Source organism: Leptodactylus fuscus, chromosome 2, assembly GCF_031893055.1.
Source record: "Leptodactylus fuscus isolate aLepFus1 chromosome 2, aLepFus1.hap2, whole genome shotgun sequence".
Lineage (NCBI taxonomy): Eukaryota > Metazoa > Chordata > Amphibia > Anura > Leptodactylidae > Leptodactylus > Leptodactylus fuscus.
Window position 1 is genome coordinate 121,680,240 of NC_134266.1, and position 144,179 is coordinate 121,824,418.

At 42.5% G+C, this 144,179-nt stretch overlaps 1 protein-coding gene across 2 annotated transcripts; it reads left to right on the forward strand.

Moving 5' to 3' along the window:
* Window positions 1–13,170: 13,170 nt before the first annotated feature.
* On the forward strand, window positions 13,171–98,629 carry SH3D21 (SH3 domain containing 21). 2 transcript variants are annotated; one of them, XM_075264540.1, is made up of 20 exons: window positions 13,171–13,289; window positions 58,201–58,361; window positions 60,092–60,158; window positions 61,841–61,953; window positions 62,528–62,618; window positions 63,135–63,217; window positions 64,301–64,337; window positions 70,693–70,811; window positions 74,015–74,113; window positions 75,490–75,535; window positions 75,641–75,733; window positions 77,088–77,186; window positions 79,716–79,802; window positions 86,001–86,118; window positions 87,565–87,626; window positions 88,695–88,810; window positions 89,648–89,713; window positions 92,835–93,025; window positions 94,280–94,343; window positions 97,432–98,629. In XM_075264540.1, exons 1-20 carry the CDS (start codon window positions 13,277–13,279, stop codon window positions 97,471–97,473), a joined length of 1,767 nt encoding a protein of 588 aa, XP_075120641.1. In that variant the 5' UTR covers window positions 13,171–13,276; the 3' UTR covers window positions 97,474–98,629. The 2 variants fall into 2 exon arrangements, with proteins under 2 accessions (XP_075120641.1, XP_075120642.1); XM_075264541.1 differs by having other exon boundaries at window positions 79,719–79,802.
* Window positions 98,630–144,179: the final 45,550 nt, after the last annotated feature.

A 144,179-nucleotide genomic window follows, 5' to 3' on the forward strand; every position in this document is an offset into this window, starting at 1 on the left:
TAAGACGCACCCTTCTTTTCCCCAAAAATTTTGGGGAAAAAAAGTGCGTCTTATAGTCCGAAAAATACGGTAACTGCTTGAAGTGACCCTCTCCACATTTTCTACACAGCCCTTTACTCCCGCACACAGGAACCATTCAGTGAAAGGCAGGAAAATACAGAAGCTACTGAAAGAGTTAAATGCAGGATTTCACAGAAATGATCCAAAATGTGTTAACAAGGTACATTACAAAATTTGACTTTGACAAATACTGCCAGAAAAGTAGTTAAAAGTTTAGTTACGATTTAATTCTGGGGAAAAAAAACTGTTGTGAAAAAGAATCTATCACAACCACTCAGCCAGACATGTCCTGTAGCATGTCTGTAATGTTAATCTGTAATTTTAAGTTTAGTTACACCTTAAAGAGGACCTTTCATCACTTGGGGCACATATGGTTTTATATACCGCTAGAAAGCTGACAGTGGGCTTTCACGATCTGTGCCCCGGGTGAAGGGCTATCGGTGCCAGTACCGTAGCTCTTCACTGTCAGAAGGGCGTTCCTGACAGTCAGGAATGCCCTTGCTCACAGCAGCACCTATGAATTCAGCACACTGTCAGCTTTCTAGCGGTATATAAAACCGCATGTGCCCCAGGTGATTAAAGGTCCTCTTTAAGATGGACATTTTGGTCCACCACCACATGCACTAGTGAAGACCATCTAAGCCGAAATACAGGCTTGACAAAACAGAATATCTCTATCAAACTGGGCCAGCTCCAGCCGCTGGTCTAATCTGCTAGCTCAGAAGTCCATGCGGTCAAGGTTGTCTGCCAGAGTAAATGAACAGTGTACAGTTAGTGGATGTCAGCTACCTGCTGAGTGTCCAGTTGGCGCTGTGAAGTACATTTCTAGTTCATCATATTCCAGATACTATCCTGGCTGCTGATTTTCCTTCTGTCAATTGTAGTTGTGACATTTACAGAGGTGGTGGAGTGCTGATTAAATTAGAAAGAGGACTAGGACAGGCAGAGGCCTCCTGGACAGACATACAGCTGGCACTCGTGGTCGTCACCCTAAAAGCTGTGGTGAGTTGTATATATATTCTATCCACATACACATGTGGACAAAATTATTGGTTCCCCTCATTTAATGAAAGAAAAACCCACAATGGTCACAGAAATAACTTGAATCTGACAAAAGTAATAACCAAACTACATGTTGACAAGCCACAAAGCTTCTGGGAGAATGTCATATGGACAGATGAGACAAAAATTTAACTTTTTGGCAAGGCACATCAGCTCTATGTTCTCAGGTGGAATAATAAAGCATATCTTGTAAAGAACACTGTCCCTACTATGAAACATAGAGGAGTCTCTGTTATGTTCTGGGGCTGCATCTGGCAAAGGGTGTCTTGAATCTGTGCAGGATACAATGAAATCTCAAGACTATCAAGGAATTCTAGAGAGAAATGTGCTGCCCAGTGTCAGAAAGCTTGGTCTCAGTCGCAGGTCATGGGTCTTGTAACAGGATAATGACCCAAAACACACAGCTAAAAACACCCAAGAATGGCTAAGAAGAAATCATTGGACTATTCTGAAGTGGCCTAATATGAGCCCTGACCTAAATCCTATTGAGCATATTTGGAAGAAGCTAAAACATGCTGTCTGGAAAAGGCACCCTTAAAAACCCGAGACAAGTGGAGCAGTTTGCTCATGAGGAGTGGGCTAAAATACCTGGTGAGAGGTGCAGAAGTCTCATTGACAGTTACAGGAATCGTGTGATTGCAGTGATGGCCTCAACAGGTTGTGCAACAAAATCTTGAGTCAAGGGAACCATCATTTGTGTCCAGGCCTGTTTCATGAGTTTTTTTTTTGTTTTTTTTTTTTGTTTTTTTTAATTCTGTTGAAAAGCAATGTCTGACCTTCATTTGTTAATTTTCATTGAATTTTATTATTATTACTTTTGTCAGATTCAAGTTATTTCTCTGACTAGTGATAAGTGAGTAGTATTCGGCCGAACACCAAGGGGTTAAACACTTTGAATATTTGATACATTTAACCCTTTGGTGTTCGGCCGATTACACGCATACCTATGCCGGCGAGGTATTCGATCGAATACTACTCGCTCATCACTGTCTGTGACCATTGTGGGTTTTTCTTTCATTAAAGGAGGGGTACCAACAATTTTGTCCATGTAGGTAATTTGCCAATATTGCCTCCCTTTGGGAGGCACAGAAAAATTCTCCCATTTTGGCTCTTTATAGCAATGGTCTTAAACCATGCCATGGCAATACAGTAGCTACCCCTTTTCTTTATGCTATGAATAGACTTGTCTTTATGTAAGCAACAAAAAATTTCTATGTTTGGAATCTAGCACTAATTTGCATGAATAAAATATAACTTTTTAATTGTTCATATCAAAAAACAGCCATAAAAGGAAAAACACAAAGAGGGATACGGGGAAGGGATAACACAGCCCAAAAAACGCAGCAATGTGAACAAGAACACTCACGATCCCTTTGGAAAGGAAAGAAGTCGTCCGGATCTCCAGAGGTATTCCTCCGACATAGGAATAGATCCTTACAGGAAAACTAACCAAAAAGATAATCCAGCAAGAATTCTTCCTTAAAATAATTTCTTCTTTATTTGAATACACATTTAAAAGTAATAAATGTCCAACGGGATGACTGGATATAATGCATAGCAGAAAGGCAAAAAGACTGACGCGTTTCGAACAAAAGTTCTTATTCGTAGTACGAATAAGGCGAGTAGCCGCTTAGTGATAGCAAAAAAACAATATTTAAATTAAACCAACACCACTCCATATGACAACATAGTAAAAACACAAAAGAGACAAAATCCTTTGAAACATCTGAGGCAGGAAGTAGTTCAGTTAGGATGTTGGGGTACATGTTTATGGGCAGATAGGCCCCACCTAGTATTTTAGTTGGGTCTGAACAAACAGCATGGTGTCAGTACTAGCTCAAGGCCTTGCTGTGTTTGTGGACTGTGACTGCTGCTGCTGAAAAAACATTAACCCAATGGCCATATTTGTCACTCTATATGTCGATGGTTGCATGCACCTTCCCCCACACAGACATACCGCAGTAGGTCACATTCTCCCACATATGGTACTATAAGGCAGGAACAGCCTTCCAAGAAAAATAATGGCTGTTCGGTATCCTACATTGTACGTAAGTCAACAGGTTGCCAAATCCAGTGAAGCCAATAAGTGGTACGGCAGCAACTGCACCAACAGCAACTTGGCCTGGTGTGACTTAATTTGATGAACTGATAAAATGGATGGCTGGACACACATTCACTTATGAACCTGACATTTCACTGGGGGAAAAGCAGACAGTGGTGATGATAATGATCGATGCCCATGTGCTAGGGGTGGATGTGGCTTAGCTACAAGGGATATCACGTTGAGAAGGAGTAGGACAGTCTTGCTCACTTTGTCTTCCATTGCCAAATGAGCTGGTACTGCCATTTTATATCAGTATGAAGAGACGTAGTTCTTCCATTTGTGTCTGCATGGCCTCAGCTCATTTTCTGCTTGCAAAGTTGTGGTTTTTCCATTTGGTAATGTACATATATGGGAGATGACCAGACACAGCTACTGCCACCACCAGTGCTGGAAACATCTGCCAGTGCCACCTCCATCACCCCAGCTTGCCTAAGGTCTTGTTTTACACCCATCCTCTGATTTCATTCTCACCCAGTTGCCAGGTCCTATCAAGAACAGAATCATTGTTAGCAATATCATTGCCCTAGAAGGCATATAAAAATATCCAGAATGCACTCCACTGATGCTGTGGATTTAAAAAAAAAAAAAAAAAAAAAGTGGCACCAGTGGTGTAACTAAGAATGGTTGTGCCCCAAGGCAAAGATTTGACATGGCCCCTCCACCGCACAAACCACCTTCCTGCACAAACTATTATGCCCCTCACTGGCCCCTGCACACACTATTATGCCCCATTGTGGACCACCCATGAGCAATTATTATTCTCTGGGGTCTTTTCAGACCCCAGAGTATAGTGATCGGAGATCCAAGGGAAGATACAAACTTAAGAAACAATGTTACTTACCTCTCCCTGTCTCTGTCGCATTCCCCTCTTCTTTCGGCCATCTTCAATGTTAGACTAGACGTCACATGAGCCAAATAGACCTGAGCGCAGAAGAGATAAGTAACACAGTTTTTTTTTATATTTCCTCACCTCCCCTGGCCCTATGATCCTTATACTTGGGGGGTCTGAAAAGACCCCAGAATATAATGATAGCAGTGTTTGTGGGATTCGCAGGCCCACAGCCTTACTTACCGATCCCCGCTCTTGATCACAGCCACTTCCGCAGAAGGTAAAGCTTTGGTGGCTGTAAGTCAGAGCGGGAAATCGGTAAGTAAATAGGGCCAGTTACCTGCTGGGGTTATTCCAGCAGGTAACGGCATATTAAAACAAAACAGCAGTGGCCTGCCAGGCCCCCTAATGTCCCGGGCCCTGTGGCAGGCGCTACCGCTGCTACCCCGGTATTTACACCGTTGAGTGACACGTATTGGGTGACCTAGCCAGTTAGACTACAATATCAGACTATATGTAGTGCAGCAGTGATAGAAGGTCTGATAGTGTGTATTTAAAAAAAAAAAAGCAACAACGATGTACTGTAAAGAAATACTATAGTTCAGCAGAGCTTGTCCTTCCATTCCTATGACCTCTCTGCCTCTGTCTATAGGTCTAGGTTAAATAAACCAATTTATGCTCCAGAGTCTTCTCCTATTCTGTATTTTTATAGCAAACAGAGTGTCCGAGTTCTCTCCCTGTTTTCATCTTATATAGTGTAAATGAGATCATCACTATGACCTCTCCATTTACCACTTGTGATGGGCTGAGAGGCAGGCTATCTGGGCCACAAGCTCACCTACGTCACAAAATGGAGGCTCTTTGTTCTTCTACCTCATGGAACTGGTGGCAGCAGCTATGTTTCAGGTTTGCCCAAGGCAAATCACAAAAGTTGTGGTTTTGCTTGAAACTGAAACTTTAGCAAAATTTGTGTTGAATTCAGTTTGTTATAAACCAGACATTCACAAGAGGAAATATATGAAGCATATATCAGAACAGTAGATAACAGATAATGCAGGGAAATGGGAACTCATCATGAGAACGTGAACCACATGGATGATGATAAGCAGATGATGGTGGCAGTAATGAGGCAAAAAAATAATAAACCGACAAACGGATAACAGAAGACCCTGAACATGAGTAACACATGACTCAGAAACACTGCAGAACTGAAGAAAGAAGTGTAAGCCAAGGAGATGCAGAAGGGACCAACAAAGTGGGACAAGTCATAGACTAGAGAGGAATTAAAGACAAAATAGATAAGGCACATAATACTATAATACAACTAGAAAGACTATAGACCAATAGCATTACTATAGGAAGAGTTGCTAGAAGTCTGTAAATTTTAACCCCTTCACGCTGGTGACATTTTTCAATCTTTGTTTTTGCTCACCGCCTTCCAAACCCCATAATTTTTATATTTTTCAATTCACAGAGCAATATGAGGGCTTAATATTTATGGAATAAGTTGTCCTTCATAACAGTACCATTGATAATACCTCCCAACCGTCCCAATTTCCGCAGGACATTCACGATTCTGGTGACGTGTCCCACAGTCCCGGTTGGAGGGAGGTATGTCCTGATTTCAACTCAGATCTGCGTCCAGAGGACGCAGATCTGAGTTGAACACATACGCGGCTCCTCGCAGCTCCTTGCTTCGCCGCTGCACGCCGCCTACTGGCTGTGTAGACGCGATGTGATGACGTCACATCGCGTCTACAACTGTGTGCAAGAGAGAGCGGAGGGGGAAGGGGGGAGAAGGTAAGTGTAAGTTGTAAACTGAGGTGGAACGTGAAACTGGGGTTAGATGAAGGAGAGGACGGCATGACACTGGGGGCAGAGATGTAGGGGACATGAATCTGGGGGCAGAGATGGAGGGGACATGAATCTGGGGGCAGAGATGGGGGACATGAATCTGGGGACAAAGATGGAGGGACATGAAACTGGGGGAAGAGATGGGGGACATGAATCTGGGGGCAGAGATGGGGGAGGGACATGAATCTGGGGGAAGAGATGGAGGGGACATGAATCTGGGGGCAGAGATGTGGAGACATGAATCTGAGGGCAGAGATGGGGGGGCATGAATCTGGGGGACATATAATTTACGGGTGACTGTAGGAGGATTATACTGTGTGCGGGCACATGAAAAATTAATGAGAATCGGTGGGGTCAACACAAAAGTGGGTGGGGCTAAATTTGCAGATATGCGCAGTCGGCTCTGCCCAGGCCCGATGCCTAAGCAGAGTGAATGCAGAGCTGGAAGAGGACACGGGGACGCTGCGCAGGGAGAAGACTTCTAAAGGTAAGAGAAGAACCAGCGTTGATTGGTAATGTATAGCATTCTGCCATTCAACGCTGGTTCTGCATCGAATCTTAACTTCGAACAGCTAGTAGTATTCGATCGAGTACTACTCGCTCATCTCTAGTCATTATCCTGAGCAGCCACCATATTAGAAATACCCAACAATCCACCAAACTATTATGTCAGATGTCGTTAAGGGGTTAAACAGGGGCTAGCCCAGGGATAGTCAACAGGTGTACTGCTGGATCCTAGGCCTTTCATTAAGATGGCACCCAAAGAAACATTTAGCTTCCAACTGAGGTCCCCTAACCCCTGAAAACTTAGAATAGCAGCACCACAGATTGGTAAGTATGTGCATGCAGGGATTTCTGACCCCTGGTGCCGCTATTATAAGGTATCAGGGCTTATGGCACAGTGATCAGGAGATAAGTGTTTCTCTCAGCCACTGATGGTGTCGGTTTATGGGGGCACTCAAGAGCATTATACCGTGTGGTGAGGTGGGCCAAGGAAAATTAAGGTGCATAATGTGATGGGGAAAGCTATAATTAAATTAACTTCAGATTAGTGCACATAGTATAATTCTCCTTAGTACCCTACATACAGTATAATGTCCCATTAGTGCTCCCCACACTGTATAATGCTCCTTAACACCACTACAGAATATAAAGCTCCTTAGTGACCCCTCTACTCCATTTGACCACCAGGGAAGGTTAAATTTAATATGAAATATTTGTTCCTAATTTTTCTTAATCTTGGGTGTGTTTTAGGAAGATATGTCTCATCTGAAAATTATGCTACCTACTCAACCTGTTCAGTTCAGACCTTCACCTGATGGCGGACCCAGTGGACCTATACTATAAGTAATTGAGTACCCCTGCACTAACCTAACAGAAACTCTTCCCTAAACAGGCTTCTCAAGAGCTCTTTACAAAAGCCCACCTCCCCGATAGTCGCGTAAAAACTCCCAAACTAGTATGCGAGGAATGAAGACACATGCTGTTTATGAGGAGTATGCTACTATCCTGAGTTACGCACACCAATCTAGGGTTATTTTTACCTTTCTGACGTGTCCCCTATGCATGTATAAAAGTACAGTGTATGATTCACATTTACTTTTTCGGTGTTGGGTTATACATCACCATTTTAACTTCCTGTCTATGAAGTGATATAATAAATTGTTATAAGATGACCTGAGAAGATGCTTGAGAAGTTAGTGTAAAGCCGGGTGCAAGTCTTTGCTAATGAAGTCATAAATGTATAAATCAGCATTAATTACATCTTCAAGCTTTAGATTATATTTTATAAGCAGCATCAACAGTCTTCACTCCACCCTCATTCCTAGCTAGCATGCCTTCAAGAGTTGCTTTGTTCTCGCAAAACTCATCCACACCTTGCGAATAGACATACGCTGCAGACACGCTGTGATTTCCAAAACATTTCCGTCGCGGTTTTTCCTGCAGCGCTCTTCTGCATACAGCCGACTACATGGCCTTAGCCTTAAAGCATTTCAGTGGACGACCAACAAAAAGATATCCCAACATTTTTGAACTTACTCTGTATTTTCCCCTAAAAGCACTGGTTTTATTGCTCCCTTTGGGATAATAGAGGAATAATAGAGATGATACAGCTTCTAATGTGGAATACTTTTGCATACAGTGCCTTAGCTGTGACTGTTCAGTGGTTTTATCCATTGGCTTCAGAGGGGAATGCCGAAACAATAAAAACTACACATATTTTTCTTTATAACATGTATAACATTTTACAGCACAAATCACATGGTTCAAAGTGTGATCTTATAAAAAGAAAAAAAAATCAGCATCAGACAACCCCATGCAGTGAATCGCTACCAAAAAACGCATTGGACTTTCTGTCTCTCTTATACGTATACGGGACACACCTGCATTGACATGCTGCAATTTACAAAAATGCAGTGGTTTTTGAACTCACAGAATTTCCAGCACAGATTTTTATTCTGCAATGTTTGGATGGGATTAGCCAGAATCCCATCCACTTTGCAGGAACCGTAATACGCTACGTATTTGCATGGTGGCCCAGCCGCACAGTGATCAATAAAGCAAGGACCTCAAAGGACACCTTACCAATGACTGGAGTAAAATGTAAATTGACGTTATTGTGCTTCAGTTGATCAATAAATACTGTCCGTTCAATTTTAGATCTATCCAATATAAAAATGTTGTCCTCTATGTACAATGAACCACCAGACCACTTGCCCCAAGTTTAAATTGGATGAAGTTTTATTCCTAAAATGCCATAAATAGATTAGTATAATTTGGGGTGGACCAGATGAGTATCTCTTTAGAAAACAAGTTAGGGCGGATTCACACCTGCATCCGGTCTCCGCTTTGCAGGCTTCCGTCTTCTGCCTGAGAAACTGGACAGGAGACGGAAACCGGCAGTCAGTTTTCAAACCCATTCATTTTCATTTGAATGGGTTTGAAAAGTGTCCTCCCGTGAGCGTCTTCTGGTCTCTGCGGTGAAACCGTTTTCTTTTTAACTGGACTCAAAGTCAGACATTCAGGACTTTGTGTCCGGTTAAAAAAAAAACAACTTTCGCCCCGGAGACCAGAAGATACTCACGGGCGCCCAGTGACTGCCGGGTTTCCATCTCCTGTCCAGTTTCTCGCGGAGACTGGGTGCAGATGTGAACGCCATAAATGCAACCAATACATTAACATAAAAACGGTTTTATTAATTATATTTATGTAGAAAAATAGTTAATAACCCAGGATGTTATAACAAATATCCATCTCCTTTTTTCTGATACAGAAAATCCAATTTTTCTGGTTAGGCATAGCTTTAGGCTAAGACCCTACATAGCGAGCTGCAGCACAAAAACGCTACAGAAATGACTGCGATGGAAGCGCATTGTGTTTTTGGTTTTTTTTACATAAAGAAGAAAAAAAACTCTGCGGACTTTCTGCCCCTGTTATACCTAAATGGAAAGCACTAGTGTTTCCATAGCAATAATTAACATGCTGTGTTTTTCAAAAATGCAAGCATTTTTGAAAATGCATTTTTTCTGCTGCAGTATTTTTCTGAAATGTGTGGATGGGATTAGCCAGAATCCCATCCACTTTGCAGGTATTCTAGAACACAGTTTTGTGGGGGCCCAGCCTATCAGCAAAATATTGCTATTCACATATGTGTGAATAGCCTTTAAAAAGGCTATTCAGGCACCGGTAATCTTATTTTAAACCCCGTCCCGTTTTAAAATAAAAATATAAAAACATATATGTAAATCATACCTGAACGTGCACGCTGGGCGGTCGTGCACGATACAACGTCATCTTCTGGCACGCCTTCCTCTTCTTTCTTCTTCTTTCAGCGACGCCCTCCAGTCCTGGCTCTTCCCGGCTTCATCTTTATTTTCTTCCGGCGGTTCAAATACAGTAGCGCTCCCTCCGGATTTCAACCAATCAGATTTGAACTGCTGGAAGAAGATGAAGATGAAGCCGGAAAGAGCCAGGACCGGAGGGCATTGCCAAAAGAAGAAAGAAGAGGAAGGCGTGCCAGAAGATGACGTTGTATCGTGCACCACCACCCAGCGTGCACGTTCAGGTATGATTTACATATATGTTTTTATAGTTTTATTTTAAAAGGGGACGGGGTTTAAAATAAGATTAGTGGTGCCTGAATAGCCTTTTTAAAGGCTATTCACGCATATGTGGGGCTCATACAGCAAAATTTTGCTGATAGAGCCCCTTTAAAGAGGTTTTTCTTGACATACATATTGGTGAGAGGGGTCCAACACCCAAGACCCCCACAGAGAAGCTAGTTCAAGAGGCAACAGTTTGGGTGAGCGCTGTGGCCTTTTCACTGAATACCAAGCACAGCGCCATACTTTACATAGTGTGGGGATGACGTCACTCCTTAGGGAGAGACCACCTTCTCAGGTGTGTGGAGACTTATAGCCATAGTTGCTCCACTGCAAAGGAACATGGGAAGAATATGCAAATCTGTCTCCCAAGATGTAAACAGGGAGACAGTGCCTCTGTTTGCTGCCCTCTATAGCAAGCAACCCTGAACAACATGCCCGACTTCCCAGAAGCCTTTGCTGCATAATGCGAGGTTATAACCAAATCAGTTTCTCAGCTACGGACGGCACCGGTTCTGTCTCTTTGGACGTCATCAGCGCAGCTGAGAAGGTGGTCTCTCCCTAAGGAGTGACGTTATCCCCACATTCTGGTCTTTCAGCCTCTCACTTAAACCAAATCAGTTCTCTATGTGCTGCGCTGATGACGTCCAAAGAGACAGAAACGGTGCTGTCCGTAGCTGAGAAACTGATTTGGTTATAATCTCGCAATCTGCAGCAAAGGCTTCTGGGAAGTCGGGCATGTTGTTCAGGGTTGCTTGCTATAGAGGGCAGCAAACAGAGGCACTGTCTCCCTGTTTACATCTTGGGAGACAGATTTGCATATACTTTACATAGGGTCTGTGCTGGGTATTGCACCTCAGCCCCATTCCTTTGAATGGGAATGAGCTGCTGTAACATGTGATGGATGAACCGGACATTATTGAAACAGGTTAATACCACTTGTGAATCTTTAAACAGTTGATCCTGGTTGAGTCTTGGTTTTCAGACCCCCACTAATCACATATTAATGTCTTATCCTAAGGATAGATCACCAATTTCTAAGTCCCGCAAAACACCTCTGAATTCCTGCAGCCATATCTACCATATACACTAATATGTATACATTTAGGTTACTGTTGGATTCAGTTAAAATTGCTTTTAAGACTTGGAGGGTATTTGCCGACATATACACTTGACATATGTCACTGTATAGGTGCACATGGGCACACATCACCCATTTGATTTTACTGTAAAATAAGACATAGGGTATGTTCACACAGCGGAATTTGCATTCCGCGTGTGAATATTCCGGGCAGCATTCCGCTTTGGATTAGGCCTGAATTAATGGACCTAACCAGGAGGGAGTCTCGCACTGCAGATGCCATGGCTGAGTCAGCCACGTAATCCGTGGGAAGAAGGGGCATGTCACTTCTTTTTTCCGCTACTAGCTAGCAGAAAAAAGAATCAAGCAGCTCCCATTGAAGTCATCGGGAGCCCTTTTTGACAGCGGATTTTGAGGCGGATTCTGCGTCAAAATTTGTTGCTAAAAAACTCTGTTTGAACGAACCCATATATTGAAAAGTATTCAACCTTTTACGCTTTTACTGTATAGGTAAGGGAGGACTATACATTATTACCCTCCCCTTCTGTCGGCCTTAAAATTTATGATGGGACAACTTCTTTAAATAGTGCCCCTCAAAAATTAATGCTCCCTGTGTCACCTCCAATTAACAGTACTCATGTGTGTACTCTTAACTCAATAATGCCCACCTTCAGTTAGTACAGCCCAAAGCCATAGAGGTTAATACATTTTGACATAAATACTGCCTCCTAATACCCCTCATATAATAATGCTCATATTTGCCCCCCGCATGTCATTATTGCCCACTAGGATTAATTAGGACCCCACCACTTACTCCCCCCCCCAAAAAAAAAAATAAAAAAAAATAAAAATAATAATACTAACCTGCCTTCAATCCCTGATGCATAGACCTGCCGCCTTTGCCTCTTCTTGCTGTGTATGTATCCTGACTCAGGAGGCGCTACATAGTGACATCTCACCCGCCTGCACCAGGACACTGGCACCTTACTTGTGCCCAGGGCACCTGTAAACTGCAAGCCACTACAGACCTGTGGCCTACAAATTATAGAAGACAACAGCTTCCTGCTCTACCATGTATTTCAACTGCGTTAGTGTCCTGTAGGCCCCAGGATTGCCGCCCCCTTACCCAATCCCTCTTCCCCCTCCAGCTATGTCTCTGAAACACACCCTTATTAATTTATTGCATAAATCATAGGCTTGTAGGCTTTCTCTAGTGACGTGTGCAGGCTGCCAGAATTTTATTATTTGATTCTGTCTCTTTTTACAAAGATGTATATTTAGAAATTAGTCAGCATGGAATTATTGAATTTAGATTAAAAAATGCATAGTGGGCATATAAATTAAACAGCTATAGCTTCAACTATAGCAGAACCAGTGTCTACTATATACAGGGAGAGCAGAGAGTGCATGCGCAGAAGCGCAGTGAAGCATCGCTCACAGAAGAGGGGCAAAGGAATGCAGAGCTAGGTCAACCCACACCAGTGAACCCTGAGAATAAGGAGCAGAGACAAAGGGAACCATTTTGGTAATAACAATATATTACAAATTAGTTTCATCTGGCATGAATATTTATTTGGTGCAGTAAATAGATAATAAACATCTCGGGTTCTGGACAACCCCTTTAAATTTAAACTGAAAATCTTCATTGTATCTGGTATTTGTGAACGTACCCTTAGCCTATAAATTCAGGAAAATAGCTGTTTATGACTTCTGAATGCCCGAAGCTCACATGGCCTATTATCTGATGTCTTGTATTATGAAGTTATGGGGAGTATGTCCCTACTATTATTGTTAATTCTATACGGTGCACATGTTCACCTCCAACACATTCCTAAACTGTTACTACCACATACCTCTACCTATGTTGCAGTCTGAAGTTAACACTTGTAAAACCTGTTTATTGCTCTCCTGCGGTACTGAACGTGTATCAGACTCAGTATCTGTCTGTCCTTGCAGTCATTCCTTTAACTTGCCTTTCCTGTTTGCTACCAACCAATCCTTGTGCTCAAGTTATGGCAAGCTTTTTTTTTCCCTCCTTGTGAGCTTCAGGATTAAGGAACTGTTTCTTTAGAAAGTTGTTCTTGATTGTGAAAAGCAGGAAGCTGGGGCCACCGCAAGGCCTTATCGCATATATCTGGATGTAATTGTCTGTATACTGCCTAGCCCTGAGAAAGATACACAACATGAGCACACTGGGTAAGTGTTACCGAGCTTGTAAGCTAAAAAGCATGTATGGCTTCTAGATGTATTGTATAGAATGATAAACTATTGAATAAGCAACAGGTAAATGGCAATGCAGGTTGGGAAACAGTCTGAAGTCACGTACAAATATACCGTCTTCCGTCTTGGACTGTTGAGACATTAGATTTCTTATTCATAGTTCACAAGCTTTTCTAACATCTATTCAGCTATCTGAGTTGAATGAATGAACTTTCCGACTTTCTGAACCAATATACTTGCCTTGTATCTTTAATTACCTACTGACATATTTCTTTTACATAGTTACTTCTAGGAATAACTGCATTTATATTATTCCTTATTATATTATTTAATGTCTAGCTCCTGCATTGAGGGATAAAGTGCACCACATATGTTCGCTGCGTCTCCGATTAGAAATTGCCTAGGGCAGGGTCCTGTTTATCTTTTCATATCACTGTGTCAATACAATATAACCTTTACTCCTGTGTTAGCAGGAGCAGACATGATCAATGCATCTGGTCACCTGTAATTCAAGCAGAAAATATTTCGGATTGTTTTGCTTAATTAGGATATCATACAAAATGTATATATGCATGTATATATACATGGATGTAACTACATAATGAGACTGTTTGTTCCACAAGCCCCCTATACACAAGCACGCTTCTCTTGGCTTCATCTGAGTGTGCATGTGTTCTCAAAGGGTACAGGTTTATTTAAAAAACAATGTGCAGATACGCCTCTAAAATTGAAACTGTTCAGAGACTACTAAAATAAATGAAAATATTTAAAAGGACACTGTCAGGACGATATGGGTCCTTATGGACCATTGGCTTAGTGTCCCAAATAGCCAACTTCTAACTCTGCCCATGGCCACATTCATGAAACCTTTATATCTCCACAGACTCATCTGGTGCTTGTGCAGCTCTTCACGTAAACCGGGGAAGCACACCTTCGCTTTACTGTTAATGTGTCTGAGGTATGGCACATGCAGAAAGAACTTGAAGGTTTTAGTGATGAGCTGCGCAGGCGCCAGAAGCATAGGACCTGGCCAAGTATAGATTTTTTTTTATCCCATGGGTAGCATTATTTAATTCCCCCTTTACCTATACTGCGTAGTGCTAGCCATGTGCTTATCTTACCGCTGTGTAAATACAGCCCTAAGCATACATTATTTATCCTAATTACTTTATGGGCTGTTCATTATGCAAATAACAAGTATAGAACTTACATTAAGAACATGTAAAGCTGGATTTTCGCCTTATGATTTTTAGTATTATTGTATGAAGAAGATGATTCATTGTTGTAGCTACATAGAAATATCACCTATCCTATCACTAGTACTCCTAAAGTTAAAAAAAGTGAATTTTTAAAGGAAGTCTGTCTCCAGAAGCTCGAAATCAATCCAGCCACAGAGTATTGGAGAGGACATTATGCTGAGAACCATAATACCTATTATTTCTATAAATGGTTTTCTTTAAGAAAATGATTCATCAATGGAACGATCGTAGCGTTCATAGCCAAGACTATTTGGCCCAAAACTATGTCCACATCTCTGGGAAAAGTTTTGGTGTCTAAGAAGCATAATGCCAACTTGGAGACATGGGAATGGTGTCATTGGCAATATTGGACATGTACAAGAAGGTGACTGACAAAATGGCAAAAACCATATATGAATAACGTCACCCGTACCTCCATAGTTTCTCCAGCATTGAGTCAAATATGTGGTCTTGATGTGAGCAATTTGGGCTGGAGTACGGTACCATCTAAGTGCAATTTTGCAGGCTGTTTCCAAGTGTATAGCACCTATAAGATTTTCTATACATAGTCTGTGGCCTAATACCATTGACACAGTGACAAGTCCCATTTTATCAGATAATTGGCTTTAACTTGGTCGGAAGGGTTATTGAAGATTTTGTAGTACATAGGAATTTGCCCAGTTCCCCCTTCTCCCCTTAACACCAGCCCTGCTCCCACTGAAAACAATGGGAGGCAGAATCCCTTCCCAATTCCATGGCAGATTCCTTGTGTGAACCTAGACTTAGGGTTTGAAGAATCCAAATCAGTGTCAAGTAGGCAATTAAGATCACCACCTATAATCAATAACCCTTTGACAAAGGTGAAGGAGTAGAGTTTTGGTGATTAAGAGTTTCAATAGGATCTTTGAGATTTATTGGGGATGAGGTAACACCTGTAATATTGCAATATACCTACAGTTACAATATGGGATCCAACTTGCCAGAACTGTTAAAGGAAGAAGTCAACCCAGAGCTGACCTAACAAAGAGGATGCCCATCACAGTTTACCTGGGAGAGCCAACTGTGTTAAAATCTTTTGGGATTCCAAGAGGGTGAGCAGGATTAACAGGAGGCATGGCGGTGTCAGTGTAGGAGAGAGACCATTTCCAGAAAGTACACAGTGGGGAGAACCATTCCTGAAGATCAGCAATGTAGTAGGGAAGCCTCAGCTGTAACAGATACCATGGTCTCTTAGGACTTTGGTACTGAATACAAAACCATTGCTCGCCTGCAAAGTAGCAACGTATAGATCAACGAATAGAGATATGGAGGAAATAGGAGCAGGCAGAGAACCACATCTCTGAGCCTCAGAAAGGAGAGAATGGAGAGAATCTTCCATCATATTTGTTTACTTTTGTAACAGAAGATAAAGTCGTGCAGCAAAATTTTTCTATTCCTTCCCAAAAGAGTTCATAAAAATTAATCAGTGAAATGTATCCACTCCAAAATAGTGCCATTAAACGTTACAATTTTGGATAATTCCATTGACAGAAAAATAATATTGCTCTTGACAATGGCAAAATGAAAATAATGATTTAGTCATCAAGGCCTAAAACAGTGTAGTTACTAAGGCACAGTTGTCAAATACAAGGCCGTATGTTCAATGGATCGAGTGAATAGCCTCAGGTAGCGCCTCATGCATAAACTGGAGGGCAGCAGTCCTTTTTACATATTGGATTATTGTAATAGGTAATGGCTGTAACTTACTTACCTATCCACACTCCTATCCAGGCCAGTCTCCGCTGATGCCCCTAGACGACACTGCACATTGGGTCATGACACTGAAGAACCCCAGGACATTATGGCCTGGCATTCTTTTGCATCTGGTACAGCAGGCGGAGACTGGTCAGGACAAGAGTGTGGATAAGTGAGTAAATTATCAATTGTTAGTCATATACAGTTGGAAAATGGCTCAAAATATTTAAGATAAATACATTTATTGATATGCTTTAAAACAATGAACAGAGCTCTAGACTAGAGATGAGCGAACACTAAAATGTTCGAGGTTCGAAATTCGATTCGAACAGCCGCTCAATGTTCGTGTGTTCGAACGGGTTTCGAACCCCATTATAGTCTATGGGGAACAGATACTCGTTAAGGGGGAAACCCAAATCCGTGTCTGGAGGGTCACCAAGTCCACTATGACACCCCAGGAAATGATGCCAACACCTCTGGAATGACACTGGGACAGCAGGGGAAGCATGTCTGGGGGCATCTAACACACCAAAGACCCTCTATTACCCCAACATCACAGCCTAACAACTACACACTTTACACACTCAATACCACCTCTCTGACAGTAGGAAAACACCTTGAAACATGTGTATTTGGCACTTGCAGTGAGGAGAGCTTGTCACCAGCAGTGAATTTGGCCCTTGTAGTAAGTTGAGGTTGGCACCAACATTTGTTTTGAAAATCAGGGTGGATTGAGCCTCTAACCAGCAGAGTTTGGGCAAATTCATGGTGGAGGGAGCCTCTAAACACCCCAGTTTGGACCAATTCATGGTGGAGGGAGCCTCTAACCAGCCCAGTTTGGGCAAATTCATGGTGGAGGGAGCCTCTAAAAAACCCAGTTTGGACCAATTCATGGTGGAGGGAGCCTCTAACCAGCCCAGTTTGGGCAAATTCATGGTGGAGGGAGCCTCTAACCAGCCCAGTTTGGACCAATTAATGGTGGAGGGAGCCTCTAACCAGCCCAGTTTGGACCAATTAATGGTGGAGGGAGCCTCTAACCACCCCAGTTTGGACCAATTCATGGTGGAGGGAGCCTCTAAACAGCCCAGTTTGGGCAAATTCATGGTGGAGGGAGCCTCTAAAAAACCCAGTTTGGACCAATTCATGGTGGAGGGAGCCTCTAACCAGCCCAGTTTGGACCAATTAATGGTGGAGGGAGCCTCTAAACAGCCAAGTTTGGACCAATTCATGGTGGAGGGAGCCTCTAAAAACCCCAGTTTGGACCAATTCATGGTGGAGGGAGCCTCTAACCAGCCCAGTTTGGGCAAATTCATGGTGGAGGGAGCCTCTAAACAGCCCAGTTTGGGCAAATTCATGGTGGAGGGAGCCTCTAACCAGCCCAGTTTGGACCAATTAATGGTGGAGGGAGCCTCTAACCAGCCCAGTTTGGACCAATTAATGGTGGAGGGAGCCTCTAACCAGCCCAGTTTGGACCAATTAATGGTGGAGGGAGCCTCTAACCACCCCAGTTTGGACCAATTCATGGTGGAGGGAGCCTCTAACCAGCCCAGTTTGGACCAATTCATGGTGGAGGGAGCCTCTAAAAAACCCAGTTTGGACCAATTCATGGTGGAGGGAGCCTCTAAACAGCCCAGTTTGGGCAAATTCATGGTGGAGGGAGCCTCTAAAAAACCCAGTTTGGACCAATTCATGGTGGAGGGAGCCTCTAACCAGCCCAGTTTGGACCAATTAATGGTGGAGGGAGCCTCTAAACAGCCAAGTTTGGACCAATTCATGGTGGAGGGAGCCTCTAAAAACCCCAGTTTGGACCAATTCATGGTGGAGGGAGCCTCTAACCAGCCCAGTTTGGACCAATTAATGGTGGAGGGAGCCTCTAACCAGCCCAGTTTGGACCAATTAATGGTGGAGGGAGCCTCTAACCACCCCAGTTTGGACCAATTCATGGTGGAGGGAGCCTCTAAACAGCCAAGTTTGGACCAATTCATGGTGAAGGGAGCCTCTAAAAACCCGTTTGGACCAATTCATGGTGGAGGGAGCCTCTAACCAGCCCAGTTTGGGCAAATTCATGGTGGAGGGAGCCTCTAAACAGCCCAGTTTGGGCAAATTCATGGTGGAGGGAGCCTCTAACCAGCCCAGTTTGGACCAATTAATGGTGGAGGGAGCCTCTAACCAGCCCAGTTTGGACCAATTAATGGTGGAGGGAGCCTCTAACCACCCCAGTTTGGACCAATTCATGGTGGAGGGAGCCTCTAAACAGCCAAGTTTGGACCAATTCATGGTGGAGGGAGCCTCTAAAAACCCCAGTTTGGACCAATTCATGGTGGAGGGAGCCTCTAACCAGCCCAGTTTGGACCAATTAATGGTGGAGGGAGCCTCTAAACAGCCAAGTTTTGGGAAATTCATGGTGGAGGGAGCCTCTAACCAGCCCAGTTTGGACCAATTCATGGTGGAGGGAGCCTCTAAACAGCCCAGTTTGGGCAAATTCATGGTGGAGGGAGCCTCTAAAAAACCCAGTTTGGACCAATTCATGGTGGAGGGAGCCTCTAACCAGCCCAGTTTGGACCAATTAATGGTGGAGGGAGCCTCTAACCAGCCCAGTTTGGACCAATTAATGGTGGAGGGAGCCTCTAACCACCCCAGTTTGGACCAATTCATGGTGGAGGGAGCCTCTAAACAGCCAAGTTTGGACCAATTCATGGTGGAGGGAGCCTCTAAAAACCCCAGTTTGGACCAATTCATGGTGGAGGGAGCCTCTAACCAGCCCAGTTTGGGCAAATTCATGGTGGAGGGAGCCTCTAAACAGCCCAGTTTGGGCAAATTCATGGTGGAGGGAGCCTCTAAAAAACCCAGTTTGGACCAATTCATAGTGGAGGGAGCCTCTAAACAGCCAAGTTTGGACCAATTCATGGTGAAGGGAGCCTCTAAAAACCCGTTTGGACCAATTCATGGTGGAGGGAGCCTCTAACCAGCCCAGTTTGGGCAAATTCATGGTGGAGGGAGCCTCTAAACAGCCCAGTTTGGGCAAATTCATGGTGGAGGGAGCCTCTAACCAGCCCAGTTTGGACCAATTAATGGTGGAGGGAGCCTCTAACCAGCCCAGTTTGGACCAATTAATGGTGGAGGGAGCCTCTAACCACCCCAGTTTGGACCAATTCATGGTGGAGGGAGCCTCTAAACAGCCAAGTTTGGACCAATTCATGGTGGAGGGAGCCTCTAAAAACCCCAGTTTGGACCAATTCATGGTGGAGGGAGCCTCTAACCAGCCCAGTTTGGACCAATTAATGGTGGAGGGAGCCTCTAAACAGCCAAGTTTTGGGAAATTCATGGTGGAGGGAGCCTCTAACCAGCCCAGTTTGGACCAATTCATGGTGGAGGGAGCCTCTAAACAGCCCAGTTTGGGCAAATTCATGGTGGAGGGAGCCTCTAAAAAACCCAGTTTGGACCAATTCATGGTGGAGGGAGCCTCTAACCAGCCCAGTTTGGACCAATTAATGGTGGAGGGAGCCTCTAACCAGCCCAGTTTGGACCAATTAATGGTGGAGGGAGCCTCTAACCACCCCAGTTTGGACCAATTCATGGTGGAGGGAGCCTCTAAACAGCCAAGTTTGGACCAATTCATGGTGGAGGGAGCCTCTAAAAACCCCAGTTTGGACCAATTCATGGTGGAGGGAGCCTCTAACCAGCCCAGTTTGGGCAAATTCATGGTGGAGGGAGCCTCTAAACAGCCCAGTTTGGGCAAATTCATGGTGGAGGGAGCCTCTAAAAAACCCAGTTTGGACCAATTCATGGTGGAGGGAGCCTCTAACCAGCCCAGTTTGGACCAATTCATGGTGGAGGGAGCCTCTAACCAGCCCAGTTTGGGCAAATTCATGGTGGAGGGAGCCTCTAAACAGCCCAGTTTGGGCAAATTCATGGTGGAGGGAGCCTCTAACCAGCCCAGTTTGGACCAATTAATGGTGGAGGGAGCCTCTAACCAGCCCAGTTTGGACCAATTAATGGTGGAGGGAGCCTCTAAACAGCCAAGTTTTGGGAAATTCATGGTGGAGGGAGCCTCTAACCAGCCCAGTTTGGACCAATTAATGGTGGAGGGAGCCTCTAACCAGCCCAGTTTGGACCAATTAATGGTGGAGGGAGCCTCTAACCACCCCAGTTTGGACCAATTCATGGTGGAGGGAGCCTCTAAAAACCCCAGTTTGGACCAATTCATGGTGGAGGGAGCCTCTAACCAGCCCAGTTTGGGCAAATTCATGGTGGAGGGAGCCTCTAAACAGCCCAGTTTGGGCAAATTCATGGTGGAGGGAGCCTCTAACCAGCCCAGTTTGGACCAATTAATGGTGGAGGGAGCCTCTAACCAGCCCAGTTTGGACCAATTAATGGTGGAGGGAGCCTCTAACCAGCCCAGTTTGGACCAATTAATGGTGGAGGGAGCCTCTAACCACCCCAGTTTGGACCAATTCATGGTGGAGGGAGCCTCTAAACAGCCAAGTTTGGACCAATTCATGGTGAAGGGAGCCTCTAAAAACCCGTTTGGACCAATTCATGGTGGAGGGAGCCTCTAACCAGCCCAGTTTGGGCAAATTCATGGTGGAGGGAGCCTCTAAACAGCCCAGTTTGGGCAAATTCATGGTGGAGGGAGCCTCTAACCAGCCCAGTTTGGACCAATTCATGGTGGAGGGAGCCTCTAAAAAACCCAGTTTGGACCAATTCATGGTGGAGGGAGCCTCTAAACAGCCCAGTTTGGGCAAATTCATGGTGGAGGGAGCCTCTAAACAGCCCAGTTTGGGCAAATTCATGGTGGAGGGAGCCTCTAACCAGCCCAGTTTGGACCAATTAATGGTGGAGGGAGCCTCTAACCAGCCCAGTTTGGACCAATTCATGGTGGAGGGAGCCTCTAAACAGCCCAGTTTGGGCAAATTCATGGTGGAAGGAGCCTCTAACCAGCAGAGTTGTGGGAAAGCAGGGTGGAGGGAGCCTCTAACCAGCAGAGTTGGTGGAAATCAGGGTGGAGGGAGCCTCTAACCAGCAGAGTTGGGGGAAATCATGTTGGAGGGAGCCTAGTATTAGCAGAATTGTGCAACGCTTATGGTGGATGAGTATGAGGATGCGGAGGAATTGGAGAGGTTGAGTACAGACATGGAGTTTCATGTTGGGGTGCTTTACACAGGTGGGCACAAAAATGAAGGCTCTATCCAGTGGTGGTTCATTTTTATCAAAGTGAGCCGGTCGGCACTCTCAGCTGACAGACGGGTGCGCTTGTCAGTGATGATGCCACCGGCTGCACTGAACACCCTCTCAGATAGGACGCTGGCGGCAGGACAGGACAGCACCTCCAAGGCATATAGGGCAAGTTCAAGCCACAGGTCCAACTTCGACACCCAATACGTGTAGGGCGCAGAGGGGTCGGAGAGGACAGGGCTGTGGTCGGAAAGGTATTCCCGCAACATGCGCCTATACTTCTCACGCCTGGTGACACTAGGACCCTCCGTGGCGGCACTTTGGCGAGGGGGTGCCATCAAGGTGTCCCAGACCTTAGACAGTGTGCCCCTCGTTTGTGTGGACCGGTGAGAACTTGGTTGCCTACTGGAGGAACTGCCCTCCCTGCCGCCAACGTCACATGCTGGAAACATCTCCATCATATTCTGCACCAATTGCCTGTGGCAAGCATTGATGCGATTGGCCCTCCCCTCTACCGGAATAAAAGACGAGATGTTGTTTTTATACCGGGGGTCAAGGATAGCAAAGATCCAGTACTGGTTGTCCTCCATGATTTTGACAATACGCTTGTCGGTTGTAAAGCACCCCAACATGAACTCAGCCATGTCTGCCACAGTGTTAGTTGGCATGACTCCTCTGGCCCCACCGGAAAGTTCAATCTCCATTTCCTCCTCATCCTCCATGTCTACCCATCCGCGCTGCAACAATGGGACGATTCGAAGTTGCCCGGAAGCCTCCTGTATCACCATCACATCATCGGACAACTCTTCTTCCTCCTCCTCCTCCTCCTCCTCCTCCATTAAACGCAGTGAAGCGGACAGATGTGTGGACCTACTCTCCAGCTGTGACGGATCGGATGCTATCCCTAACTCCTCTGTGTGATCTGAGTTATCCCTGATGTCAATCAGGGATTCTCTCAGAACACACAAGAGCGGGATTGTAAGGCTCACCATCGCATCCTCAGAGCTCACCCTCCTTGTGGACTCCTCAAAGACCCGTAGGATGTCACAAAGGTCTCTCATCCATGGCCACTCATGGATGTGAAACTGAGGCAGCTGACTTTGTGGCACCCTAGGGTTTTGTAGCTGGTATTCCATCAAAGGTCTCTGCTGCTCAACCACTCTATTCAACATCTGAAACGTTGAGTTCCAGCGTGTGGGGACGTCGCACAAAAGCCGGTGTTGTGGCACATGCAGGCGTTGCTGGAGAGATTTTAAGCTAGCAGCGGCTACTGTCGACTTGCGAAAGTGGGCGCACATGCGCCGCACTTTCACCAGTAGCTCTGGAACATTGGGGTAGCTCTTTAGGAAACGTTGCACCACTAGGTTGAAGACGTGGGCCAGGCATGGAACATGTTGGAGTCCGGCAAGCTCCAGAGCTGCTACCAGGTTCCGGCCGTTATCACAAACGACCATGCCTGGGCCCAGGTGCAGCGGCTCAAACCATATTGCCGTCTCATCGAGGAGGGCATCCCTCACCTCGGAGGCAGTGTGCTGTCTGTCCCCCAAGCTGATCAGCTTCAGCACAGCCTGCTGACGTCTACCAACGCCAGTGCTGCAACGTTTCCAACTCGTAGCTGGGGTCAATCTAACAGCGGAGGAGGAGGCGGTGGCGGAGGAGGAGGCGGTGGCGGAGGAGGAGGCGGTAGAGGAGGAGGAGGAGGGGGGTGTTCTTCTCGTGTCCCTGCCAGGAATGTTAGGCGGGGAGACGAGGTACACCGGGCCAGTTTGGGAAGCAGTCCCAGCCTCAACTACATTCACCCAGTGTGCCGTCAGTGAAATGTAGCGTCCCTGTCCGCATGCACTTGTCCACGCGTCGGTGGTCAAGTGGACCTTTGTGCAAAGCGCGGAACTAAGGGCCCGCCTGATGTTGAGTGACACGTGCTGGTGCAAGGCGGGGACGGCACACCGGGAGAAGTAGTGACGGCTAGGGACGGCATAGCGAGGTGCCGCAGTTGCCATCAGGTCCAGGAAGGCGGGAGTTTCAACAAGCCGGAACGCCAACATCTCCTGGGCCAGCAGTTTAGCGATGTTGGCGTTCAAGGCTTGCGCGTGTGGGTGGTTAGCAGTGTATTTCTGCCGCCGCTCCAATGTCTGAGAGATGGTGGGTTGTTGTAAAGAAACGCCTGATGGTGCCTTTGATGGTGCAGGAGAAGGAGATAAGACAGGACCAGGGGAGGATGAGGTAGAAGTCAACAAAGTGGCGGAGGCAGATGAAGTGGTGTCCTGGCTCGTCCTCTGGAGTGCATCGCCAGCACAGTCAGCAGTGGCAGTGGCAGAGGCAGAGGCAGTGGCAGAGGCAGTGGCAGTGGCGTGAACGGCAGGCGGCCTTTGTCCTGCCGTTGCTGCCTGCCACTGATTCCAGTGCTTGGATTCCAAATGACGGCGCATTGAAGTGGTGGACAGGTTGCTCTTCTCAGAGCCCCTAATCAATTTCGAGAGGCAAATTGTGCAGACAACACTATATCTGTCCTCGGCGCATTCCTTGAAAAAACTCCACACCTTCGAGAAACGTGCCCTCGAGGTGGGAGTTTTTCGGGGCTGGGTACGAACTGGAACATCTTGGGAGATTCCGGGTGTGGCCTGGCTTCGCCTAAGCTGCTGACCTCTGCCTCTGCCTCTAGCTACCCTTTTTGGTGCTGCACCTGCCTCAACATCCACACTACTTTCCCCGCTTGACATCCCCCCTGTCCAGGTCGGGTCAGTGTCCTCATCATCCACCACTTCCTCTTCCAACTCCTGTCTCATCTCCTCCTCCCGCACAATGCGCCGGTCAACTGGATGCCCTGACGGCAACTGCGTCACATCATCGTCGATGAGGGTGGGTTGCTGGTCATCCACCACCAAATCAAACGGAGATGGAGGAGACTCTAGTGTTTGAGCATCTGGACACAGATGCTCCTCTGTTAGGTTCGTGGAATCGTGACGTGGAGAGGCAGGTTGAGGGACAATGAAAGGAGCGGAGAACAGCTCTGGGGAGCAGGGACAGTTTGGGTTATTGTTCTGTAAAGCTTCGGAATTTTGGGAGGAAGGAAGACAAGACTGTTGGGTAATAGGAGGAGAGGAGGCAGAGTCTGACTGGCTGCTGGACAATGTGCTGTAAGCGTTCTCTGACAGCCATTGCAAGACCTGTTCCTGGTTCTCGGGCCTACTAAGGTTTGTACCCTGCAGTTTAGTTAATGTGGCAAGCAACCCTGGCACTGTGGAGTGGCGCAATGCTTGCTGCCCCACAGGAGTAGGCACGGGACGCCCTGTGGCTTCACTGCTACCTTGCTCCCCAGAACCATTCCCCCGACCTCGCCCACGGCCTCGTCCACGTCCCTTTCCGGGAGCCTTGCGCATTTTGAATTCCTAGTTAGAAATTGGCACTGTATACCAGTAGTAAAAATTGTGGGTGCACGTAACCCCAATATATTCTTTGAATTCCCAGTCAGAAACTGGCACTATATGGCAGTAGCAAGAAATGAGGGTATTTGTATTCCCAATATATTCTTTGAATTCCCAGTCAGACAATGGCACTGTATACCAGTAGTAAAAATTGTGGGTGCACGTAACCCCAATATATTCTTTGAATTCCCAGTCAGAAACTGGCACTATATGGCAGTAGCAAGAAATGAGGGTATTTGTATTCCCAATATACTCTTTGAATTCCCAGTCAGACAATGGCACTGTATACCAGTAGTAAAAATTGTGGGTGCACGTAACCCCAATATATTCTTTGAATTACCAGTCAGAAACTGGCACTATATGGCAGTAGCAAGAAATGAGGGTATTTATAACCCCAATATATTCTTTGAATTCCCAGTCAGACAATGGCACTGTATACCAGTAGTAAAAATTGTGGGTGCACGTAACCCCAATATATTCTTTGAATTACCAGTCAGAAACTGGCACTATATGGCAGTAGCAAGAAATGAGGGTATTTGTATTCCCAATATATTCTTTGAATTCCCAGTCAGACAATGGCACTGTATACCAGTAGTAAAAATTGTGGGTGCACGTAACCCCAATATATTCTTTGAATTACCAGTCAGAAACTGGCACTATATGGCAGTAGCAAGAAATGAGGGTATTTATAACCCCAATATATTCTTTGAATTCCCAGTCAGACAATGGCACTGTATACCAGTAGTAAAAATTGTGGGTGCACGTAACCCCAATATATTCTTTGAATTCCCAGTCAGAAACTGGCACTATATGGCAGTAGCAAGAAATGAGGGTATTTGTATTCCCAATATACTCTTTGAATTCCCAGTCAGACAATGGCACTGTATACCAGTAGTAAAAATTGTGGGTGCACGTAACCCCAATATATTCTTTGAATTACCAGTCAGAAACTGGCACTATATGGCAGTAGCAAGAAATGAGGGTATTTATAACCCCAATATATTCTTTGAATTCCCAGTCAGACAATGGCACTGTATACCAGTAGTAAAAATTGTGGGTGCACGTAACCCCAATATATTCTTTGAATTCCCAGTCAGAAACTGGCACTATATGGCAGTAGCAAGAAATGAGGGTATTTGTATTCCCAATATACTCTTTGAATTCCCAGTCAAACAATGGCACTGTATACCAGTAGTAAAAATTGTGGGTGCACGTAACCCCAATATATTCTTTGAATTACCAGTCAGAAACTGGCACTATATGGCAGTAGCAAGAAATGAGGGTATTTATAACCCCAATATATTCTTTGAATTCCCAGTCAGACAATGGCACTGTATACCAGTAGTAAAAATTGTGGGTGCACGTAACCCCAATATATTCTTTGAATTCCCAGTCAGAAACTGGCACTATATGGCAGTAGCAAGAAATGAGGGTATTTGTATTCCCAATATACTCTTTGAATTCCCAGTCAGACAATGGCACTGTATACCAGTAGTAAAAATTGTGGGTGCACGTAACCCCAATATATTCTTTGAATTACCAGTCAGAAACTGGCACTATATGGCAGTAGCAAGAAATGAGGGTATTTATAACCCCAATATATTCTTTGAATTCCCAGTCAGACAATGGCACTGTATACCAGTAGTAAAAATTGTGGGTGCACGTAACCCCAATATATTCTTTGAATTCCCAGTCAGACACTGGCACTATATGGCAGTAGCAAGAAATGAGGGTATTTGTATTCCCAATATATTCTTTGAATTCCCAGTCAGACAATGGCACTGTATACCAGTAGTAAAAATTGTGGGTGCACGTAACCCCAATATATTCTTTGAATTCCCAGTCAGACACTGGCACTATATGGCAGTAGCAAGAAATGAGGGTATTTGTATTCCCAATATATTCTTTGAATTCCCAGTCAGACAATGGCACTGTATACCAGTAGTAAAAATTGTGGGTGCACGTAACCCCAATATATTCTTTGAATTACCAGTCAGAAACTGGCACTATATGGCAGTAGCAAGAAATGAGGGTATTTGTATTCCCAATATATTCTTTGAATTCCCAGTCAGACAATGGCACTGTATACCAGTAGTAAAAATTGTGGGTGCACGTAACCCCAATATATTCTTTGAATTCCCAGTCAGACACTGGCACTATATGGCAGTAGCAAGAAATGAGGGTATTTGTATTCCCAATATATTCTTTGAATTCCCAGTCAGACAATGGCACTGTATACCAGTAGTAAAAATTGTGGGTGTATATAGCCCCAATTCTATTGCTAGGGGACTTGCAGGGTATTTCTGGGGTGAAGGTGGGGGGGCACACCGTTGGAACGGGTATCGGGGTATATATCGGGTATACGGGAATACACTGACAGTGTATTCCATTCAGGATCCTGGGAAAGCTGGGTTGCGGCGATTGAGCCCGTCAGTGCCACGTTACACTGACAAGCTTCTCCCTGGAATTTAGCTCTTACAAGAGCTGTTGGTTGTCTTCTCCTTCCTATCCTAGCCTGTCCCTGCCTACCCAGAATCTAACCCCTAGCTAGCTGGACAGAAACCTCCGTCCTCGGTGAATTGCAAGCTCAGAATGACGCGAAGCTGGGCGTCGCTGTTCTTTTAAATTAGAGGTCACATGTTTTCGGCAGCCAATGGGTTTTGCCTACTTTTTTCAACGTCACCGGTGTCGTAGTTCCTGTCCCACCTACCCTGCGCTGTTATTGGAGCAAAAAAGGCGCCAGGGAAGGTGGGAGGGGAATCGAGTAATGGCGCACTTTACCACGCGGTGTTCGATTCGATTCGAACATGCCGAACAGCCTAATATCCGATCGAACATGAGTTCGATAGAACACTGTTCGCTCATCTCTACTCTAGACATATAAAATACATTGGACCTCTACTTGATATCAGCAGCCATATAAAGGGGCAAAGTGTTTTAAGCTGTAGATTTGTTTCTCTCACAGGTGAGATAGATAAAATACTAAAGCCGCCTGCAAGTTCTACTCCATGCGTCTGTGTATACAGAGGGATGCATCCTATTATATATCACACATGACCCACTCCAAAACCAAGATATCATGCATACCCCTATAATTCACAGCTATATATCTCCCTATCTTATAAAAAATGAATTTCTGTCTGTCTGTCTCTGTCTGTCTGTCTGTGCTCTAATGCGAACCAAACGGCTGGACCGATCTTCACCAAATTTGGTACAGAGATACTTCAGGTATCCGGGAAGGTTTAAGACGAGACTCCAACTCGCTCGGATGTACCGTTGCTGAGATACAGCATTGCAAACACAGTGCCCCCCCCCTTAGCCAATACAAACCTGCAAGTCTTTCACTCATATTCCAACTGCAATACACATGGTCACTCCACATGCACAATACAACACGGATATCCAAACTGAGATACACACATCAGAGGATTAGATACACAGATCAGCAAACAGTATCACACTCCAGAAGATTAGATACACGCGTCTGCACACAGTCCCACAAACCAGAGGTTTAAATCCGTGCGTCTGCACACAGTTCCACATGCCGAAGGATTAGATACACGCGTCTGCACAAAGTACCACACCCCGGGGGATTGGATACATGCGTCTGCACACAGTACCACATGCCAAAGGATTGGATACACGCATCTGCACACAGTTCCACACACCAGGGCATACGATATGCACGTTTGCACACAGTACCACATGTCGTCGGATTAGATACGCGCGTCTACACACAGTTCCACACTCCAGAGGATTAGATACGCGCGTCTGCAGACAGTTGTACATGCCATAGGATTAGATACATGTGTCTACACACAGTTCCACACATCAGAGCATAAGATATGCACATCTGCACACAGTACCACATGCCGCAGGATTAGATATGTGTGTCTACACACAGTTCCCCACGCCGTAGGATTAGATATGCGCCTCTTCACACAATACCACACGGGAGGATTAGATACGTGTGTCTGCACACAGTACCACACTTTGGAGGATTAGATACATGCCTCTGCACACAGTACCACAAGTCAGAGAATTAGATGTGCGTCTCAGCACACAGTACCACACGGGGGAGGATTAGATACGCTCATCTGCACATAGTACCACATGCCAGAGGATTAGATATGCGCATCTGCACACAGTACCATACAGGAGAGGATTAGATACGCACATCTGCACACAGTACCACATGCCAGAGGATTAGATACGCACATCTGCACACAGTACCACACGCCAGAGGATTAGATACGCGCATCTGCACACAGTACCACATGCCGTAGGATTAGATACACGCGTCTACACACAGTTCCACACGCAATAGGATTAGATACACGCCTCTTCACACAATACCACACAGGGGAGGATTAGATACGTGTGCCTGAATACAGTACCACACTTTGGAGGATTAGATACATGCCTCTGCACACAGTACCACAAGCCAGAGAATTAGATACGCGTCTCAGCACACAGTACCACACAGGGAGGATTAGATACGTGCGTCTGCACACAGTACCCCACGCCAGAGGATTAGATATACGCATCTGCACACAGTAACACAAGCCGCAGGATTAGATACGTGCCTCTTAACACAATACCACACAGGTGAGGATTAGATACGTGTGTCTGCACACAGTACCACAAGCCAGAGAATTAGATACGTGTCTAAGCACACAGTACAACACGGGGAGGATTAGATACGCGCGTCTGCACAATGTACCACATGCCTCAGGATTAGATATGTGCCTCTTCACACAATACCACACAGGGGAGGATTAGATACGTATGTCTGCACACAGTACCACACTTTGGAGGATTAGATATATGCCTCTGCACACAGTACCACAAGCCAGAGAATTAGATACGTGTCTCAGCACTCAGTACCACACGCCAGAGTCATTAGATACGCGCGTCTGCACAAAGTTTCACTTACTGGAGGATTAGATACGCGCCTCTTCACACAATATCACATGGGGAGGATTAGATATGTGCATCTGCACAAAGTACCACACCAACAAGGATTAGACACTTGCATCTAAACACAGTACTACACGGGGAAGGATTAGATACAGCTTTACTCCAGGTATCCATAACAACTGATCACAGGTTTTTCACTGACATCCAAAATGAGATACACATAATCACATTACACTTATGGACATACACACAAACCACATACAAAATACATCAGTGCAAAATTGGACAATTCTTATGGGGCCACTACACAAACATAAATTGTAATATACCCGTGCGAAGCCGGGTCCTCCCTCTAGTATATATATATATATATATATATATATATATATATATATATATATATATATGTCAGGGCTAGAGTTGAGCCGATCTTGAGATTTCAGGATCTATTTTGAAATCCGATTTACGATCATTTTCCATTTGAACCCGATCTCAATCCCAATTCCGATCCTAATGCAAGTCAATGGTAATTTTTTTTCTAAGATCGTTTTTTAGAAGCTATAAAAAAAGTTACCAAAAAATACATACGTTCTTAGAATACATAGAAAGAGCAAGGGAACACTTAAATGGCCGTTAAACATTGTTTTTTAATCGCTACACAGCGTGGAGTCCAAAAATTGAAGCACATGAGCCTCAGTCATATGAGTGACCTCTCCCCAAGGAAGCATAGGCCTTAAAATAAAGTTTTTTCAGTAGCGTGGAGTCCAAAAATTGAAGCACATGAGCCTCAGTCATATGAGTGACCTCTCCCCAAGGAAGCATACGCTTTAAAATATAGTTTTTTCAGTAGCGTGGAGTCCAAAAATTGAAGCACATGAGCCTCTGAAAAATTGTAACCTAAAAAAAAAAAAAAAAAAATTATGTGCAGGAGGCGCTACAGAAAATCGATGAGACATTTTGTAACAACCTTGATTTCTTTATAATGCCAATGGTGTGTTATAGCCCTTATCAATCCAGGACTCGTTCATCATTATGAAACTCAGGCGATCAACATTGTCAGCAGAGAGTCTTGTCCGAAGCTCTGTGACAACACCACCAGCAGTGCTGAACAGTCATTCAGAAAAGACTCAAAATACAGCAACGGGTTAGGGAAAGGAATCACAGCCCACTTACTTGACCTTCTATTAGCAATATCCAAAATGATGGTGTGAAAATAAATCCTTAGGCTGGAGGATGCTCAGAAATCATGCCCATCGGCCTGGGACATGTTCACAAGATGCAACAAGGAAAAATCCAGCTCCACTCCAGTCGCTCCTTAAAACTTAGCGTTTATTTGCACTGATTAAAATCCAAGATGCATCACAAACATAGCTGTTGTCAAAATAGTTTCATTCTTACTGGGAAAAGCACCAGCTGACGCGTTTCAAGGATAATGAGTCCTCTTAGTCGTAGACTAAGTATATTCAGTATTCAAGATCTGCAAGCTTCTGCAAGATCTGTTTTTCACACATTTATCTTCCAGAACACAATTTAGCATGAAATGACACATGTGCCAATGTATCTGGTGGCGATTCATCACTGTCCAACTCATCTAAGCTGACTATAGTCTCTTCTGCATCCCCCCCATCCACGCACAATGCCTGTTGACTGGGACTGCTGGAATGACTCCTACTCAGTGACATCAATCTCCTGATCCAAATCGTCCTCATCCTCCTCCTCTGAATAAGTACCTACAGAGGCTATTCGAGTCTGTGACCCAGTCTCCAACCATTGCCTGATCCATCCAGCCCTGGATTCATGGTGGTCTTCCAAGTCCTGGCTGTCTTCCAAGAAAATCTCCTCTTCCTCCTCTGTTGGACATACCTGATCCCTCAAAGTTATGAGACTGTCCTTCAATGTGCACAAAAGTAGCACAGTCATGCTGATGCTGGTGTTGTTTGCGCTGACCACTTTTGTGCAGTATTCCAGACACTGAAGAACCAAACAGATGTCATGCAGCTGTGCCCACTCCACAGCCATAAGATAGAGGGTTACTGGGGCAACATTTTTACCTCGGCCCCTCTCATCATCAAAAGATCAATTACTGCTAGCTTCTGTTTGAAAAACCTCTGCAACATATACAATGTCGAATTCCACCTGGTGGGGACATCACATATGAGCCTGTGAATAGGCAAACCGTGTTTGCGCTGAAACTGAGCCATGAGAGATGAAGCTACTTTGGACCGCCGTATATGGGCACACAATGTTCGTACTTTGTCAATCAGGGGTGCAAGATTGGGATAGTGTTTCAAGAACGCTTGCACCACCAAATTGTATACATGAGCAAGGCAAGGTATATGCGTCAATGGGAACAAATTCAGGGCCGCCACCAAATTTTTACCATTGTCGCAGACCACGTTGCCTATTATGAGGTCTAGCAGACCAAACCATAACTCAGTTTCAGCAAGTATAGCATCTTTGATGTTTTCGGCAGTGTGACTCAGTTCCCCCAAACTAATTAATTTGAGTACTGCTTGCTGCCTTCACCCGCTAGCACGCCGATACAAATGAGGTGCATTTCCAGCCCCATGATTTGGTGGAGGTTCTGGTTTGGAACTCATTCCGTCCCCAGAACTCTCAGGAAATGAAGTTTCCGAATTTGTTAAAGGGGAAGTTGGAACCCCCAATGACTTCTGAATGACCCTCCTTCGTGTTTGAAGAACAGACGACAAACTGCCGTCAACATTTTGATAAGGGTCAAACATGTTGACCCAATGTGCGGTCAGAGATAGGTAATGGCCCTGCCCATGCTGGCTAGTCCACGTGTCTGTTGTCAAATGCACACATGCACTAACAGATTGCTTTAGGGTACCACGCTTTATCAGTTGCTTGACATGTTCCTGCAAGTCAGGGACCACCTTTCATGAAAAGTAATGGCGGCTGGGTACAACATATTGGGGCACAGCATGGGCCATCAGGGAGAGAAAAGCCTTTGATTCCACAAAGTGGAAAGGGACCATTTCCAAGGCCAGTAGTTTTGAAATGCTGGAGGTAAGCAGCTTAGCACGCTCATGTGTGGCTGGATAGGTTTTTTTTTCCTTTCCAATACTTGTTGGAGGGTGGGCTGAATATTAGAGCCAGAAAGAGAGGAACATGGAGCAATTGGCATGCGGAATTCAGATGTGGCTCTTTGGCCAGTGGTTCCTGTAATTCTTTTATGCCAATTGCTTCACTGTTGTACAGCACTGCTGCCTGGCGCACATGAAGCTGATGTGTACGTGGCATTGGCATTGGACAAGTAGGTTGAAGAACTAGCCAAAGCTCGTGGTGGATCAACATTCACAGGCACATCCCTGTTTTGACTTTCTTGTTGAATATATTTTTTAAAAAGTGCCGGGTGTACAGATTTCAAATGCCTAGGCATAGCATTTGTATTGAGGTGCCTAGTGTCCTTTCCTCGGCTAAGTGACTGCTTGCAAGTCTTGCATATCACCCTCGTTGGGTCATTTTCATCTTTGGTGAAATATAACCACACAGTTTGCTTGGAGCCTTTCTTTTTTGGATTAGCACATTTAAGTGCTTTGGATTGCGCAATGCCGGCGGGAGAAGCGTTTACTGGTGTGCGTGTTATAACTGGGATTTGTGCATTAATTGGATGACGTTTTGGTGGCACTGGTAAACGAAATTGAACCTCATCATCAGAAGTAGTTCCCTGATCCTCTTCACGTGGAGACCAAGTTTTGTCAACATAGTCATCATCCACTGGCTCTTCTGAACAATCTTCCACACTAACGCATGGACTGGCCTGGATGATGGTAAAGGCAGCTGCATCTGGAATTTGTTTTTCATCATCGTCAGATGACAGCAGTATGTCTGTGAACTTGGACATTGAATGATCAAATAATGCAGCAGATCCCTCAGCTTCTTCCAAATTTGTAGGACAGGTTAATTTAGAAGGGGGTGAACTGGATCCCCATTGAACATTTTGCACAGCAGATGACCCAAAGCTTTGTTCATTGGAATATGAGGAAGAATTCCTTCCAGAAGAAGATGCTTCAATATATGAAGTAATTAGTTGTCTGTAGACTGGCTTATCAGGATTCAGAATACCGGATTCGCCACACACCAGCAATGCTGACGCCTGTTTTTTCACTTTCACGGCATGTGGTTGAGCACTGGCCAGAGCACCTCTGTTGGGTCCTTTTACTTTTCTAGTTTTGGGGGGCATGTTTTTTTTTAAATAAAATAGTAACTTCCAAGTGAAAAAGCAGTTTTTATTTAGTTGAGTGACTGGAGAGTTCCCCTTTTTGATCGGAACAGCCTCTCTGTTTTTTAGAAAAAAACCGTAGATATACGTTTTTGTTCAAAGGTGAAGATAGTTTGACGACAGAGCTGTTTATTGGGTGGGAACAGTCGATGATTTTGCAGAAATGAATGAATGCCTTTTTGTGAAAGGTATATATAATCTGAAGACAGAGTTAATAACACCCTCACTAGCACAGCTAAACACCTGCCTACACTGACCCTAGCTACAACTGAGCTCCTCTCCCTAGCTAGTATGTGCAGCAAAATGGTGGCATCACCATCATCACCGTCCTTATATAGAGGGGTGTGATGATGCTGCCAAAAACCAATGACATTACTGCCCATAGCTAACATGGTGCCTGAGTTTCAGGCATCATGTTAGCTGTTCCCACAAGCATCGTGGGAAATAACCTCTGACCTCGATCCCGATGGAAAAGATCAGGTTCGGAATTTCGATCGCGATCGTGAAATTTACTCGATCGCCGATCGGAATCCGATCTTTTCCTAACCCGAACGCTCAAACCTAGTCAGGGCTATATATATGTGCTTGCAATCCCACTCTGCCGCTCTGGATAAAGGGTCATGTATCTAGATAACAAGAGTCAGCTGAGGAATAGACTAATAATTTTCCCCCATGTTAAGAGGAGTGCTGTATCATCTCCCAGTTTATGTTAGACCACTGAATTTTTTAAGTCACCGTGTAAAATATTGTGAGCTGGTTGGGCCCCTTTCTATTAACAAAACATATAGCAGTCGGGGAACAAGGCTTTCCTAACCACCATCATGGTGGTCCGTGACCTGGCTATTTCTAGCTGGCCGCAGGCCCCGTACTCCTCAGGGCCCTGCCATAGTCGCACCCCCTATGACCACGATCGTTGCTCCACTGGTATTACGTTCCAATGAATAATACAAACAGCGCACTTGCTGTAGTATTGTGTATCTCCACAAATCATTGGGGTAGTTACTACATACTTAGCTAGAGTAACTATCTATACATACTGCTCCAGATAACAAGTGTATGTAGAGGTGAACTCTGAACGTGGGGTGTAGTGGATAAATTGTTTGATGTTCATATTATTAAAAGTTCATTGGACGTATATAGAAGTTAACCCCTTAATCTGGGTGTGGGGTGATGCATAGGTAGTATTTAGCATCCTTGGCTACAGGCTGCCTCTTCTAAGGTGTGCCGATGTTTATATTTGGCACTATATAATAAGTAATAGTGGGTATATTTACTAAGGACCTTTATATACATTGGAAGCCCTTTTCTATCACACTAGTGTATCCGCTATATAGTGAGGGAGAATAGAGAGATCTCTCAGTCAGACACGTTACAGTGGTCTGAGTTATCTCTTCTCTCTATCTTATAAAAATGAATTCTTGTCTGTCTGTCTGTCTGTCTGTCTGTCTGTTCTCTAATGCGAACCAAACGACTGGACCGATCTTCAGCAAATTTGGTACAGAGATACTTCAGATATCCGGGAAGGTTTAAGACGAGACTCCAACTCGCTTGGACGTACCGTTGCTGAGATACAGCATTCCAAACACAGTGCCCCCCTTCCTTAGCCAATACAAACCTGCAGGACTTTCACTCATATTCATATTGCAATACACACGGTCACTCCACATGCACAATACAACACTGATATCCAAACTGAGATACACGCATCAGAGGATTAGATACACAGATCAGCACACAGTATCACACGCCAGAGGATTAGATACACGGGTCTGCACACAGTCCCACACACCAGAGGATTAAATACGCACTTCTGCACACAGTTCCACACACTGAAGGATTTAATACACGCGTCTGCACACGGTTCCACATGCCGAAGGATTAGATACAGGCGTCTACACACAGTTCCACACTCTAGAGGATTAGATACGCGCGTCTGCACACAGTTGTACACGCCATAGGATTAGATACACGCGTCTGCACACAGTACCACATGCAGTAGGATTAGATAAGTGCGTCTACACATAGTTCCACACGCCGAAGGATTAGATACGCGCCTCTTCACACAATACCACACAGGGGAGGATTAGATATATACGTGTCTTCACACAGTTGTACACGCCATAGGATTAGATACACGCGTCTGCACACAGTACCACATGCAGTCGGATTAGATACGCACGTCTACACATGGTTCCACACGCCAAAGGATTAGATACGCGCCTCTTCACACAATACCACACAGGGGAGGATTAGATATGTGTGTGTGCACACAGTACCACACTTTGGAGGATTAGACACGCCTCTGCACACAGTACCACAAGCCAGAGAATTAGATACGCGTCTCAGCAGACAGTATCACACGGGGGAGGATTAGATACGCACGTCTACACACAGTACCACATGCCGTAGGATTAGATACATGTGTCCACACAGTACCAAATTCCGTAGGATTAGATACGCGCGTCTGCACACAGTACCACATGCTGTAGGATTAGATACCCACGTCTACACACAGTTCCACATGCCGTAGGATTAGATACGCGCCTCTTCACACAATACCACACAGGGGAGGATTAGATACGTGCATCTGCATACAGTACCACACGACCGAGGGTTAGATGTGCGCGTCTGCACACAGTTACACACGCTGAAGGATTAGATACGCGCGTCTACACACAGTACCACATGCCGTAGGATTAGATACGCATGTCTGCACACAGTACCACATGCCATAGGATTAGATACGCGCGTCTACACACAGTTCCACACTCCAGAGGATTATATACGCGCGTCTGCACACAGTTGTACACGACATAGGATTAGATACACGCGTCTGCACACAGTACCACATACAGTAGGATTAGATATGCGCGTCTACACATAGTTCCACACGCCGAAGGATTAGATACGCACCTCTTCACACAATACCGCACAGGGGAGGATTAGATACGTGTGTGTGCACACAGTATCACACTTTGGGGGATTAGATACATGCCTCTGCACACAGTACCACAAGCCAGAGAATTAGATACGCGTCTCCACACCCAGTATCACACGGGGAGGATTAGATACGCGCATCTGCACACAGTTGTACACGCCATAGGATTAGATACATGTGACTGCACACAGTACCACATGCCGTAGGATTAGATAAGCGCATCTGCACACAGTACCAAATTCTGTAGGATTAGATACGCGCGTCTGCACACAGTACCACATGCCATAGGATTAGATACGCATGTGTGCACACAGTACCACATGCCGTAGGATTAGATACGCATGTCTGCACACAGTACCACATGCCGTAGGATTAGATATGCGCATCTGCACACATTTGTACACGCCATAGGATTAGATACACACGTCTGCACAGTGTACCACATGCCGTAGGATTAGATACAGGCGTCTACACACAGTTCCACACTCCAGAGGATTAGATACGCACGTCTGCACACATTTGTACATGCCATAGGATTAGATACACGCGTCTCCACAGAGTACCACATGCCGTAGGATTGGATACACGCGTCTATACACAGTTCCACACTCTAGAGGATTAGATACGCGCGTCTGCATACAGTTGTACACGCCATAGGATTAGATACACGCGTCTGCACACAGTACCACATGCAGTAGGATTAGATACGTGCGTCTACACATAGTTCCACACGCCGAAGGATTAGGTACGCGCCTCTTCACACAATACCACACAGGGGAGGATTAGATACGTGTCTCTTCACACAATACCACACTTTGGAGGATTAGATACATGCCTCTGCACACAGTATCACAAGCCAGAGAATTAGATACGCGTCTCAGCACACAGTATCACACGGGGGAGGATTAGATACACGCGTCTGCACACAGTACCACACGGGGAGGATTAGATACCCACGTCTACACACAGTTCCACATGCCGTAGGATTAGATACGCGCCTCTTCACACAATACCACACAGGGGAGGATTAGATACGTGCATCTGCATACAGTACCACACGACCGAGGGTTAGATGTGCGCGTCTGCACACAGTTACACACGCTGAAGGATTAGATACGCGCGTCTACACACAGTACCACATGCCGTAGGATTAGATACGCATGTCTGCACACAGTACCACATGCCATAGGATTAGATACGCGCGTCTACACACAGTTCCACACTCCAGAGGATTATATACGCGCGTCTGCACACAGTTGTACACGACATAGGATTAGATACACGCGTCTGCACACAGTACCACATACAGTAGGATTAGATATGCGCGTCTACACATAGTTCCACACGCCGAAGGATTAGATACGCACCTCTTCACACAATACCGCACAGGGGAGGATTAGATACGTGTGTGTGCACACAGTATCACACTTTGGGGGATTAGATACATGCCTCTGCACACAGTACCACAAGCCAGAGAATTAGATACGCGTCTCCACACCCAGTATCACACGGGGAGGATTAGATACGCGCATCTGCACACAGTTGTACACGCCATAGGATTAGATACATGTGACTGCACACAGTACCACATGCCGTAGGATTAGATATGCGCGTCTGCACACAGTACCACATGCCGTAGGATTAGATAAGCGCATCTGCACACAGTACCAAATTCTGTAGGATTAGATACGCGCGTCTGCACACAGTACCACATGCCATAGGATTAGATACGCATGTGTGCACACAGTACCACATGCCGTAGGATTAGATACGCATGTCTGCACACAGTACCACATGCCGTAGGATTAGATATGCGCATCTGCACACATTTGTACACGCCATAGGATTAGATACACACGTCTGCACAGTGTACCACATGCCGTAGGATTAGATACAGGCGTCTACACACAGTTCCACACTCCAGAGGATTAGATACGCACGTCTGCACACATTTGTACATGCCATAGGATTAGATACACGCGTCTCCACAGAGTACCACATGCCGTAGGATTGGATACACGCGTCTATACACAGTTCCACACTCTAGAGGATTAGATACGCGCGTCTGCATACAGTTGTACACGCCATAGGATTAGATACACGCGTCTGCACACAGTACCACATGCAGTAGGATTAGATACGTGCGTCTACACATAGTTCCACATGCCGAAGGATTAGATACGCGCCTCTTCACACAATACCACACAGGGGAGGATTAGATACGTGTCTCTTCACACAATACCACACTTTGGAGGATTAGATACATGCCTCTGCACACAGTATCACAAGCCAGAGAATTAGATACGCGTCTCAGCACACAGTATCACACGGGGGAGGATTAGATACACGCGTCTGCACACAGTACCACACGGGGAGGATTAGATATGCGCGTCTACACACAGTGCCACATGCCATAGGATTAGATACGCGCATCTGCACACAGTACCACATGCCGGGGGATTGGATACGTGCGTCTACACACAGTTCCACACGCCGTAGGATTAGATACGCGCCTCTTCACACAATACCACACAGGGGAGGATTAGATATATACGTGTCTTCACACAGTTGTACACGCCATAGGATTAGATACACGCGTCTGCACACAGTACCACATGCAGTCGGATTAGATACGCGCGTCTACACATAGTTCCACACGCCAAAGGATTAGATACGCGCCTCTTCACACAATACCACACAGGGGAGGATTAGATATGTGTGTGTGCACACAGTACCACACTTTGGAGGATTAGACACATGCCTCTGCACACATTACCACAAGCCAGAGAATTAGATACGCGTCTCAGCAGACAGTATCACACGGGGGAGGATTAGATATGCGCGTCTGCACACAGTACCACACGGGGGAGGATTAGATACACGCGTCTACACACAGTACCACATGCCATAGGATTAGATACGCGCCTCTTCACACAATACCAAACAGGGGAGGATTAGATACACGTGTCTTCACACAGTTGTACACGCCATCGGATTAGATACACGCATCTGCACACAGTACCACATGCCGTAGGATTAGATACGCGCGTCTACACACAGTACCAAATTCCATAGGATTAGATACGCGCGTCTGCACACAGTACCACATGTCATAGGATTAGATACCCACGTCTACACACAGTTCCACATGCCGTAGGATTAGATACGCGCCTCTTCACACAATACCACACAGGGGAGGATTAGATACGTGCATCTGCATACAGTACCACACGACCGAGGGTTAGATGTGCGCGTCTGCACACAGTTACACACGCTGAAGGATTAGATACGCGCGTCTACACACAGTACCACATGCCGTAGGATTAGATACGCGTGTCTGCACACAGTACCACATGCCGTAGGATTAGATACACGCGTCTGCACACAGTACCACACGGGGAGGATTAGATATGCGCGTCTACACACAGTGCCACATGCCATAGGATTAGATACGCGCATCTGCACACAGTACCACATGCCGGGGGATTGGATACGCGCGTCTACACACAGTTCCACACGCCGTAGGATTAGATACGCGCCTCTTCACACAATACCACACAGGGGAGGATTAGATATATACGTGTCTTCACACAGTTGTACACGCCATAGGATTAGATACACGCGTCTGCACACAGTACCACATGCAGTCGGATTAGATACGCGCGTCTACACATAGTTCCACACGCCAAAGGATTAGATACGCGCCTCTTCACACAATACCACACAGGGGAGGATTAGATATGTGTGTGTGCACACAGTACCACACTTTGGAGGATTAGACACATGCCTCTGCACACAGTACCACAAGCCAGAGAATTAGATACGCGTCTCAGCAGACAGTATCACACGGGGGAAGATTAGATACGCGCGTCTACACACAGTACCACATGCCGTAGGATTAGATACGCGTGTCTGCACACAGTACCAAATTCCGTAGGATTAGATACGCGCGTCTGCACACAGTACCACATGCTGTAGGATTAGATACCCACGTCTACACACAGTTCCACATGCCGTAGGATTAGATACGCGCCTCTTCACACAATACCACACAGGGGAGGATTAGATACGTGCATCTGCATACAGTACCACACGACCGAGGGTTAGATGTGCGCGTCTGCACACAGTTACACACGCTGAAGGATTAGATATGCGCGTCTACACACAGTACCACATGCCGTAGGATTAGATACGCATGTCTGCACACAGTACCACATGCCGTAGGATTAGATACACGCGTCTACACACAGTACCAAATTCCATAGGATTAGATACGCGCGTCTGCACACAGTACCACATGTCGTAGGATTAGATACCCACGTCTACACACAGTTCCACATGCCGTAGGATTAGATACGCGCCTCTTCACACAATACCACACAGGGGAGGATTAGATACGTGCATCTGCATACAGTACCACACGACCGAGGGTTAGATGTGCGCGTCTGCACACAGTTACACACGCTGAAGGATTAGATACGCGCGTCTACACACAGTACCACATGCCGTAGGATTAGATACGCGTGTCTGCACACAGTACCACATGCCGTAGGATTAGATACACGCGTCTGCACACAGTACCACACGGGGAGGATTAGATATGCGCGTCTACACACAGTGCCACATGCCATAGGATTAGATACGCGCATCTGCACACAGTACCACATGCCGGGGGATTGGATACGCGCGTCTACACACAGTTCCACACGCCGTAGGATTAGATACGCGCCTCTTCACACAATACCACACAGGGGAGGATTAGATATATACGTGTCTTCACACAGTTGTACACGCCATAGGATTAGATACACGCGTCTGCACACAGTACCACATGCAGTCGGATTAGATACGCGCGTCTACACATAGTTCCACACGCCAAAGGATTAGATACGCGCCTCTTCACACAATACCACACAGGGGAGGATTAGATATGTGTGTGTGCACACAGTACCACACTTTGGAGGATTAGACACATGCCTCTGCACACAGTACCACAAGCCAGAGAATTAGATACGCGTCTCAGCAGACAGTATCACACGGGGGAGGATTAGATACGCGCGTCTACACACAGTACCACATGCCGTAGGATTAGATACGCGTGTCTGCACACAGTACCAAATTCCGTAGGATTAGATACGCGCGTCTGCACACAGTACCACATGCTGTAGGATTAGATACCCACGTCTACACACAGTTCCACATGCCGTAGGATTAGATACGCGCCTCTTCACACAATACCACACAGGGGAGGATTAGATACGTGCATCTGCATACAGTACCACACGACCGAGGGTTAGATGTGCGCGTCTGCACACAGTTACACACGCTGAAGGATTAGATATGCGCGTCTACACACAGTACCACATGCCGTAGGATTAGATACGTATGTCTGCACACAGTACCACATGCCGTAGGATTAGATACACGCGTCTACACACAGTTCCACACTCCAGAGGATTATATACACGCATCTGCACACAGTTGTACACGACATAGGATCAGATACACGCGTCTGCACACAGTACCACATACAGTAGGATTAGATATGCGCGTCTACACATAGTTCCACACGCCGAAGGATTAGATACGCACCTCTTCACACAATACCGCACAGGGGAGGATTAGATACGTGTGTGTGCACACAGTATCACACTTTGGGGGATTAGATACATGCCTCTGCACACAGTACCACAAGCCAGAGAATTAGATACGCGTCTCCACACCCAGTATCACACGGGGAGGATTAGATACGCGCATCTGCACACAGTTGTACACGCCATAGGATTAGATACACGCGACTTCACACAGTACCACATGCCGTAGGATTAGATATGCGCGTCTGCACACAGTACCACATGCCGTAGGATTAGATACCCACGTCTACACACAGTTCCACATGCCGTAGGATTAGATATGCGCCTCTTCACACAATACCACACAGGGGAGGATTAGATACATGCATCTGCATACAGTACCACACGACCGAGGGTTAGATGTGCGCGTCTGCACACAGTTACACACGCTGAAGGATTAGATACGTGTGTCTTCACACAGTTCAACACGCTGGAGGATTAGATATGCATGTCTTCACATAGTACCACCGCCAGAGGATTAGATACGCGTTTCTACACACAGTATCACACAGGGAAGGATTAGATATGCACATCTGCACACAGTACCACACACCAGAGGATTGGATATGAACATCTGCACACAGTTCCATACGCCGGAGGATTAGAAACGCACGTCTGCACACTGTACCATATGCCGTAGTATAATACGTGCGTCTGCACACAGTTTCACACGCCGGAGGATTAGATACGCGTGTCTGCACACAGTACCATACGCCGGGGGATTGGATACATGCATCTGCACACAATACCAAATGCCAGAGGATTGGATACAAGCATCTGCACACAGTTCCACACACCAGAGGATTAGATAAGCAGGTCTGCACACAGTACCACATGCCGTACGATTAGATACGTGTGTCTGCAAACAGTACCAAATTCCGTAGGATTAGATACCCACGTCTACACACAGTTCCACATGCCGTAGGATTAGATACGCGCCTCTTCACACAATACCACACAGGGGAGGATTAGATACGTGCATCTGCATACAGTACCACACGACCGACGGTTAGATGTGTGCGTCTGCACACAGTTACACACGCTGAAGGATTAGATATGCGCGTCTACACACAGTACCACATGCCGTAGGATTAGATACGCATGTCTGCACACAGTACCACATGCCGTAGGATTAGATACACGCGTCTACACACAGTTCCACACTCCAGAGGATTATATACACGCATCTGCACACAGTTGTACACGACATAGGATCAGATACACGCGTCTGCACACAGTACCACATACAGTAGGATTAGATATGCGCGTCTACACATAGTTCCACACGCCGAAGGATTAGATACGCACCTCTTCACACAATACCGCACAGGGGAGGATTAGATACGTGTGTGTGCACACAGTATCACACTTTGGGGATTAGATACATGCCTCTGCACACAGTACCACAAGCCAGAGAATTAGATACGCGTCTCCACACCCAGTATCACACGGGGAGGATTAGATACGCGCATCTGCACACAGTTGTACACGCCATAGGATTAGATACACGCGACTTCACACAGTACCACATGCCGTAGGATTAGATATGCGCGTCTGCACACAGTACCACATGCCGTAGGATTAGATACCCACGTCTACACACAGTTCCACATGCCGTAGGATTAGATATGCGCCTCTTCACACAATACCACACAGGGGAGGATTAGATACATGCATCTGCATACAGTACCACACGACCGAGGGTTAGATGTGCGCGTCTGCACACAGTTACACACGCTGAAGGATTAGATACGTGTGTCTTCACACAGTTCAACACGCTGGAGGATTAGATATGCAGTCTTCACATAGTACCACCGCCAGAGGATTAGATACGCGTTTCTACACACAGTATCACACAGGGAAGGATTAGATATGCACATCTGCACACAATACCACACACCAGAGGATTGGATATGAACATCTGCACACAGTTCCATACGCCGGAGGATTAGAAACACACGTCTGCACACTGTACCATATGCGTAGTATAATACATGCGTCTGCACACAGTTTCACACGCCGGAGGATTAGATACGCGCGTCTGCACACAGTACCATACGCCGGGGGATTGGATACATGCGTCTGCACACAATACCAAATGCCAGAGGATTGGATACAAGCATCTGCACACAGTTCCACACACCAGAGGATTAGATAAGCAGGTCTGCACACAGTACCACATGTCGTAGGATTAGATACGTGTGTCTGCTTGCAGATCCACACGCCAGAGGAATAAATACATGCATCTTCACACAGTTGTACACGCCATAGGATTAGATACACACATCTGCATACAGTACCACATGCTGTAGGATTAGACACTACACAGGGGAGGATTAAATACATACATCTGATCACAGTACCACACTTTGGAGGATTAGATACAGGCCTCTGCACACAGTACCACATGCCAGAGAATTAGATACGCATCTCAGCACACAGTTCCACATGGGGGAGGATTAGAAACGCGCATCTGCACACAGTACCACACGCTAGAGTCATTAGATACGCGCGTCTGCACACAGTTTCACTTACTGGAGGATTAGATACGCGCCTCTTCACACAATACCACACAGGGAGGATTAGATATGTGCATCTGCACAAAGTACCACACCAACAAGGATTGGATACTTGCATCTAAACAGGATTAGATACAGCTTTACTCCAGATATCCATAACAACTGATCACAGGTTTTTCACTGACATTCAAAATGAGATACACATAATCACATGACGCTTATGGACATACACACAAAACACATACAAAATACACCAGTGCAAAACTGGACAATTCTTATGGGGCCACTAAACAAACATAAAATGTAATATACCCGTGCGAAGGCGGGTCCTCCCTCTAGTTTCATATACATCTCTGGCTACTGACAGTTCCAGCTGTATTAAGGAGAGACATATTATAGATACCATCAGGGGTGAACTTAGCCTCTTTGCTACTTGAGGCGGAATATAGAAAGGCACCCCCATCAATCAGGTATTTATCCTCTGTCCTATAGATAGAGGCTTTTCAGAGCATTATTTCATTATGACCAGGGGTGTAACTACCAGGGTAACAGTGGTAGCAGCTGCCACAGGGCCCGGGACATTAGGGGCCTGGCGACAGCCGTTACCGCGGCTTTTTTGTTTTATTTTTAATAGGCCCTTACCGGCTGGAGCAACTCACAACGGTGTATGATAGTATGTGTAGAGGCCACTATGGGGCATAATTCTATGTGCAGGGGCCACTATGGGGCATAATGCTGTGTGCAGGGGCCACTATGGGGCATAATACTGTGTGCAGGGGCCACTATGGGGCATAATAGAGCGCGCAGGAATGCAGGGGGGGGGGGTCGGTTGGGGTCTTTGGCGTCAGTCATGGAGAGGCCCCATGTCAAAATTTCGCCACGGGACCCCGCCATTCCTAGTTACGCCACTGATTATGACATTAATATAAAATGATTACTTCAGCTGGTGATGAGTCAGGGGCCACAGATAGGGATCAAAATCCAAGAAGAAGGCAGTAGCCAGGCCAGCAGTGCTAAAATCCTGAGAGCAGGGACAGGGAGCCGTATGGTATAGCCTGGGAACAGAGGTCTAGCTAGGGGCTCAGCACAGGAGGGCAAACACGTCCAAATGGGTCCCCAATTTAGGTATAGCGATATTATCATTATACAGTGACCATATAGTGGTATATATTGTTTTGCACAAGGCTGTACATTTAGGTGAATACAGTGCAGTAACATTTAGTGACTTACAGATGACGTCTCTGACTAATCGTTCATATTTCCCGTCTCTTCCATCTGGACCACCATGGCCACTTATTCCAGACATCTTTGCAGCCACCCAACCCACATTGTCCTCACCTACATAAAGTCTCCATCCTTCTGCTATCCCAATTATAAAGTATATAATATAACCCCTCCATAATGATTAATACCCTCAAGTGCATCTTTAAATTAAAGGCAATTCTCTTACCTTTAGCCAGCTTCTACCTGAACTCTGAGAGATAGCAACCTGGTAGTCTCACTGAGGCATAGACCACATCCCTGTACCAAAGGGTGAAAACTGGGGAGTCTATCTAGTTAATGTCCTTGAGAGTGGTCCAGAGCCAAACCAGTTATATGGCACCATGGTTCTACATCCCACTGTTTGCTAATTGAATTGATCTTATCATCATTACTATACTCGCATAACATTTAGAAGTTTATTTTCAACAGAAAATGTATCATTTCTCACCAGTAAACATGTTTGAGCACAAACTCCTAATTTTTAATATATATACTGTACCATATATTGAAAAGTTCTGCAACTTTTTGGGTCATAATTCTGGTGTAATCTGTGACAAAAAACTGTCTATAATGCCTTATGCCACATGTATCAAGTGTTACAACATTTAGACTCTTTGAGGGCTTGTACAAAAAAGGTGCATGGCTTGACAGGAAAGAGGTGTGGCTTGACAGGAAAGGGGAGTGGCTTGACAGGAAAGGGGAGTGACTTGACATGAAATAGATGTGTATTCACAGAAAGTAGGCATTTCCTAAGTTGCATCACCATGCACCAAAAAACCCCCTCTGCACTGGATACAATGCCACCACAAGCTTTGTAGAGTTGTCCTTCCTCTTCTCCAGTAAATCTCAGCATTTGCCAGATCTGACACCTATCCTGACCCCAAGCAAAGTATATAGTACAGTCTGATAATTTTCAAAGGTCATTATAACTTTAATATATGGTCCCTTCATTCCTGACATAGTTAGGGTAGGCAGCAATTTACCTCCATAAATCATGCTTTCTGATGTCTTAATAACTTAGTAGATAATTAAAAGTGTCTTTCATGGCTGCACCTAAATTTCACTGTAAAGTCTTATTCACACAGTGCAATTACGTCGGTATGCCAGCTTGGACTGCATATCTATCCATTAATTTCAATGTATTTTTTCCAACATCCATTTTCTACCATGTACCGTAGTTCTGTGAATAAACAAATGGAAGCATGTTCCTTCTTTCACTGATGTGGCTAGATTATGGATGCATCACATCAATGCTATATAAGTCTGTCAAAAATAAAACCCAGCATCCATGTGTTGTTTGTTTTTCATAAACCCATACACATTGAAAAGTATAAGAAATGATTAAAAAACGGATGTAAAAAATGAATCAACCATAAAATACATATGACCTACAAAGTAGCAAGGTGAAGTGTCGTCCATGATTATCACAGGCATCACATGTCTGCAAAATGTGAATAAGATCTAAGTAATCCTATCCTGAGAAATATAGTTATGTCTGCACATATAGGAGTTTAGCTAGACCCAGTCATTCGCTTATTCTTGACCTGAAAAACTAAACAAAGAAACCAAGACCTCTACATTGCCTTGTAAAAGTATTCAGACCCCTTGAACTGTTAACATTTTGTCAACTTACAGCCACAAACCTAAATGTATTTTATTGAGAGTTTAAGTAATAGACCAACACAAAGTAGCAGATAATTGTGAAGTGGAAGGAAAATGATACCTGGTTATCATAATTTTAATCAAATAAAAATCTGAAAAGTGTGACGTGCAAAAGTACTCAGCCTATAGCAATACTTTGTAGAGCCGCCTTTCACTACAATTACAGCTGTAAGTCTTTTGGGGTATATCTCTACCAGCTTTGCACATCTAGAGACAGATTGTTCTTCTTTGCAAAATACAGTAGCTCAACCTCAGCCAGGTTGGATGGAGAATGTCTGTGAACAGCAATTTTCATGTCTTCCCACAGATACTCAATGGGTTTTAGGTCTGGGTCATTCTAACACATGAATATTCTTTAATCTAAACCTTTCCACTGTAGCTGTGGCTGTATACTTATGGTCATTGTCTTACTGGAAGGTGAATCTCCTTCCCAGTTTCAAGTCTTTTGCAGCCTTCAACAGGTTTTCTTCCAGGATTGCCCTGTATTTAGTTCCATCCATCTTCCCATCAACTCTGACCAGCTTCCCTGTCCCTGCTGAATAAAAGCGTCCCCACAGCATGATGCTACCACCACCATGTTTCACAGTGAGAGATGAGATGAGAGATGTTTCAGAGAGATGAGCACATGTTTGCTGTGTCCTCTATATGAATGGTGGTAAACAGCATATGGTGCTTCTTATTTCTTTCTTTCAACAATGGTTTTCTTCTTAACACTCTTCCATAAAGGCCAGATTTGTGGAGTGCATGACTTATAGTTGTCCTGTGGACAGATTCTCCCATCTGTACTGTGTATTTCTGCAGCTCCTCCAGAGTCACCATGGGTTTCCTGGCTGTTTCTCTGACCAGTCAGTGCTCTCCTTGCTCAATCTGTCAGTTTAGGTGGACGGCAAAAAGTGCCATTTGTGATGCTCAAAGCTTGGGATATGTTTTATAACCTAACCCTGCTTTAACCTTCTCCATAACTTTATCTGTGACTTGTCTGGTGAGTTCCTTGGCTTCATGATGCTGCTTGTTCACTAGTGTTCTCTAACAAACAACTGAGGCCTTCACAAAACAGATGTATTTATACTGAGACTAAATTACACACAACGGGACTCAATTAACTCATTAAGTGACTTCTGAAGGCAATTGATTGCAGTAGATTTTATTAAAGGGCATCAGAGTACAGGGGGATGAATACTTTTGCATGTGTCATTTTTCAGATTTTTTGAATAAAATTTTGAAAACCATGTATCATTTTCGTTGCACTTCACAATTATCTGCTACTTTGTGTTGGTCTATCACTTAAACTCTCAATAAAATATATCTAAGTTTGTGATTATAAGGTGCAGAACACGTGACATTTCAGTAACGGTGGAATTAGGGGATTAGTTTCATCTCTGCATAATATAAAGCAATTACAAAAACACTTAAGCAATTACACAGATATACAGCAATACACAGCACTTAGTACTGCATAGCTTGCAAATCAACTAGAGAATCATAGGAGTAGGGTAATTAAATCAAAGTCTGATTTAATCAATTACAGTAGATTAATGATAAAAATCACAGGTAGCAGTGAGGGAGAATATCTGTGCTGTGTGAGCCAGACTGCTGCGGTAATACAGAAGGGACAGTTAACCCCTTTCATTGCCAATAATCTGCCGTACTGCCACTAATGTTGCCTCTGCTGCCACTATTGCCACCACTCAGCCAGACATTTTATGGCCTGGTCCATCATATTAATCCATTCTTTAGTGCCTGTCACTCATGCTGCTACCACTCAGCAAGACATATATAATTGCTGTTTGTCTAAAAAATAATAGACAAGCATCTTTCCCTCTCAATAAAGGGTCATTTTTGGAGCTTTTAAAATGTGTACAATAGAGGGACAGCGCAATGTATGGTTAAACTAAGAATTTACATCCAGTACTTACCCTTAGTTTTTCCATAGACTTAAATGTCACATTCATTTTGACATACAGTTAGGTCCAGAACTATTTGAACAGTGACACAAATTTTGGCATTTCAGCTGTTTACCAAAACCTGTTCAAGATACAGTAATATAATCAATATGGGCTTGAATTGCAGACTCTCAGGTTTAAATTAAGGGTATTCACATCCTAAATGGTGGAAGAGGGTTAATGAATCACAGCTCTGTAATATGTACAGTGCCTTGCGAACGTATTCAGCCCCCTTGAACTTTTCAACCTTTTGCCACATTTCAGGCTTCAAACATAACGATATTAAATTTAAATTTTTGGGGGAAGAATCAACAACAAGTGGGACACACTTGAGTTAATACTTTGTAGCTTTGTAGCCTTTTGCTGCGATTACAGCTGTAAAGTCGCTTGGGGTTTGTCTCTATCAGTTTTGCACATCAAGAGACTGAAATTCTTGCCCATTCTTCCTTGTAAAACAGCTGGAGCTCAGTGAGGTTGGATGGAGAGCATTTGTGAACAGCAGTTTTCAGCTCTTTCCACAGATTCTCGATTGGATTCAGGTCTGGACTTTGACTTGGCCATTCTAACACCTGGATACGTTTATTTGTGAACCATTCCATTGTAGATTTTGCTTTATGTTTTGGATTATTGTCTTGTTGGAAGATAAATCTCCCTCCCAGTCTCAGGTCTTTTGCAGACTCCAACAGGTTTTCTTCCAGAATGGTCCTGTATTTGGCTCCATCCATCTTCCCATCAATTTTAACCATCTTCCCTGTCCCTGCTAAAGAAAAGCAGGCCCAAACCATGATGCTGCCACCACCATGTTTGACAGTGGGGATGGTGTGTTCAGGGTGATGAGCTGTGTTGCTTTTACGCCAAACATATTTTGCATTGTAGCCAAAAAGTTCAATTTTGGTTTCATCTGACCAGAGCACCTTCTTCCATATGTTTGGAGTGTCTCCCAGGTGGCTTGTGGCAAACTTTAAATGAGAGTTTTTATGGATATCTTTGAGAAATGGCTTTCTTCTTGCCACTCTTCTATAAAGGCCAGATTTGTGCAGTGTATGACTGATTGTTGTCCTATGGACAGACTCTCCCACCTCCGCATCTCTGATCAGTCTTCTCCTTGTTCGAGATGAAGTTTAGAGGGACAGCCAGGTTTTGGTAGATTTGCAGTGGTCTGATACTCCTTCCATTTCAATATGATTACTTGCACAATGCTCCTTGGGATGTTTAAAGCTTGGGAAATCTTTTCATATCCAAATCTGGCTTTAAACTTCTCCACAACAGTGTCTCGGATCTGCCTGGTGTGTTCCTTGGTCTTCATGATGCTCTCTGCACTTTAAACAGAACCCTGAGACTATCACAGAGAAGGTGCATTTATACGGAGACTTGATTACACACAGGTGGATTCTATTTATCATCATCAGTCATTTAGGACAACATTGGATCATTCAGAGATCCTCACTGAACTTCTGGAGTGAGTTTGCTGCACTGAATGTAAAGGGGCCGAATAATTTTGCATGCCCCACTTTTCAGTTTTTATTTGTTAAAGTTTAAAATATCCAATAAATTTATTTCCACTTTACAATTGTGTCCTACTTGTTGTTGATTCCCCCCAAAAAATTAAAATTTGACATTTTATGTTTGAAGCCTGAAATGTGGCAAAAGGTTGAAAAGTTCAAGGGGGCCGAATACTTTCGCAAGGCACTGTAGCAATCATCTCAATAGCTATCAAATGGGCTATTGCCTTTTTAATCCATCATTAATTAAGCAGGTAAAAGTTCAGGAGTTAATTCCAGGTGTGGTATTTGCATTTGGAAGCTGTTGCTGTGAACCCACAACATGCAGTGAAAGGAGCTCTGAATGTAAGGGAAACAGACCATCTTTAGGATGAGAAAAAGAAAAAACCATCAAAGAGATAGTGGAAATGTGGGAGTAGCCAAATCAGCAGTTTGGTGCATTCTTGTTAAAAAAAAAAAAAAGGCACTGATGGGCTCATGAACCCAAAAAGGCCTAGATGTCCACAAAAGATAACAGTAGTGGATGATCGTGGAATCCTATCCATGGTGAAAACCTTCATCCACCCAAGAGAAGAACACTCTAGGAAGTAGGTGCATCAGTATATAAGTCTACCATATAGAAAGGCCAACTCTGTTCTGGAACATCCTACTTTGGACAGATGAAAATAAAGTGAACCTCAACCAGAATGATTGGAAGAAGAAAGTATGATCAAGGCTTGGAAAGGCTCATGATCCAAAGCACTCCACATGTTCTGTAAAATATGGTGAAGGCAGTATGATGGCATGGGTTTGCATGTCTTCCAATGGCACTGGGACACTAGTGTTTATTGACGATGTGACAGAAAGCAGAAGCACCCAAAATTAAGTCTGAAGTGTACAGGGCTATATACTTTATGCTCAGTTGCAACCAAATTCAGCAAGGTTGATTGGATGTTACTTAACAGTACAAATAGACAATGACCAAAAACATACTGCAAAAGCAACCTATGAGTTTTGGAAGGCAAAGAAGTGGAATATTCTACAATGGCTGAGTCAATAATCAGACCTTAATCAGATTGAGTTTGTCGTTCACTTGCTTAAGACAAAACTTAATGCAAAAAGACTCACAAACAAGCAATAACTGAAGGCAGCTGCAGTAAGGGCCTGGCATGGCATCACAAAGGAGGAAACCCAGCATTTACTCATATCCATGTGTTCCAGACTTCAGACAGTCATTGCCTGCAAAGGATTCTCTGCCAAGTATTAAAAATGATCATTTTATTTGTGTTAATGTTAATTGTCCAATTACTCTTGAGCTCCTGAAATTGACAAGGCTTTATAGAAAAATGGTTGCAATTCCTAAACGTTTCACAGGATATTTTTGTTCAACTGCCTTGCACTAAACCTGAAAGTATAGACTTCAACTGGATCACAGTTGTTTCATTTGAAATCCAATGTGGTGGCCGCAGAGCCTGAATCATGAAGATTATGTAACTGTCCAAATATTTCAGGACTTAACTGTAACTTAACTTTGGCTGTGTTTGCCTTAAGCTAAGTTCACATGTGTTTTAGTGTTCCGGCTCTCTGTTGTTTGGGTTTGCTGGGGAATGGTGCAGATGTGAACCTTGCATTAACAAGTTAGAAACTGGATAGATAGACCTCTAGGAGTTTTAAAGAAATCTAAACTATGGTTCGTACTGAACATGTTTAACCTGAAACAAATATTGGTACCAAAACAAATCAAATTCTTGAGAGGTAAACCCATCTCAACCAAAAATACATGACCTAATTGCCAAAATTGAAATATAGGTCATAAGCAGTATCTGTCATAGAATGATATATTGTCTCACTAACCTACAGTATATATGGGATATCAGTGGGTCCCAGGCAGTCACCATAGCACTAGTCACTCAAGTAATACCTGATGTCATATTCCCTTGGAACACAGATACAGCTGTAACTTTACCGGGGAACATAAACACATGCGCCCGTCACAAAAAGGCTGGAAGCTCTTTTCGTAATTTCATAATTCCAGGCACTTATTCTCAATAACCAGTAATGACCTGGCATATTTTATCTATATATATATATATATACCGTATTTTCCGGACTATAAGGCGCACATAAAATCCTACGATTTCCTCAGAAATCGAAAGTGCGCCTTATAGTCAGGTGCACCTTATATGTGGATGGAAGCGGCGGCACGCGAGGAGTTAAGCGGCAGCCGCCGGCATACATTGCAATGCCGCCGGCTTCCATACATTGCAATGGGAGCGTGCTATTCGAATAGTATTCGCTCATCTCTAACTTCAATTGTAAGAAGTTAGAGATGAGTGAATACTATTCGAATAGCACGCTCCCATTGCAATGTATGGAGGCGGCACGCAGACTTTGCCAGCGGCCGCTTAACTCCTCGCGTGCCGAGCGTTTCCATTCATTTCAATGGAAGCGTGCCATTGAAATGAATAGAAGCGGCTGGCACGCAGGGGTTAAGCGGCCGCCGGCAAAGTCTGCGTGCCGCCGCTTTGAATCACATATAAGGCGCACCGGACAGCGCTGCGCCTTATAGTCCGGTGCACCTTATAGTCCGCAAAATACGATATATATATATATATATATATATATATATATATATATATATATATAATTTATTCCATTTTATTTCTGTTCCCCATGGATGGCCAAATGACTGGACCAATCTGTAGCAAATTTGGCACAGGGGTAAATCAGACACTTGTGAAGATTTTAGGCAAGATTTTAATTATACTATTTTGGGGAATGTCTATAGTTTTGATAGCTTTTTATTAAATTTTTTATTAGAGATGAAACAGCAAAAAAGTGGCACTTTGGTTCTTTTGGTTTTCTTTCCTCTGCTACAGCATTCACTGTATGGTATACCATATGCTGTATTTTTAAAAGGGTGTAGACTGTGCATTTTTGGACACAGGGATACATAATATGAATGTGTTTAAAAAATTTTATAAAAAAAAAATCTTTTGTGTGTGTTCTAGGGAAAGGGGGGTAATTTTAATTTATATTTTTATTTATTTTTTATTATGGTAATTATTAGACCCCATGGGGTCGGATCACTAATGTAATGCATTACTATGCACTGCAAATCACTGGCATTTGTATTACAGGCTACAGGTTTGACCAATGTGTTTCAGAGGTTAATACCTGCGATCAGTGCGAGCACTGATTGTGAACATTAGAGCAGGGTCTCCGCTGTATAATATAATGGAGACCCAGTGACTATGGAAGCCACTCAGCTCTTAAATAGCTGCCATAGTTAAATACCCAACATCCGCTGTACTAGTAAAGCGGATGTTGGAAATGAGTTAAAAGGCATCCCAACAAAAATCAAATAAAACAGGCATATGAAATCAGTCCTGAAAGATTCACTGTATTTAGTCGAAAAATCCATCTAGTCTCATGCAGTAATATTTTCTAGTAGAAAATCCCCTTTTCACATATGGCTTCACATCCTCAATTTTCTGAAAAGAGATCTTATTGGAATCACCTCCCTGGCATTTAAGTACATACGAAACAACAGGGTTATCCTCTTTGTGCAATATCACAAATATGATCTCTTATTCACCTGCAGGACTCCCATACGGTTTTACCCATATATTGGAGTCCATGGGCTAAATTCCTCCAACTGAAGCCTCTTTCTTTTTAATCTTATTTTCCGGGACAAAACTGAATTGAGTCATATTATCATACACATGGCAAATGCTACAATGACATGTCTCAAAACAATGAATGTAGTGTGACCAGTTGTTTTGACATGAGATAAAGAGCCATTTATCATTCACTTCCAGCAGAAACATATATATTTAAAGACTCATCATTTTATGACTTCCTCAAGTGATAAATGTAAAATTATAATGGTGATCTAAGTATATGTATAATTGTAATGATGACACACAAGTGCATTTTGTAAGATTCACTAAACAGATCTGGAGAAGGCTCTTTAGGTTGTATTATTGGTGTCCCATTGTGAATTATGAGTAATGAATTCTGTCAGGAAAGATTAAGCACCTTCTTAAAATTTCTTCCTTGTAAAAAATGTTGGGCTTTAAGGCTCCGACCAAAATTTTAAAATCTGATATCTATCACTTTATTTGAAAATAACTTCATAATGCATTTACCTATCCAAGTGGTTCTGAGGCTGTCTTGTTCTGACACACTAACTTTATGCGGGTGCTAAATTTTGTTCAGTGCACATTGCGTTGAATTATTTAAAAATGTAAATTGTATTAAAAAATATAAAATTAGTAATTTTGAAAGTTTCAGTTATATTAATATTTATCATGTGTCTCTTTTTTTGTTGGCATGATATCTATTTATATAGTAAGTTCATACATGTACTAGTAATATGGTGTCAGTAGTAAAGCTCCAGTTCCTAGTCCATTTGTGTTATTAGGACCAGGGTGCTGGTTAATCGCGGCACCTTCAGCACTTTCATAACATGGGTGTCTTCAAAGGGGTTGAAAAGAGTTCAGAGATGAGCAGGATTCTGGAGAACGTGCACTGGAGCTGCATAGTTTGGACCTTTGCATTCTGCCTGAGAGTGACAATTTACTTATCACTGCTGTGTTTCCAGTGACTGGTAGAACGGCACTTGGTATAGACAGGAAGGTCTATGGCTGCCTTCACATGATGTAAACGCAAGCTGATTTTATCAAAATACACGTGTAAAAAATGGCATTGAAGTCAACGGGAGTCTGATTTTTACACGTGTATTTTGACAAAATCAGTTCGCGTTTACATTGTGTGAAGGCAGCCTATGTCTGTTAGTTACAGCTCAGCTGGGCAGGTTTTCTTTATTACCTAAAGCGGAGACCGCGTCAAAATCCTGCCGCCTCCCTTTGAAATCAATGGGAGTCGGTCATTTTTTTTTTTTTTTAAATGTAGATTGTGAGCCCCATATAGGGATCACAATGTACATTTTTTTTTTCCTATCAGTATGTCTTTGTAGAATGGGAGGAAATCAATGCAAGCACAGGGAGAACATACAAATTCCTTGCAGATGTTGTTCCTGGCGGGATTTGGACCCAGGACTCCAGCGCTGCAAGTTACTATTCTTTTAAAGAAGACCTTTCATGTCCTCGGGCACAGGCGGTTTTATATACCGCTAGAAAGCCAACAGTACACTGAATTCAGCACACTGTCGGCTTTCCCGTTATGTGCTCCAGGGAAAAAGATATCAGTGCAATTATCAATAGCTCTTGACCATCAGAAGGGCGTTCCTGATAGTATACCTGGGATCCTCCTCCTGACAATACTGTCTGTAGCGCTATACTGTCAGAGGAGGCGTTCCTTACCACCCAGCCATGACGCTGAATAGTGAGGAACGCCCCCTCCCCCTCCTGATGGTACTTGTCTATAGATTAGTACTGGGGGAGGGGGGGAAGTTCCTCATCTCTCAGTGTCATGGCTGGGCAGTAAGGAACATCCCCCCTGACAGTATAGTTTTACGGACAGTTAAACAAATGCATACTGTCAGACATTGCTGTCTTTCAGATGTGAACTTGTAAAGTCAGAATCTACATGTAGAACAAGATGCTTACACTGTACACCTTCATGTAGTAGACAACCCTGTTATACATGTTATAGCTCAAAAATATTTATCCTCGGTCTATAGAATAGAGGATAAATATCTGATTGGGAGAGTCTCACCATTCAGACCCCAAACGACCCACAGGCTGTGTGAACTTGACTGGTGGTGGACACTGCTCTCATGTGCTTCAATGTAAGGGTAAGTTCACACAGAGATTTTTGGTCAGGATTTTGAGGCCATAAAAGACTGTTCCGGCTCCTGGAAAAAGAACCGAGGTGCTCATTCTTCAGACCATTTCACCTTGTGAATTGGCCTGAAGACACACCCTCCTCTGGACTAGGCTCATTTATTGGGCCTAATCCAGAGTGCAGTGCACCAGCTTTCAGTTGCGGCTACCTGTATTTTGGTCCGGAACCTGGTTCTGGACCAAAAAAACTCAGTCTGAACTTACACTAAGAACCAGAGACTGCCAAAGTAAAGCACTCAGCTTCCTCCAGCACTGCCATTCACTTCAATGGGAGTGCCGGAGAGAGCTGAATTGCAGTACTTGGCTGCCTCCAGTGCTCCCATTGAAGTGAATTGGAGCACCATCCATTACCAGTCATGCCCATATTCAGGCTAGATGAGCTCAGGTTAAATGCACAATGGGAGTAAGGACCCCCACATGCCTTCATGAGAAAATAGTCAGGAAAGATATACTATTGGCAAGTAAAGTGACCTTCCAAATTCAGATATTACGCAATTCATGTCTTATGCTCTATGCTACAAAGCAACACTCTAAACACTTATGTTCTAGCTTACCCCATACCAAAAATAAAACACCCTATTCTCCTGTTTTACTTTGAGACAATTTATCTACCCTCCTGGTAGTCTCCAGTCTTTTCGCTAATATTGCACTGTTTAAGGGCATTCATCTAGTTAAAACTCCCAATAGGATCAGCCATAGGTCAGGTTAACTAACGGGGCTGAGGTCTCTTGTTCTATACAAACTGCAAAAGCATAAGCCCTAATGGCTCTAGTTACCGCACCGCTTTCCAGGGACATGCTTGTGAATTATACAAGATGAGATATAGTATATGCAGGAGTTTGAGAAAGTCTGTGACTTGCTGTACTACTAATGTTTGTTATTGTTCTCTTTTCCTTGTAGGTGATGTGTTGGCCCTTGTGGACTTCAAGGGGCAGCTTGAAGATGAGTTAACCTTCAAAGCTGGGGAAGTAATAAAAAATGTTAAGAAATCAGATGAAGAGGGATGGCTCGAAGGAGAGATGAATGGAAAGAGAGGATTATTTCCTCAAAGTTTTGCCAAGGTATAGAAATTTTACCACGAGGTTACCACTAGTTCTAAATGGCCTCTTTCATTTGGTATTTCCTTAGCTTGGGATGGCTGTATAAAGGAACTCACTGATTAAGATGAGATATTATATATATATATATATATATATATATATATATATATAGTAACGGGATTAGTTCAGAGATCGTCGTCTCCTCAGTTACACAAACTCTTTTTGGCACAAAAATGAAAGTCCAATCCAGCAGAATATGGTGCAACTGACCGCAACCAGATTTATTAGGAATTTTCCAGGCAAAAACAAAACAAACAATACAAAATAAAATCCTAGCCGTCCAGCTTCTACCTTCAACAACAGGTATCCTAACTATGAGAGCTGGGCCTTCTGCACAGCTCCCGGAACACAAAATACAGCAGTATTATTCGCAAGAGGTTTTCCAGGAGCAGAGAGAGCTGTATACCTGTGGGTTTTCTGCCCTCTTATACACAGTTCAGGAACACGGGAATTAACCCAACACATCTTAAAACCTGAAGTGGCTGAATGGAGTAGAGACACCCCCAATTCTACTATCTCCAGCAACCAGACCTTTTACCAGGGTTTTGGTAAAACCCTCCAGTGCAAATGATTGGGCCTAAACAGGACCATGTCTTGAGCCGCGGAAATCCACAGCAAGACAGGGCATGCCGCTTCTCTTTTCCGCTACTAGCTAGCGGAAAAAAAAGCGAGTGACTACCGTTGAAGTCAATGGAAGCCTTTTTAGCAGGCAGATTTTGAGGCAGATTCTGCGTCAAAATCTGCCTGCAAAAAACTCTGTGTGAACATACCCTAACTTCTAATGTTTATTAGGGTATGTTCACATGGAGTTTTTTGCAGGCAGATTTTGACACAGAATCCGCCTCAAAATCTGCCTGCAAAAATGGCTCCCTTTCAATGGGAGCCGCTCGCTTTTTATTTTCCGCTAGCTAGTTACGTTCCACGAGAGAAGAGATATCGGTGCATTTACCGATAGCTCTTCACTGTCAGAAGCGTGTTCCTGACAGTCTCGCTGGGAATTCCCCTCCTGATAGTAGTGTCCGTAACCCTATACTGTCAGAGGGGGCTTCCTCAACGTTCAGTGTCATGGCTGGGCAGTATAGGGTTACAGACACTACTAGCAAGAGGGGCATTCCCAGTTAGACTGTCAGGAATGCTCTTCTGACGATGAAGAGCTATCGGTAACGGCACAGATACCTATTCACCCGGGACATAGCGGTATATAAAACTGTATGTGCCCAAGGACATGAAAGGTCCTCTTTAAGGAGACATTGTGTCCCTTCTGATAATGATAAATGGGATGTTATCACTGCCAGTGCAGCAAGGATTGGAAAGTCTGGTTCCTGATATAAAGATATCAATGACCTGAAGACTCAGATTATCATGTTATTGTACTTGGGTCTGAAACAAATACAGAATTATTCTTGTATTCCTGTGAATTATGGATTTATTTTGATTCTGTTTTATGTGAAACATCTTTGCTTTGAATGTTGATGTTGTAAACGGCTCTGCCAAAAATCTGTTAAGATGAGTTGTTGTTAGTTCTATCAAACAGGAAAAACACATTGTTTTACCACATATTGTTTCTACATGAGAAAGGATTTTTAGCAGAATAACATTAAAGCAACTCAAGACTGATTGTGTTATGTTGGTTGCACATAATACACAAAATACTTGCGCTCATTCCAAACTTTCTTGTATTTCTGCCACAGGAAATTCCTTCATTTTTTCTTAAAGATAACGGCCAGAGGTTTCCAAGATCCATCAGGAAAGTCGATGGTAAAAACATTATATGTTTAAACACATAGGGGCAGATTTATAAAGTGTCTAAAAGTCTTTGTTGGTCCAATCTCTGCGTAGTAGTTACTTCTTATTCTGCTATTAAAAATAAAAGCTGCACTGTACTTGGTTTCCATGGGCAACAATAAGCTTTTTTCCTAGACATTTTTACAAATGTTTCTCATTAGAGATGAGCGAGCAGGAATGAATGGGAGCGGCCGGCGCAGGGGGTTAAGTGGCAGGATGCCAGCCCCGGCTGTGTCCATTCATTCCTATGGGAGTGTGCTATTTGAAACTACCGTTTCGAATAGTACTCGCTTATCTCTATTCCTTATGAAGTTATTTAACAATCACCATACTATTTATTGGCATCCTTTAAGGGGCATTAACATGGAGCAATTAATATTTCTTCCATGAAGTCACAGATTTTTCATGGGAGTAAAAATTGTTATGTTCAAGTTAGCCAGACCGATCTGTGTTACTGTTTTAATATGCCCTTGTGACAAACTAAAGAGGACCTATCATGTCCTCATTGATGTGCGGTATTATATACTGCTAGAAAGCCGACAGTGCGCTGATTTGAACTGTTGGCTTTCCCGGGGTCTGTGTGTGCCCGATGCTGGAGATATTGGTGCCGTTAATTTCAGCTCTGATATCTCCCCACCATCAGAAGAGCAGGACTTACAGCCTAGCATCATCACTGGGCTGAGAGGAACAACCCCCCTGACAGTACTCTTACATAGACTTGTACTGCCAGAGAGGAATGGGGGCTCCTTACAGCTCAGCGATGATGATAGACCAAGACATACTATAACACACATAGGTGTCAGATATCAGCTTTACATAGAACTCTATGAAGAGGGGAGGGGGTGAGCAGGAGCTGAGTGAGAGAGAAGAAACAAAGACAGAGAGGGGCTACTGGAGCAAAAGAAGTATCTGTTACATTCCAAGTGCTTTGTTCACATCAATACAGGTCAACACTTCTTTATAATCCTATATAGTCCTATATGACCCTGCTGATACTTCTGAGGTGATAGCCATCCCAGCCACAAGTTGGGGAGGTCCCTATCATATCCTTATTCTTAAATGATCTCTTCAAGGCTTCATCAGTTTTCTGCTTCAAATGTGTGTTTCTGCTCCTATTAAAGGCACATTCATGACACAATTATTGGTTTAGGAGGCATTTTGGACTTGACAGACTCCTTTTAAGGCACAGTTTATGCTATCTTTGTAGCTTTCATTTAAAACAACAGTCTGAATCTGTTGCACGATAGACTCCACTGTCACCTGATAGACTCCACTGTCACCTGATAGACTCCACTGAAACATGGGTTGAAGCACTTTCTACTATTAAATCTTCTGAGACAGAGACTAAGAACATCAGATACAATCTAGCAATGCTCAGTGTATGATCCATGTTTTCCATCATATATAGCTCAAGTATCTCCACATCTTGAAAAATAACAATGTCACATTTGTGCAAGGTCCATACATAATGGTTTGCTGCATTCCCAGCTAAAATATGGATATTTTAAAGCCTATGTGAGAAATTAAAGTGACCCCCTTCTGTTACCAAATAGCCCCCAGACTTGGCAAAAGAAATATTAAAAGCTAACACCATTGGTAAGTCATTGCTAACAACATTTTACTTCTCTCTGACAGTAGTCTTCTTTATTATCTAGTTTGTCTTCCGAAGAAAAAACAGCGTTGGTGTCGGGCAGAATACACATACAACCCCAGTAAGCCAGATGAATTGGAACTCATTGCTGGAGAGGTTCTAGAAGTTATAGAGGAGGTGACATAATGTTCTTTATTTCATTTTATGCTCCTGCATATAGATTTAGGCCATAAATGTCTCAGACTTAGTTGTTTACACAAAGTACAGGGGAAACTTGTAAGATATCACAATATCAATCAGTGCATAATATATCACATACAAAATATTTTCTAATGTCTGTACAGAACTTCCTGACTACGCCACAAGTGATGTATCAGTCTACAAACCAATGAGAGATGACACAGATTATAGAAACATAATATACCACATCCAAAATATACTCACTACATAATACAGGAAATGATAGACTTTGAGATAGTTAAAATGTCAAATGCGATTGCTTGTTTCTAAAAAAAACATCTAACAAATTCCTCCTGAAGACATAAGGGGCCAGCTTTGCTGTTACCCAACAATTTTCTTGATTTAGAGGGAGGAATAAATTGAGAGTATGGCATTTTTGGATTTTTTCAACCAAATAACTTTCCCTCCGGTTGTACTCCAATGTACACATACAATGTTAATTCCAACTACGCGGTTGCTCTACTATCCACCTTTGCAATAAACATTTTGCATTTTCTGCTGGATTCCTTAGATTGAAGATGGTTGGTGGCTGGGCAAGAAAGGAGATTTGGTTGGAGCCTTTCCATCAAACTTTGTGCAAGAAATTTCTGAGCCTCCTCCAGGTATGACTAGTATGTAAATATAGCAATTATGTAAGATTTCCAACCAGACCCTTCAAATCCCTTAATATATCTTTGGAGCACTAAATATGCACTGGGTATAATAAAAAGGATATGACTGTATAGAAAATTTCTGAACAGAATCTTACAATCATATCATTGTAAATGTGTGCCTCGTTGTGCAAGCTGAACAGCATCCCATTGTTGAAGAACACGGTGATCTGCTGTAGTCTATGGTAAATCTTACAGCACCACCACAGGACAAATATAGATTTACATGGCCCCCTCTAAGATATATATGAAATACATGAGCATGCTGGGTCCCCCAGTGAAAAGAAGCCTTTTGCAGCTCTTCTATGGATTGTCTAATGGGTGGAGGTATGAGAGACCCTTCTGTAAATTCAGAATGACCTATTAGGGTATTTGAAAACAAGTTTCCTAAACCCAACAACTCCTGTAATGTTTTAAAACATTTATCAAACTTTATAGCTTACCGAGTTTGATATTTTTCTTGGGCAGATAAGGTGATGAATTTGAAGAAAAACAATAAGCAAAGACCAAAAATGATGGACATAAATTTTAACCCTTCTGAAGACAGCCAGGTAAGATGCTGAATTGCTGACTGTAGTTTTGCACACCGTAGAGTAGGCAGATTACAATACTGCTCTGTCTTGCATGCCACTTATAGTATAATTGTGAATAATTCACATATGTTTCAGTTAGATTCTAGGATAAATATGAGTAACCTTATTTCTCCTGTTCTGGCGATCACATGATCACTGCAGCAGCTTCTTAGAAGACTCAAATTAGCTGTTTGGTGAGTCTCAGGAGACTGGGGCTAATATATTAGCAACAGTTACAGGGGAGATCAGCAATAAATAACATGTTGTAGGCCGGGGAACCCATGGGCAGGAAGCACTGTGGGAAAAATCACAGTGTAACTACAAAGTGAATGGGATTTCATGCAAATTCCATGCCCACTATGCGTTTAAAACTGCAGCACGGACATGCTGCGATTTCCAAAACCGACACGGTTTTGGAAATTGCAGCATGTCAATTATATCTACAGAAACGCTGGCGGCTTTCCCAAAGATATAATTGTAAAGAAAGTCCACGGAGGAAAACTCCATGAACTTTCTGTTCAAAGCGCTGCGAGAACGCCCCGTGGCGCCTTAGCCGTAATGTGGAAATGCACCCAAGGGTCTCTTTATGATGATTAAAAATTCTGCCACTAGTCCACACTACAGCTTTTATCCCTTTCTAGTAATACAAAATTATATATCCCCTATATCAGAAGGAAAAAAACATTAATAAAGAGGAGAAACACTTTTAAGGCTCAGGCGCCACGGGATGTCCCGCAGCAATAAAGCGCTGTGGTAAAAACCACGGCGGCAACACATCATCATTATTATTATTATATCGCGGTTCTTCCCGAGCACTTTAAACAAAGTTCGCGGAGGTTTCCTCTGCAGACTTTCTGTTACAATTATACCTATGGGGAAACTGCTGGTGTTTCTGTAGGTATAATTGACATGCTGAAATTTCCGAAGCTGCACCAGCAAATCGCAGCGTTTCAGTTGCGTGGGGCCCCGGCCTTAAAGTGGCTCTTTGTGCGAAAAAGAAAAAAAAGTATGAAAGAAATATTTATGATTTTTCATATCTATTTTCTACATGTTATTTTTCAGGTGAAACAAGACAAGGCTGCAGTTAACAGTATAAAAGGTAAAACATTCTGTAAATGAATTATTAATGGCAAAAGAATCACAGAAAATATTTGAGGATCACTTCCCTTTTCCATATACAGATGTAGTAGAGTTAGCCTAAAATTCTGCAATTGCTGAAAGAGAAATCAAAAAAAGTCATTGCAGAAACATTTTTCAATGACTTTTCATTGTTTTTTTGTTGACTTCTGTAATGCAATATCATGCAGCATCAGTTTAACCGATTGCAGAAGTTTAGGTTAATTTGCTACAACTATATATAGTATTTTATTTAAAAAGCAAAGATTATCTAATTTATTTTTATTACTAAAAAAAGACACACATAATAGTGTATTGCCACAGATACGACTCCACTCTACTCTATGTAAAAGCAACCGGAGCAAGGTGGAGTTAATGAAGCTGAAGAAGCAGTAGCGGAGGCTGAGCAGAGACTTCTAGCACCCTACTGCTCTCTGTAAATCCAATAATTGAGGCTTTGGAGGACCCTCATCTGTATCAGTAGCAATGTATATCCACAAATTTAATCTCCCCATATAACCCCTTCAAGGATACAGAGATTTAAAATTTTTGCCTCACATTCCAGAAACCATAACTTTAAATTTATTTTTTTTAATGACCAGGATTAATTTTAATACATATAATTTAACAAAATGTGGTTGTGGTGGGAGTAGGAATGGGGAAAAAGTGCAAATCCCTCATCCGTTTTTTATTACAAATTCCAGTGTAATATTCACACTTGGCATGCTGGATCAGCTGGTTTGCTGAATCTGATGTAGCAGAACTGTCTAGGCAGAGTTCAATGACGCATTGCTGTTAGAAGGGGTATAAGGCTGAGTTCACACAGAGTTTTTGAGGATTTTGAGGCCGAATTCGCCAAAAAGACGGCATCCAGTTGCAGCTACCAGTATTTTGGACCGGAACCAGAGGTAGCCTCCGTCTCAGATTCCGGTCCAAAATTGACACCCTGTGTCAACTCAGCCGTAGGCTGAAGTCCTATGTTTTGGAATCAAAGCTTTTTTTATTGCAGTATTTTCTGTGGTTTTTTGAGCCAAAGGCAAGAATGGCAAAAAATGGAATGAGAAATAAATAGGAAGTACTTCTATCTTCTGCATTCCTGGCTTTGGCACAAAAAAACAGCAGTAAAATCTGCAAAAATAAAAAAAAGCTGTGTTTCTGCACTGCAGGGCCTCAATCTAAGGCTGGGTTCACACAGGGTTTTTTGGGCCGGATTTTGACACGGAATCCGCCTCAGAATCCGGCTCCAAAAAACGCCTCCCATTGACTTCAATAGAACCCATTCACTTCTTTTTTTCCCCGATGTCTGTGGAATGTGACATTAATGGAAATTGACTGTTCAAATACAGATAAAAAGATACATTACAAAGTAAGTCATTTCACACAATGGGACTGAGGGCCCTGCTCGCAAGAGCTTACAATCTATGAGGTAGGGGGGTGACACAAGAGGTAGCAGGGGCGGCATTGCTTATGCAGAGGTCAGACACTTTTGTAATAGAGGTGAATGTCATTACATAAACATAAGACTTTATGAGCCGTCGACAGTCGTGTCCTTTAACATGTGGATGGAGCTTGGACCTATAAAGTTATCCTGAGATGACATCATATCATGTGGGGAAGGACAGAGGAGGGTTAAGGGTTTACGTTAGACATTGTGATAGGCTTGTCTGAAAAGATGTGTCTTTAGTTTGCGTTTGAAACTGTAGAAGTTGGGATTTAATCTGATTGTCCGGGGTAGAGCATTCCAGAGAAGTGGTGCAGCTCGGGAGAAGTCTTGTATACGAGCGTGGGAGGTTCTGATAATAGAGGATGTAAGTGTTAGGTCATTGAGTGAACGGAGAGCACGGGTTGGGTGGTAGACAGAGATGAGGGAGGAAATGTAGGGAGGTGCGGCATTATGGAGAGCCTTGTAGATGAGGGTGATAACTTTATATTTTATTCTATATTGAATAGGCAGCCAATGTAGCAACTGGCACAGACCGGAGGCATCGCTGTAGCGTCTAGCCTGATAGATGAGCCTGGCCGTTGCATTCAGAATAGATTGTAGAGGGGAGAGTTTAGTGAGGGGAAGACCGATTAGTAAGGAGTTACAGTAGTCAAGGCGAGAATGAATCAGAGCAACAATAAGTGTCTTTAGTGTATCTCTGGTAAGGAAAGGGTGTATTCTGGAGATGTTTTTGAGGTGGAGGGGACATCAACAACCGAGTGATTCAACATGAGGGGTAAAGGAAAGGTCTGCGTCAAACATGACCCTGAGGCAGCGGGCCTGCTGCCTAGGAGTTATAGTAAGGCCTGAGACTACAATGGATATATCAGGGACAGATCTGTTAGATGGTGGAAACAGTAGTAGTTCAGTCTTGGAGAGATTTAGTTTCAGATAGAGTGAGGCCATGATATTAGAGACAGCAGAGAGACAGTCACTGGTGTTCTGTATGAGTGCAGGGGTGATGTCATGGGAAGTTGTGTATAATTGGGTGTCATCAGCATAAAGATGGTACCTGAAGCCAAATCTGGCAATGGTTTGTCCAATGGGGGCTGTGTAGAGAGAAAAGAGCAAGGGGCCTAGGACCGAGCCCTGAGGAACCCCAACAGCAAGGGAAAGCATATTGAGCTTCTGATGGATATTATACTGGAGGGAGGGGGGGGGGGGAGAAGGGCTCTTGGGAGTATATTATATATGTGCGGGGACACTCTGGAGCATTATACGGTGTGGGGCCATTGGGGAGAATATTCTACTGTGTGGGGCCACTGAGGAGCATTATACTGTGTGGCCTTCATTATTTACATCACACACCATCTGTTTTAGAGTAGCCATGTAATGTTATTCAAGGCTGTACTTACATCGCTCGTCACTATAAAACAGATACTGTGCAATGAAAAAAGTGAAGGGGTCAGGGGGCTTTCATAAGTACCACAGTCCATTGAAACAGCTGATCAGCTGGGGCCCTGGGTTTTGGACCCTCACTAATCTCTTAAAATGTTAGGACCCCTGCAGATCAGCTGTTTTCTAAAGCATGCAGCTTCCAGAATGGCTTACATATACTATCAGTGGACTATATTGTTTATGTATGCACTTATGTGATGGTTATGATATAATCAGGAATAAGTACTATCGGCTTCCTGTGATCACATGATCCCCTGTGGATTTATTTTCAAAGTCTGGGCTCAGCATTCTCTTTTGAAGTAGCAAAGGACAGAAACGATTTATGGCTTTAATAGATCTGTCACTAGCAGAAGTCACTGAGGCGTAAGAGAAGAGGGGTTGTATCAGGAACTCATTCCTGACAGTAGAAGTCTGTAAACTTAACTTTCACAACCGTGGATGAAACAGTTCATCCCTCAACTCATAAAAGGGAATAAACTATGTGGGACTTGTAAACAAAGGGGAGTCTGTTTCTGAAACAAGAGCCTAGCCCTAATGTTATAAATGCCTGCTAATACCAAAAAAACTGTCACAGCTCTGGAGCCAGCAGGATCCATCATTCTTCCAAGCTCCACGGAACCAGAATGACTATAGCTAAGGGCTCGTTCACATCTGCGCCCGGTCTCCGTTCTGCAGGTTTCCGTTTCCTGCACAAAACAGAGGCAGGATACGGAAACCTGCAGGACTCTTTCATACCCATTCATTTAAATGGGTTTGAAAGCTGTCCGGCCGTGAGCGGCAGTGAGCGTTTTATGCTCTCCGCTGCGAAATTGGGTTTTTTAATCCACAGAATCGGAAAACACTTACCGCTCATGGTCAGACACGGTCTGTGGATTCCGTCTTCTTGCATGCAGAAGACGGAAACCACAGAATGGAGACCCGAACGCAGGTGTGAACGCTTTCCGCATCAAAATCCGGTCCAAAAAATGCCCTGTGTAAACCCAGCCTCAAGGGGGAGTGATAACAAGAGAAACATAGAGCTGTGCGAGTCCTGACTTGTGTTATTTCATCATTTCACTAAAACAGTTCAGGGATTTGATCAAATCACTGACTTTCTTTAGGGAAATGACCCGACAGAGTTGTTATTTTAACATAAGCATTGAACCCCTTGGTATTCAATTTAATGGTCATCTATGTATGCTCTACGAACCCATTACCTTTTTAAAGCTGAGCCCTCATGTTGCAGAAACACAGCTTTTTTTTGTTGCAGATTTTGCTACAAGTAAATGTATAGGAAGTTCTTATATACTTCTACCTTCAACTCAATCCACTCCTGCCTTTGGCTCCAAAAAAAAGCTGCAGGTCATTGAAACCAATAGGGAAAAAAGCAGCCCATTCATTTCAATGGGGAGCACTCGTATGCCGGCTCCCATTGAAATGAATGGGATCTGCTTTGTACGTGCTGATTCTGAATGCGTTTTAACGTTCAGAATCAGTCAGCGTATACTCAGTGTGAATGCAACCTTAGGGTTAGATAGAAACATTACATGATTATCTCAGAAAACTGTGTACTGTAAAAACTGTTCCACTGCACAATGTTTTTGTGGTTTGCTTAACATTAAAAAGGATCTTAAGACATTGCAAACTGTGTTTGCTCAATTTAAAGTCATAAACAGTAAGGCTAAGAAGGTGAACATTTATGTTGCATTTATCACTAAACATACAACATGTGCCCTATATCAGACATACACATGTTTTAACCATAGGGCAAAAGGTGCACTGGGTCCTATGGTTGCAAGGGCCCCAGATCAGGGCACCAGACTTTCTGCCCAGGACATCTCCACACACAACTGTATCGGACCCCCAAATGGAAACTCAAACGCAGATGTGAACCTAGCGTCAGCCACATTTAATGATAATTTATTATTTATGGAACCAGCTGGGGCTGCAAATTCAGCAACATATAAGTGTGCAGGATATACAAGCCTAGCTGCAAATCGTGGGCAAATGTGCCACAGGATCCCCTAGTGAACCTGTATGCCTCCATGGCCAACTGTATCTCCTCTTGTATCCAGGCTACAGGGAGCCTAACAGGGTACTAGGGCATACTGTCAATTGTACAGTTTCCCTAGTAAACATATCCTTTTCCTCTAATATTGCAGTTAACTATGGTACATATACAGTATATAGTTCAGCATTACATTCATATATATAAAGTTTAATTTGATTCCAACAACTGGTGCTTTATTTTTATTGTATTTTGCTTTGATTTAAATTAATAACATAAGCACACATTATCCCTTTCATGACATCAGACTAAGTAATAAGTAAATGGGTGCGGTAGATAACATCAACATATTTTTAATGTTTTTGCCTAAAAAGGTGCAGTAAAGGGCAGCTGCACCCATGGGGAAATTTCACAATAAAGTGTACACATAACCTCTACATCTCTTACATACTTATATACACTTTATTGAAAAAAGTTTAGTTCAGGACAATTCACCTTGACATAAAGTTCTATTATATTTAGTTATTAGTGTGATGCAAAGCTTGAAAGCAGTGGCAAACCTTTGGCGATTCCTGTTGGTGTGCCACTGCAAAATACACACAATTGTGGGTGACACTTTCAGTGGTAGTTTGGAGGAAAACGCACTATTCAACAGTATCTCCACTGTATGTGACTCCAGCCTTATACATGTAGTTCGGCAAAAGAACAAGTTCAGCTCTGCTTTCATTGAAGTTAGTAAAAGTAAATGTGGTTTCATTGCTACTTACAAGTTTTCACAACACAATGACCACAAAGAATATTAACTTAATGGACTTATTGCAATTGCCCTGTTGCTGGAACTTGAAAGTCACAAAACAAAACCACATTCACTTTCATTACCTGCATTGAAAGCATCACTAAAGTGCAATTTTAGGCTGTGGAACACGTCCAGGCCAAAGTTGCCCTAGCCTTAATGACAGGACTGGCAAACTGCTGGTAACATGGATAAGGCAAGATCGGAACATTATACAATATATACATAGACAAGGCTTGTATATCCCATGTCATGCCCAGTACTCTGGGTCAGAGGGTTATACTTCACACATTCTGTGCCAGGGCCACTTCTAAGGTCAATTGAACTCCATTCACGGCAACAGTTGTAAAGAACACATGATCTCCTGTACTGTCTATGTAAAAGAGTGTATATATCTAATATAAGAGAATATAGGAGAAGTGTACATATCTAATATGAGGGGACATAGGAGGAGTGCATATATCTAATGGGAATGTAGGAGGAGAGTATATGTTTAAAATATCACTAGGGGAAGTTATAATAAAGAAGTTATAATAAGAAGTTATAATAAAACATTATTTAGGTTTTGGATTCTTCTGTTTGATAAATGAAACTACAGTATAAATAGATACATGAACCATTCCCTTCCATATGCAAGATGATAAGTTTATAATTGTTAAATGTTCTCTCCTTAACAGATTCATCCTCTGGGCCATTTCCTACCAGTGAGTTTGCTAGGGTCATGTTTGACTACATTCCCGCTCTGCCTGATGAGCTAGCCCTGAAGACGGGGGATCTGGTTGCAGTCATCAGTAAGGTATTGTTTTGTAATTTTAATTCTTAAAGGGGTCATCCATCCTGTTAAGATTGATGATCTATCCTTATAATAGGCCATCGATACTAAACTGATGTGGGCCTTTCTCTCAAATGTTTGAAAGGGCTGTAGCACATGGGGGAGCACGACACACTACAGCCTTTTTAGTGTTTATCTGTATGGGACACCATTTATATCACCATATAAAGTACATCCAGTAGTGGCTATTCTGGGTGTTGCGGCTTTGTCTCATTCAGTTGAATTGAAAAATAATCAGGCTCTTTTGTATACATTTTGCATAACCACTTTAGCTGATGTGACATATAACCTCTCTGAAATCTTTTTTTTTTCTTCCCCTCTGACATGGTTCCTCTAATACAGTCTCACGTGTTACGTAAATGTAGCTATACACCCTACATTTCCCCATAAGTCACTCTGGCTTTTCAGAAACAGCAAAGGTGGTGTTGTAACGGGCTGATAATGTGCTGTTTAGACTTTTGCAGTGCAACTCAAATATCTCTCCTTCCCCTGTTATGTATGTTCATCTGTACACAGCATGTATTTACAGAGATCTTCCTTCCTGGACAGATTTATGGTGGGCTGCAAAGCCTGTTGGGACAGAGGGCAGCTTCTTTAAATTTTTCAAACAATACTTGCTGCGGTCAGGCCACAACCGCGGTACACACAGTACCCAAATCCTATTTATAATTGGTCGAGTCAGATTTAAGCAGGAGAGGCACTGTAGCAGGGCAAGTAAAAGATATACTGTGTGGAGACTCTGCTTCTCAAGTCAAGTCGTTTGGCTAACGCAGGTGCAATGTTCCTTCTCTTCGGATCTAACCCAACCAAACCACCACACCCGCTGACTCCCGGGGCTGGCCACCCAACCTGCTCCCAGATTCCCAGTTCCTTATTCCTGACTGGATGTAATGATTTAACTCACTTGAAGTGACTGTAGATCGGGAATAGTCTACTTTTGAGGTTCTAGTAAACGTCAACCTCCTGTCTGGCTTGGCGCATTCTCTTTGTTTTTCTCTGCAGGCTGTCAGTGCGTATTATTTCTTGAGCTGGAGCAGGTGCAGAGAAGGGCAACCAAATTATTTAAGGGAATGGGTGAATTGAAGTACAAAGGCAGGTTATCAAACTTCGAGTTGTCCAGTTTGGAAAAAAGATGGTTTGTGCCACCTAATTAAAATGTACAAATATATGAATGGACACTGCAGAGATCTTTCCAATGATCTCTTTACACCTAGACCTGTAATTATGACAAAAGGGCATCTTCTACATCTAGAGGAAAATAAAGGTTTTCACTGCCATAAGATTTTGTGATGGCTCATAACTTGCGCATGTTGAAGAGGTAGCACAAGGAGCTCAATGAACCCCAACAACTATAACACCAGATGTCAGCTTTTTTTTTTTTCTTTTTTTCTCTATGTAAATTGTGAGCCCCAATGTACATTTAGTGCTCACAATTTATTTATTTTTTTGGCCTATCAGTATGTCTTTATAGTGTGGGAGAAAATCCATGCAAACGCAGGGAGAACATACAAACTCCTTGCAGATGTTGTTCCTGGCAGGATTCGAACCCAGGACTCCAATGCTGCAAGGCAGCAGTGCTAAACACTGAGCCACAGTGTTGTCGCCAGATGTCAGCTTTTTATTCCCAATACAAACTCTAGTGCAGATGTGAATGTAGCCTTCAAAAACGTATTCCACATGTATAAACCACTTGTGAATTTTAATGCCATGGTTTTCCCCTTTTAAGTTAATAAGGAAACGAAGCTACAAATTCACAACACAAAAACTGAATGAACAATAAGTGCATCTGTACCCCAGTGTAGTCACAGCAATACTTTTGTTTAGCAGTGTGGTGTTAGCAATGGGAGTAGTAGTAGTAGGCCCAAGGTGGCGACTGGACTTCTGTCATGGCGTCTGCATTTATTTCCAGCTAAAACCTCACACAGGCTCTAGGGTGGCATAGTGGTGAGGGGGATACATTGGTGTGGAAGTTGGTGATAGCACTTCCCTGGGCTACCCACTGGTCATGGTCTCATGGCTGTGGAAGTTGGGGTGCCCTTGATGTTAGGTGCAACATTGAGGCTGGAGACCTGTGGCAGTTTAAGGGCAAGTTCACATGGCAGTATAACAAGTTGAGGAAATGCCACTATCATTTTACAGATGACATAAGAGCATAAAATAACATTTTCCTGTTCTAAATGTACAGTATTAAGTGCCAGCAAAGTGACAAACAATGGAAAATGCTATTGTATATTACAAAGTCATGATATAAATATATATCACATATATAACAAATATTTTCTTGAGAGTATTATTTGTGTAGGACACAACAAGGTCTTAACCACTTCCCTCAGTGGTCACTAAAGTGATAGATGATAACCATTAGCCTTGTTTCTTAAATGGGTTATCCATGTTGGCCAATTCCATTTTGTCAGAAGGATTCCACAGTTTTAACTAAATGACAGAGTGTCCCATTGCCAGCACCCAAAGCAATCTGTCATCTGCAAGGTAACTCTGCAGATGTCAATGGTGCAAAACCATCTTTGTAGTAGTTTTTCTCCACATTGACTACTAGATGAGGATTCTCTATTACTCAGAATTTAAAGGGAATCTATCATCTGTGCCAAACATATTGAACTGTCATCACTGTGTAACAGAGCAAACTTCTGTGATGAACATGTCTTTGTTATATTTGTCACTTTTGTGGATTTGGAGAAAAACAAGTTTAAAGTCTTGAGGCTGATGGTGCACTGGAGAGGGGACCTGGAACACTGTAGGATGGGTGATGTCATAGCAGTGGGTAGATGAACTGGCTCAGGAAGGAGATGGTAGAGGTTTGAGCTCCTTGGCCTGCAGCTCAGAGGAGGTGTAGGCCCACCCACAGTGCACAAACTGTCTCATTTGCATAAGACTTCAAAGTTGTTTTTCCTCAAATCCACAGAAATGACGTACATACAAGAGACATGTTGTTTATCATTCTAATGCTCTGTACTGCAGTGGTGATGGTTACACATGCTTGGAAGAGATGGTAGACTCCCTTAACCCTTAAGTACTATCATGATGTCTATCATTCACCACTATCATGCACATATCATTATGATCAACATCATGATAGTACTTAAGGGTTAAAGAATGTGTTATACCAAACGTAAAGTAAGTTTTCTAATATGATTTGCACCTTTACACAGGAGACAGAAGATGAAGGCTGGTGGCGAGGGGAGCTAAATGGAAAAGCCGGTCTGTTTCCAGATAACTTTGTGATATTAATACCGCCAAACTCACAAACTGTAAGCATGAGCAATTCTGTTGGTTGTTACAGATGCAACACTTATGCACTTTACAAGATTTTGGCCCAAAATAACCAGTATAAATAGTCTAGTGTACATTAATTTTCTTCATTACGTAAGTCAATTTTCTAAAATGCTAAAGAAACTTGTGATTATAGATGCTTCCATTGACAGATGTTTTGCTCACCATATATGTGGTTAGATATCTCGCCATCTATGACTAACAAACTGCGTTTCAGTAATTTAGTGATCTATGTATGGACAAAATGTTCAAACATCAGACGTTTTTGGAAATGAGAATAAGTGACCAAATACTAGAACATTATCTATTCACATAGATTAATAACTGCAATTGACATTAGTCAAACACATTTGCCATAGCATAAGAGGGACAACTAAGCAGTATACATCTTATACATCCTATAACTGAACACCGTAATGCGTAACTACACTGTGCAAACCACTTCCTGTTATATCACACAGTGTGACAACAATCCATTGCACCACAAATACATAATTCAGCGGTTTACAGTGATACTATTGTGTGTATTTCCTTACCTAGCACAGTATGAGTATTTTTATTAGCACCTTCATAATAACCAGTATTCTGTCTACAAATTCCAGGGCTCACACAGGCTGACAGTGTTTAAGGTGGTGCATTGTTCAACTATTATACAAAATGAAGCAAAACCAAATCTTTACATGATTTATCTGCAATATGGAGTTCTAGCTGGGATCTAGCTGGTAGATAGAATTGCTAAGACAATGCATCCTGGGATATGCCATATATTGGTGTTTTCAGGGTGTTCCATGTGCTTGTGTGCGCTGTTTTTCAGTGCTTTTGGAATAAAGTTGTATTTATAGAATCTGTATGTCTCTCTGACCTCATCTGAGCCTTACTTGCGTGCTGGAATTTGTCATTCAGCAGGGTGACCTAGTTTTGCATTTACTTAATATATACAAAAAAAACATGTGTGTGTGTATATAGTTTCAATATACTGACCGTCTCCATTCAGAAAAATATGGCACAAAAAATTATCAAAGCATGGCACGCTATAATAAAAAAAATTGTAGACCTACTAAACCGTCTACTAAAGCTATGCACGTGTTTACCAAGTGTAAGTGAATGTCATTTCTAACGATAATTCAAGGAAACATGTACATGCCCTAAACACAGAGGTGTAGCTAGTCTAGTGGTGGACTTTTTGGCCCAATATACAAAAATTATGTCAAAGTATGTGCCCATAGTAGTATTCTGAAACTTTTATGGGCTAGTCCAACCATGTTGCCAACTATGCTTAATAGGGCCTTGGTGCTAAAGTGGGAAAACAGCAGCATTATTTATTTAGGCCATTTTGTATTGTTAACATTTGCAGAAAACCAGCAAGCCCCCTACTCGAGCTGCCACAATAAAAGGACCTGGTGAGTTACTTTAAAAAACAATCTCAGTTTATCAGTACTTAAGTTATAACAGGTATTCCTATCTCAGACATCTATGGTTTTAAATTTTTCTGATCAATATTTTAGCAGTCAATAAAGACACAAACACCGTGGATCAAAAGTCTCCTGTAAACAGATCACAGTCACCAAGTGCCAATTCCAGTTCCACAGGGCAGAAAGGTAATGTAGACGATAATATCTGAAAAACAATATTGTTAAATCTCTTGGAGTTTTTTTTGTAAGTGTAAGATTGGCCTAATTTATGACGAGGCAGAGGTGTCACTAGTAAACACTGGGCCCCATAGCAAACTTTTGAATTCCCCCCCCCCCACACACACACACACAGCATGCTGCCTCCTTTCTTGGCTTCCACACAGCTATAATTTCCCATAGCAGCCCCTGCACAAAGTATAATGTCATGTAGTGGACCCTGCACACAGTATTATGTCCCATAGTGGGCCAAATGGTGTTTGCTTCAAATATTGCTAAAATTTGGGGTTCAGCGCAGAACCTGATATATTTGGGGTACAACCACCCCAAAACTTTTCAGACCCCAGAGTATAAAGATTGGAGGCCCAGGAGAGGTAACAAACATAACATATGGAAAGAGATAAAAAAAACATTAGGTATTCCTGTGTCCGAGAACGCCCAGTCTACAAACCTATAAAAATATTTTTTCACAGTGAACCACCGTTTTTCACCGTTTTGCCTCTGCTAAAAATTTTTATAAAAAAAATGATCAAAGCAAAAGACATTTTCCAAAATGGTATAACTAAAAATACTCCTATGCATCCCTGTACACAGAAATATAAAAAAGTTAAGGGTGTCAGAATATGGTGACTTTAAGAAATGTTTTTGCCACAGTTTTGAATTTTTGTTAAGCGGTTAGAATGTAAATAAAACTATACAAATTTAGTATACCCAGAGTTGGACCAAAACATAGAATACAGGTGAGATGTCAGTTTGGCTGCAGAGTGGAAGCTATAAAAACGAAAGAAAGTTAAATAAGTGCACTTTTTCTCCAATTCCACCCAATTCAGAATTCTTTTCCAGATTCCCAGTACATTGTACAGAATAAGAAATGAAGAGCAATTTGTCCCGCAAACATGCCCTAATATGGCTCTGTGAAAGGAAAAATGAAAAAAGTTATGGGGTTTGGAAGAGGAGCAGTCAAAAATAAAAATTGAAAAATGTCACTGGCGGGAAGGGGTTAATAACTTGTATTGCTATCATTATTAGGCTATAATTATATCCAACTAAACACCTCCTCTAAAATAAGCATGCCTTACTGTACAAATTCATCTTCCCACACGTCCAAACACGAAGCTGAAGTCTGCCAGAATGTTTGATGGCATCATGGAATAATATTTCTAATTTTTAATTATATTAATTATATTGTTCACAATCCAATTCAGTAAGCAAACTCAAGTATGCACCACACCTTTAGATAGAGATTATGCTGTTCATTTTTCGGAGGCATTACATATATCGGCAAATATGTATACCTTTTGATTTTGTTTACTCTCCACTTTAGTAACAAAAATGGACAGTACTGTCAAAGACCTCAAGTCTCCTATGAACAGTTCAAAGTCACCCAGTACCAATTCCAGTGCCAGTTCCACAGGACAAAAAGGTATATAATGTCTTGAACAGCAATTTTTCTTTTGGCTGTTTTTACTATTCTTGTCTCTTTTACATATGTTTTGGTATATACATGTTTATTTACTTTGTGTGTATTGAAACAACACAAAAAAAGAGTAAAAAAAAAAAGGTAAATTGGACATAATATCTAGAGATGAGCGAACACTGTTCGGATCAGCCGATCAGAACAGCACGCACCCAATGAATGGAAGCACCTGTGATGCTGACTTTGCTGGCGGCTGGCCGGCGTCACAGGTGCTTCCATTCATTTCTATGGGAGCGTGCTGTTCAGATCGGCTGATCCGAACAGTGTTCGCTCATCTCTAATAATATCACATAATGGCTCGGACAAAATTGATGGCACCTTTTCAAAATTGTGGGTAAAAAACTTCATGCATGTGATGCTTGTTAAACTCACCTGTGGCAAGTAAAAGGTGTGGGCAATATCACACCTGAAACCACATAAATAGGAGAGAAATTGTAGTCTGTGTTTGCCACACTAAGCATGGAGAACAGAAAGAGGAGAAGAGAACTGTCTGAGGACTTGAGAACCAAAATTGTGAAAAAATGTCAACAATATCAAGGTTACAAGTCCATCTCCACAGATCTTAATGTTCCATTGTCCACGGTGTGCCACATAATCAAGACGTATATAACCCATGGTGCTGTAGCTAATCTCCCTGAACACTAACAGAAGAGAAAAATAAAAGTTTGCAACGTGGCATAGTCCGGATGGTGGATAAGCAACACCAATCAAGTTCCAAAGAAACTCAAGCTGTCCTGCAGGCTCAGGATGCATCAGTGTCAGCATCAACTATCAATCAAGATTTGAATGAAGTTAAAAGCTATGGCAGGAGACCCAGGAGGATCCCACTGCTGACACAGAGACATCAAGAAGACTGTAGTTTGCCAAAATGTATGTGAGTAATCAACATAGAACTTTTTGGTAAAGCACATCATTCTACTGATTGCAGAAAACAGAATGAGGCCTACAAAGAAATGAACATAGTACCAAAAACCAAATATGATGGAGGTTCAAAGACGTTTTCAGGTGGTTACATTGCTTCTGGCACTGGGTGCCTTGACTGTGTGTAAGGCATGATGAACTCTGAAGATTACAAAGACTTTGAGTCACAATGTAGGACTCAGTGTCAGAAAGTTGGGTTTGCATCCTACGTGTCTAATAGCAGAACAAAGACCCCAAACAAAAGCATCCAGACATGGATGGGGAAAAAAAGCACTGGAGAGTTCTGAAGTGGCCAGTAATGAGTCTGGATCTAAATCCCATTAAACACCTGTGGAGAGATCCTAAAATTTGCTGTTGCAAGAAGGCAGCCTTCAAATTTGAGACCTGGAGCAGTTTACAAAAGAAGAGGGGTCCAAAATTCCAGTTGAGTAATTGCAATAATTTTCTGGGAATAATACTCCATTTCCTGGGAAAATTTGAGGGCTGCCAACACCTACAGCCATGACTGTATGTCAGCAATTACAAAATCTACTTGGAGTTTGTTTATTCACCCTCCAACATATCAAAAATATACTTATAGGTACATTGGCTTCCTATAAAACAGCTTACCGTTGTGGGTGTTGGGGATGAGTGCCTGTGTGGCAGCCACTGACTCCCCACCTTCACAATATCCCCTGTGCTTTGAGTCCCAGTGTGAGAAAAGTGAATTACAATTATGTCATTTGTGCCTTAATTTTCAATAAGTTTTGATCCAAAGATCCTGATTGGTATTTGGTACGGTTCTAGCAGTTTGACCCCACAGAATTGGCATTTATCACCTATCTAGTGGATAGGTGACCTACTGTATACTTTAGGCTGGAATAAGTCTTTAAACACTTCCTTTTATTTGTAGGATCTCCTCAAACTTAATTTAGAAAATCGCAATTGAATAATGCAACATTATGGACATAAATGGTGACTGTAGGCTTCTGATTATGGATCCATTATGGAACCATGTACAATTTCCAAATAGTTCACTGTCCTCGATTGTGACTAATATATTCTGTAAACTCTTTCTTATCAAATACATTAGAAAAGATTTTCAATATTTTCGAGAAAATTTTCCGTAAATTACCAAGTTTTACTAACTGTAATTGGAAACTATGCTTTAACACTATACTGATACATATTCTCTTTGTTTTGAGTAAAATGTAATATGGGAAAAATGAGTTCTAAGTCACTAAAGTTATTCCATGAGTAAACCTTGTGTAGAACAATACATGGTCTTGCGGTAATCTTCATCATAGACATACCTCTTATCTCAGCAGTAGCAGCTTTCAGCCCACACAGGAAAAGACCTACTAGTTTATACTGCAGGTTGAAACTCGCTCAGGTACCTATAAGAAGCAGAGCCGTCTTCATCAACATTTCTATGTTTAGTGCCGTCAGGTATTCAGAATGACTTAAGTCCCATAGTCATTCTAAAAAGCCTATAATGCAGCTGTCCTAAATCAATGAGGTTTCTATGTGCAGTCTTCCCTTCAATATATATTCGTTTTCTGATCTTAATTTTAGTAGCCAAAATGGACGCACTTCCCATGGAGCTACGATCGTCTGCGAACAGGCCTCAGTCACCTGGTTCCAATTCTACGGGTCCAAAAGGTAGGAGAAAGTCTGTTTTTGTAATGACCATTCTTTTTTTTTTTTTTATTAATGATACCGCTGAGACAGCATTTGTTCAGTTGCCTGACCAGAATTGATGGAAACAAGATTGAATATAATTATTTTAGTTCAGCTAACTTAGTGACTTGTGGCCCATATTAGGATTCATATTAAAAATATTCGGAATCCTTAAACTCCATGTGTAGCTGTACGTATAAAAGTAGTAAAATAAAGGCATATGTAAGGCGTCTGCCTTGTAGGCACCATTTAATGGCTCCTTATTTGTATTACAGTGCCTTCATAAAATTCCGAAAATCTGTCCCTCCAGAATGATGCTATGTGTATCTGTGTGGCTAAACACTCAGGCTTAATATAAAGTGTCATAGTGCTAATAATAATGTTGAGATCAGAGCTCTGTGGGGGCCATGTCGTCATTTCCAGGACTCCACCTTTCTTTAGTTCATTAACCATATTGTTAACACAAATAGACTATTAACACTTCTAGTTTTTTATGCATTCTTACTTTGCAGCATTTTTTTCCACACCTGCCAAAAGCTTTTGCATAGTATTGTATGTGTGTATGTTTTATACACGCATGTGAAAAAACTCATAGATTAACATTAATTCTGTATTATGGATTTAGAAAATGTATCTAATATTAATTGAAATATGCTTAATATGTGTGTATTTTGTGGTGGATCTACCATCACATTAGGCGTAATCAATACGACTATGTACATTAACATGCTCATGATTTTCAACCAAAGTTATCTGATGACTCAAAGAGAGTTTTCCACGTGAAATACATAGACTTGCTCCAATGGTCTACTCTCAAATGTCTTGCTGAAAGTAATATTGGTGGCAAATACATGAATTAATACAATAATGATATAAAAGAAATTGTTAAAAATGTTTAAAGATATACATGAATTAATACAATAATGATATAAAAGAAATTGTTAAAAATGTTTAAAGATAAAAAAAAAAAGTGACATCACTACTCTAGCCCATGAGTCTAATATCACAGTTCATCATCTGAATAAGGGTGCATTCACATGGAGGAAAATGGCGCTGAAAAAAATGAACCCATTGAAGTCAATGGGAGGCTTTTTTTCAGTGGCGAATCTGATGCGGATTCCACGCCAAATTCAGTGCCATTTTCCTCTGTGTGAATGCACTCTAAGGACCCGTGCACACGGAGTTAATGCGCGCGCATTTTAGCATAATACACGTGTATAGAATACACGTGTAAAAATAACACTCCCATTGACTTCAATAAAATTTTTTACATGTGTAAAAAACATGTCAAAAAAACGCATCAAAAAACACATTGTAAAAATTTCATTGAAGTCAATGGGAGTGTTATTTTTACACGTGTATTCTATACACATGTATCGTGCTAAAATGTGCGTGTTAACTCCGTGTGCACAGGCCCTAAGGCTTCAGTGCCATGGGCAAAAGTGGAGTTGTTTCTAGAAAAGAAGTAGAAGACACTGTACAATCTTCTACAACTCCTTTAAAGGTTTAAGCCTTGTTCACACAGTGTGCTGGCCGGCCACCTTTTGAACAGTCGTCACATGACCATTTTAAAAACAATGAGAGTGAATCAGTCTATCCACATGTGTGTTTTTTGAACAGACAGATAAAACCCTATTCTGTACTTGTCTGTTTTGATAGCCACATGTGCTTAGAATAAAGTTTTTTTTTATTTGCAGTGCCAGCTGCTAAAATCGGATCAGTGGGATGGGAAAGAAAAAGACCAATGAAATCATTCAATTCCTTTTTCATGGTCCCCAATGAAATGATTCAATGTATTTAATGGCCCATCAAAAAACAGATGCAAAATGGTTGATACTCAGCCAACAAAAATGGAGAAGCTGACTCAGAACCAAAGCTATATGGAAGCATAATAGCCATTAGAAAAGGACCGTTTCGTCCATTTTACCCTGCCAGCAAAAGGACGTGGCCGAGTGAATATAAATTCTATTATTAGATGCCATTTAAAGGGTGATCTTTTTTACAGGGGCTAACTTAGGCAAGATGAGTTTCTTTGATACAAATATGTGAATATTCACAGTCAAATAAGAATGTGAAAATCATTGCTTAAATCTAGCATTTCTCAGGAAATAGCGACAGGAAATCTACGTGCTTCTGTGAGAAGGTGTAAGTCATGCACGTACACAACAGTCTAGAAATGACTCAGGCAATATGCACTGAGCAGAAAGCCTTTCATACAATGAAAGCTAGATAAGCATTCTGCAAGTGCTTTCATATGGACAAAATGGTACAGAAAACAAAAAGATAAATCCCACATGTATAATAAATCCTGACTGATGATGAGATCCATATGTGTATCTCCAATGCAATAAAACGTAAATTAAAAACATACCTCCAGTTACATACCTCCATACACATCTTTACTAGAGATGAGCGAGTACTGTTTGGATCAGCCGATCCGAACAGCCAGCACGCATTGAAATGAATGGAAGCACCTGGTACTTCCGCTTTGACGCCGGCCGGCCGCTTAACCCCCCGCATGCCGGCTACATCCATTCATTTCAATGCATACGTGCTGTTCGGATCGGCTGTTCCGAACAGTACTCGCTCATCTCTAATCTTTACATAAGGGAATAGTACAGGTGAAAATGAGACAATTTCTAATATATCTTATTAAGGAGATGTTTCTTTCACTAATTATATTCGGTCTCAAAGATACAACTCTATGGAGCTGGAAGGGGCTGAGCAGAATTGTGCTGCAAATATTTAATTGATTTATTGCCTCATTCTGTGTTTTATCAGCTTCTCCGTTGGAGACTGCGTCGCAAAAACTGATGTAAAATGGCAGAGAGTAAAGTCCTACATGGTGTCCATGCAACCATGTGGACTCAAAAGAGAGAGACCACAACGCAGATGTGAACTTAGCCTTAGGTCCCTTATGTCCAGAGCAATATCCTGCATCTGCATACGTTCTCTAGAGTTCTGTCAATGAAGCAACTTGTTATGTGCCACATTAAAGAAAAGACCATATGTTAATATATGTATTGCCTTGCACTTTTATGAAATTGGAAGGAGCTTACTCACACTGTTCAATGTTTTTTTCCACTACATGTGAATTGTAGGGATATGAAATGATTAGAGATGAGCGAACACTAAAATGTTCGAGGTTTGAAATTCGATTCGAACAGCCGCTCACTGTTCGAGTGTTCGAACGGGTTTCGAACCCCATTATAGTCTATGGGGAACATATAAGGGGGAAACCCAAATCCATGTCTGGAGGGTCACCAAGTCCACTATGACACCCCAGGAAATGATACCAACACCCTGGAATGACACTGGGACAGCAGGGGAAGCATGTCTGGGGGCATAAAAGTCACTTTATTTCATGGAAATCCCTGTCAGCTTGCGATTTTCGCAAGCTAACTTTTCCCCATAGGAATGCATTGGCCAGCGCTGATTGGCCAGAGTACGGATTTCGACCAATCAGCGCTGGCTCTGCTGGAGGAGGCGGAGTCTAAGATCGCTCCACACCAGTCTCCATTCAGGTCCGACCTTAGACTCCGCCTCCTCCGGCAGAGCCAGCGCTGATTGGCCGAAGGCTGGCCAATGCATTCCTATGGGAATGCAGAGACTTAGCAGTGCTGAGCAGAGTTCTGCTCAACTACACCGTGTGCCGGTCAGCCCATCTGATATAGCAGAGCCGAGTGTGCACACTCGGCTCTGCTATATCAGATGGGCTGACCGACACACTCGGCTCTGCTACATCTGATGTAGCACACTCGGCTCTGCTACATCTGATGAGGCAGAGCCGAGGGTGCACTAGGACCCTTATGCACACTCGGCTCTGCTACATCAGATGGCTCTGCCAATCAGCGCTGGCTCTGCCGGTGGAGACGGAGTCTAAGGTCGGACCTGAATGGAGACTGGTGTGGAGCGATCTTAGACTCCGCCTCCTCCAGCAGAGCCAGCGCTGATTGGTCGAATTCCGTACTCTGGCCAATCAGCGCTGGCCAATGCATTCCTATGGATTCCTATATCCACACTCGGCTCTGCTACATCAGATGTAGCAGAGCCGAGTGTGCACACTTGGCTCTGCTACATCTGATGTGCCGGTCAGCCCATCTAATATAGCAGAGCTGAGTGTGCACATCTGATGTAGCAGAGCCGAGTGTGCACACTCGGCTCTGCTACATCTGATGTGCCGGTCAGCCCATCTGACACTCGGTGCACACTCGGCTCTGCTATATCAGATGGGCTGACCGGCACATCAGATGTAGCAGAGCCGAGTGTGGATATAGGAATCCATAGGAATGCATTGGCCAGCGCTGATTGGCCAGAGTACGGAATTCGACCAATCAGCGCTGGCTCTGCTGGAGGAGGCGGAGTCTAAGATCGCTCCACACCAGTCTCCATTCAGGTCCGACCTTAGACTCCGCCTCCACCGGTAGAGCCAGCGCTGATTGGCCGAAGGCTGGCCAAGGCAGAGCCATCTGATGTAGCAGAGCCGAGTGTGCATAAGGGTTCTAGTGCACCCTCGGCTCTGCTACATCTGATGTAGCAGAGCCGAGTGTGCACACTCGGCTCTGCTATATCAGATGGGCTGACCGGCACATGGTGTAGTTGAGCAGAACTGGCTCAGCACTGCTAAGTCTCTGCATTCCCATAGGAATGCATTGGCCAGCCTTCGGCCAATCAGCGCTGGCTCTGCCGGAGGAGGCGGAGTCTAAGGTCGAACCTGAATGGAGACTGGTGTGGAGCGATCTTAGACTCCGCCTCCTCCAGCAGAGCCAGCGCTGATTGGTCGAATTCCGTACTCTGGCCAATCAGCGCTGGCCAATGCATTCCTATGGGAATGCAGAGATTTAGCAGTGCTGAGCCAGTTCTGCTCAACTACACCGTGTGCCGGTCAGCCCATCTGATATAGCAGAGCCGAGTGTGCACACTCGGCTCTGCTACATCGGATGTAGCAGAGCCGAGTGTGCATAAGGGTTCTAGTGCACCCTCGGCTCTGCTACATCTGATGTAGCAGAGCCGAGTGTGCACACTCGGCTCTGCTATATCAGATGGGCTGACCGGCACACGGTGTAGTTGAGTAGAACTGGCTCAGCACTGCTAAGTCTCTGCATTCCCATAGGAATGCATTGGCCAGCCTTCGGCCAATCAGCGCTGGCTCTGCCGGAGGAGTCGGAGTCTAAGGTCGGACCTGAATGGAGACTGGTGTGGAGCGATCTTAGACTCCACCTCCTCCAGCAGAGCCAGCGCTGATTGGTCGAATTCCGTACTCTGGCCAATCAGCGCTGTCCAATGCATTCCTATGGGAAAAAGTTTATGTCACAAAAATCACAATTACACACCCGATAGAGCCCCAAAAAGTTATTTTTAATAACATTCCTACCTAAATAAAGGTTATCCCTAGCTATCCCTGCCTGTACAGCTATCCCTGTCTCATAGTCACAAAGTTCACATTCTCATATGACCTGGATTTGAAATCCACTATTCGTCTAAAATGGGGGTCACCTGATTTCGGCATCCAATGACTTTTTCCGATTTTTTTAGATGCCTCCGGTGTCGTAGTTCCTGTCCCACCTCCCCTGCGCTGTTATTGGTGCAAAAAAAGCGCCAGGGAAGGTGGGAGGGGAATCAAATTTTTTTGGAGTTTGCCACGTGATGTTCGATTCGAATCGAACACATCGAACAGCCTGATATCCGATCGAACATGTGTTCGATAGAACACTGTTCGCTCATCTCTAGAAATGATATGTCTATTGTAGTAAAGTCACTGTCCTATTGCACTTTTCATTATGGTTTTACACTATGTATAATTCCAATGATATACTAGTAGCGTCTGATATGAACTAATTGTGAAATCACTTAATCACTTTGGGATTATATAACATGTAAATATAATATAATGTTGTTGCTAGAGAAAGGTTCAATGTTTGGAGCTGAAACATTTCCTATTTTTTAAAGATAAAGGATTTGCAAGACACAGCAATCTTTTGTTATTCTACTGAGGTCGCAGGCAAAGTTGCCATATGTCCATAGTCTATGAATATCTCTATATGTATATAAAACAAAACAATGTAAGATATTAGCCTTAACACTAAGAAGGGATATACTTTACCCAGTGTTGTTTATGCCAACAGGCAATTTATTATGATGTGATAGCATATAAAATAATTATTACATTACTTGTTTCAGAGCCAAAAGAAAATAAGGCAGAGTCTGCTCCTAAAGTGGCACATCACCCAGGGAAGAAAGCCGCACCACCTCCGCCAATACCGGCCAAGACCAAATCTGGCTCCAACCAGGCCAACAAGTGAGACTTTACAATCATCAAATGCTTTGGCACAAAAATAAAGAGATTCTCACATACAGGAAGATTGTCAACACAGTTTGATCACAATGATATAAAATCAGTTGTTTGCCTATTATAAGAATTGGTGTTATACTGAGTTTATTTAAAGGGGTTTCCCACAAAATACATTTATAGCATATCCACAAGATATACCATAAGTGTCTGATAGCTCTGCGTTTCAGAGATGAGACCTGCATCTATCTCCAAACCGAGCCCCCCAACCCTGTGTACCTCCCTACTTATCCGGGTGTGCGGCCGTGACCTCACTGAGAAGATTTTCAGCTATGGATCGGCTGTAGATGTAAGTCCCGTCTGTGACACACACCTATCTCTAAATTGGGAGCTCCCTGTCTCCTTGCTTAACTACTTATACAGTTTCAACCTTTCTGAAAAGACTTTCAGCTATGGTCAGGCTGTACGGAAAGTGTAGTTCTGAGCTAAGTGGTTTCTGTATTTCCCATATATGTGAATGCGAGGTATAGAAGCAGCACAGAGCAGTGAGCTACATTGTTTCTGTAACTCCCTTTCACTTCTATAGAAGTTACGGAAACAGCATAGCTCAGAGTTATACTTTCTGTACAGCCTGACCATAGCTTAAAAGTCTTCTCATCGCGGTTGCAACTAGATAAGTAGTGCAACAAGGAGTCAGGGGGGGTCCCATTTTAGAAATAAATGTAAGTCCTACCTCTGACACACACCTAGCAGATATTTATGACATATCCTGATATACCATAATTGGCTTTTATAGGAAAACCCCTTTAAGCCAAGGCCCCACACAATGAACCGCTGCCAAAAAACACTGTGGCAACGACTGCGGAAGAAACACATTGTTTTTTTTCTAAGCGTTTTTAACAGGAAGTCTGCAGAGGAAAACTTTTTTCTTTCTCTATTATATCTATATGTAAAATGGCAGCATTTCCATAGGTAACGGCCCCGATAGCTTCAGCGGGGGAACAGAACGGGAAAGCCGATTTCAGCGCACTGTTGGCTTTCTAAGGGTAAGTTCACACGGAGTAAAATGGAGTGTAATTTGGAGCGTTTACGGAGCGTATACGGAGCGTAAACGGAGCGTATACGGAGCGTTTACGTAAACGCTCCGTAAACGCTCCGTATACGCTCCGTAAACGCTCCAAATTACACTCCATTTTACTCCGTGTGAATGCACCCTAACAGTGTATTACACCACATGTGCCCCGAGCACATGAAAGGTTCTCCTTAATGCTGGTTCCTGACATCATTGCGAATATGCAGTGCTTTAGCTAGGGTGGAAACGCTACAGTAAAAAATGTTGTGTATAACAGCTTTTAATTTTGCCCAGGGACACACTTTGTCTAAAACCGGCCCTGATAATGGACATATACACTGATAATAGCAACTGTTAGTAGAACCTTTTGTTTCTTTCCCTAGACCCACAACTGAATCCCAGCCAAAACCAGCAGAAGAAAAGAAGGAGAGGAATAAGGAGACAAGTAAGTTTACCCTGCAGCATGGACTTTGGAACACATATAAAATCATATTGTACCAGTATGGAACTGCAGATGACTCCAATGTCACACTGACTGGGGTCTAGGACGCTGAGATGTGGAAAGCATTTTACTTAAAGGGATTCTACCATTAAAACCTCTTTTTCTGTGGATAAGACGTCGGAATAGCCTTCAGAAAGGCTATTCGTCACTTACCTTTAGATGTGATCTCCGCCACGCTGCTCCTTAGAAATACCGGTTTTTACCAGTATGCAAATTAGTTCTCTCACAGCGATGGGAGTCGCAGGATCATGTTCTTGAGCAGCATTGGGGATGCCCCCATCGCATTTTCAGCGCTGAGGCCTGCCCCCATCGCTGTGAGAAAACTAATTTGCATACCGGTAAAAAACGGTATTTCTAAGGAACGGCGTGGCGGAGACATGTAAAGGTAAGAGACGAATAGCCTTTCTAAAGGCTATTCCGACGTTTTATCTACAAAAAAAGAGGTTTTAATGGTAGAATCCCTTATAGGCTTGACTAATAAAGTTGTGCAGGTAAAAGGAGTAAAAGGATATTTCTGTTTTTAACTTCTGCTGCTAAAGAAAAGCAAATCACTGGATTCCTTACATGTCACAGACAGGCCCAGAAAAGGATACAACACCTGTCCTGTACACAGACCTCATAAATCAATACTTTGTATCTGTGGCCTGCCAGGATAAGAGACACATATTTACTTCAGGTTTACTTGAATTTTTGTTTCCTGTTAAGATTTATCCTATCCATAGGTGACAAATCTTAGACCAGGTTACCAAGTCAGCTGTTACCAACCATAGTAGACAGACCGGGGTTCCTAATCTAGTGATCGTGGGGGCTCCAGCAATATTACCGCTATCAATGAAACCTAATCTGGGAAAAAGTGATCAATAGTATTCAAGGGCAAATTCTCCAGTTATAGCAACAATTTTTATCCACTTATAGCAGCCATGTGTTATACGTTAATATGAATTATTATTCCTTAGCAATCTGTCTAAATATTTCTTTTAGATTAGAATTTTGTTTTCTTGTATAATGCAGATGGCTCAGCTATGGATGGACTCCGAATTTCATCAGTTAAGTTGGCACATCCCACAGCAGACAGACCAAAGATGCAGGGAAAACGTCCACCAAAGATTAAGACGGCATCCTCAGGGGTAAACCAAAATCTTACATAGGAAAATATATACTACTCTTCTAAAACATTAGGCTTTAAATTCTGGAACTGTAGTCACAATTGTGCCAATTGTTATTGAAAAAGTTCACCAAACAAATTAACATCTTAGCCATAGTTTTATAATACAGGATGGGCCATAAGTATGGATACACTCAGGGTGGGACATAAATATGGATACACCCAGATAAAATGGAAATAGTTGCTGATATCATCTTACCATTTGTGGCATACTAGTACATGGTAGGGGGGAAACATTTGAGGCCAGATGACTCCCATGGCAGCCAGCTGAAAAGCCGCCATTTTGGATTCAACTTTACTTTTTTCAATGGGAAGGGGGTCTTGTGACACATCAAACACATAGAGAATTTCACAAGAAAAACAATGGTGTGCTCATTTTTAACGTAGCTTTATTCATTATCGAGTTATTGAAACGTTTGTGACATGGAGCAACGACAGTAACTCACTAAAGGATGTGCTCAAAGTGCTGCCCATTGTGATGAATTGTGTTGAATGCCACAAATGTTAAGGTGATATCAGCAACCACTTCCATTTTATCTGGGTGTATCCATACTTATGGCCCACTGTGTAGTGGGAACAATTAGATTTGATTTGAGAAAGAATTTCCAATGTTGATTAAATAATCTATCTAAAGTGTAAAAAAAAAGAGTATAAATTGCAAATCTGCTTTGTGTGTCAATGAAAGAGATAATATTTGAAGAGAGATAGCATTTCTGAAATATTATTTTTCAAATATTGAGTAATTCCTATGCACTTGCTACCTGCCAATCTATATGACAAAATCCACTTTGCTACGCAGAATGAAAATGTTAGTAATAAAGATGAAGATCAAGTGAATTCCCACATAAAAAGTCCAGTAACTAAGGTATGCATTTTATCTTCTATCATCTGAATCATATGAAGCACATATATCAAGGTGATATAACCCTAAGCTATGTAACATTACACCTGTCAGGTTCACCTGCTAAAGGGAAAGTCTTGTCATGTTCTTACAATAATGCAAAATATATTTTCCCACACTTAGCTTTATTTAATTTGACCTGCGTATCCATGTTGATACCAATAATGAGGGGTCCTCATTGCTGCAATAAGGGGAGCGGTGGTCACATATGTCTAGTTAACCAGACCTCTCAACTTTGAACAATTAAAAAGAGACACTTACAGTGCTCTGGGTGAAAGTTTAAAATTTATTTGCATATCTATATGGTTGCATAGGTTTTTAGTAAAATATTAGCACCAACCATAACTAAATATAGACATTTTAAGGTCTAAAATGCAATTATTTGAGACATGTGATAAGCAAAGAGGGACTTAGGTCAAAAATAGGGACTGTCTCTCCAAAAGAGGGACACTTGTGGAGTACGTTTAATTCCCCTCTACATTAATGTAAGATAGAAGTATTGACAGTTTATTTTTATCAGTTTTATCAGTTATGCAGCAAAGTGAATAATCAAAATAAAAGTCAAAGGGTGCATTCACACTGAGTAAACGCTAGCTTATTCTGAACGTAAAACACGTTCAGAATAAGCGGCGTCTAAAGCAGCTCCATTCATTTCTATGGGAGCGGGGATACGAGCGCTCCCCATAGAAATGAATGGGCTGCTTCTTTCACACCGTGCAGTCCCATTGAAGTGAATGGGGAGTGCCGGCGTATACGGCAAGCTCTGCTCATGCCGGAGCGTACACGCCGGCACTCCCCATTCACTTCAATGGGACTGCACGGAGTGAAAGAAGCAGCCCATTCATTTCTATGGGGAGCGCTCGTATCCCCGCTCCCATAGAAATGAATGGAGCTGCTTTAGACGCCGCTTATTCTGAACGTGTTTTACGTTCAGAATAAGCTAGCGTTTACTCAGTGTGAATGCACCCTAAATCACATCAATACTTGGTGTGACCACCTTTGGCTTTTAAAAGCTTAGCAATTTTTCTAGGTACTCACACACTGTTTTCCAAGGGACTCAGCAAAAAGGTTGTTCCAAACGTCTTAGGGAACAAACCACAGAACTTCTGTGGTTGTAGGCTTCAAGTAATCCCAGACAGACTGGATGATGTTGAGATCTGGGCCCTGTTGGATCCATATGATTACTTCCAGGACTCCTTGTTCTTGTTTACCCTGGAGATGTGTGCAGACACTCATTATTGTTCAGATCTCCAGCCCTTCGGCAAACAAGCTATTGTCTCTTACAGCCAAATATTTCAAGCTCTGACTAATCACTGCTGAGTCGAAGGTCCTCGACGTTGCCTGTTTCTTGGTGCTTTTGTAAAAGAACTTAAGTGGCACATTTTTATGCTTTTGGATGCTTTGACATTTTTGCCTGGAATAGACTTTGCTGATAGTAACATACTGTAGTAACAGTTGATGAGGTTGGATGAAGACACAGGTCCACCAAGTCCAACCTATAACCCTACAGTGGTGATCCAGAGAAAGGCAAAAAAAAACAAAAAAAAACAATAGGCTAATACTAATTGCCCCATGTCAGGGTAAAAAAAAAATCCTGTGTCCAAATTCAGAAATCAGTATAAAACCCTGGATAACCTTCTCTTTAGCAAACATCTAAACCTGTAACTTGTAATATTTATCCATTCAAGAAAGGCATCCATGTCTTTCTTGAACTTACACAATTAATCCACCATCACAACATCCTGTGACAGTAAAAAATCACCCTCTTTGTGGCTGTTGAAATGTTCTTTCATCTAGGCTGTAGATGATGTCCCCTTGTCATTCTCATCTTAATAACCCCAAATTTGTTAATTTGTCACTGTACTCTAATCCACCCATTCCTCTAATTGTCTTGGTCTCTGCACTCTCTCTAATTCAGTTATTTCCTTTGTGAGTACTGTGGCCAGAAATTGGTTGATTTGTATAAAGGCATAACTATGTTTTTGTATTGAGCAACTATGCCTTTTTTGATGTATCCACTTAGCAGCTGCCTGGCATTGATCACTAAAGGAAAGCTTACTGTCTGCCAAAGATCCCCAAATCTTTTTCAGCATATATGTAACTGCTAGGGAACCCAAGCTGTATATGTGACTGCTATGGCACCCAAGGCATATATGTTACTGCTGGAGCACCCAAGGCATATATGTGACTTCTAGGGCACCCAAGGCATATATGTGACTTCTAGGGCACCCAAGGCATATATGTGACTTCTAGGGCACCCAAGGCATATATGTGACTTCTAGGGCACCCAAGGCATATATGTGACTGCTAGGGCACCCAAGGTATATATGTGACTGATGGGGCAGCCAAGGCATATATGTGACTGCTATGGCACCCAAGGCATATATGTGACTGCTGGGGCACCCAAGGCATATATGTGACTGCTAGGGCACCCAAGGCATATAGTATATGTGACTGCTAGGGAATCCAAGGTATATATGTGACTGCTGGAGCACCCATTTCTTCCTTGTTCCAAAATTAGATTATTTGGGTAGCAAAAATTCATTAACAGAAAGGTGAAAATTTAATATTTCACGAAACACTAAAGCTATGCCATTGTGTCATTTCAAGGATGTTATTCTCTATCCACATTTTAAATAGTGTTAGGATGGTTGTGAACATAGCAGTGGATGATGCTTTGGATGCACACACTATCCCTATGACAACACTAACTGTCAGTCACACTTATCAAAAATGGAGCATAAGAAATGTAGTCATCAGGTTTATGATATCATAAGTATCTCTGTTCACGAATAGTTGAAACAATTCTATGTAGAGCTTTTGGTAATTTCTACTTTAAGGGTTTGTCCCTATGGTAAATCCTTCCTGTATATCTATAATAATTCGGCATTATCATTCTGTTGGAATATTAGAAATCTGCTAATCAAATCCCCAACTGTGGTGCAAGATGTGGAGTGTGAAATAATTTGCCATATACTGTATATTGAAATTTACTTACACATAGAACACAGACATTAAATAAATTATTTACAGTGGGGATGTTAACCCTTTGTGCAATCTAAACAATTTTCTTTTGCTGTTCTAGAATACCTCAAGGTTTTCTAACCCAGCTAGTCAAACAAATTCCTTAGCTACAAAGACTCACACCAATACCCATTCAACTTCTGTAACATCCAAGAAGAGCTCCGAGCCTGTAAAGAGTGTTCAAATGGAGGAACTCATGGAGGAAATCAAATCTCTTAAACTTATGATGGAGATACTTAAAAATAAGCACTTGTAAGTCTAATATAAGTGATTAAACTGTGTCTCTACCTGTCGTATCTTTCATAATACAGCATACGCCATATATACATACATATAATTACACTTCATTGTGGTCATACTAGAGTATGTTCCAGGGCCAGTCCTCTCACTCATGACCTGTGTAGCAGGTATAAAAACTGGAGAACTAGGGGACGTGAAAAAATAAATAAATAATTCCCACCTCCCATTACCTCTTTTGGGCTTCCTTATGAAGCTCTCCTGGTGACGACTGGCACTCTTCTGTGACGTCATGATATTCAGTCCTCAGCAGTGGCCCTGGGCTGATGACATCATAGAAGAGTGCCAGATGCCTCAAGTAGGCCCAAAAGAAGTAATGGAAGGAAATTATGATTTTATTTTTACACCTCCCTTGGGCTTCCAACTACTATATCGACCCAACCGAATCAGGGACCTGGGCTGCCAAACCAGAACATGAAATAAATCTTGAGAGGTTCACCCATTTCTGTCTAGTACCCTCTTTACTGTAATCAGTAAGGGACAGTATGTTGCTGGGAGGCAGGGACTCCTAGTATCATACATAACTATACTGCTAGGAGTCCACCTTCCAACATAATGTACCAGCCGGTAAATCCGGCCATGGCTGAAACACCTCTGTGAGCATTGTCATATAGGGAAGGCTGTTAACCTTTTACATATCTGCCTACTTTTGGCTTATAGGTCTAGTGAATAAAGTGACTTAATCACCACTCTGGATAAGTAAAGATTATGCAGTAATTTGCAGTTGCAATGCTTTTTTTCCTCAAAACATGGGGCAGCTCAGTGGTTAGCACTGTTGCCCTGCAACAATAATTGAAATGCTGCAGATTTATAAACTGCATAAACACTTTATGTTGCAGAATTTGTATGTAAAATATTGTCGCCAACCTGTAACACGCTGCATATTTAATATACAGTCAGAAATTCTGCTGCGTAAAATCACCTCCATGTTAAGCACCTTCAGAATAAATCATTGAAGTAATATGCAACACAGAGAAGTTCTTGGTCTTTTCACTGCGCAAGCTTCAATCTGCTGAAAAACCATGTGCTGTACTTGACCATGCAGCACACTACCACTAAACGTATGGAAACGTACGGACACCCTGATACCAGAGCGATTTGTACTTCAGGCGAGATGTACATGTACTGTTATATGTATTAAAAGTAGATAATCATTGTACCCTTATACACAACTGTGCAATATACTCTTTTTTTGGCTTATTTTTGCAGGACAGATATACAAGAAATTAGATCAGAAATCAGTCAAGAGAGAGTGAAACGTTTAGCGCTGGAGGTGAGTTGTAAAACATAGATAAGACCTAGTGATGGATGAACTATTACAATTGCGCCATTCAAACAAATTCATTTTAAAGTGCTTGTAGTTCCATATTCTGGGTACACAGGCATCATATACTGTACGTTAGTATAATGCTCCTGAGATGGGTCATACTTAGAGACTTTGCTTCCAGGGAAGAAGTGCATCTGTAATATTGAATGCGCTTTGAGGTACTGCACATAGGCCATAAAAAGGATATGGGCGCTTGCATAGGCTTTAGGTATGGGTCCACTGTCTGGTACTAGCCACCAATCATCAGATATTGAATGTTGAATATTTTATTTGATACCTATAAAACTGCATTCAATATTTTTCTGCACAATCTATTGTATATATACAATTGCTCTGCTCTAATGTTTCCTTTCTTCGGTCATGTGTATATGATCCTGTGCATAGGCAATCCAGTTTATGATGATCACAGATCTCTGTTAATGTTCATTTTGTCTCCCTTTGACTGTACAATCGTGGAATGGAGATTTGTACAAATGCGATGCCAGTGTGAATGGCACATTCAGTGAGTTAAGGGGATTTAAGAGGTGCAATGCGTTATAGAACATGGACATCATCTGCCACTCTATTTCAAGCAAGCAACAGGTGTCCTTAATCTTTTGTGCTCTCAGTGTATCACACAGCATTGAAACCATGACCAGCAAACCACATGCCATGACTGGTGCTTTATTTCTATTTCTCTATCACTGTGATAATTCATAGTTCTCTTCACATGGTCATATTGTTTCCAGTACTTTTATAGAGCCTAGAAAAAATGCAAAATATGCATTTGCAATATTTTCATAATTAATTGTAACTTAAGTTTGTATTGTATCCATATTTCATCCAAAAAGGCCTTTACTTGCAAGAGAACATACTATTAATGTCAATGAGAACACTACACAAATGACCCCATTGGGTGATTACGGTAAAATCAATTGAGCTATTAACATTTGTCACTTGGCCAAAGAAAGTTCATTTCATGGACACAAACCCTACTATTAAAACACAACTTTTATTGCACTGGATAAAAGTACCGTTGATACTCGAGTATAAGCTGACCCGAATATAAGCCGAGGCCCCTAATTTTACGACAAAAAAACTGGGAAAACTTATTGACTCGAGTATAAGCCAAGGGGGGAAATGCAGCAGCTACTGGAAAATTTAAAAAATTAAAATGGTCTGTTTTTGGGTGCAGTAGTTGCTGGGTGCTGGGGAAGGGGAGGGGGTGTTTTGGTTGGCTGTCTGCCCCTTCCCTGAACTTGAGGACTGGGGTTTTTTCCCCCACGTGGAATTCAGTCTGGCTGAATATAGGGTATCTGCAGTGTTCCTCTTAACCCCTTCCCGACGGAACAGGAGCACTGCAGATACCCTATATTCAGTAGACCGGGCACTTTCAGACACATGGATACCTAATGTGTTTGTGTTTCACAGTGATTTTCTACTTTTGTATGTATTCTAAAGGAAAGGAGTGATTTAGAACTTTCCTTTTTTTTGCACTATTTTATGGGAGATTCTATACATTAATATTGTGGCTGGTCATAGACCCCCCTCCTAAAAAAAAATAAAATTTTTTTTTTGCTGACTCGAGTATAAGCCGAGGGGGGCTTTTTCAGCACAAAAACTAGGCTGAAAAATTCGGCTTATACTTGAGTATATGCGGTAATAAATGTGTTCACATTTGGGGACCCCCGAAACCGAAACTTATACACATTTAAAAAGTGTTATCTTGGAAACCTACAGACCCCATAGACTATACTGGGGTCCGTGCGGTTTATGCTCGATGTCTACACGAAGCATGTGGAGAGAAAAGTCCTGCAAGCAGCCCTTTTCTCTCTGCATGTTTCGTGCGGAAACCGAGTGGAAATCACATGGACTCCATTATAGTCTATGTGATGTGCGGATTTCCAAGGTAACCCTTTTTAAATGTGTATAAGTTTCCATTCGGGGGTCTCCAAGCAGACCTCCTGAATGGAAACCCGAACGCAGATGTGAACTGGGCCTTATATATAAGAAGGCGCATGCTTCCACATAAGTGTGGTGCACCATCTTCTGCACTGGGGGAAGGGGGGAGAGGGGTATTTGCTCCACCTCGTATCACAGAAGTAAAAAAGTTGCACTTTTTTTGTGCAAAACACTGACTTTCACAAAAAAATGTGACTGTCTGTACCTCGTATGCTAGAAAACCAGTATAGAAGGCATAATAAGTCTGCCCCAGTGTGTATTGCATAGAAGGATGGGTATCCAAGGAATGAGTTTTCTAATGTAAAACACCAAATAGTAAATAGCTAACTCTTTCACCTTTGCGCATAGATTTCTTAAAGGGATCCTATCATTGGCTCTAGTGATTTTTAACTAAGCTTTTGTTTAATAATCCTCCCAGCCATTTTTGAATTAGCCTGCTCCTACTGATATGCTCATTAACCAGCACAGAGGACCGGAAGATCACTGAGCACTGATGTGTGTAAACAGGAGGAGCTGAGAGCAGGGAAGGCTTCTGCTGCTCCTGGTGGTGACTCATCAGCCTTCCCTACTCTCACCCCCCCCCCCCCCTGTTTACACACATCGGTGCTCAGTGAACTTCCGGTGCTCTGTGTTGGTTCATTAGCATATCAATAAAAGCGGGCTAATTCAAAAACGGCTGAGAGGATTACTAAACAAAAGGTATGTCTGGAATAGCCTTTCTAAAGGCTATGCAAATATATGCTAGAGCCAATGATAGAATCCCTTTAAGTTTGCATATTTATTTACACTATGTTGAGGGCACTACATGAAAAATGTTCAAGGTTACCTTGTGATTTCCCCGACCATGGCGTGACTGACTAATACAGCCCTCATAATACCAACTAACAGATGGTATATTTAACTTGATAATGTTGGATACCTGATCTCTGCAGAGATTCAGAAGATGGAAATTACAACTACTTTAGATCAAACACAGAACCCAAGACGTGAATAAAAAATCATGTTGCTGATGGCTTATAGAGTACAAGCGTTCAATGTCATGAATATTTGTATGCTGCTGAAATGAAATACTAAACTTTTTTGTGTTTTCTAGATGGATATTGAAAACCTCAAGAAGCTATCATCATCATCCTAAATACAAAAGAAAATTTGGGCTGGTCCCATGAGCATATATAAAAAGCAGCAAAACCACCACCGTTGAAAACTACAGAAAGATAACCGTTATATGACAATGGCAAATGTTCCTGGAGACTTCATTTGGGAATGGACACTATTACAAATATTCTGAGAATAAATATTTTCACTGCTACTAACTTTGACTTTTAAGCAAAGAAAATTTTTGCTATGGACTGAGATGCTAAAAATTTCTGTTGTATAATCCCAATGCAGTTTACAGCAGCAATGCTATTTATTGATACATGTCTAGACCATGATTCTGCATAAAAAAAACTCTCTGTGACCCAAATGTTACATATCCCCTTTCGATAATTTATATCACAGTAATGTTCAGACATTTTGCTATTATACTGGTACACAGTTCTGTACTGAAAAGTAAGAGCAAATTCTGTAATTCTGGATGGAAATGAAGATTGGGTTCAGTAGAAGACTGAACAATGAAAGCTTACGCCACACTAACCTTACTATTGATCCCAAATACACAGTTTGATGAAGGTTTAGTGTCTAGAGATCCCTAGTGCAATGGTTTCTCTCTGTATCCTGGGCTAAACATCACCAATAAAACCTAACCATGCAGACACTTAATTCCTGTCTGTGTACCATCTACACAATGACACAAGACATCTTACTTCTTAATTCATTAGCCAAATGGCAAATACAATATGTCTATCTAGCATAGCTTTGATTTTTAAAGTACAGTAAGTTAACTCCTCCGGTGCTATAGGTGGCTGCACCATATTCTGTCTACACTCATTTTGTTATGTGGATCTTGGATCTATAGTCTCAAAGACACTTCCTACAGACTGCAGTTATACCTTCTGTATACATTTCTGTATCCCTTTTATAATTAGGAAATGCTTCCTTTAAGATTTATTGTGACAGGCCCTAAATGTAAATGCTAACTAGTATAAAGCCTTATTCACACAGCAGTGACACAGTGTCATCACTTCTGCACCAGTTTTGTTAACTGAAAAAGATGGCTGAATTTCATTGATCTTTATTTTTTGACACAACCCACTGATCCGTTTTTAACCAATGTAACAGATACGTTTTTTTTTTATGACCATCAAAAACTTTCAATCAAAAAAATGGACATGTGAACAGACACATTGTAAATAATGGGGTGTATTTAAAATCCATCTACGACAGCTTTCTGGAGTAGGGGGTTGATTATTGTGGCACACATTTGGCGCAAGGCCCTTTCTTGCTTCAAACATGTACCACAACATATGTTCTGGCTGTTATCACTATCATGTGAATAAGGCCTTAAAGAGGACCTTTCATCAGATTGGGCACAGGCAGTTCTATATACTGCTGGAAAGCCGACAGTGCACTGAATTCGGCTTTCCCGATCTGTGCCCCAGGTAAAGCGCTATCGGTCCCAGTACCGTAGCTCTTTACAGTCAGAAGGGCATTCCTGACAGTCAGCCAGGAACGTCCTTCTCCACAGCAGAACCTATCGCGCTGTACAGTGTGAGCTCACACTCTACAGCGCGATAGGCGCTGCTGTGGAGAAGGACGTACCTGACAGAGTGTCAGAGACGCCCTTCTGACTGTAAAGTGCTATGGTACCGGGACCGATAGCGCTTTACCTGGGGCACAGATTGGGAAAGCCGACAATGCGCTGAATTCAGTGCACTGTTGGCTTTCCAGCAGTATATAGAACTGCCTGTGCCCAATCTGATGAAAGGTTCTCTTTAAACATGTCTATTTTGAGACAATAACTTTACACATAGTTAAGGGTCCATTCAAACGGAGGAAAATGATGAGGAATTTGGTGTGGAATTTCAGCACTGAAAATAAGTCTCCCATTTACTTCAATGGGTTCCTTTTTCTCCTAGCAGAAAAAGGAATCCATTGAAGTCAATGGGAGACTTTTTTTCCCACATGGATTTTAAGCGCCAAAATCCTTGCCAAAAATCTCCATGTGAATGGACCCTAAGTGTATAGTACACGAGGCCTGACTACTTTCCAACTTATTGCACCATCTTTATTAATAGTATTGGAGACTCCAATTAAACAAAATCATCTGCAGTTATGGTTACTCCTAGCACGGGGCATTTAATATATACAAAAGTATATACAATATAAACAATGTTTCTTAAACCTTGTAATTTCCTCAAATAAATTGAGTCTGCCCTGAAAACCAGAATAAATCAATACCACCACTTCTGAGAAAACTTCTGCATGTGGACATAGCCTTATGCTAAGGTTCAACGTTGCGAAAACGCAGAGTTTCTGGCTGCTGTGAAAATGTAGGTGAAAAAAAAACCTCTGTGTTTTACAGTACTGAGAAAGTAAATGAGATTTAATTTAATCTCTTCCAAACACTGCAGGGAAAATAAATCTTTGTTAAAGATGCGTTTTTCAAAAATACAGCCAAAAAGTGCAGGAAAATACGTGGCGGCAACGCATTATGTTTTTTTTCCGCAGTGTTTTTCACATAAAATCTGAAGAGTTTTCCTCTCCAGACTTTCTGCTTCCATTATACCAATGTGGAAACCACCAGCGTTTCCGTAGATATAATTGACACGCAATTTGCAGAAATGCTTGAGTTTTTGAAATTGACACATTTTCTCTGTGAATTATTTTTTGCAAAATCCATTTTGCAATTAATGTAAAACATTGTAAATCCCAGCATTTATTCTACATGGGGCCTGGCCTTAAGTGATAAGTGTCTGACTGTGGGAACGATTCACTATAACCTTCCAACTATCCATTGAAATCTGTGCTCTTTTTATGTTAAGAAGTCAAGATGGCGGTCCTATCAGAGATTGCCAGCCTCCTGTCAATAACTCTATGCACAGATAAATGCCAATTACTAATAGGACCATCTCCCTGAGAAAGGGATGATATTTCAGCAGATAAATTACAGGTTTCACTAAATCTTTTCCCACAATCCTATACATCAATCTAATCAACTCCTCCTACTCTATTACATGTTCTACAGACTAGACTGAATTTTCCATGTGACAGGTTCACCTCTAAGTGTAGCTAAACGTCCAGACAACTTTTGATTTTCTGTCAGTGTTTGTTTTATAGATAACTTTTGTAATACACTTTATTAACACATTTTGGATCATATCTATGAAATCCTGCATTTTTTCACTCTTTCCCTTGTTTCTGTATTGAGAGCTATTACTGTGTGCAGGCGTGCAGGGCTGTGTAACATGTAGAGAAAATGAGGGGGGGGGTCACAGTTATAATAATAATTAACAAAATGTTATTTATATAGCGCCAACATATTTCGCAGCACTTTACAATTTTTATGGTTCAAGTACAGACAAAAAAAACATTATAGAGTGATAGCACTTCCCACAATGGGATTGAGGGCCCTGAGTTTATAATCTATTAGGTAGAGGGGGTAACACAAGAGGTAGCAGGGGCGGCATTGCTTGTACAATGGTCAGACAATTTTGTAATAGAGGTGACTGTCACTACACAAACATAAAACTGTATGAGCCGTCACCAGTCGTGTCCTTTAATATGTGGATAGTGCTTGGACATATAAACTTAGTCTGAAATGGCATCATATCATGTGGGGGTAATGTGAGAGCGGGAACGGAGGAGGGTTCATTTTAGGGATTCTAATTACAGTACGGAAGGATTTACATTGTGATAGGCCTGTCTGAAAAAATTTGGTTTGCGCTTGAAGCTGTAGAAATTGAGAGTTAATCTGATTGTCCGGGGTAGAGCATTCCAGAGAAGTGGTGCAACTCAGGAGAAGTCTTGTATACGAGTATGGGAAGTTCTGATAATAGAGGATGTTAGTCTTAGGTCATTGCGTGAATGGAGAGCACGGGTTATATCTCGGAGATTAGAAAATGTACAGATTTGCTTTTGATATCAAGTGAAAGAGGAGATTCTCATGACACTGAGATTGTAGTGCTCTCTAAATTATTTCCCAGGTGTAACTGTTTGAAGTGACTCTCCCTCCCCTCATTTTCTCTACGTGTTACACAGCCCCGTACTCCAAGCCCGTACTCCATACACAGTAACATTCGATGTAGGCAGAAACAGTTCTCAATTACAGAAACACGGAAAAAAAGTGAAAAATTCAGGATTTCACAGAAAGGATCCAAAATTTGTTAATAAAGAATATTACATTACATAAATTTATTACTGACACAAATAGCCAGAAAATCAAAAGTTGTCTGAATTTTAGCTTATCCAATGATTCCCAAACATTCACAAATGTCGCCATATTATATTTATTTGTAATTAATCCTACACATAAATAAATGGACTAGAGATTGATAAAGGGATTATCTATGTAGAACCTGTTATAAAGAAAAGTGTTAGATATTAGTTATAGGAAATTTGTTGGATCTCAAATGTAATGAGACTTACATGAATAAACTTTTGCTAGAAAAATAGGAGAGCAGATTCTGCAGTAAAATCTATTTTTATCTTACAATGTTTCTATAAGAAATGTGATATTCAGCTAAATTGAAACCAGTTGCTATTGATGAGACAAGTTTCGTACATAAGCCATACAATATATATACAATATACAGTATATCTATCCTGTGTTTGGAATGAATTTTCTCCCACTGTAAAACGTGCAATATTACCAATAAATGTATTGATATATTTATTCAAGTGTAGTACTTTGAATGGCTTAAGTGGGAGTATATTCAGTAAAGACTTCTGAATATAGGGGAGAGCTGTCTTTATCACTACCATGGACTGAATGGGATGGCAGGCTATTATTGTCGCTAAGTTGCACTGTCACTTCCTTGGTCAACCACTTCTTTATGTTGACCAGGCTTCAGTGAGGACATGATGTGTTAGGGTATAACCACTGCTGCCATGGCTGTAGCCAGAGGGGTGAAGGAAAGGTCTGCGTCAAACATGACCCCAAGGCAGCGGGCATACTGCCTAGGAGTTATAGTAAGGCCTGAGACTGCAATGGATATATCAGGGACAGATCTATTAGATGGTGGAAGCAGTAGTAGTTCAGTCTTGGAGAGATTTAGTTTCAGATAGAGTGAGGACATTATATTTGAGACAGCAGAGAGACAGTCGCTGGTGTTCTGTATGAGTACAGGGTTGATGTCACGGGAAGATGTGTATAACTTTTTATTGTTTCTTCAAAAGGTCTGGGAATTATCCAATCACCGCATTCCTTATTCTTTACTCTTTTGTATATTTGATGGGATACACAGATCAGACTTGCCCATTATACAGTATTGCAGTGTTCAACAGAAATGAAGGTGCAGAATAAATTAAGTAGCAAACGTGGGATAAAAACATTGATGGCACATGCTCTAGGCTTTTAGATGATGTAACATATTAATATGTGTATTAAAAAAAAAAGTAGTATGGCCATGCCAGTGAATTGTATTAACTAACTTTCCCTCACTATTCTGTCCCTACACTGCCTGACATATCCTCCTGACACATCCACCGGAGGTATTTCAGGGGTCTTTATTTGCGAGGCAAATTGTACTTTTTATTGGTACAATGTTTGTATTTATGACTTTTTGATCACTTTCTATTGCTATTTTTTTGGGAAAGCGAGGACTTCCTGGATGCCATGATCGCTATAACACAGCCCGGTATCGGGAGTAATGCCTCAGACATACAGTCCTATGAAAAAGTTTGGGCACCCCTATTAATCTTAATCATTTTTTGTTCTAAATATTTTGGTGTTTGCAACAGCCATTTCAGTTTGATATATCTAATAACTGATGGACACAGTAATATTTCAGGATTGAAATGAGGTTTATTGTACTAACAGAAAATGTGCAATATGCATTAAACCAAAATTTGACCGGTGCAAAAGTATGGGCACCCTTATCATTTTATTGATTTGAATTCCCCTAACTACTTTTTACTGACTTACTGAAGCACAAAATTGGTTTTGTAACCTCAGTGAGCTTTGAACTTCATAGCCAGATGTATCCAATCATAAGAAAAGGTATTTAAGGTGGCCAATTGCAAGTTGATCTCCTATTTGAATCTCCTCTGAAGAGTGGCATCATGGGCTACTCAAAACAACTCTCAAATGATCTGAAAACAAAGATTGTTCAACATAGTTGTTCAGGGGAAGGATACAAAAAGTTGTCTCAGAGATTTAACCTGTCAGTTTCCACTGTGAGGAACATAGTAAGGAAATGGAAGACCACAGGGACAGTTCTTGTTAAGCCCAGAAGTGGCAGGCCAAGAAAAATATCAGAAAGGCAGAGAAGAAGAATGGTGAGAACAGTCAAGGACAATCCACAGACCACCTCCAAAGAGCTGCAGCATCATCTTGCTGCAGATGGTGTCACTGTGCATCGGTCAACTATACAGCGCACTTTGCACAAATAGAAGCTGTATGGGAGAGTGATGAGAAAGAAGCCGTTTCTGCACGTACGCCACAAATAGAGTTGCCTGAGGTATGAAAAAGCACATTTGGACAAGGCAGCTTCATTTTGGAAACAAAAATTGAGTTGTTTGGTTATAAAAAAAGGCGTTATGCATGGCGTCCAAAAAGAAACAGCATTCCAAGAAAAACACATGCTACCCACTGTAAAATTTGGTGGAGGTTCCATCATGCTTTGGGGCTGTGTGGCCAATGCCGGCATCGGGAATCTTGTTAAAGTTGAGGGTCGCATGGATTCCACTCAGTATCAGCAGATTCTTGAGAATAATGTTCAAGAATCAGTGACGAAGTTGAAGTTACGCCGGGGATGGATATTTCAGCAAGACAATGATCCAAAACACCGCTCCAAATCCTCAGGCATTCATGCAGAGGAACAATTACAATGTTCTGGAATGGCCATCCCAGTCCCCAGACCTGAATATCATTGAACATCTGTGGGATGATTTGAAGCGGGCTGTCCATGCTCGGCGACCATCTAACTTAAAGAGGACCTTTCACCACTTTTGGGCACATGCAGTGTTATATACTGCTGGAAAGCTGACAGTGCGCTGAATTCAGCGCACTGTCGGCTTTCCCGATCCGTGCCCGGTGTAAAGCGCTATCGGTCCCGGGACCGTAGCGCTTTAGTGTCAGAAGGGCGTTTCTGACCATTAGCCAGAGACGTCCATCTGCCTCGCGGCGCACTGTCAGCTTTCCAGCAGTATATAACACTGCATGTGCCCAAAAGTGGTGAAAGGTCCTCTTTAACTGAACTTGAATTGTTTGTCCAAAATACCTTTATCCAGGATCCAGGAACTGATTAAAAGCTACAGGAAGCGACTAGAGGCTGTTATCTTTGCAAAAGGAGGATCTACTAAATATTAATGTCACTTTTCTGTTGAGGTGCCCATACTTTTGCACCGGTCAAATTTTGGTTTAATGCATATTGCACATTTTCTGTTAGTACAATAAACCTCATTTCAATCCTGAAATATTACTGTGTCCATCAGTTATTAGATATATCAAACTGAAATGGCTGTTATAAACACCAAAATATTTAGAACTAAAAATGATTAAGATTAATAGGGGTGCCCAAACTTTTTCATAGGACTGTAGCTCCTGCTCTGCAGTGAGCATTAGCTATACACTTGACGTGACATAATAGTACGACACTGAGCGAGAAAGGGTTCATTTTGCGAGATTGCATAATATTGATCATGATCAATATTATGCATTTATTCTTTAAATAAAATCAATATAATAGAAGGTACCTGACATGTTCATGTTTACAGTCTCTCAAACCCTCATATGGGTTTTGATTTTTATGATGATAATACTAATATCATAATATAATCAGCCATGTGGAAAAAAATCTAAAAACTTACATATATTTAAAAAATTTGTTATTTGGGGCAACACGGTGGCTCAGTGGTTAGACCTGTAGTCTTGCAGCACTGGAATCCTGGGTTTGAATCCCACCAGGTACAACATCTGCAAGGTATTTTCTCCCCGTGTTTGCATGGATTTCCTCTCATTCTTCAAAGACATACTGATAGGAAAAAAAAATGTACGTTGTGATCCCTATATGGGGCTCACAATCTACATTAAAACCAAAAAAAAATTGTGTTATTTTCCTATGCGATCGAAAGTAAGATGTCAGTAATTATTCACCGTATTAATATTATTTTGATTTTTTTCAACCATTTCAATATAATTTAATAATTTTTGCATTTTGCATTAATATGCGTTTCTAAAACTGACTGTCAGAAATGTCATCAGAGATATATAGAATAGGGGAGAAGAATCTGGTATTCTAAGGGTTAATTTCTAGATACCAACTCGTGCAGACCCTCCTGCTCCCCTCTCGGCTCTGATTACGGCTATAATGAGAGCCGAGGGGGATCAGGACAGTTCTGACAGTTAGTCAGTCTTCGAAACGCGTCAGGTGATAGAATTTAGCAGTTTCATAGACTCTGCTAGGTAGGACTTTTGTCCAGCTGTTAAGACACCACCACATGTTCTATGTATGGGTTGTGGTGCAGTGTGGCGTCTTAAGGTCAGGGAGTCACCATCTTAATGCCCTGAATATTTATTTATCTCAAGGCTCTGTTGGCTGATGTCCCTTGGGTGAATAGAACCCACTTGTCTGTCTTGTTGGTGGGTTCTATTTTAGTAGGGTCGATTTATGCTGAATGGAAATGGTGGTTGTTATTTAACCCTTTGCCATTTGTGATTAGGACAGGTGCATGGTTTGACCCTTTGTGTGTCTGTATGTTTTGTGGTCCAGTGACTCTACTTTTTTCTACATTCTTTTAATTGTATCAATAAAGAATTCTATTTTATACGTACATTTTAGTTAAGATTTACCCACCCTATCCCTTCTATTTTCAGTTTCCCTACAGGTATAATTGAAACAGAAAATCCATAGAGGAAACCTCTGCGTACTTTTTGTGAAAAGCGCTGCAGGAAAAACCACTATGTTTACCAACAGCAGTTTTTCCTGTAGCGCTTTAGTGCTATGGCCTGCTAAATGGAGCCTTGGCAAAGTTTTGGTTTCATGTAAAAGGGTTAAAATGTAATAATTTTTGCTGTAGTGTTAATCCTGTAAAAACGAAGCCTGTAAGAAAGTTGCACAAATGCATTTTTCCTCCAATTCCACCCCTCTCTGAATTTTCTTTCCAGCAAATAGTACAGCATAATAAATTACCATTATGAAGAATAATTTGTGCTGCAACCATTAATCTGTAATATGGGTCTGTGAACAGAAAAATAAAAAAGTTATGGGGTTTGGAAGGCGGGGAGTAAAAAACGATAAATAAAAATCGAAAAATGCCACCAGCGGATAGAGGTCATATGTTGCTGGATTCCATCATAGTTTTTCACTAATTCATTTGTTTAATGGTCTCATAAACTTCAATGGACAAAGTTTACAGTAAAAACAGTTTTATTACAAAATGTAACAGGCACATAGATCTATAGATCTATTAAAAAACTGACACGTGCATTGAATGAGAGTGCTCGATCCATGTAAAAAACAGACAGAACTGTAAAGATAAAAATGGATGTGTGTATGAACCTTCAATAAATGTTCCCATTATCGATAACCCATACAATCTTTCCTTCTCTTCCTTATTGTACTTGATTTGGTTTTCTGTCCATCCACTGTCCAACCTGTGATGGAGCAGTAATGGTCTGAGCGCTGCCACGGCAGTTAGTGTAACTTTCTATACAACTTGCGTGTAATATCTCATATGGTTGGTCTCAAGGATCCAGTCTTATGAGAAACACAGACTATGGTTTTGCAACTTGTTTAGGGTAAGGGGAAGACAGAAATTTCTTCACACCACTTCCTCTTCTCAACCTGGAAAAAAGCAGAACCGTCTTAGAGCATCCTCCTCTGTCCAATGCTGGAGTTGTTTAGTAACTGAATCTTTATATAGCTGAGCATCCACAAGCAGTATACAGTAGTACATCTAGTTCCTGGGAATGTTCACAGCTGCTGTTTGTTCTGCTGTTATCCTGCCTTTCTGATTTGGTTTTTGAGCTATTCAGGCTAAGACACCATGAGGCGTCCCGCAGCAAAAAAGTGCTGCAGGGAAAACTGTGGCGACAACACATTGTGGGTCTTCCCGCAGCGCTTTGCACAGAAAGTTTACAGAGGTTTCTTCTGCGGACTATCTGCTGTCATTATACCTATAGGGAAACTGCAAGCATTTCCGCAGATATAATTGACATGCTGCGATTTCCAAAACGGTGATGGTTTTTGAAATTGCAGCATGTCCACTGCTTGTATATTACCACCAAGTGGGCCTGGGATTCACTAAATACACCGCAGTGTTTACACCACATGGGGCCCTGGGTCTTAGACAGAAATTCTGGACACAGAGGTATGACTATAATGCACACTATGAGCAGATGTGAATTGTGCCAAATACCAAAATGTTTTCTGTTTTCAGACTGTCTTATTCAAATAAAACTATGTCTCATATCAAAGTTGAAATGTGATGAGAAAAGTAGCAAATTTTAGCACAGATTTATTTGCAACATTTTTGGACATGACTTACTAAAATTGGCATAACTCTTTAGTATATGAGTAATCTCCAGAGTTCAGGTTCATGTGTTCCATGTGGCTGCCGTAAACCATATCTCTGAATGTTTTTTAAAAATGGTTGTTCAGTATACTGTTGATTCCTATTCTTAATATGGGTTAAAGGGGCTCTATCACTGGGAAAAGTCATTTTTAACTAAGCACATAGTTGTATAGCCCTTAGAAAGGCTATTCCACACTTACCTTTTGTATGTAAATGACCTCAGTAGTTTTTGAATATGAATTTATATGCTAATTAGCTTCCAGCGAGCACTCCCTCTGCTATTCTCTGCTATGTGTGTGAGGGCAGGGAGATGAAACATCAGTAGCAGCAGCCTGTGCTGTACACACAGCAGAGAAAGTGCCCGATGAGACTTCCGAGGTGCTCGCTGGAGGCTAATTAGCATATGAATAAAAATGGCCTAATTCAAAAACTACTGAGGGAATTTACATACAAAAGGTATGTGTGGAATAGCCTTTCTAAAGGCTATGCAAGTATGTGATTAGTTAAAAATAACTTTTCCCAATGATATAGCCCCTTTAAGGGTATTCAACAACTTTTAGTAAAGGTTCATTGACCACGTTCCACCATCAAGTAAAGGTCCACGCTGAACAGCAGGTGAATGCGTCCATTATTTACAGTATTTTTTGGAAAAAAAGAGGCATCTAACTATAAGATATACAAGAAAAATTTGGAAAAAATATTTCCTAATGTGGCATTCTACTGCATGCAGGGGCACTAACATGACATTATACTGTGCAGTGGGGAAAATAATATGGCATTATATTGTGTGAGGGGGGAACTAACGTGTCATTATACCATGCAGGTGACACTAATGTGGCATTATGCTGTTTTGTGGGGCGCTAAGGAGCATTATACTGTTGGTGGGGGCACCAAGGAGCATTATATGACAGGTTATCAACCATCTGTCACCAGGGTGAAACATACAGGTGCATGTCAATAAATTATAATATCAAAAAGGTTTTTTTTTTAGTAATTCAATTGAAAAAGTGAAACCCATATATTATATTGAGTCATTACAAACAGAGTGAACTTTTTCAATTGGTTATTTATGTTAATGTTGATGATTATTTCTTACAGCCAAGGTAAACCCCAGTCATTATTTCAGAAAATTAGACTAAATAACCCAAAACAACTGCAAAGGCTTCCTAAGCATTTAAAAAGGTCCCTTAGTCTGGTTCAGTAGGCAACACAATCATGGGGAAGACAGCTTGACAGATGTCCAGAAGGCAATCATTGACACTCTACACAAGGAGGGTAAGCCACAAAAATTCATTGCTAGAGAAGCTGGCTGTTCAGAGTGCTGTATCAAAGCATATTAATGGAAAGTTGAGTAGAAGGAAAAAACGTGGTAGACAAAGTTGCTCAAGCAACCGGAATAACCGCAGCTTTGATAGGATTGTTAGGAAAAGGCCTTTCAAAAATTTGGCGGCAATTCACAAGGAGTGGACCGGCTGCTGGAGTCAGTGTTTCAAGAGCCACCACACTCAGACATATCCAGGACATGGGCTACAAGTGTCGCATTCCATGTGTCAAGCCACTCATAACCAATAGTCAATGCCAGAAGCGTCTTTCCTAGGCCAAGGAGAGAAAGAACTGGACTGTTGCTCAGTGGTCAAAGGTGTTGTTTTCAGATGAAAGTAAATTTTGTATTTCATTTGGAAATCAAGGTCCCAGAGTCTGGAGGAAGCTTCAAATAAAAAAGAAAAAAGACAACGTCGAGCCTCACATAGTGTGATCCTGTTTTATAAACTCTTATCACGTGCTCCACAAAAGTATGAGTGTCTGAGGCACGCACCACACTAATGTAGGATTGCAATAGTGTATTGGGGTGTGTGTCATTAAAAGATAGAAAATCCACAGGTAGAGAGTTTGCACAGCGATAATAAAGTGGTAAGTTGTTATGGCTTTACTCCCACCTGGTACAGTTATGAGAAGTCACAACTAACAACCAATCAAGTGGCATTCTGGAAGGCTGCAGGACCTCTGGATGCTGGAACCTCAGGAAAATCCATGGAGAATGTTTGAGAAGTTAAAGGGGCTGGCCACTTTCAGACAAATATTGAAAGACAAATGTTATTGTTTGCATAATAAAAGTTGGACAATTTTCCAATATACTTTCTGTATCAATTCCTCCCGGTTTTCTAGATCTCTGCTTGTTGTCATTCATTCTGTTACTTCTAGAGGATAAAACTCTGACCCTGGTCATGTGATTTACGGTCCATGGTCATGTGATGAGGACACAGGTGCCGCTCGTTATAGTCACAGCACAATAATCAGACGTCTGCCTGGTAATCAGCTGTGCACCTGTGTGCTCATCACATGACCATGGACTGTTAATCACATGACCAGGGTCAGAGTTTTATCCACTAGAAGTAACAGAATGAATGACAATAAGCAGAGATCTAGAGAACCGTGAGGAATTGATACAGAAAGTATATTGGAAAATTGTATATTCTTTTATTGTACAAACAATAACAGTTGTTTCTCAATATTGGTCTGAAAGTGGCCAACCCCTTTAACTTCAAAAAAACCGGAGGTATAAACCCACGTTTCCAAATCAAATCCTTTATTATGCTCAAAACACAAAGCATTTCAGGAATATATAGTCCCCTTTTTCAAGTGCAAGTGAGACAGTGAGAGTGTGAGAACTATCTGAGTACTGTTTCATCACAGTCTGAGTGTTTTTAAATGTCCTCTGAATGTATATATGGATTGTGGTTTTTACCTGACAGGCCCTCCCACAGGGGGTGGGACCCTGTGTTATGATACCCTTTAAATATTACTGCGTTGTAAAATAGTACAGTCTGTCTCACTTGCACTTGAAAAAGGGGACTATATGTTCCCCAAATGTGTTGGGTTTCGAGCATAAAAAAGGAGTTAATTTGGAAAGCACGTGTTTACGCTTCCAGTTTTTTTGAAGTTTACTCTTCAACCATTCTCCACGGATTCTCCTATCGCCCAGGTTTCCTGAGGTCCTGGAGACCAGAGGTCCTGCAGTCCTCCAGAATTCCACCTGATTGGTTGTTACAAGCACTTAAAGCAGTTGTGACTACAAACAACCCTATGTGCTTTTGGACCACTAATTTAGATTGCTGTTTTTTTTGACGCCATGTAAGATTTGTAGAGACCCTAAAATTGCACTACAAAATGGGGTCCCTTCTTGGGGATTCACTGGCACATCCAGGGCTCTGCAAAAACAACATGGCTTTCAGAAAATCCTTCTAAATCTATACCCCAAAAGCTAAAAAGTGCACTCCTTCTGAGCCCTACCGTGTGCCCAAGCAGCAGTTTACGCCCTCATATACAACTTCTTTGTAACCAGGATAACCCACTTAATAGTTTTATGAGTGAATGTCTCTGATGACACAAGGAGGGCACAACATATTAGGCACTGAAATAGCATTTTTCTATAAAAATTAAAATTTTCATTTTGTATTCTTTTTTTCAGAAGCACTATAGGGATCAAAATGATACTACGCCTGAGAAATTCTTTTAGAGATATAGTTTCTAAAATGGGGTTACTTTTAAAGGGTTTTCATTGTATTGGTACTTTAGGGGCCCTGAAAATGGAAAATGTCCTCTGAAAACTTTTCCAGCAAAATCTGCCCTCTAAAATCCAAATAGCACTCTATTTTGAGCTATGCTATGTACCCATACATTTTATGACCACATATGGGGTATTTCTAAAATAGGGTCACTTTTGGGGGTTCCCATTATATGAGTACTCTAGGGACTCTGCAAATATGACATGGCACCTGAAAACTATTCCAGCAAAATTCTCCCGCCAAATAGCACTCTTTCCATTCTGAGCCCATGTACTCATCCAGCAGATTACGACTACATATTGGGTATTGCCGTGTTCAGGAGCAATTGTCTAACTACTTATGGTATATTTATTCTCCTTTAACTCTTTGGGAAAATGAAAACTTTAGGGATAAAGCGATGCTTTAGTAATTTTTCTATCATTCTTTTTTTCTCACTTTAGTAATTCTTCATTTACACATCCCAATATTAATTACATTTGTGAAACAGCTGTGTGGTCAAAATGCTCTTGATAAATTCTGTCAGGGCTGTAGTTTCCAAAATGGTGTCACTTTTGGTGGATTTCCATTGTATTGGTATTCCAGGGGTTCTGCATATGAGACATGAAAATTATTCCAGTAAAATCTGCTTTTCAGACACCCAGTGTCACTCCTTCCCTTCTGCGCACTGCCATGTGCCCAAACATCAGTTTACACCCACATGGGGGGTATTTCTGTGCTCTAGAGAAATTACATAATAAACTGTGAGATGCATTTTCTCCTTTAACACCTTGTGAATGTGTTCATTTTAGGATTAAATCAACGCATTACTGAAAAATAAAAGTCTAAATTTAAACACCATATAGTTTTAATTCCCGTGAAATGCTTAAAGGGTTAACAAACTTCCCAAATGCTGTTTTAAATTATTGGAGGGGTGCAGTTTTAAAAATGGCATAATCTATGGGGGTTTACAATACATAGGCCTTTAAAATCCCCTTCCCCTTCAGAACTGAAGTGCACCTGAACAAATTGTTTTGCAAAATTTTCTTGTAAATCTCACTTTTAGGCTGGAATCACACCAGCGCTTGCTCTACGTTCGGGGATTCCATCCCTGAACCCACTTGAAAAATGTGAAGACTGAAACCCGGCAGAAACCTGGCTGATCCCATTATACTCTATAGAGTCTTTGGGGTTTTGTGGGTAACCACTTTTCAAGCAGATTGGGTTTTTTAGGTCCCCAAAAGGACCTGAAGAACGGAAACATGAGTGCAAGTGTGAACCTATAGTCACACTTGTATGCCTTCTAAGGTCTAAAATAAATTAAAGGCCAATTAAAAAACGAGGCTGATATAAAACAGAGATATGGTAAATAATCTTTATTAATGTATTCAGGTTGTATGACTATCTGTCTGAAAAGCTGAGCATTTCACATGTTTAATTAATGTTTACCACTAACATGAAGTACAATGTTTCATGAAAAAACAATCGAAAATCACATTGGTAAGTTGAAAGGTCTCAAAGTTATTGCCACATAAAGGCAATTTTGAAAAATGAGAGAGCTCCGGCATTTCTGATTCTGGTTTAATTGAATTTGGCTGATAAGGGCTGAGATAAGAAGTCCGTTACCTCTGTATGTAATGCAAGCTGACTCAAATCCAGCTCTGCTACATCAGCTTCATACTGTGGTAATGCATTTACAACCAATCCCTCATTACTGACTGCAAACATAGCAGATAGCAGAGCAAGTGAAACCCCGCCCACCAATGTGCCAAGAAAACCAGGAAGTGAACAGAGTACAGAGCCTGCAGGTTGGTGAACAAGGGAATGGGAATACCCCTTTAATATGCTTCACCCTGATGACAGACTCCTTTTAATGTGAAAGACGTGATAGATGAGAAAAGTTTAACATGTCACAACTGTCTCAGACAAGCTCACTTTGTTGTCCAAAGCAATGCACATTTCTCAATATTCTAACAGACCGCACACGTATAAGTTTTCTTTGTACAATACAGTGAAGCTTCCTCTTCCACTATAGGACAATCAGACATGTAAACCAAGGAAGTTAAAGCAGTATGTTTTGTAATATTGTGTGATGATGGAAAAACCCTCCTTTTGTGAAAGCTGATGCCTAATGTAGACCATGCCATTTCAGGTAAATATCTTAAGACATTTTTCTTGTTTTTCTTATGCACATCAAATTCCCTGCCTGTAGCATCAAAATGTGATCAGTTGCATATAGGCGAAGGGGATACACAGGAATTGTCTTACCAAGACAGCATGTACCATGGCTCTTACATCGAAAGTGCATTTGTTATGAAACAGGTTCATTTTTAACAGATATCTGGAAAATGCTAAGACTTATCATGTTTGAAATGCTTTCTGATCGATATTTATAAAGCAGGAGGAGGCAGAAGTATAACTTAAAACTCTTGAGCCTAATGGGAAATCTGTAACACAGCCCCCACTTACCGTGCTATAATCCTACTAATATTATTAATGTGAAAGTTTGTGTTTGGATGTTTGTGTGTTTGTTCCTCAATTACGCAAAAACGGCTGAACGGATTTGAATGAAATTTGGCACATAGATAGATTGTAACCTCGATTAACACATAGGCTACTTTTTATCCCAATAAATGACATGACTTCACAACTGTGAAGGGTTTATAGGGCTATAAACAGAACCTCCTTCTCCCATCTTCAAGATTTCTCCTAAGTAGCATCAGTTCTCTGGAATGTGTTACCCCAGGCAATCAGGTTAGCACCCAACGTTATGAATTTATATTCACATACTATATTACACTGCTCTTGCAGCAGTTTATCTCAGGTTCTGATAATACCAGATCTGTTATCTCTCTATGTATACACTCAGCTAACCCTCAGTTCATTCTGTACAAGCGGATCATCAATGCCAACAAAACGCTCATTATATGGCGTTCCAGCGAGCTGCTGAGATGCCGGAACAATCACAGGCATGGCATGAGGAACAAGTTCAGCAGCAGGACAGCTTAAGAGCTGCTGAAACGCCGGAGCAGGCAAACCATTGACGGAAGCAATTTGCTGAATATAGGCAAGTCATCGACGCCAACAACACGCAGACGAAGTTGTGGGCAGAGGCTAGTGTATTAATATGCTGTAGAGAAGCAGCATCACTCATTGATTGCTAGTCTACTCTTCATCTGCCCTGAGATCATGGTCCAAGGAAGGGAGAAATCAATCACTATATCTGTGCAAGGTAATCTGGACTAACAGTGATTGACAGTCTTCTGTGTACACATACTGATAAGGGGAAGGGTGCCAATTACTGTGTGGGTGCTGGGTCATCAGGACTCCTACAGTGATTGACAGTCTTCTGTGTACACACACAGATACATGGAAAGCTGCCAGTTACCATATGTGGGTGGGATAATCCAGACTTTTATCGTGATTGACAGCCTTCTGTGCGTACACACTGATACATGGAATGGATGGAAAATTACAGTCTGTGGATGGCGTAAATATGACTCATACTTTTTACCAGCACTCCGATCCCATGCTAATTACTTAGAAATCCCTCTCCAATCATATTAACTTATTTATCATAGAGCTTGGCATATCTCCATTATATTCTACTCTTAGATAAAGCATAGACAAATTCGCCTTAAGGCATACTTCCAATTATAAAACACCTTTTCATAAATTAATTGTACATGTGAATATAACTGCTCTAGAAGCCATTACACCACAAATCCAAAAACGCTGCCCATACCTCAAGATCCTGTCTATGTTTCTTGGACAGGCGGATAAAATGAAGTGGGTTCCTCACCCCAGCTAACCTCCAAGGGGAATATCCTCATATGCTTGATTCTGCAAGCAAGATTCTTTGTACCCTGATCCAACTGTAACTCTCGCAAAAGCAGCTTCTGCAAGAGACGGGCTCTAACAACCTGTGCTCTCAAATCCACTAACTCAGTGGTGTAACTACCGAGGTAGCAAGTGTAGCGGCTGCCACAGGGCCGGGGACATTAGGGGCCCGATGACAGCAGCTACCGCTGCGTTTTTTTTTCTTTTCTCAATAGGCTGTTACCGGCTGGACTTACTCCAGCTGGTAACGGACCCTATTTACTTACAGTGGCCGGGAACGGTAAGTGACGCCTCGGGCCCCACAAACATTATTATTATACTCAGGGGTCTTTTCAGACCCCCGAGTATAATGATCGGAGGTCCAGGGGAGGTAAAGTAACATAAAACCGTGTTACTTACCTCTCTCCGGGAAGGTTCAGGCCTACTTCTGGATGCTCCCTGACGTCACATGACCGGGACCTGCGTCTCGGGTTATGTGACGTCCCAAATGTCATTAAAGATGGCCGACACCACCGAGGATTGGAGCGGAGCCAGAGATAGGTAAGTAACAGTATTTTTTATGTTGGTATCCCCTCTCGGTCTCCGATTATTATACTCTGGGGTCTGAAAAGACCAAGAATCACCGTGTGAACTTACCCTAAAATGTCACCTTTTTTTTTTTTTCACAAGGGGTCACGGCCTAAAATATGCTTGTGGTTTTACACAAGAGCCAAACATACTTCACAAATAATAATAATAATAATAAAAAAAAATGTATTTATATAGCCCCAACATATTCCGCAGCGCTGTACAATTTGTAGGGTTCAAATACAGACAGAAAGATACATTACAAAGAAAGTCATTTCACACAATGGGACTGAGGGCCCTGCTCGCAAGAGCTTACAATCTATGAGGTAGAGGGGGGTGACACAAGAGGTAGCAGGGGCGGCATTGCTTATACAGTGGTCAGATAAATTTGTACACATTTTATGGACAAAAAAAGAAAACTGACGTCAGCAGATTACATCATTTAAAAAGATGTTAAATCTTTGTGATGTGGATATGAAAAAACAAGAAAAGTACTTGATCGTAGATAAAAACAAAACCCTTAAGATCACAAATGACACAGAGATCCTTTTGTAAATTTTTAGTGGTAAAACAAAATATAGATTATGAATGAAATCTTTTAATAGAAAAGTAAAAAGCAGCGTAGAACATTTACAGAGTACTCAACAATCAAATAATAGACAGAAAGCTCATTGTCAAACCTCAAGGATATTTGTTCTTGTACATCCATTTGTGTCACTTTACCTTGTTAAATGTTAAACAGAATGATGCATTACATAAAGTCCTCAAGCAATCTGGAAAAAGCATTACAAATATCATCATTTTGGGTTGAAGAATTTTATATAATTCCTAACCATTTAACCCTTTCATGCCTATGCCAATGTTTGTTTTTGCATTTCCGTCTTACCTTCTTCCGATTCCAAAAACCATAATTTTTTAAATTTTTCTGTCACATGATGGGTTATTGTTTGTGAGACAAATTGTAGTTTGTAATGGTGCCATTCAATATCCTGTATAATGTACTGGGAAGCTGGAAAAAATCTGAATGAGATAGAATTGGAAAAAAATGTACTTTAATTTAATTTAAATGTAATTTAATTTGTACGAAATTCACTATATGGTAAAAATGACAGGTTACCTGTATTCTGTGGGTCAGTATGATCACGGCGATACCAGATTTATATAGTATTTATAACGTTTTGATACATTTTAACAAATTTTTAACTTTGCAAAATAGAGAAAAAAAATTGGTGTCGCTATGTTCTGACACCTGGAATTTTTTTATATTTATGTGTATCGAACTGGATGTTGTTAATTTTTATGTGGGACAAGATGGGTTTTTTTTTATTTGTACCACTTTGGGGATGTTCTGATGGTTTGCTCTCTTTTTATTCCATTATTTATAGGAGGCACAGTGATGAAGAAAATCGCCATTTTGGCCATTTCAATCTTTTTCTATGGTACACCGTTCACCTTATGGGATGAATATTTTTATATTTTAATACTTCGGATATTTTGGAGTGTGGGAACACCTAAAATGTTTATGTTTATTATTGTTTGTTTCTTTTTATGTGATCTAGGGAAAGGAGGTGATTTTAACTTTTATATTTTTTGTGGGCTTTTTTTATACTTTTAAAAACTTTTTAAAAATTTTTTTTTTACTTTTATTTTCAGACCCCTAGGGACCTTGAACCCTAGGGGGTCTGATCGTTCATACTATTCACTGCAATACTAATATATTGCAGTGAATAGTAAAATATATTGCCTTCTATTACACGCTGTGTAATAGAAGGGATATAATGACAAAGCTGAGAGCCTTTAACAGGCTCCCAGTTGACATGGCAACCAATCGCTGCCCTCCGATGATGATCCGTGGTAATCCGGAGGACAGCGATCGTTCAAAGATTGCATCTAAAGTATTAACAGCTACGATCAGTACCAATCGCAACTGTTAGCAGCAGGTCCTGGCTGTATTATGTAGGTATGGAGAGAGCTTTGGGGGGGAGGGGAGGGAGGTCTAATGTACTAGTTACATAATCTTCTGAAAAATTTACATTTGTGGATCTCCTTGAGTATTGTGAATGGTGCTCAACTAATTCCAAACCTTTTGTTATGTTTGGTTGTAATCGAAGCTATGTAACACACAAACTGCCCAGCACACGGACAAATGCTTTACTTCTACTTTATCTTGTACCACTTTTTAATCATAGGAGATATTGTTGGCTGTCAGACATAAGATAAGAATCCATAATCCTGCTAGACAGTCTCACTGAAAATATATTCACTCTGCTTTCAGAGTACATGTTTGCTGAATGAGCTGGAAAATGTACTAGACACATAGGTGAAATGCAACCAGAGGGCATAGGGACCTGAATGTTTGCCAAAATACTGTTCTTTTGGCATACATCAGGTCACCACTTTTAACTGCAGTAAGAAGCAAAGCTAACTTGTTTTTCAATGCAGAGGACTCCTCAAAAAAAAAAGCCATGCTCTGTACAGTATGTGTTGTTTTGTTTCTTTTGGGGTTTTTTTTTTTTATAAACAATGGGAGTCTGTGTCACATACACAACTCCATGGTGCACAAATGCCAACATAGGGGCTTTGCATTTGCAACATACACAGTAGGGAACCTAGCCTCTCTGCTGATCAAAAGACAGTGTGTGTGTGTGTGTGTGTGGGGGGGGGGGCACTAGTGGTAACCTTACAATGAATACAATGCAGTAATATTTTGTGCAGTAATATTTAAAGGAAATGTCTTCCCACATTTCCTGTCTCTTCCCTTTGGACCGCCATGACCACTTCTTCCAGCTGTGACCTGACTCTGTAAAGTTAGCAACGCAGACATCTTTGACTCCTCACTTTTCCCGCACCCAACCCCCATACATAGGTAAAGGTACCTATAGTGGTTTTCATCCTGGTCCACTTATTAAATGAAAGTATTCAAGGAGATGCAATTTTAGCATCCCTATTGGCTAAAAGTGAAGCCACCTCAGGAGTTTCCTATATGCTTAATTGTTCCCAGAGTACTTAAGCCTGTTTCTATGTCTGTTTGAGATTGCATTTTGAGGCTTGAAAAAGCGCATGTAGTAGCGCGAAACGGCTGTTGCCTTTCTTGCCATTTGATGCTGTTCTTCCCTCCCTACAAGAATTGTTTTTAAGATGTGATACCCTAATAAAGGAAGTTTTTTTTATGAAGATGAGCCTCTATATGGGTGAATGCCCTTCCAATTTTCTCTTTTTTGTTATTGATACATACATGTGTCCTACAGCGGCTCTTGCAGCCTGTATTATGCCCCACAGTGGCACAATAGACTGTGGGGCATAATAGAGGTAGCAGGGGGGCTGCTGTGGGGCATAATAGAGGTTACAGTGGCCACAGTGGACCCTTCAAGCTCTATTATGCCCCACAGTTGCCCACCCAACTATTATGCCCCACAGTGGTCCACCCATGAACTATTATTCGGGATCCAATGTTGATCCTAGAAGGCTTTGCGCCTGTATGGCAATGTCCAAGACGTCACGTGGTCTGGGATATTACCATATAGGCCTAAAGCCTGCACTAGCAGTACCATACAGGCCCAAAGCCTAGTAGTAATAGCCTGTTACCATACAGGCCAAAGCCTGTGCTAGCAGTAACAGCCTGTTACCATTCAGGCCCAAAGCCTGAGCTAGCAGTAACAGGCTTTGGGCAGAGCTCACCAGAGGTCAGAGATCTGTCAGGACCAATCTCTCTAGTTCCTTCATCAAGTGTAATGTCACTTCTACAGGTCTGTAGCCATTGAGGTCGCATTTGGTTGAGGTTTTATTTATGTTACTCAATGACCAATGGTTGCAATAAGAGAAATCAAAGCTGCTACTTAGCTGCAGTACCTGTACTGTGGAAATCAGCAGAGCGATCCTATGCACTTTTTCATCCATCCCTTACTTCTGGTTTACATACATTCAGATAGACAGATGGAAGTATAGGCCCGCCAGGCAATGACTGAGAATGGATGTCCTGAAGTGTTGCTTTCTGAACATTGATCTTTCTTTTGCTGTGTTTAAATGCCCCAATTCAAAACAACTGTATGGAGATGAATAAATTGCTTAGTTACCTTTATAAGCAGCACATTACCTTGCTTAGATAGATCATTGTGCTGCTAACAGTTAGTATCTTTTATGTTGCATAAGATATGTGATAAACCCACAAATTAGAAAATTTACAGGGACCAATTATTGGGAGTTTCTGATAGTTTGCCCGATAATTGCATCATGGAAATGGAAGATTATGTAGATAATCTGTTTTCCCATAGTCCAAACAGCAGCGCAACAACTGGGGTATTCCTGCCCCTGCGAGCAATTAGGACAGGTGGAACTTTTACTTAATCAAAAGTGGAACCTCCCCTATAAGAGGCCAACTGACCCCTCCCCCCCGCGTAATTATAAAGTATAATATTCCGAAAATATCTTCAGAACAGGAAGGGAGGGAAGCTTGCGCTGCTGTTTGGACTATGGGAAAACAGATTATCTACATAAACTTCCATTCCCCATACGTCAAACAGCAGCGCAACAACTGGGGAGGTAGCAAGTAAATCCCCCCTAGGGTGGGACTTCCTGGCAGACTGATGAAAGGACTGAGTGGCCAAAAGCCACTGCCTCCGCCGCGAACCGCTCCAATCTGTAATGCCTTACAAATGTCAAGTGCAAACTCCATGTTGCCGCTGAGCAGATTTGATCCAAAGAGACGGACTGTCTCTCCGCACAGGAGGTGGCCACCGCACGGGTGGAATGTGCCCGGACGAAGTCTGGAGGTGGCAGTCCCTGATTCTGGAAGGCCTGAAAAATGGCCCCCTTGATCCAACGTGAAAGGGTACCCTTGGATACTTTCTCCCCTCTATTCCTACCTGACGCATTCACAAACAGGTTCTCGGCCCTCCTGAACGCGCTAGTCCATTCCAGGTAGATACTTAGACATCTCTTTAGGTCCAGGGTATGCCACCTTTCCTCCTCCCGGCTCCCTGGGGAAGGAAAGAATGTGGGCAGTGAGATAACGTGGTTTATATTCTGCCCAGAAGGCACCTTGGGTAGGAACCCCGGCAGGTACCTCAACTGGACCCTGTCTGGGAAAAATAATAAGTAAGGCTCTGTAGCAGCCAAAGCCTGCAGCTCCCCAGCTCGTTTTGCTGAGGTAACCGCCAACAAAAATGCCACCTTATACGACACCCATTTCAAATCTGTCTCCTGCAGCGGCTCAAAGGGGGGCTCACAAAGTCCCTGTAGTACCGTACCCAGATCCCATTGAGGGACCGGGCTATGAACCGAGGGGCGGAGCCTAGAGGCTCCTTTCAAGAATTGACTCACCAGGGGATTCTGGGACAACCTGATCCCCAGGACCGCAGACAATGCTGCCATGTGTACTCTTAGTGTCGCCGGAGCAAGCCCCTTGTCCAGGCCATTCTGCATAAACTCCAACACCGACTCGATCTCCGAACCGGATCGCCGGTTCTCCTCGCACCATTGTTGGTAGATTCTACCAATCCTTACATAAGCTCTGTTAGTTGACAGTGCCCTAGAACAAGCTAAGGTCTTTGCAGCCCCGTCTGGCTGCGGTTCCATAACCTGAGAGTCTCGCACTGTAATGGCCGCATGTGCCATAGTGCCCATGGCACTGCATCTGCAGCTGCTGCCATCAATCCCAGGACCCTCATGGATGTTCTCACCTGAACTCTCCGTGTCACCGCTAAGTGATGTACTGCCCGGCGAATCTTCTCCTCCCGCCCGGGAGGTAGGGAAACTCGCATTTTGAGGGAATCCAGGATGAATCCTAGGAATTGGATCCGAGTGGACGGAATAACCACAGATTTTTGCCAATTTATGAGCCAACCCAGTTCGCCTAGGAAGGCGATGGTGGTGTTTAGGTGGGCAGTGAGGACCTCTGCTGACTGGGCTTTCAACAGCCAGTCGTCCAGGTAGGGTACTATGAAGATACCCTGGAGCCGAAGAGCCGCAACGACCGGAGCCACAACCTTTGTAAAGGTGTGGGGGGCCGAAGAAATCCCAAACGGCAGGGCTGCGAATTGCAAATGGCGTAGCGTACCGTTCAACACAACCGCAATTCTCAAAAACCTCCTGTGCGGTGGAAATATTGGGACGTGTAGATATGCATCTCTCAGATCTAACGTGACGAACATGTCTCCGTGCTGCAGGAACGGCAATACTGACCTGATAGTTTCCATTCGGAAATGAGTCTTGACAATGTAACGATTGAGACCTCTTAGATCCACCACCATTCTCCAGCCCCCTGAGTTTTTTGGTACCAAAAAAACTGGAGAATACACGCCGGTTGACTGCTCTACCTGAGGCACCAGTTCTAGGGCGCCCTTGTCCAGGTACTCCTGGACGGCCCTCTCTAGGAGAATTTGCTTGAGATCCAATAAAACACGGGTTCTGACAAATTTGTCGGGGGGTTTCGAAATAAACTTTATTTTGAATCCTGCAGCTACCAGCTGCAGAACCCACGGATCCTGAATACAGCGAACCCAAGCTGGGAGAAAAAGAGACAAACGCCCTCCTACCGGAATTGGGGAAATGGGAACGGGCGGTAGAGGAGGGGAGGATTGAATGTCAGAAACTTGGCTTCTTCTTCTCTGCCTCATGGGTGAGACGCCGACCAAAGCCTCTGCCCCGGGCCCCGGGGCGCCTTTGATATGTTCCCCTAGAGGGGAAGGGTCTAAATCCTCGACCCCGAAATGAAGGGCCTACTCTACCCAGAGCTCCTTGGGGAAGATTCTTCCCCTTACTGTCGGCTAACCCCTCCATAATGGCATCCAGCTCCTTACCGAAGAGCTTACCAGGCTCGAAGGGGAGAGCGCAAAGGTTGTACTTCGATGTATTGTCAGCCCTCCAGGGCTTCAACCAAAGGGGCCGTCTAGCCGCTGTGGCTAATGCCATAGCCCTCGCCGCGATCTTCACTTGATATGATGCCGCTTCCGCCAGGTAGTCCACCGCCAACGAAGTGGACGACAGAAACGCCAGCAATTCATCGCGTGGGACCCCCTCATCAATATTCCTCCGAAGGGCTGAAACATTGCCTTTCAAAAATTGGACGACCTCGGTCGCTGAAATTCCCACGGAGGCCTGCGCAGCTGCTGAAGTATAAATTCGACGTAGGGAACCCTGATAGAAAGAGAAGGGATTAAGTATGTTCTCCTAAGATCTTGTCTCCCCACCTTAAGGTGGCCACTTACCTCCGTACGCCGATCCATCGCATCCTGTAGATTAGAGCCATCTGCCGATGGCACCACCGTTCGTTTCGACAGCTTCGAAACGGCCATATCAACCCTCGGGGGCGGACCCCAGCGATCAAACTGGTCCTCCTCCACCGGAAAGAGGGTCCGAAACTTCTTGGAGAGTTGAAACGACCTCTCCGGGCGCTTCCACTCCGCCTCCATGTTTCTCGCCACTACCGGCTCCACCTTGAAGGACCTCTGTCCCTTCTGGTCCGGGTCCCCGTCACGCTCTGGACACACCATTTTCATCAGCCTTGGCATTTTCTCCAAGGGAAAAGACGGACCCGTATCCACCGACTCTTCATCTGAAGAGACTTCATCCACAATCTGAAATTCCTCATTCAGAGGAAACGGACGGGAAGTGGACTCCAGACGAGGTCTCTTCGTGAGATGGGCGATAGAGTCCTTCATTTCACGCATAGACTCCTCCACAAAACCTTTCACCCAGGAGATTACCTCATGAACCTGGGTTTCTTCCGCCCGTGGAGCCCTACATTGACGACATCGTGAATTTTCATATCCGTCAGGTAACGGAATATTGCAATCCTTGCATGGTGCGTGTCTGCGCACCGCTGCGTATTTCCTGCGTCTTCCCTCGTCGGAACTTGACGACGAGGATGAAGAAGCCATCTAAAAAAAAAGAGACCAAATTCATAAAATATCTCCCCCCATACCTGACAGGGATTCACAGGTCACTTCCCTAAACCAAGGAAAAAATACCTTACATTCCAGTCCAGAAAGTTCAAATGCTGAGTTGAAGACTCTCTGTACACCACCAAGCTGAGCAAGCTTCAGAGCTTGAACCAGTCCCTGCAACACCTGAGCAGCGACTGACAGGCAGAAGCTGCCATACTAATATACCTCCCAGAGGGGGAGGGCACAATAAACCCTGCCCCTCCCGAGGGGGGGTGGGTGGTGTAAAGGTGAGGGACCCAGGGGCTTCATACTCTCCCCCCCACCGAGGGGGAGCTCCGTGTCCCTTACACAGTGTCCCAATACTCCCCCCCCCCCCCCCCCCGCTCAGTTTCTAAGAGCCGGGGAGAGCAGAGAAAGCCGCCAGACAGGCGCGAGCTACTGCGCATGCCTGGCGGCACGGAGCGCATAACACAGCCGGGCCCGGCGCGCACACGCGCGAACCCGTCCTGCGCATGCGCTGAACTCCGAAGCTCCATACAGGAGCCCGGGAAAGCCGGCGCCGAACGCCGAAGTGCGCGGGTCCCTGCCCGCGCCTCCAACGCTCCAGGTAGGCTGCAGTCGAGCTCTCCCCCCCCCCAATCTTGGGGAGGGGGGCGCCCAACCCACAGCAACAAAATATAAAAGGAAAAAAAGGAAAAAAAGGGAAAGTGGGAGAGAGGAACTCTGCCCCCCCTCCCAACCTTCCCCTGCCACCTGTCCTGCCCAGCAGGACAGAAAAAAACGCGGGGGGGAGGGGGTCAGTTGGCCTCTTATAGGGGAGGTTCCACTTTTGATTAAGTAAAAGTTCCACCTGTCCTAATTGCTCGCAGGGGCAGGAATACCCCAGTTGTTACGCTGCTGTTTGACGTATGGGGAATGTGCCTTATACCCATATGATCACAGCACAAATGGCTTGTTTCTAGTCTGTAACTATGAAGAGACATGGTTTTTTGAGGTTTTTTTGTAAATCTTATTTTATCTGTTTTTTACAATTTTTACATATACAAGAGAAAAAGCATTATCACAGACTGAAATGGGATGCATAACATTTTCCAGAAAAAAAAGCATTTAGACTAAAATAAAGGTGGCAAACACTCGGATATAACATATGAATCAGTCCAAGACTGTGATAAATTGAACAATTAGAAAAGTAAATCAACCCGAAGTAGTAACATTTGAGTAATTTGTTCTTGAGTTATAGAGAATCGTATGTGAAGTTCAAGGATGTAAGTTAGATTTTCTAGTAAAACATGTAGCAACGAGCAACGTTGTGGATCAGATAGTGATGCAAAGTACCTAGGATTTCTGACAAAGATTGCATCATTGGTAGTTCCGTAATATAAGATAAGAGATAAGATAAGATATTCCTTTAATAGTCCCACAATGGGGAAATTTCAGTGATACAGTTTCATAGATGGTACAGTAGTATATAACAAGAGAGAAAAAACACATACAAGCTCATGGCAGATAGAGAAATCCTAGGAATCATAGCAACTAAAAAGAAAGAAACACAGACACACTGCAGGATCATTTAGTTCTCTGTGTGAAGTGATGTTAATAATACAGCCCGACCGTGGTTGGAGGACATGAGGAGGGGGGTCACAGCATGTAGATATAACAGGCAGAAACTTTTTTTTTTTTTTTTTTTTTTTGCAGAGGTGGGGGACATATGCAGCTATCATGATAACATGTGGCAGTTCCTTTGGTAGGTGGTGAGATCTCATGCTCACAGCTGAGATCAGGTTGTAACAGAGTCCCACGTGTCCACAGTAAAAGAAAGAAATACCAGTCAGCTGTAGGCATCTTCACACATCAGCAATCGACTCCAAAAATCATCTCCTTGAAAAGAAGAAGTCCACAATTCCATGTAGGTTTCTCCTCCATACCTCATGGTGTCCATGCTGTCCTTAGCTCCTGGGGGGATGGTAACAGGCACATGTGCACAGGAAAAACTCCAGGTCTTGAGTCATTGTCCATGCTTAACAATAGAAACAAAAGGAACAAAATACACAGGATCAATACCACAGGATCTTCCATTCGATTTATAGTTGCTAATTCATAGTGCTAGTTTGCTTGGTTACAGGATTCTTGAAGATACAGAGAAAAAGAGTGAAAAAGGAAAGATAAAGGTTGCTCCCAGCTTGGAGCACTGTATCAGGCAGCCACACACAAGGCGGCGCCAGGAAGTATAGATTTAATACATTCAGGTGTAGACATAATGATAGGGTGTTGAGGGGTAAGGAGGGGGGAGGGATAGAAAGGTGTGTTTGTAGACCTAAGCTAGCTTTAGAGGGAAGAAAAGAGTTAAGTTATAAAATACAAAGGTATCTCCTGTACAAAGGGAGGCACTTATGTAATGGAGTCTGTATAAAGTGTGGTATCAAGGTATTTTAGCCACAGAGCCCATGTAGCGTGTGTGACCCTTGACCAGCTCAAAAGCTCCTCAAATCTTGCAATTTGATGGACCTTCTCAGTCCATTGTGAAATTGGAGGAAATTGGAGGAGTCTCTGTCTGAAGCCAGTAACAGGGAATGATTGCTTTGGCTGCCTCTATCAGGGGTGTAATCAAGTCTTTTTTCCTAGGGCGAAGGTCTAAATGTGGAAGAGAAAGAAGTACTAATGAGGGAGTAAAGAGAGTCTTAGAGGAGGTGACATGGTTTTTTTAATCGTGATTATCAAAAGTTGAATCACCTTATATTTTACATGTGTTCGAGCAAAGGCGGACATACTCTTTACTGTATATTACATATATTACTGTACTAATGAGGGAGTAAAGAGAGTCTTAGAGGAGGTGACATGGTTTTTTTAATCATGATTATCAAAAGTTGAATCACCTTATATTTTACATGTGTTCGAGCAAAGGCGGACATACTCTTTACTGTATATTACAGTATACACCATAACTAACCTTATGCTTACCTTCCTGTAAACTAGGTTATTCACCAGTTACAAATACTGTTGTTTACCAGTAAAAAGAGGTCTTCACGAAGTACACATATTGCAATACAGTGTGCATGTTACTCCATTCTGTGGTCACAGAATGGCAGAGGCTGTCAGGGTAAATAAATATAGGAATTATACATGCAAAGGAACACCAAGTATTGCTAAATGCTGTTATTAGAATTATTGTAATTATATAACATTTTATTGATATGACACCAAGCTGTCACACAACACTTTACACCTGGGGAATATCAAATAACACAAATGGCTTCCCACATTTTCAAAATCAATGAGTGACAATGAAATGAGGTCAATAATATAGCTCACTATATGGATTGGTACATAGTGACTTCATGTGACCAAAGTTCGATGGGTCGCCTTGCGACTCTTTCAATCATATCAGTGAATGGAGTCACATTGAGTCCCAAAGGTTGCCACTACTCCAACTTCTATTTACAAAAAAAAATCCTCAGGTTATAATACGACTCCATTCACTAACAAGAGTCGCAGGATAACACCAAGATCCTTGGTTGAGCAATGGAAGTCATGGCCAAAGTTGCCGTGTAGCCCTAGTCTCACATATAGACTCAACCAAGACTAATAGTTACCACAATCCATATTCCTTAATACACCTCACATGCTTCTACACCAACAATATCACACATAGTGCTACATTAGATGTATCTAACTTGTTATACACTTGAGTATTGAACACTGAATGCAGAGAGGTGTTCATCTGATCTTTGCTTCAGATTCCAGATCATATTTGGGTCCCCTAGAAGCCTGATTAAAAAATTTTGAGAATATATTGTTGACTATTTAGACATCCTGTTTTAATAGAAATTTAATAAACAGATTTTTAGTGTTCTTTTTTTGTGATTTGGTCATGGAGTCTGAATCTCACCCATACTATTTATTTTTTGAGCATTTTCATAAATATGATCATTATGAAGATATTTTACATATGTCAGATCAGATATACCAATAGACATCGAAAACTTAGACCAGACATGCATAAACTGTGCCAGATTTATCACAGTCATTGAAATTAGGTTTATACTACTTATTTGTAGGCTTAGTTGGTGTGACAAAATGTAATACCCTTCTGTCAGACAAGACATACAAGGTATGCAATCACTAAATGTGATGCAAGGCATGTATACTAGTTTGTATGACACAAATTGTGACAGAATTCTGCCCTATTTTCATTAGTGAATTATTATATTGCATCAGTAACAATTTTCTGATACCCTCATATTAATGGATGTGTTCCTACAGCAGCAGACAAGGGGATTTTTAAATCAACCACTTTTGCAAGACTTTGCTAAGCCATAGGAAAATAATAGACTATAGTATCTTCTAGAGACTCTATAGTTTCACATGAAAAGGAGAGAACGGTGGGGGTTTCCAGGACAGTGCAGCATTCATTATAAAATACAATCATTTTAGAGATGGGGGAACCTCTCAAAATGTGTTTTGTTTTGAGTTCAGGTGGTTCAGTTCAAAGATTTGTTTTGGGTTCTAACAAATTTGGTATCAACCAAGGCTAAAACCACAACCAAACATCGTGTATGACACTGTCAGGGCTCCTAGGAACCTATCTGTGCCATTTCTAGCTCTCTAAGGCAAACACAGGCATAGTTATGTCAAAGTGAATGTGACATGTTTGTCTATGGAAAAACTAATGATAAACTGTGGATACAAACTACTAGTTTAACCACACAATGCACCACCACTCACTTTTACACATTCTAAAATGCTCCAAAAAATATTTTTTGGGGTGGAAAGCTGTTTGACTGTGGTTATTATACACACATGGTGGTCATATAGCAAAAAGCAATGGTTTTTTATTTTTTAAAAAAAGCAAAAAAACATTTTGATGACTTGTAACTGCTATTGGCTTTTTATTTTAGAAAATTATTTGTGGCTGTGCACTCTTTTGAAAAGTGATGAAGTGGCTTTTCAAAAATAAAAAAGTCACCCACAACTTAGAAGGCATGGTCCACAACCATATTGATGCAGAAAGGCATATTTGAGAGGGTGTATTAAGTCATCCATCTTGTATATTAAGACGGTGTCACCCTCTTTAGAGATCAATTGGCTGACAAGAGTGCCTCACTAGAGGTGGCATACATGGCCAATCCTAGTGATGAATCTGGGACTGAATGGCTCCAACAAGGTATACAGTATCTGCATGTCCAGCACGACAAGGCCCTTGGATCACAATTCTTTAATAAAATAGAAATTTTATGAACTGAGAAACCAATCCAGTAGTCTCCTAGCCCATTTGATCCATTATAACATGACCGCCTCAGGTATTCTGAAAGTTAATTCAACTGGTTGTGTACTTATGACTGATAGAGTAGCTATCTGAGATCTATTTAATCAGTATTACTTGGATCTTTACTAGAGATGAGCGAACAGTGTTCTATCGAACTCATGTTCGATCGGATATTAGGCTGTTCGGCATGTTCGAATCGAATCGAACACCGCGTGGTAAAGTGCGCCATTACTCGATTCCCCTCCCACCTTCCCTGGCGCCTTTTTTGCTCCAATAACAGCGCAGGGTAGGTGGGACAGGAACTACGACACCGGTGACGTTGAGAAAAGTAGGCAAAACCCATTGGCTGCCGAAAACATGTGACCTCTAATTTAAAAGAACAGCGCCGCCCAGGTTCGCGTCATTCTGAGCTTGCAATTCACCGAGGACGGAGGTTTCCGTCCAGCTAGCTAGGGCTTAGATTCTGGGTAGGCAGGGACAGGCTAGGATAGGAAGGAGAAGACAACCACAACAGCTCTTGTAAGAGCTAAATTCCAGGGAGAAGCTTGTCAGTGTAACGTGGCACTGACGGGCTCAATCGCCGCAACCCAGCTTTCCGCGGATCCTGAATGGAATACACTGTCAGTGTATTCCCGTATACCCGATATATACCCCGATACCCGTTCCAACGGTGTGCCCCCCCACCTTCACCCCAGAAATACCCTGCAAGTCCCCTAGCAATAGAATTGGGGCTATATACACCCACAATTTTTACTACTGGTATACAGTGCCATTGTCTGACTGGGAATTCAAAGAATATATTGGGGTTACGTGCACCCACAATTTTTACTACTGGTATACAGTGCCATTGTCTGACCGGGAATTCAAAGAATATATTGGGGTTATAAATACCCTCATTTCTTGCTACTGCCATATAGTGCCAGTTTCTGACTGGGAATTCAAAGAATATATTGGGGTTACGTGCACCCACAATTTTTACTACTGGTATACAGTGCCAGTTTCTGACTGGGAATTCAAAGAATATATTGGGGTTATAAATACCCTCATTTCTTGCTACTGCCATATAGTGCCAGTTTCTGACTGGGAATTCAAAGAATATATTGGGGTTACGTGCACCCACAATTTTTACTACTGGTATACAGTGCCAGTTTCTGACTGGGAATTCAAAGAATATATTGGGGTTACGTGCACCCACAATTTTTACTACTGGTATACAGTGCCAGTTTCTGACTGGTAATTCAAAGAATATATTGGGGTTACGTGCACCCACAATTTTTACTACTGGTATACAGTGCCATTGTCTGACTGGGAATTCAAAGAATATATTGGGGTTATAAATACCCTCATTTCTTGCTACTGCCATATAGTGCCAGTTTCTGACTGGGAATTCAAAGAATATATTGGGGTTACGTGCACCCACAATTTTTACTACTGGTATACAGTGCCAGTTTCTGACTGGAAATTCAAAGAATATATTGGGGTTATAAATACCCTCATTTCTTGCTACTGCCATATAGTGCCAGTTTCTGACTGGGAATTCAAAGAATATATTGGGGTTATAAATACCCTCATTTCTTGCTACTGCCATATAGTGCCAGTTTCTGACTGGTAATTCAAAGAATATATTGGGGTTACGTGCACCCACAATTTTTACTACTGGTATACAGTGCCATTGTCTGACTGGGAATTCAAAGAATATATTGGGGTTACGTGCACCCACAATTTTTACTACTGGTATACAGTGCCATTGTCTGACTGGGAATTCAAAGAATATATTGGGAATACAAATACCCTCATTTCTTGCTACTGCCATATAGTGCCAGTTTCTGACTGGTAATTCAAAGAATATATTGGGGTTACGTGCACCCACAATTTTTACTACTGGTATACAGTGCCATTGTCTGACTGGGAATTCAAAGAATATATTGGGAATACAAATACCCTCATTTCTTGCTACTGCCATATAGTGCCAGTTTCTGACTGGTAATTCAAAGAATATATTGGGGTTACGTGCACCCACAATTTTTACTACTGGTATACAGTGCCATTGTCTGACTGGGAATTCAAAGAATATATTGGGAATACAAATACCCTCATTTCTTGCTACTGCCATATAGTGCCAGTGTCTGACTGGGAATTCAAAGAATATATTGGGGTTACGTGCACCCACAATTTTTACTACTGGTATACAGTGCCATTGTCTGACTGGGAATTCAAAGAATATATTGGGAATACAAATACCCTCATTTCTTGCTACTGCCATATAGTGCCAGTTTCTGACTGGTAATTCAAAGAATATATTGGGGTTACGTGCACCCACAATTTTTACTACTGGTATACAGTGCCATTGTCTGACTGGGAATTCAAAGAATATATTGGGAATACAAATACCCTCATTTCTTGCTACTGCCATATAGTGCCAGTTTCTGACTGGTAATTCAAAGAATATATTGGGGTTACGTGCACCCACAATTTTTACTACTGGTATACAGTGCCATTGTCTGACTGGGAATTCAAAGAATATATTGGGAATACAAATACCCTCATTTCTTGCTACTGCCATATAGTGCCAGTGTCTGACTGGGAATTCAAAGAATATATTGGGGTTACGTGCACCCACAATTTTTACTACTGGTATACAGTGCCATTGTCTGACTGGGAATTCAAAGAATATATTGGGAATACAAATACCCTCATTTCTTGCTACTGCCATATAGTGCCAGTGTCTGACTGGGAATTCAAAGAATATATTGGGGTTACGTGCACCCACAATTTTTACTACTGGTATACAGTGCCATTGTCTGACTGGGAATTCAAAGAATATATTGGGGTTATAAATACCCTCATTTCTTGCTACTGCCATATAGTGCCAGTTTCTGACTGGTAATTCAAAGAATATATTGTGGTTACGTGCACCCACAATTTTTACTACTGGTATACAGTGCCATTGTCTGACTGGGAATTCAAAGAATATATTGGGAATACAAATACCCTCATTTCTTGCTACTGCCATATAGTGCCAGTGTCTGACTGGGAATTCAAAGAATATATTGGGGTTACGTGCACCCACAATTTTTACTACTGGTATACAGTGCCATTGTCTGACTGGGAATTCAAAGAATATATTGGGAATACAAATACCCTCATTTCTTGCTACTGCCATATAGTGCCAGTGTCTGACTGGGAATTCAAAGAATATATTGGGGTTACGTGCACCCACAATTTTTACTACTGGTATACAGTGCCATTGTCTGACTGGGAATTCAAAGAATATATTGGGAATACAAATACCCTCATTTCTTGCTACTGCCATATAGTGCCAGTTTCTGACTGGTAATTCAAAGAATATATTGGGGTTACGTGCACCCACAATTTTTACTACTGGTATACAGTGCCATTGTCTGACTGGGAATTCAAAGAATATATTGGGAATACAAATACCCTCATTTCTTGCTACTGCCATATAGTGCCAGTTTCTGACTGGTAATTCAAAGAATATATTGGGGTTACGTGCACCCACAATTTTTACTACTGGTATACAGTGCCATTGTCTGACTGGGAATTCAAAGAATATATTGGGAATACAAATACCCTCATTTCTTGCTACTGCCATATAGTGCCAGTGTCTGACTGGGAATTCAAAGAATATATTGGGGTTACGTGCACCCACAATTTTTACTACTGGTATACAGTGCCATTGTCTGACTGGGAATTCAAAGAATATATTGGGAATACAAATACCCTCATTTCTTGCTACTGCCATATAGTGCCAGTGTCTGACTGGTAATTCAAAGAATATATTGGGGTTACGTGCACCCACAATTTTTACTACTGGTATACAGTGCCATTGTCTGACTGGGAATTCAAAGAATATATTGGGAATACAAATACCCTCATTTCTTGCTACTGCCATATAGTGCCAGTGTCTGACTGGGAATTCAAAGAATATATTGGGGTTACGTGCACCCACAATTTTTACTACTGGTATACAGTGCCATTGTCTGACTGGGAATTCAAAGAATATATTGGGGTTACGTGCACCCACAATTTTTACTACTGGTATACAGTGCCATTGTCTGACTGGGAATTCAAAGAATATATTGGGAATACAAATACCCTCATTTCTTGCTACTGCCATATAGTGCCAGTTTCTGACTGGTAATTCAAAGAATATATTGGGGTTACGTGCACCCACAATTTTTACTACTGGTATACAGTGCCATTGTCTGACTGGGAATTCAAAGAATATATTGGGGTTATAAATACCCTCATTTCTTGCTACTGCCATATAGTGCCAGTTTCTGACTGGTAATTCAAAGAATATATTGGGGTTACGTGCACCCACAATTTTTACTACTGGTATACAGTGCCATTGTCTGACTGGGAATTCAAAGAATATATTGGGAATACAAATACCCTCATTTCTTGCTACTGCCATATAGTGCCATTGTCTGACTGGGAATTCAAAGAATATATTGGGGTTACGTGCACCCACAATTTTTACTACTGGTATACAGTGCCATTGTCTGACTGGGAATTCAAAGAATATATTGGGAATACAAATACCCTCATTTCTTGCTACTGCCATATAGTGCCAGTTTCTGACTGGTAATTCAAAGAATATATTGGGGTTACGTGCACCCACAATTTTTACTACTGGTATACAGTGCCATTGTCTGACTGGGAATTCAAAGAATATATTGGGAATACAAATACCCTCATTTCTTGCTACTGCCATATAGTGCCAGTTTCTGACTGGTAATTCAAAGAATATATTGGGGTTACGTGCACCCACAATTTTTACTACTGGTATACAGTGCCATTGTCTGACTGGGAATTCAAAGAATATATTGGGAATACAAATACCCTCATTTCTTGCTACTGCCATATAGTGCCAGTGTCTGACTGGGAATTCAAAGAATATATTGGGGTTACGTGCACCCACAATTTTTACTACTGGTATACAGTGCCATTGTCTGACTGGGAATTCAAAGAATATATTGGGAATACAAATACCCTCATTTCTTGCTACTGCCATATAGTGCCAGTTTCTGACTGGTAATTCAAAGAATATATTGGGGTTACGTGCACCCACAATTTTTACTACTGGTATACAGTGCCATTGTCTGACTGGGAATTCAAAGAATATATTGGGAATACAAATACCCTCATTTCTTGCTACTGCCATATAGTGCCAGTTTCTGACTGGTAATTCAAAGAATATATTGGGGTTACGTGCACCCACAATTTTTACTACTGGTATACAGTGCCATTGTCTGACTGGGAATTCAAAGAATATATTGGGAATACAAATACCCTCATTTCTTGCTACTGCCATATAGTGCCAGTGTCTGACTGGGAATTCAAAGAATATATTGGGGTTACGTGCACCCACAATTTTTACTACTGGTATACAGTGCCATTGTCTGACTGGGAATTCAAAGAATATATTGGGAATACAAATACCCTCATTTCTTGCTACTGCCATATAGTGCCAGTGTCTGACTGGGAATTCAAAGAATATATTGGGGTTACGTGCACCCACAATTTTTACTACTGGTATACAGTGCCATTGTCTGACTGGGAATTCAAAGAATATATTGGGAATACAAATACCCTCATTTCTTGCTACTGCCATATAGTGCCAGTGTCTGACTGGGAATTCAAAGAATATATTGGGGTTACGTGCACCCACAATTTTTACTACTGGTATACAGTGCCATTGTCTGACTGGGAATTCAAAGAATATATTGGAAATACAAATACCCTCATTTCTTGCTACTGCCATATAGTGCCAGTTTCTGACTGGTAATTCAAAGAATATATTGGGGTTACGTGCACCCACAATTTTTACTACTGGTATACAGTGCCATTGTCTGACTGGGAATTCAAAGAATATATTGGGAATACAAATACCCTCATTTCTTGCTACTGCCATATAGTGCCAGTTTCTGACTGGTAATTCAAAGAATATATTGGGGTTACGTGCACCCACAATTTTTACTACTGGTATACAGTGCCATTGTCTGACTGGGAATTCAAAGAATATATTGGGAATACAAATACCCTCATTTCTTGCTACTGCCATATAGTGCCAGTGTCTGACTGGGAATTCAAAGAATATATTGGGGTTACGTGCACCCACAATTTTTACTACTGGTATACAGTGCCATTGTCTGACTGGGAATTCAAAGAATATATTGGGAATACAAATACCCTCATTTCTTGCTACTGCCATATAGTGCCAGTGTCTGACTGGTAATTCAAAGAATATATTGGGGTTACGTGCACCCACAATTTTTACTACTGGTATACAGTGCCATTGTCTGACTGGGAATTCAAAGAATATATTGGGAATACAAATACCCTCATTTCTTGCTACTGCCATATAGTGCCAGTGTCTGACTGGGAATTCAAAGAATATATTGGGGTTACGTGCACCCACAATTTTTACTACTGGTATACAGTGCCATTGTCTGACTGGGAATTCAAAGAATATATTGGGGTTACGTGCACCCACAATTTTTACTACTGGTATACAGTGCCATTGTCTGACTGGGAATTCAAAGAATATATTGGGAATACAAATACCCTCATTTCTTGCTACTGCCATATAGTGCCAGTTTCTGACTGGTAATTCAAAGAATATATTGGGGTTACGTGCACCCACAATTTTTACTACTGGTATACAGTGCCATTGTCTGACTGGGAATTCAAAGAATATATTGGGGTTATAAATACCCTCATTTCTTGCTACTGCCATATAGTGCCAGTTTCTGACTGGTAATTCAAAGAATATATTGGGGTTACGTGCACCCACAATTTTTACTACTGGTATACAGTGCCATTGTCTGACTGGGAATTCAAAGAATATATTGGGAATACAAATACCCTCATTTCTTGCTACTGCCATATAGTGCCATTGTCTGACTGGGAATTCAAAGAATATATTGGGGTTACGTGCACCCACAATTTTTACTACTGGTATACAGTGCCATTGTCTGACTGGGAATTCAAAGAATATATTGGGAATACAAATACCCTCATTTCTTGCTACTGCCATATAGTGCCAGTTTCTGACTGGTAATTCAAAGAATATATTGGGGTTACGTGCACCCACAATTTTTACTACTGGTATACAGTGCCATTGTCTGACTGGGAATTCAAAGAATATATTGGGAATACAAATACCCTCATTTCTTGCTACTGCCATATAGTGCCAGTTTCTGACTGGTAATTCAAAGAATATATTGGGGTTACGTGCACCCACAATTTTTACTACTGGTATACAGTGCCATTGTCTGACTGGGAATTCAAAGAATATATTGGGAATACAAATACCCTCATTTCTTGCTACTGCCATATAGTGCCAGTGTCTGACTGGGAATTCAAAGAATATATTGGGGTTACGTGCACCCACAATTTTTACTACTGGTATACAGTGCCATTGTCTGACTGGGAATTCAAAGAATATATTGGGAATACAAATACCCTCATTTCTTGCTACTGCCATATAGTGCCAGTTTCTGACTGGTAATTCAAAGAATATATTGGGGTTACGTGCACCCACAATTTTTACTACTGGTATACAGTGCCATTGTCTGACTGGGAATTCAAAGAATATATTGGGAATACAAATACCCTCATTTCTTGCTACTGCCATATAGTGCCAGTTTCTGACTGGTAATTCAAAGAATATATTGGGGTTACGTGCACCCACAATTTTTACTACTGGTATACAGTGCCATTGTCTGACTGGGAATTCAAAGAATATATTGGGAATACAAATACCCTCATTTCTTGCTACTGCCATATAGTGCCAGTGTCTGACTGGGAATTCAAAGAATATATTGGGGTTACGTGCACCCACAATTTTTACTACTGGTATACAGTGCCATTGTCTGACTGGGAATTCAAAGAATATATTGGGAATACAAATACCCTCATTTCTTGCTACTGCCATATAGTGCCAGTGTCTGACTGGGAATTCAAAGAATATATTGGGGTTACGTGCACCCACAATTTTTACTACTGGTATACAGTGCCATTGTCTGACTGGGAATTCAAAGAATATATTGGGGTTATAAATACCCTCATTTCTTGCTACTGCCATATAGTGCCAGTTTCTGACTGGTAATTCAAAGAATATATTGTGGTTACGTGCACCCACAATTTTTACTACTGGTATACAGTGCCATTGTCTGACTGGGAATTCAAAGAATATATTGGGAATACAAATACCCTCATTTCTTGCTACTGCCATATAGTGCCAGTGTCTGACTGGGAATTCAAAGAATATATTGGGGTTACGTGCACCCACAATTTTTACTACTGGTATACAGTGCCATTGTCTGACTGGGAATTCAAAGAATATATTGGGAATACAAATACCCTCATTTCTTGCTACTGCCATATAGTGCCAGTGTCTGACTGGGAATTCAAAGAATATATTGGGGTTACGTGCACCCACAATTTTTACTACTGGTATACAGTGCCATTGTCTGACTGGGAATTCAAAGAATATATTGGGAATACAAATACCCTCATTTCTTGCTACTGCCATATAGTGCCAGTTTCTGACTGGTAATTCAAAGAATATATTGGGGTTACGTGCACCCACAATTTTTACTACTGGTATACAGTGCCATTGTCTGACTGGGAATTCAAAGAATATATTGGGAATACAAATACCCTCATTTCTTGCTACTGCCATATAGTGCCAGTTTCTGACTGGTAATTCAAAGAATATATTGGGGTTACGTGCACCCACAATTTTTACTACTGGTATACAGTGCCATTGTCTGACTGGGAATTCAAAGAATATATTGGGAATACAAATACCCTCATTTCTTGCTACTGCCATATAGTGCCAGTGTCTGACTGGGAATTCAAAGAATATATTGGGGTTACGTGCACCCACAATTTTTACTACTGGTATACAGTGCCATTGTCTGACTGGGAATTCAAAGAATATATTGGGAATACAAATACCCTCATTTCTTGCTACTGCCATATAGTGCCAGTGTCTGACTGGTAATTCAAAGAATATATTGGGGTTACGTGCACCCACAATTTTTACTACTGGTATACAGTGCCATTGTCTGACTGGGAATTCAAAGAATATATTGGGAATACAAATACCCTCATTTCTTGCTACTGCCATATAGTGCCAGTGTCTGACTGGGAATTCAAAGAATATATTGGGGTTACGTGCACCCACAATTTTTACTACTGGTATACAGTGCCATTGTCTGACTGGGAATTCAAAGAATATATTGGGAATACAAATACCCTCATTTCTTGCTACTGCCATATAGTGCCAGTTTCTGACTGGTAATTCAAAGAATATATTGGGGTTACGTGCACCCACAATTTTTACTACTGGTATACAGTGCCATTGTCTGACTGGGAATTCAAAGAATATATTGGGGTTATAAATACCCTCATTTCTTGCTACTGCCATATAGTGCCAGTTTCTGACTGGTAATTCAAAGAATATATTGGGGTTACGTGCACCCACAATTTTTACTACTGGTATACAGTGCCATTGTCTGACTGGGAATTCAAAGAATATATTGGGAATACAAATACCCTCATTTCTTGCTACTGCCATATAGTGCCAGTGTCTGACTGGGAATTCAAAGAATATATTGGGGTTACGTGCACCCACAATTTTTACTACTGGTATACAGTGCCATTGTCTGACTGGGAATTCAAAGAATATATTGGGAATACAAATACCCTCATTTCTTGCTACTGCCATATAGTGCCAGTTTCTGACTGGTAATTCAAAGAATATATTGGGGTTACGTGCACCCACAATTTTTACTACTGGTATACAGTGCCATTGTCTGACTGGGAATTCAAAGAATATATTGGGAATAAAAATACCCTCATTTCTTGCTACTGCCATATAGTGCCAGTTTCTGACTGGTAATTCAAAGAATATATTGGGGTTACGTGCACCCACAATTTTTACTACTGGTATATAGTGCCATTGTCTGACTGGGAATTCAAAGAATATATTGGGAATACAAATACCCTCACTTCTTGCTACTGCCATATAGTGCCAGTGTCTGACTGGGAATTCAAAGAATATATTGGGGTTACGTGCACCCACAATTTTTACTACTGGTATACAGTGCCATTGTCTGACTGGGAATTCAAAGAATATATTGGGAATACAAATACCCTCATTTCTTGCTACTGCCATATAGTGCCAGTGTCTGACTGGGAATTCAAAGAATATATTGGGGTTACGTGCACCCACAATTTTTACTACTGGTATACAGTGCCATTGTCTGACTGGGAATTCAAAGAATATATTGGGGTTATAAATACCCTCATTTCTTGCTACTGCCATATAGTGCCAGTTTCTGACTGGTAATTCAAAGAATATATTGTGGTTACGTGCACCCACAATTTTTACTACTGGTATACAGTGCCATTGTCTGACTGGGAATTCAAAGAATATATTGGGAATACAAATACCCTCATTTCTTGCTACTGCCATATAGTGCCAGTTTCTGACTGGTAATTCAAAGAATATATTGGGGTTACGTGCACCCACAATTTTTACTACTGGTATACAGTGCCATTGTCTGACTGGGAATTCAAAGAATATATTGGGAATACAAATACCCTCATTTCTTGCTACTGCCATATAGTGCCAGTGTCTGACTGGGAATTCAAAGAATATATTGGGGTTACGTGCACCCACAATTTTTACTACTGGTATACAGTGCCATTGTCTGACTGGGAATTCAAAGAATATATTGGGAATACAAATACCCTCATTTCTTGCTACTGCCATATAGTGCCAGTGTCTGACTGGGAATTCAAAGAATATATTGGGGTTACGTGCACCCACAATTTTTACTACTGGTATACAGTGCCATTGTGTGACTGGGAATTCAAAGAATATATTGGGAATACAAATACCCTCATTTCTTGCTACTGCCATATAGTGCCAGTGTCTGACTGGGAATTCAAAGAATATATTGGGGTTACGTGCACCCACAATTTTTACTACTGGTATACAGTGCCATTGTCTGACTGGGAATTCAAAGAATATATTGGGAATACAAATACCCTCATTTCTTGCTACTGCCATATAGTGCCAGTTTCTGACTGGTAATTCAAAGAATATATTGGGGTTATGTGCACCCACAATTTTTACTACTGGTATACAGTGCCATTGTCTGACTGGGAATTCAAAGAATATATTGGGGTTATAAATACCCTCATTTCTTGCTACTGCCATATAGTGCCAGTTTCTGACTGGTAATTCAAAGAATATATTGGGGTTACGTGCACCCACAATTTTTACTACTGGTATACAGTGCCATTGTCTGACTGGGAATTCAAAGAATATATTGGGAATACAAATACCCTCATTTCTTGCTACTGCCATATAGTGCCAGTTTCTGACTGGTAATTCAAAGAATATATTGGGGTTACGTGCACCCACAATTTTTACTACTGGTATACAGTGCCAATTTCTAACTAGGAATTCAAAATGCGCAAGGCTCCCGGAAAGGGACGTGGACGAGGCCGTGGGCGAGGTCGGGGGAATGGTTCTGGGGAGCAAGGTAGCAGTGAAGCCACAGGGCGTCCCGTGCCTACTCCTGTGGGGCAGCAAGCATTGCGCCACTCCACATTGCCAGGGTTGCTTGCTACATTAACTAAACTGCAGGGTACAAACCTTAGTAGGCCCGAGAACCAGGAACAGGTCTTGCAATGGCTGTCAGAGAATGCTTACAGCACATTGTCCAGCAGCCAGTCAGACTCTGCCTCCTCTCCTCCTATTACCCAACAGTCTTGTCTTCCTTCCTCCCAAAATTCCGAAGCTTTACAGAACAATAACCCAAACTGTCCCTGCTCCCCAGAGCTGTTCTCCGCTCCTTTCATTGTCCCTCAACCTGCCTCTCCACGTCACGATTCCACGAACCTAACAGAGGAGCATCTGTGTCCAGATGCTCAAACACTAGAGTCTCCTCCATCTCCGTTCGATTTGGTGGTGGATGACCAGCAACCCACCCTCATCGACGATGATGTGACGCAGTTGCCGTCAGGGCATCCAGTTGACCGGCGCATTGTGCGGGAGGAGGAGATGAGACAGGAGTTGGAAGAGGAAGTGGTGGATGATGAGGACACTGACCCGACCTGGACAGGGGGGATGTCAAGCGGGGAAAGTAGTGTGGATGTTGAGGCAGGTGCAGCACCAAAAAGGGTAGCTAGAGGCAGAGGCAGAGGTCAGCAGCTTAGGCGAAGCCAGGCCACACCCGGAATCTCCCAAGATGTTCCAGTTCGTACCCAGCCCCGAAAAATTCCCACCTCGAGGGCACGTTTCTCGAAGGTGTGGAGTTTTTTCAAGGAATGCGCCGAGGACAGATATAGTGTTGTCTGCACAATTTGCCTCTCGAAATTGATTAGGGGCTCTGAGAAGAGCAACCTGTCCACCACTTCAATGCGCCGTCATTTGGAATCCAAGCACTGGAATCAGTGGCAGGCAGCAACGGCAGGACAAAGGCCGCCTGCCGTTCACGCCACTGCCACTGCCTCTGCCACTGCCTCTGCCTCTGCCACTGCCACTGCCACTGCTGACTGTGCTGGCGATGCACTCCAGAGGACGAGCCAGGACACCACTTCATCTGCCTCCGCCACTTTGTTGACTTCTACCTCATCCTCCCCTGGTCCTGTCTTATCTCCTTCTCCTGCACCATCAAAGGCACCATCAGGCGTTTCTTTACAACAACCCACCATCTCTCAGACATTGGAGCGGCGGCAGAAATACACTGCTAACCACCCACACGCGCAAGCCTTGAACGCCAACATCGCTAAACTGCTGGCCCAGGAGATGTTGGCGTTCCGGCTTGTTGAAACTCCCGCCTTCCTGGACCTGATGGCAACTGCGGCACCTCGCTATGCCGTCCCTAGCCGTCACTACTTCTCCCGGTGTGCCGTCCCCGCCTTGCACCAGCACGTGTCACTCAACATCAGGCGGGCCCTTAGTTCCGCGCTTTGCACAAAGGTCCACTTGACCACCGACGCGTGGACAAGTGCATGCGGACAGGGACGCTACATTTCACTGACGGCACACTGGGTGAATGTAGTTGAGGCTGGGACTGCTTCCCAAACTGGCCCGGTGTACCTCGTCTCCCCGCCTAACATTCCTGGCAGGGACACGAGAAGAACACCCCCCTCCTCCTCCTCCTCTACCGCCTCCTCCTCCGCCACCGCCTCCTCCTCCGCCACCGCCTCCTCCTCCGCTGTTAGATTGACCCCAGCTACGAGTTGGAAACGTTGCAGCACTGGCGTTGGTAGACGTCAGCAGGCTGTGCTGAAGCTGATCAGCTTGGGGGACAGACAGCACACTGCCTCCGAGGTGAGGGATGCCCTCCTCAATGAGACGGCAATATGGTTTGAGCTGCTGCACCTGGGCCCAGGCATGGTCGTTTGTGATAACGGCCGGAACCTGGTAGCAGCTCTGGAGCTTGCCGGACTCCAACATGTTCCATGCCTGGCCCACGTCTTCAACCTAGTGGTGCAACGTTTCCTAAAGAGCTACCCCAATGTTCCAGAGCTACTGGTGAAAGTGCGGCGCATGTGCGCCCACTTTCGCAAGTCGACAGTAGCCGCTGCTAGCTTAAAATCTCTCCAGCAACGCCTGCATGTGCCACAACACCGGCTTTTGTGCGACGTCCCCACACGCTGGAACTCAACGTTTCAGATGTTGAATAGAGTGGTTGAGCAGCAGAGACCTTTGATGGAATACCAGCTACAAAACCCTAGGGTGCCACAAAGTCAGCTGCCTCAGTTTCACATCCATGAGTGGCCATGGATGAGAGACCTTTGTGACATCCTACGGGTCTTTGAGGAGTCCACAAGGAGGGTGAGCTCTGAGGATGCGATGGTGAGCCTTACAATCCCGCTCTTGTGTGTTCTGAGAGAATCCCTGATTGACATCAGGGATAACTCAGATCACACAGAGGAGTTAGGGATAGCATCCGATCCGTCACAGCTGGAGAGTAGGTCCACACATCTGTCCGCTTCACTGCGTTTAATGGAGGAGGAGGAGGAGGAGGAGGAGGAAGAAGAGTTGTCCGATGATGTGATGGTGATACAGGAGGCTTCCGGGCAACTTCGAATCGTCCCATTGTTGCAGCGCGGATGGGTAGACATGGAGGATGAGGAGGAAATGGAGATTGAACTTTCCGGTGGGGCCAGAGGAGTCATGCCAACTAACACTGTGGCAGACATGGCTGAGTTCATGTTGGGGTGCTTTACAACCGACAAGCGTATTGTCAAAATCATGGAGGACAACCAGTACTGGATCTTTGCTATCCTTGACCCCCGGTATAAAAACAACATCTCGTCTTTTATTCCGGTAGAGGGGAGGGCCAATCGCATCAATGCTTGCCACAGGCAATTGGTGCAGAATATGATGGAGATGTTTCCAGCATGTGACGTTGGCGGCAGGGAGGGCAGTTCCTCCAGTAGGCAACCAAGTTCTCACCGGTCCACACAAACGAGGGGCACACTGTCTAAGGTCTGGGACACCTTGATGGCACCCCCTCGCCAAAGTGCCGCCATGGAGGGTCCTAGTGTCACCAGGCGTGAGAAGTATAGGCGCATGTTGCGGGAATACCTTTCCGACCACAGCCCTGTCCTCTCCGACCCCTCTGCGCCCTACACGTATTGGGTGTCGAAGTTGGACCTGTGGCTTGAACTTGCCCTATATGCCTTGGAGGTGCTGTCCTGTCCTGCCGCCAGCGTCCTATCTGAGAGGGTGTTCAGTGCAGCCGGTGGCATCATCACTGACAAGCGCACCCGTCTGTCAGCTGAGAGTGCCGACCGGCTCACTTTGATAAAAATGAACCACCACTGGGTAGAGCCGTCATTTTTGTGCCCACCTGTGTAAAGCACCCCAACATGAAACTCCATGTCTGTACTCAACCTCTCCAATTCCTCCGCATCCTCATACTCATCCACCATAAGCGTTGCACAATTCTGCTAATACTAGGCTCCCTCCACCCTGATTTCCCCCAACTCTGCTGGTTAGAGGCTCCCTCCACCCTGATTTCCACCAACTCTGCTGGTTAGAGGCTCCCTCCACCATGAATTTGCC

What these genes read in the sequence shown, in the direction of transcription:
- SH3D21 (XM_075264540.1), top strand. An exon ending in TGCCACAATAAAAGGACCTG is followed by an intron (nt 75,536 to 75,640) that starts GTGAGTTACTTT and finishes TCAATATTTTAG; the next exon opens with CAGTCAATAAAGACACAAAC. An exon ending in CAGTTCCACAGGACAAAAAG is followed by an intron (nt 77,187 to 79,715) that starts GTATATAATGTC and finishes TCTTAATTTTAG; the next exon opens with TAGCCAAAATGGACGCACTT.